The 142,874-nt window shown below is 46.6% G+C and overlaps 2 protein-coding genes and 1 pseudogene across 10 annotated transcripts; 1 reads left to right on the forward strand and 2 right to left on the reverse strand.

Moving 5' to 3' along the window:
* Positions 1 to 3,299: 3,299 nt before the first annotated feature.
* DGKE (diacylglycerol kinase epsilon) lies at positions 3,300 to 31,762 on the reverse strand. 3 transcript variants are annotated; one of them, XM_080677964.1, is made up of 13 exons: positions 31,631 to 31,762; positions 30,619 to 31,091; positions 24,248 to 24,407; positions 21,585 to 21,704; positions 19,463 to 19,606; positions 19,019 to 19,176; positions 18,371 to 18,422; positions 16,119 to 16,232; positions 9,511 to 9,582; positions 8,210 to 8,337; positions 7,875 to 7,986; positions 7,303 to 7,529; positions 3,300 to 7,148 (listed from the first exon to the last, which is right to left on the reverse strand). In XM_080677964.1, the coding sequence occupies exons 2-12, from the start codon at positions 31,071 to 31,073 to the stop codon at positions 7,347 to 7,349; spliced, it is 1,698 nt and encodes a 565-aa protein (XP_080534090.1). In that variant the 5' UTR covers positions 31,074 to 31,091; positions 31,631 to 31,762; the 3' UTR covers positions 3,300 to 7,148; positions 7,303 to 7,346. The 3 variants fall into 3 exon arrangements, 2 of the variants coding, with proteins under 2 accessions (XP_080534090.1, XP_080534089.1); XR_013961087.1 differs by lacking the exon at positions 31,631 to 31,762 and having other exon boundaries at positions 3,300 to 6,719; positions 7,094 to 7,529; positions 30,619 to 31,245; XM_080677963.1 differs by lacking the exon at positions 31,631 to 31,762 and having other exon boundaries at positions 30,619 to 31,250.
* Positions 16,995 to 17,651, reverse strand: LOC308254213 (RNA transcription, translation and transport factor protein-like; annotated as a pseudogene). The gene has a single exon. The product of its transcript is annotated as an RNA transcription, translation and transport factor protein-like (transcript).
* On the forward strand, positions 31,320 to 62,697 carry LOC308252976 (uncharacterized protein C17orf67 homolog). Of its 6 annotated transcripts, none has more exons than XM_080677967.1 (7): positions 31,326 to 31,780; positions 34,574 to 34,674; positions 38,839 to 39,041; positions 39,473 to 39,529; positions 46,320 to 46,420; positions 60,171 to 60,307; positions 62,271 to 62,697. In XM_080677967.1, exons 4-6 carry the CDS (start codon positions 39,505 to 39,507, stop codon positions 60,285 to 60,287), a joined length of 243 nt encoding a protein of 80 aa, XP_080534093.1. In that variant the 5' UTR covers positions 31,326 to 31,780; positions 34,574 to 34,674; positions 38,839 to 39,041; positions 39,473 to 39,504; the 3' UTR covers positions 60,288 to 60,307; positions 62,271 to 62,697. The 6 variants fall into 6 exon arrangements, with proteins under 6 accessions (XP_080534092.1, XP_080534093.1, XP_080534095.1 ...); XM_080677969.1 differs by having other exon boundaries at positions 31,333 to 31,438; XM_080677966.1 differs by lacking the exon at positions 38,839 to 39,041 and having other exon boundaries at positions 31,320 to 31,438.
* Positions 62,698 to 142,874: the final 80,177 nt, after the last annotated feature.

Below are 142,874 nucleotides of genomic sequence, written 5' to 3' on the forward strand. Positions count from 1 at the left end.
ATTCATGTTTAAAATTACTAAGAAAAGGTGCATTACGCCTGGCATCATTTAAAAAATAAAGCAGGAAAGTGAGCAATGGATTTTCAAGTTATTTCAAAAAATTTGTAAAAATGGACTTCTGGGTAAAGATGACAGACTGAAGCTGGACCACAGAATCCCCTTTCTCTAATGCCTAATGAATGAATTAAAAAACATTATATGCAGTGAAATGTTATGTGAAATCCAGACCGAAGCTGATAAAAACCATAATAATTTATAAAAATTCAAATGGAAGGAAATGCATATTTTTGCTAGGTATAGTAAGATGTCTCTATCCCCCCAACCCCCACACTATACTCATCACATGTCCCTGTAATCAGTTGTTGCCAACCACTATTTAAAAATTAGATGACAAAAGGCCGTGTCTCTCTCTTCTAGGAAGATGAGTTTTGTCCTCATGCCGCTGCTTTCCTGCCAGCAGCTGCTCTCTGGCTTACTGCGGTCCCCCACACTCCTGCCCTGGTCAGCTGCCTTGTTCTCTAAGCATTTGAGTTTGCAGCCCCGAGGTGGGCATGAGCTATAAGTCTATATAGAAAATTGAAGCTCAGGCAGAACAAGGAACTTGTCCAATGTTAAATAGTGGCAGAGGCTGGGTTTTTAACCTGGATATTTCAATAAATTCTATACTCTTTCCACTGTACCAACTGAAAATGAGATGAATGCATCTCATTTATTTTATGTTTCTCCTGTGTGTCATTCATGTGTGTCTATACTGTGCTCCTAGGCCAGTGGTTGGCAAACTTATTAGTCAACAGAGCCAAATATCAACAGTACAACGATTGAAATTTCTTTTGAGAGCCAAATTTTTAAAACTTAAACTTCTTCTAATGCCACTTCTTCAAAATAGACTCGCCCAGGCCATGGTATTTGGTGGAAGAGCCACACTCAAGGGGCCAAAGAGCCGCATGTGGCTGGCGAACCGCAGTTTGTCAACCACTGCCCTAGGCTCCAAGAGCCATACAAAATAAACTATTTTTTCATCCAAAAGTGAACCAGGGGAGAAACCAAGATGGCGGCATAGGTAAACACCTAAACTGCTGCCTCGCACAACAATTTCAAAACTACAACTAAAAGACAAAACGTCTATCACCCAGAACCACGGGAAAGCTGGCTGAGTGGAAGTTCTACAACTAGAAGGAAAGAGAAAAGAGCAGTGAGACGTGCACAAGCGCTGAAAAGCTGAGGTACGGAGGAGCGCGAATTGGGCTGGCGGGAGGCGACTGGGTGCGCTGCTTTTTCCAACCCGAAGGGAGACAAGCTCCCGATTACTTCGAACTCCAGTTTCTGGGGAGACGCTGGGGACCCAAACTCCTACAGGGGAGAAGCTGGACTGTCTGCCATTGGGTCGGAAAGTGAGGGTGACTTTCTTGCAGAGGTGCGCCCAGCAATCATTGTTTACTGCGCCGGGGCGCAGGACGTGGGGACTTGGAAACGCAGAAACGCAGACACGGCTGACTGGCAGCCATCGCCGTTTGCCACGCCCTAGCCTAGTGACTCCCTGAGACCCCGCCCTGCACAGTCTACAAACCCACCCAAGCTCCACGCAGCGGCTTTTGCATATAAATGGTCTGCCCTATCGTAGCTTAACCTAACAAACTGCAGCTCTGGTCAGACAGCTCCAAAACCTCCTAATGCCAAGCAAAGAGGAGAAAATTGTAGTCCTCGCTGTAGCTCCTGCTGGGTGGCCTCAGACAGTAGCTGACCAGCACCCCATTGGAGATCCAGAAGCCAGTGTACCCAGTGGTCAGTGTGAGACGACACCAGATTTCAACTACTCACATCCATAAGTGACACATTCAAGAGGCAGAATCAGTGAGCACCAAAGCCCCACTGAAACAAGTCCTGCCCCATAAACGTGTCTCCAGCACAGCAGTTCTTCCATTATAGACACAGCGGGTCCTCACAGCCAACTGGCCTGGAGGTCAATTCCTCCCAGTGATACCAACAACAATCAAGACTTAACTACAACAAGGCTGTACACACAGTCCACAAAGGGGTGCATCAAAAGTGTCCACCTCAGGTAACTGGGAGGCCGACCCACTGGGCCATATAGGACACCTAGCACACAAAGCCACCCTACCAACTCAGGGAAGCTGTGAAAATGTGGAGACAAAAAAACAGATCACAAACGAAAGAAATGGAGGAAAACAAACGACTGGATATAGAGTTCAAAACCACGGTTATAAGGTTTTTCAAGCATTTCCTAGAAAAGGCCAAAAAATTTAACGAGACCCTCGAGGATATGAAAAAGGACCAACTAGAAATTAAACATACACTGACTGAAATAAAAAATATTATAGAGAGACCCAACAGCAGACTAGAGGAATGCAAGAATCAAGTCAAAGATTTGAAATACAAAGAAGCAAAAAACACCCAACCGGGAAAGCAAAAAGCAAAAAGAATCCCAAAATTTGAAGATAGTGTAAGAAGCCTCTGGGACAACTTCAAGCGTACCAACATCAGAATTATGGGGGTGCCAGAATAATCGAGAGAGCAAGATACTGAAAACCTGTTTGAAGAAATAATGACTGAAAACTTCCCCCAACTGGTGAAAGAAATAGACTTACAAGTCCAGGAAGCGCACAGAACCCCAAACAAAAGGAATCCAAAGAGGACCACACCAAGACACATCATAATTAAAATGCCAAGGGCAAAAGACAAAGAGAGAATATTAAAAGCAGCAAGAGAAAAACAGTTAATTACCTACAAGCACCCATACGATTGTCAGCTGATTTCTCAACAGAAACTATGCAGGCTAGACGGGAGTGGCAAGAAATATTCAAAGTGATGAATAGCAAGAACCTACAACCAAGATTACTCTACCTAGCAAAGTTATCATTCAGAATTGAAGGTCAGATAAAGAGCTTCACAGATAAGAAAAAGTTAAAGGAGTTCATCACCACCAAACCAGTATTATATGAAATGCTGAAAGGTATTCTTTAAGAAGAGGAAGAAGAAGAAAAAAGTAAAGATAAAAATTATGAACAACAAATATGTATCTATCAACAAGTGAATCTAAAAATCAAGTGAATTGAAAATCTGAGGAACAGAATAAACTGGTGAATATAATAGAATCAGGGGCATAGAATGGGAGTGGATTGATAATTCTCAGGGGGAAAGGGATGTGGGGGGTACGGGAAGAGACTGGACAAAAATCGTACACCAATGGATGAGGACACTGGGGGGGGGGTAAGGGCAGAGGGTGGGGTGGGAACTGGGTGGAGGGGAGCTGTGGGGGGAAAAAGGAGAAACAATTGTAATAATCTGAACAATAAAGATTTATTAAATTTAAAAACAAATAAACAAACAAAAAAACAAACAAAAGTGAACCAGAATTTTCCACAAATCATGTTTGTCCAAGGACCCTCTTCTGTGAAATTAATTCAAAGCAACTTATTTTCTCATTGTTGTGTCAAAAAACAGGATCATATTTTTTAAAAAAGTTTTTATTTATTTTAGAGAGAGGAGGGGAGAGGGAGAGAAACATTTATGGGTTGCCTTCTGCATGCCCCCTACTGGCAACGTGGGCATCGAACTGGCAATTTCTTGGTGCATGGGACAGCGCTCACCCAGCTGAACCACACAGGCCAGGGCAGGATCATACTTTTTAAGTGTTGCACTTTTAATTTTATTAAAAAACAAACATCTTCAACATTTCAAATGCTTGAATTCACATTTCTGTCTGTAGGCAATGACCACAATACAGACCCAAACACAACAAAAGCAATTAGCACAGGGTAATTAAGTGGTAGGTACACAGCATGTGGCCAGAGGGGAGAAAGTGCAAGAGGCCAGTTGGCTGCTGACTTGGAGCCTCACAAGCGTCCTCAGTACTGATGTTCAGAGATCTGATTTAGTCAGTTCTCCTGCAAGAGTGATCAGGCCCGGGGCCCAGGCTGCTCTAACTGTGCATGAAACAGAATTACAGATGAGTGCCCGTTTGCCTGCCGGAGATCAAAGTAAAGAGAAAGAGCCCAGAGCTGGAGAAATGAGAGCAAATGTCCTATGAGTCATTGTCACCCACGGCACAAAGGCCTTTTCTTACTCCAGGAATTTTCTCTCAATCTCCTCATCTGACCTGGATGCCAGCTTGCCTGGACAATGCTAGAGGAACAAGAAAAGCAATCGAACTACTATGCTTTCTTTTCAAATTTCTAAATTTTTAAAAGAAATCTACCTACATCTCACTGTCTACAATTAGGCAGAATTAAAAAAAACCCTGAATATAAAGTGCTGGTTCTTGCTTCAATATTATAATTTCAAGGGAAAACCACCCAAAACTCTCACCCATTCTATTGAGCTTTTCAGCTGAACAATGCAGATTATGTATTCGGGTCCACAGGAATCTGTAAATTAATATAACCTTCAAAGTTTAGTTGGTGCCAATTTAAAATTCCATAATGTACGTTAAATACAATTTTACTTTATATTACAAATGCAAACTATCTTTGCTTCGACATGCTGGTAGTATTAATTTTTACAGTGCAAAAAGGGCTTTACAATTTTTGAGTCACAGTATATTTTACAACTCTAAGTAGGCAAGCACATTTCAAAAGCAAATACTATACATGTTTCTGACACACCTTAAAAAATAAAAATAAATACTTTTGACTATAAACTTTTTATAAACATTAGTGACATTAAGGTTCACAGCTAATAGTTGCAGAAAACCTAAAACGCACTTAAGGTCATGTACTCTTCCCATTCGACAACCTGTATTTTAAAACACAAGTCAGTCTGGTTTCTATTAAACATAACCAAATATGGAAATGATCACCAATTACTTATATAAGGGATCCATGAGAGCTGCCAGGTATTCAGTATTTAAGCCACTAAGTTTACCAGGAGTTAGGAATGTGTGAGGATAATAAAAGATGAGAGAAGTCAAGACAGACATGGAGATATGCTTTACTTCATAAATTTCTTCCTGAGACTATAGAAGCTATTTAAAAAAAAAAAAAATCAAGCCCAGCCAGTGTTGCTCAGTGGTTGAGCATCAACCTATGAACCAGGAGGTCACAGTTCGATTCCCGGTTGGGGTACATGCCTGGGTTGTGGGCTTGATCCCAGTGTGGGGTGTGCAGGAGGCAGCCAGTCAGTGATTCTCTCTCATCATTGATGTTTCTATCTTTCTCGCCCTCTCCCTTCCTCGCTGGAAAAAAAAAAAAAAAAATCAAGACAATTTCAAATGGAACACGAAAATCTTGGGGCAGCTTATCTTTTGCAATGTGTAGAATCCCGGTAATGTAAACAATCGCTACCCTAATATATAACTTGCAAACATGAGTCTTGTAAATTGTAGATTATTTAAAACAAGACACATGCCTATATGTGTATTTGAAAGTGAATTTAATAGCATACAGGGGTGGACAAAAGTATGTTTACATTAGTTTATATGGAAAATAATACAATAATTAATAAATAATAATATAAGAATAAAGTTTTACCAACTCACAACTATAAGCTTACTTTACTTTTGCTCACCCATATTTGTAAAAGGTGATATATATGTGTAACAATTCTGACCATGAATTAAAGAATAAAACTCATTATATTCAAACATGATGTATGAATAAGGTGAGACCAGATCTGCTCACAGAAATCTCTCAGTCCTAGACTTTAACATTTCCTGATGAGATTTGGGAGTTAATGTAAGCAGAATGAAGTATTTTATAAAATGTACTAACTATTGTTTCAGCACTAGGTTGTTCCTGGGCCTCACCTTAGGTGACTGAAATTTAAGTTTACAGTAATTCATGGGTGACGGATTCATAATAGATCCTTAAGGAGAGCTAATGCTGTTTTGGGGGACACATTTTAATCTTTCAGAGATTAATGTTCTGAAAGACCAGTAAGATAGGCCATTTGTTAGAGAATACCAGGCTGGAGGCCCAGTGGGTCTGCTGAACCCCGGAGGAGGGAGCAGGTTGGTTAGCAACAGAAGAGCACCCCCTAATGGGTAACCATGGGACTAGCCCTTCAGTAAGGTTTTGGCAATTGAGGGTCAAATAAAACAGTGAAACAAAACGTTCAGTTATCGAAGAGTAGTTTGTCAGCGCTTTCACCACCCCCTTTTAAATTGTAGAGTATTTCTGAAGAATGAGAATATCTGTCAGGAGAATTAAATTATGGGTTTTAGTTACTTAGTCAATAGGCTACATTTCTGATTGTGACTAGAATTTATGTGATCAATAAACTTATTAAATAAAGCTATATACTATAAACACTAAACACAGGTTACCACAATAAAGAAAATAAATAAGTAAAAAAAAATACATCTCTCTCTAAAAATAAATACGATAGAAACATTTTTAGCAGAGGATTCTGTCATTGCCCCAAGGGGAAATTCTGTTAAGTACTTTGGCTACAAAAGACTACTGTAAGAAGACCACTTATTACTCATTATTAAAATGTTCTTGAGAAATTAACATGACTAGTAAATTTTCTACATTTTTCTTGGATTACATTGTCTTTTAATCAAAAGAGAAGTGAGTGGGTGAACTGTCCAGCTTGGAACCCATAACGTTCAATCCGAAGTACGTAGTCTGATGTTAATTTTCACCCATTTGCCTGTGTGGTTCTCTCTTGGCTGCCTTGGGTTCTAACAAGATGTTGAATTTCAGCAGCTCAACGTGGTCATTACGGGGGTTAACCAAACATTTGGGGGTCTGAAAGTGCTCCTAAAATACAAATTATAACAAAGATTTCAAGTATAGTCTTTCCTTTACATTTCTCTTTTTAGGGTTTCCTGGAAATAAACACTATGGACCCACTAGATGCGGGGCTGTAGGAAGTTGTAGGAGGCACATGCTGCCAGAGAGCCCAGCTTAACCACACTGGCTGGAAACCAACCATTCCCTTTCCAAAAAGCAAGTTCATTTTGAAAATCTTACGGTGCCACCACATTAAAAATTAAGATGGAAGTGATTTTCCCACCCACATCTTGTTGGATGTATACTATGTCCATCAAACGTGTGGTTCAAGAATAAAGAAGGAGGGATACCCTTCAGTGAGCCTCACTCTCAAGCATAAAGCCACGAAAAAGACACGTCACCTTCATGTACAGTTCTGTGACTTTTTAAATGAGGACCATACGATCAAAGTGTTTGCTAAAAACAAAAACAAAAAACAGGCATTAGTAAACAAGTGGAAGTTTGGCTGTTTTTGGAATGATATTTACAGAAATGTATACTCATACTACTGGTGAAATGAAGACTAAATAGTTGATAGAGAATTTCTACTTTTGGATGAATATGTATTTACTTGTTTGTGAGCATTCTATGGTAAGTTTTCATTTCCTCATCCAGCTACTCAGTATCCTTGATATCCTCTTGATCTGAGTTACTAGAGATGTCATCATCCGTTTGTTCTCCGGAGAAATACAGCATCAGTGCATGTGTCTTGTGAGTGATGGTAACAGTGCAGGGCCCTTGGGCCCATGGCTCCCCATCCACCTGCATTGGCATCATCGAGTGGCACTTCAAAATCAGCTGGTATTAGGGAACAAAGAATCATAAAAGTTAGTCCCCCAAAAGCTCAGAAAGGTCTTCCTTAAAACATCATACATAGTCCTTAAACCTCTTTAGCATTTCATTCTGAGAAAATGAATCTGGATATATTTTTATTCCTTGCTTGTTTAAAGGATTCTTTTCCAATGAACACTTTATTTCTTCAGTTGGACTGAAGGCCCTATTTCCTGTTTCTTCCCCATCCCACTCAAGCCCCTCATGGAGGCTGATCAACAGCATAGGACTAAAGCACTGCTTAAGGAAAGCTACAGATCAAGGGCTTAGAAATGGATGGACCGATTAGCCCGTTAGAGCACTTTCACCTACCCGCACTGTGTGTGCCTGTCCTATTCGAAAAGGGTTTGCCAATTTCACTTGAATCTGAGCACAGTGGAAAGACCCATATACTCCAACGACTTCCAGTAAACCATCGTCATGCCTAAAATTAGGAAAAGGAAATATGGATTATACGATGCAATAAAATAAAATCAGCCATGTTAGGACAGTTTTTTTTTTAACATAGGTGGACCATCAACTTATTAACTATTTGTATTAATGAGGTATACAAGAAATAAAACCTGAGGAAAAGAAAGTCTATGAAGAACAGACTGCTTAAAAGCAGAAAACAGTGACATAAAACAGCAAATCGCAAATGTACATACCTGGCGAGGGGGTAAGTCTCATCTCCCATCCCTTCCCATAGTCTGCAGCCACCGCCCCAGTATCCAATGTTCAGAACAATAATACCTTCCAAATTAGGCAGTTCTACTCGCTCACCATCCAGTTCTAGCTTTAAAGAAATCCAAGCAGTTAGTTACTACAGGGCACATGATTTGCAGACATATCCACTTAGAATTCACGTCCACTTTCATATACATGAAATGTGAGAGATGCATGTGTAAGAGAAGACTACTTCCTCACTCATGGTAATCTGGCCTCTCACATCTGTTCAATGTTGACTATAATAAACAAATGGTAACAAATGGATTTTCCCCCACAAGGTCATCAATCACATCCTTTTTGTTAAACCCCATTCTTTTACTGTATTGCAATGTGGTTTGAATATCTTTCTTCTCTCTAGACCAGCGGTCGCCAACCTTTCGGACCTCACGGACCACCAGTGGTCCACGGACCACGGGTTGGCGACCGCTGCTCGAGACTATAAGTTAGTGACAACAAGGGGTTTATCACTGTATCCCCAGTACCTAGGACAGTGCATTTTGTAGGTGGCCTCACTAATATTTTTGTATAAATAAAGGATCAGACAAAAAAAATAAAGTGCTACCTCCTGTGCTTCACTCTACCAATGCTATCACAGCCTAAGACAAAGGAAATATGATAAAGCAGAAGGAAGCTTTTTTAATGGGCAATCTTGCCATTCCTCTGTGCTGTGGCTGCAAAGGCTGTGAGCTCTTCCCTTTTTACTTATTTTACTAGTTGTAGGTTTCTTTGTATTAATGTCTTTGTCAGTGCTATTAACGTTTACAAATTCTTTTTGGAAGCAAGCAAGGAATATATACAAGTCTTTGCCATATTATGATGTTAGGGATATTATAGCAGTAAGCAATCGTTAATATCCTATTTTTACTGCTCATATATTTTTATTTTGTAAGAGAGATGCATTACCACCATAATATGAATTAAAATTTGGGTTAAACCTCCCCTGAGAGTCCATGATGAGTCAGGCACTGTGTTAAATAACTTCACACTTGTCATCATGTATGAATGGAAACTGTTTAGCATAGAGTTAAACAGACTCTGGAGTTATATAAACCAAGGGTCAAATCCTGATTTTTACATGTGTTTTTGTAATTATTTAATTTAGTGGAATAATGTGTATAAAGCAGTAGTGTCTGGCACACAATAAATACTCCATATATGTTAACAAAATATGTAAAAAATTCAGCATTTCTGTTAAAACAATGTTCATTATCCAGAGAGCACCTAAACTTTAAAAGCTTACCTCAACTTTTTTATTCAGATCTTTACATTCTTGCACTAAACAATCTTTGGTTCCATAGAATAAGTAAACAGCCTATGAGAAATAAACAGAAAATATGATAGTAAAGCGATCTAACAAGTCCTGTAAGCAAGAAAAAGACACAGAACCAAAGCTCCCTGCCCTGAGTGCTGAGTCATGTTTCCTCAGAGTGGATTAGATGCTGTGGGGAGAGGGGCACCATGACATCTCTGCCCTGAGTGCTGAGTCATGTTTCCTCAGAGTGGATTAGACACTGTGGGGAGAGGGGCACAATTACTTTTGAGTTCAGCCTGTTTTTCAGGGGGAATATGAGATAGAGGTGGTTTGTGCCTAAACAGTGTTTTCTCCTGGCTTATTAAAAAAAAAAAAAACACCTAAATTTTCACCCTGGCTGGTGTTGCTTAGTGGTTAGAATGTTGGCCCGTGCACCCAAGTGTCTTGGGGCTTTTTTTTTTTTAAATAAATCTTTATTGTTCAGATTATTACAGATGTTCCTCTTTTTTTCCCCCATAGCTCCCTTCCACCTGATTCCCCACCCCACCCCATGCCTTTACCCCCTGCCACTGTCTTCATCCATAGGTGTAAGATTTTTGTCCAGTCTCTTCCTGTATCCCCCACACCCCCTTCCCCTCAAGAATTGTCAGTCCACTCCCTTTCTATGCCCCTGATTCTATTATACTCATCAGTTTATTCTGTTCATCAGATTTTTTATTCACTTGATTTTTAGATTCACTTGTTGATAGGCATGTATTCGTTGTCATTTTGTTGTTCATAATTTTTTTTTAAAATACATTTTATTGATATTTTACAGAGAGGAAGGGAGAGGGATAGAGAGCTAGAAACATCGATGAGAGAGAAACATCGATCAGCTGCCTCCTGCACACCTCCCACCGGGGATGTGCCCGCAACCAAGGCACACGCCCCTGACCGGAATCGAACCCGGGACCCCCCAGTCCGCAAGCCGATGCTCCATCCACTGAGCCAAACCAGTTTCGGCTGTTGTTCATAATTTTTATCTTTACCTTTTTCTTCTTCTTCCTCTTCTTAAAGAATACCCTTCAGCATTTCATATAATCCTGGTTTGGTGGTGATGAACTCCTTTAGCTTTTTCTTATCTGTGAAGCTCTTTATCTGACCTTCAATTCTGAATGATAGCTTTGCTGGGTAGAGTAATCTTGGTTGTAGGTCCTTGCTGTTCATCACTTTGAATATTTCTTGCCACTCCCTTCTGGCCTGCATAGTTTCTGCCGAGAAATCAGTTGACAGTCGTATGGGTGCTCCCTTGTAGGTAACTAACCGTTTTTCTCTTGCTGCTTTCAAGATCCTCTCTTTGTCTTTTGCCCTTGGCATTTTAATTATGATGTGTCTTGGTGTGGTCCTCTTCGGATTCCTCTTGTTTGGGGTTCTGTGCGCTTCCTAGACTTGTAAGTCTATTTCTTTCACTAGGTAGGGAAAGTTTTCTGTCATTATTTCTTCTAATAGGTTTTCAATATTTTGCTCTCTTCTGGCACCCCAATAATTCTGATGTTGGTACGCTTAAAGTTGTCCCAGAGGCTCCTTACACTGTCTTCATATTTTTGGATTCTTTTTTTCTTTTTGTTTTTCTGGTTGGGTGTTTTTTGTTTCCTCATATTTCAAATCTTTGGTTTGATTCTTGGGGTCCTTTGGCCTACTGTTGAATTTCTGTATATTCTTTATTTCAGACAGTGTATGCTTAATTTCTGACTGGTCCTTTTCCACTTTTTTGGCATTCTCATTAAGATCCTTAAAGGTCTCACTAAGTTCCTCAGGGGTTTTTAGAAGATTCTTGATTAACCTTATAAATGTGGTTTTGAACTCTATGTCCAGTAGTTTGCTTTCCTCCATTTCTTTCATTCGTGACATGTTTCTTTGTCTCCGCATTTTCGCTGCTTCCCTGTGTTGATCGGGTGGTTTTCTGTGGTAGGTGACCTCTAGGGCCCAGTGGTTCAGCCTCCCCTATCACCTGAGGTGTCCACTCTTGGTGCACCCCTTTGTGGGCTGAGTGCAAAGTCTTGTTGTAGATAAGCCTTGATTACTGTTGGTACACTGGGAGGAATTGACCTCCAGGCCAGTTGGCTGTGAGGACCCGCTGTATCTATAATGGAAGAACTGCTGTGCTGGAGACACCCTTATGGAGCAGGACTTGTTTCAGTGGGGCTTTGGTGCTCACTGAGTCTGCCTCTTCAATGTGTCACTTATGGATGTGAGTAGTTGAAATCTGGTGTCTCACACTGACCACTAGGTACACTGGCTTCTGGATCTCCAATGGGGTGCAGGTCAGCTACTGTCTGAGGCCACCCAGCAGGAGCTATAGCGAGATCTGCAGACTTCTCCTCTGTGCTTGGGGTTTGGAGGTTTTGGAACTGTCTCACGAGAGCTGCAGTTTGTTAGGTTAAGCTGCGATAGGGCAGACCATTTATATGCAAAAGCTGCTGCACAGAGCTTGGGCGGGTTTGTAAATTGTGTGGGGTGGGGTCTCAGGGAATCACTAGGCTAGGGCATGGCAAACAGCGATGGCTGCCAGTCAGCCGTCTCTGTGTCTCCGAGTTTCTACGTCCCACGCCCTAGCGCAGTAAACAATGATTCCTGCGCACACCTCTGCAAGAAAGCTACCCTCACTTTCTGACCCAATGGCAGATATTCCAGCTTCTCCCTGTAGGGGTCTGGGTCCCCAGACTCTCACCGGAAACTGGAATTCAGAGTAACTGGGAGCTTGTGTCTCCCTTTGGGTTGAAAAAACAGTGCACCCAGTTGCCAGCCGCCAGCCTGATTCGCACACCTCTGTAGCTCAGCTTTTCAGCGCTTGTGCACGTCTCAATGCTCTTTTCTTTTTTTTTTTTTTTTTTTTTTTGATATGCTGAAGTTTTATTTTTTTTTTATTTTTTTTTTTAATAAATCTTTATTCAGATTATTACAATTATTTCTCCTTTTTCCCCCCATAGCTCCCCTCCACCCCTTTCCCACCCCACCTTCTGCCCTTACCTCCCCCCCACTGTCCTCATCCATAGGTGTATGATTTTTGTCCATTCTCTTCATGAACCCCCCCATACCCCTTTCCCCCTGAGAATTATCAGCCCACTCCCTTTCTATGCCCCTGATTCTATTATATTCACCAGATTATTCTGCTCCTCAGGTTTTTAATTCACTTGATTTTTAGGTTGGCTTGTTGATAGATATGTATTTGTTGTTCATAATTTTTTCTCTTTACTTTTTTCTTCTTCCTCTTCTTTAAGAATACCTTTCAGCATTTTATATAGTACTGGTTTGGTGGTGATGAACTCCTTCAGCTTTTTCTTATCTGTGAAGCTCTTTATCTGCCCTTCAATTCTGAATGATAGCTTTGCTGGGTAGAGTAATCTTGGTTGTAGGTTCTTGCTATTCATCACATCGAAAATTTCTTGCCACTCCCGTCTGGCCTGCATAGTTTCTGTTGAGAAGTCAGCTGACAGTCGTATGGGTGCTCCCTTGTAGGTAATTAACTGTTTTTCTCTTGCTGCTTTTAATATTCTCTCTTTGTCTTTTGCTCTTGGAATTTTAATTATGATGTGTCTTGGTGTGGTCCTCTTTGGATTCCTTTTGTTTGGGGTTCTGTGGGCTTCCTGGACTTGTAAGTCTATTTCTTTCACCAGGTGGGGGAAGTTTTCGGTCATTATTTCTTCAAATAGGTTTTCAGTATCTTGCTCTCTCTCTTCTTCTGGCACCCCCATAATTCTGATGTTGGTACGCTTGAAGTTGTCCCAGAGTCTTCTTACATTATCTTCAACTTTTTGGATTTTTTTTTTTTGCTTTTTGCTTTTTCGGTTGAGTGTTTTTTGCTTCTTTGTATTTCAATTCTTTGACTTGATTCTTGTGTTCCTCTATTCTGTTTCTGGGTCTCTGTATAATATTTTTTATTTCAGTCAGTGTATGTTTAATTTCTAGTTGGTCCTTTTTCATATCTTTGAGGGTCTCGTTATATTTATCGGCCTTTTCTAGGATATTCTTAAAAAGTCTTATAACGGTGGTTTTGAATTCTATATCCAGTCGTTTGTTTTCCTCCATTTCTTTCGTTTGTGATCTGATTCTTTGACCCCGCATTTTCACTGAATCCCTGAGTTGGTAAGGTAGATATTTGTGCTAGGTTTCCAATATGGCCCAGTGGGTCTGCTTCCCCAGTTAACCTGAGGTGGACACTCTTGGTGCACCCCTTTGTGGACTGTGTGTACAGCCTTGTTGTAATTAAGTCTTTATTGTTGTTGGTATCACTGGGAAGAATTGACCTCCGGGCCAGTTGGCTGTAAGGATCAGCTGTGTCTATGCTGGGAGAAGCCCGGTGCTGGAGACAGCCTTATAGGATTAGACTTGCCAAATTGCAATAGCCTCTGTGCTCAGCTTGGATGGGGTGGAGTCTCAGTCTTGGCTTCCTGTCAGCCCCGCCCCTGCGCGCATGTGCGCTTTCAGTCCTCCGCCTTCCCCAGCTCGAGTCTCCGCCTGAGAGTCCAGACTCCCCCCACAAGAGCGTGGGTCCCCAGGGGCTCGCCTGGAACTGGGGTTCACTGCAGTCAGAACTGGGGCTCGGTGCAGTCAGAATCCTCTGACTCCCCTCCACTAGGGAAAGCCTGTGGCAACCCCCGCAGCCTTTGTGCGCACCGGCGTGGCGCGTGTGCGCACTTTCAGTCCTCCGCCTTCCCCGGCTCCCGAGTCTCTGCCCGAGAGTCCAGACTCCCCCTACAAGAGCGTGGGTCCCCAGGGGCTCGCCTGGAACCGGGGTTCACTGCAGTCAGAACTGGGGCTCAGTCAGGATCCTCTGACTCCCTTTCACTAGGGAAAGCCTATGGCTACCTCCGCAGCCTTTGTGCGCACTGGCCCGTGTGCGCCTTCAGACTTCTGCCTTTCCCAGCTCGCGGTCCGAGGCTTCCTTCCCCCTTCCGCCAGAGGAAGTCAGCCAAGCTCTCAGCCGCCCTTCCTCTCTGCGCGCACAAAGCCCCTTTGCCGTACCTCCAATTCTCTGTGAGCTTTTCTCCTTCCTTCTAGTTGTAGAATTTTCACTCAGCCTGCTTTCCTGTGGTTCTGGATGGTGTCCGTTCTGTCTTTTAGTTGTAGTTTTGAAATTGTTGTGCGAGGCAGCAGTTTAGGTGTTTACCTGTGCCGCCATCTTGGTTTCTCCAATGCTCTTTTCTCTTTCCTTCTAGTTGTAGAACTTCTACTCACCCGTGGTTCTGGGTGATAGACATTTTGTCTTTTAGTTGTAGTTTTTGTGTGGCTGTGAGAGGCAGCACGTACAGGTGTATACCTTATGCTGCCATCTTGGTTTTCTTGGGGCTTTTTTTAAAAACATTTTTTGGGGGGATAATCCTCACTTGAGGATATTTTTCCATTGGTTTTTAGAGAGAGTGGAAGGGGTGGGGGAGATACATCGATGTGAGAGACACATCAACTCGTTGCCTCTTGCATGCTCCCTGACTGGCCTGGAATCAAGCCGGCAACCAAGTAATTTGCTGTTGATCAGAATCAAATCTGTGGCCCTTCAATCCACAGGCCAAACCAGCTAGGGCAGTGTCTTGGGTTTGATTCCTGGTCAAGGGCACATACCTGGATTGCAGGTTTGATCCCCGGCCCTGGTTGGGGCATGTGGAAGGCAACCAATTAATGTGTCTCTCTCACATCGATATTTCTTTGTCACTCTACACCCTTCCCTCATTCCCTTTCATTTTCTCTAAAAAAATCAATGGAAAAAATATACTTGGGTGAGTAAGAATTACCAACAACAACAAAGCTACATTTTATGAAGAAATACTACATTAAAATTAAAAAATTCCCCCTTTTCCTAGAATTTCAGATTACTTAAGGAAAGTAATACAGATAAATCTAGGACCATTTTATAATCGCTTTTGAATATAAAAAGGGTGCAAAGTTGATTGGAAGCACTGAAAATGTTGTTTATTACCAATGATATAAACAGCAGTACTTACTTAGTACCTACATTAATAAAAGGAAACTATTTGTAAACCTGAAATATTTGTAAAACAGAACCAGGAACAAAATTGTTTTGCATTTATTTTTCATATCCTATTATTCAGTCACCAATAATCATTAAAAAACTCCAAGACCAAACTTCTACCGAAGGAATCACCTGTACTAGAAACCAGAGCGATGCTCGTGGTTAAAAACATGGTACACAAACTGCTCCTTCTCTTACCTTACCTGCCTTTCCCAGTTTTTTCCAAGCCAGTGGAATCTGTTTTTCCATTAACAACTTCACCTAAAATGTACCCTGCCTAAAATTTCTTTTCAATATCAGTTGCCATTTAAGTAGGATAAGCTATTGTATACTCCACTTAGTTGCCTCTAAGCAAAATATGCTGTAAAACATTCCAACTTTCAATAAAAAAATTTTGCCATAGTTATGAAATACTTTAATCAAATACACTTAAGGATATAATTTGACAGTCTTACACAAAACAGAGCTGGCCAGTGTTTCCCTAAGTTAGTTCTGTCTGAATCTACTTGAAAGGGTGCTAGATATAAGGAACTATTGATTTTTACTGTACCTTCGGTGTAAGCAGGAAATGTTATTTTATCCAACACACCTTATTAAGAATTCTGCTAGAAAACAGAGATGGTGCCTTCTCGCGATGAGCGTGAAAATTGAGAGCCATGAGAGCGTCAGGTCCAATAGAAAAGTAGTTGTTCATTGTGAATTCCTGTGGAAAAGGGTAAGACTTAGCAAGAGATTTGCTTCAGTCTAAGCCTGTGTCATGTATTCAATATGTAAATCTGTTTCTATGCTCTTTATGACAATTTAATACTTTCTGCATTTCCTGTCCACATAGAGCTATTTTATGCCATCCAGTACATTTAGAAAGCTTCAGTTCAAAGGCTGATAATTATATATGTGAGTTTCCCTTCCCATTTCTGTTTAATATGCTACATCTCAGATCTCATCATCTAGAGTGACTCTACTTTGCACCTGGGCTTTCCACTCCTGTGTTTCTGTTACATTTGCTTCTGTCAGTCTCAACCCAGGCTCCTAGCAAGCACCCCCCTTAGTTTATCTGACCTCCTGGCCCAGCCTGGATTCCTCAGCCTACATCTCCAGCTGTCTTGCTCCTGAGAATAAGCCCGAATGTCCAACTTCGTGTTCAGTGCACCACAACCTCAAGGTTGAGAAGCTCAAAATCTAACTCATTTTCTTCCTACGCAAACCTGATATTTTTCCTATCTCAATGTCATTTCCATGCACCCAGTCATGAAAACTAGAAATCTGGTAGTAAATACGTACTTTTTCTCTTCCCCTAGTACTAGTCGGATGCCAAAGTCTTGATCAATTCTACCTCAAAATAGTCGATTTTCTGGGATTCTTCCCTTGAAAATGTGGCATTTGATTTTGAAAGACATACCAGGCCATACATAGTTGCCAACTATATACCAAGTAGGTGAGGCTGAAATCTTAAAACATTCATCTTTCACTCCTCCAGTCTGTGGTCTGTCTTTGGATCGGCAATAACTGCCTGAACAGCTACTATGGCTTCATTAATTTGTGTCTGTGGCTCTTTGAGCTCTTCTCTGTAGCAATCGAATTAAAAACTGCATCTCTTGTGTCAAAACCAAGAATATGCTTGTCTAAAGCAACAGGCAACCCTCCCTTTGTGTGATGCTTAGCAGCAGCATCCTGTGTCAGGCTCCTGGGCCAGAATGAGAGTTACATTAAACATTGCCAGGTAATCATCAAGATACTGAATCTGAAGGTCAGCCAAAGTCGTTCCACCAGCCGTAAAATCGGGATTGTTTACACCCCAACGGACCAATGGCTCTGCATTTTTAGCCGCATTGCTGTATTTTTTGTATTATCAGGAACCGAGTCCCTGTGTTTTGCAGCATTATCTCCACATTCAAGTCTAACAGCTAAACCAAAAAGCCAGCCAACTGCTTCTTGTCAGTCTTGAATCTTGAAAGGACATCTTGTGAGATGCTTTTCAAAGAACTTGGGTCAGTCACTGTTTACTTCTGTCTTCAGTCCTGTAATGTCTGATTTTCTGGTCTTCAAGCCTAACAATAAAGTTTCTAAATTCTGTTTCATCTTTGCAATTGAAGCCAGCAGGGTTGTGGTAGTTGCGAGCCATTAGCTTGTGTGGGAACACGGTCCCGGCTTCTCGCTCTGTTCCCCCGGACTTCAGCCAGGAGAGGAGAGGCGAGGAATGGCCCATGCACCAGTGATGTGGTGAGAGCCAGAGCATCTTTTTAAAAATACAGATCTGCTTTCTGTATGATTTGCTATTTGCTAACCATCATTTGTACCCTCTGGTCTCTATTCTTCTGCCTGGAAAGTACTGATCCTTTCTCTGTTGATCTAAATTGTATTTACCTTTTAAGGATCGACTCACATGTGGCTTCCCGTCTGAGCTTCCAGGGCAGAATTAAACACTTTGCACTGCTTCCACCCACAGCACTCTGTACAGTCCAGCCTGGGAGCTGTGCCCGACTCCCAAGCACATGGGCCTCTTCTGCTCCATAAGCAGCTCCCTACAGAGAAGCCTTCAGTCCCTGGGCCCCACCAGTGCCACATCTGATACTGTGAAGGCTCTCTGTCATGTTCGCTGAAAGTACTCCCAACTGAAGCCCTAAAAATATACCTTGGGTTGCCCAGCCGGTGTGGCTCAGTGGTTGAGCATCGACCTATGAACCAGGAGGTCATGGTTCGATTCCCAGTCAGAGCACATGCCCAGTTGGGGGAGGGGTTCGGGAGCAGCTGATGGATGATTCTCTCTTATCATTGATGTTTCTCTCTCTCGCTTCCTTTCTGAAATCAATAAAAAATAACAACAAAAAAAACCCCACATACCTTGGGTTTTCTCAGGTTGTAGTATCCTTTATTTGTTACTTGAACTTTCCATCTGAAAAACAGAGAAGTTAAAAAAATTCATGATTATTTCCAAATTAACTGCCAACTAACTACAATTATAGCAATCAACTCTGGATGCCTGGGAGATGAGGTCCTTCTATTAAAATAGCATTTGAGGCCTAGCTGGTTTGGCTCAGTGAATAGAGTGTTGGACTGCGGACTGGAAGGTCCCAGGTTTGATTCTGGTCAAGGGCACATGCTTGGGTTGTGGGCTCGATCCCTAGTAGGGGGTATGCAGGAGGCAGCTGGTCAATGATTCTCTCTAATCATTGATGCTTCTATCTCTCTCTCTCTCTTCCTTCCTCTCTGAAATCAATAACAATATTAAAAAAATAAATAAAATAGCATTTGAAAAAATAAGCACATCTGTGAGTATGCAAATTTTGAGATAAGTATTCAGCCTAACTTGTGACTTCAGTCCTTATATAACAAGAAAATAAAACACCATCATCTATGTATAAGTACAACTAACATAGTCTTTCACTTTTAAATTACATTTAACTTTATAACTTACACAAGACTTCATTTATAAACCAAACAAAATTCTCAGAGATCAAAGTTCTATTTTTTGGGGGAAGTGTAACTTACCTGTCCAGTTTAATTCCATCTGCTTCCATCACATTTCTTAAGACCTGGGCAACTGGGATTTCACCTGTGTAACTTGTGCCCCAGCCCAAAGTATTGGATAGATCGTTGCCTGTTCCCAGAGGCAAGACTGCAACTTGCGGAATATATTTTTCTTGCCCCTAGAATATGGAAGATAGAGTTTAGATTTTTCTCTTCTATTTGTACAGTAATAACATTTGGTAAAAATTAATGACAAAAGCAATAAAGATATAACAACTGAACGTTGTTTTGCTAAAGTTGATGCTAACTGCTTAATCATAATATACCAAATTGGTAGTCTTCTCATATTCATTTGCAAATAAAAAAATATAACCAAAAATCTTGTATCATTATCTTAGTGCTCATGTGAAAGGTAAGTACTCAGCCTAACGTATGACTTCTCACTCAGATCTTAGAGATTGGTACCTTAATCTTCATTTCATCAACTGCATCCAGGACCCAGCCCACAGTCCCATCCCCTCCACAAACAAGTACTCGAGCTGAGTGATAAGGAAGAAGAGTACAAAGTTGCAGGGCCTTGATAGGGGGAGTTTTAGTTACATCAAAAACCTAAAAATGAAAGAAAAGAAAACAATTATTTTTATCCCACACTGTCCTCCAGTTGTCAGCATAACTTCCCTCTAGATGGTACATGGTTAAATAAAAGACTGGCTGCAATGCATTGATCTGTAACAATATGCCAGGCTCCATGTTAGACTTTTCTTTTCCTTTACATCCTTTTTGCTTAATGTATAATGTTGAAAGGGAAAAATACACTTTGGAAGGAAAAACATCAGTGCATCTCTGATTGTTGCACAATGGGTTGTTTAGTTTTTCAAAGCAGAAGCTGCTAGCATGAAACCTCAACTTCAATGGCGCAATCCTTTTATCCTTATTTTTTAATTGAGGTATAGTTATATCTAATGAAATTCACCCATTTCAAGTGAACAATTCAGTGACTGTTAGGAAGCTTACTGAGCTGTGCATCAACACTTTAGAACTTTGGTCGCTCTGATAAGATCCCTCAGTGTCCACGTGCAGTCACTTCTAATTTCCTATCTCGGGTGACCACGAATGTACTATTTCTACAGATTTGCCTTTTCCGGGTAGATCGTAAATCAAATCATACAATATGGGCCCCTTGCATCTGGCTTCTTGGACAGTTGGGCTGTTTCTACTTTTTGGCTATAATGCTGCTATGAATATTTGCATAAAGTCTTTGTGAAACATGTTTTCATTTCCCTTGGGTAGACTGAACCCAGGCATGTGCTCTGACTGGGAATCAAACCATGACCTCCTGGTTCATAGGTCAATGCTCAACCACCAAGCCACACCGGCCAGGCTATATGTTTAATTTTTTAAGAAACCTTCAAACTGTTATCTAATATGGCTGCACCATTTTATACCTTCACCATGAGTTCCTTTTTCAATGTATTACAATAGTTTGATACTTTTATAATTATTACTAGTGGCCCGGTGCATGAAATTCGTGCATATTAAAAGGGGATTAGAGGAAATAATTTAATATTGCTATTTGCCCTTTCTCTATAATAGAAGTGTCAGAGATGAAAGAAAATTAGTAAAATGTATATGAAAACCTTCCTCTTGTCAGAGTCTGGGGCGCACCACAGGACCCAGAGTCAAGTCCCCGCCCATCCACATGCGCCTCAAAATCACGTGAGACCCAGACCCGGCTGGCCCCCCCACATTGGGCTAGATCCAGACCCGGCCAGTCCCACCCTTGTCAAGCCCTGCCAGGCAGGGGGCATAGCCTCAGGTCCTCTGGCCTGAGGTCACCTGTCAAGCCCCACTGGGCAGGGGGTGCGGTCTGAGGTCCCCTGGCCTGGTGCCGGTGTGTGTGTGTGGGGGCGGCTTGAAGTCCCCTGTCAAGCCCCACCTGGTGGGGGGTGTGGCCTGAGGTCCTCCGGCCTGGCGCTGGGGCGGGGGAAGCAGCCTGAGGTCCCCTAGCCCAGCACCAGGATGGGAAGTGCACCTTGAGGTCCCCTGTCAAGCCCTGTTAGGTGGGGGGGCACGGCCTGAGGCCCCCTGTCAAGCCCTGCTATGTGGGGGACACGGCCTGAAGTCCCGTCAAGCCCTACCTGGTGGGGGGCGTGGCCTGAGGTCCCCCAGCCTGGCGCTGGGGCGGGGGGGAGCAGCCTGAAGTCCCCTAGCCCAGCACCAGGACGAGAAGCGCACCTTGAGGTCCCTTGTCAAGCCCCGCTGGGTGGGGGGCGCGGTCTGAAGTCCCCTGTCAAGCCCTGCCTAGTGGGGGGTGCAGCCTGAGGTCCCCTGTCAAGCCCCATGGTGGCAGGGCAGGGCGTAGCCTCAGGTCCCTGCTGATTCCTTGTTAAGGCTCCTTATGGGAACTTGGCCTCAGCTGTGGGTGCAGCCATCTTTGTGATGGAGTGATGGTCAATTAGCATATTCCATTTTTTATTAGATAGGATTCTTTCCTACAATCAGGTGAATACTGGTTGAAAGAATAACCATTACAATTTAGGGAAAATGAAAAGATTAACACAGAAAGGAAGGTTTTCTCTTTAGATACCTGGACTGGGTTTAGAAGAATCCTGAATTCTCCCAACAGTCCATCTCCCATGTTAGTTCCACTACGAGAGTTGGCCAGGATTATTAATGGAGTCCATTGCTTCCCAAGCTTAGAGGCTAGCTAAAAAAAATTAAGGTGAACGAAAGGGTTAAATATCTCATCTGCACATTGTATTGTGTTCAAGTCAAGTCTCCTTCCATCACCATTTATCCTTTCTATACCTTCCCCCACCTACCCTACTCCCCAATTTTTCATTTCTTGATAACAACAGTGCTGTAATTTGCTGAGAGAAAAACAACTATCCCAGAACAATAAATAAAATGTAAAAATCAAAGAACAGGACAGGACCTTAAAGATGAACTAATTTAACTTCCACTTAACGTACAATTCTCTTCTACATTATTCTAGCTAAGTCCTCCAGTGTATGCTTAGATACGCATATAAGAACTCACTAACAAGGCAGCCCATTCTACTGCTAAATTATTAGACAGTCTTGACTTAAATGGAGTTAAAAATCTGTCTTTTCATAATTTTTATTTATTGTTCTAATTTCATTCTGAAGCAACTAGAAATAATTTCATTTGTTTTTCCCTATAATGCTGTGCTCAAACATCTGAAGCATATTATCTTTCATTAGTCTTGTCTCCTAGACCAGTGGTTGGCAAACTCATTAGTCAACAGAGCCAAATATCAACAGTACAACGATTGAAATTTCTTTTGAGAGCCAAATTTTTTAAACTTAAACTTCTTCTAACGCCACTTCTTCAAAATAGACTCGCCCAGGCCGTGGTATTTGGTGGAAGAGCCACACTCAAGGGGCCAAAGAGCCGCATGTGGCTCACGAGCCGCAGTTTGCCGACCACAGTCCTAGACAATGCATTTCAAGTTCTTTTAACCGTTCATAGAATGGACAATGCCTTTCTCTGCTCTTTTACCTTGACTGTCCTTTTCTGGATATAGTCTAATATATTTTGTTTTTTTCAAATAGATGAAAGAATCCAGATTTGTACAATGACCAGAGTCAAATGAAAATAATGTTTTTCTAACCTAACAATTTATTTCCTCTCCCCTTCTCCTTGTGGATGGAAAAACAAATGGAGTTGTTTTGTGGTTTTTCTTAGCGATTCTCACTCCTTGTGATCTCAGAGTGAATTCAAATACATAGGGGTTGTACATTTATTTACTTATTTTTATTATCATTTTTTTAATCCTCACCTGAGGATATCTATTTTTTTTATTGATCCCAGAGAGAGAGGGAGAGGAGAGAGAGAGATAGAAAAAAAAATCAATATGAGAGAAAAACATTGATTAGTTGCCTCCTGTACATGCCCAGACTGGGATTGAAGCTGTAACCTAGGTATGTTCCTTGACTGGGAATCAAACCAGAGACCCTTCAATGTATGGGAGACACTCCAACCAACTGAGCCACGCAGGCCAGGGCTGGGGATTGTACATTTAAAAATATGTATCACAGCCTGGCCAGTATGGCTCAGTGGTTGAGCATCAACCCATGAACTAGGAGGTTGAAGTACAATTCCTGGTCAGGCTCGATCTCCAGTGGGGGGCATGCAGAAGGCAGCAGATCAATGCTTCTCTCTCTGTTCCCCTCCTTATCTATCTAAAAAAGAAATCAGTAAAAACATATTTTAAAAAATGTACCACAACATTAAACATAATGTTTTTATATTTTCAAATTCCCTTTTCTTTTGCAGTAATATTGATAAAGATGACATTTAAGATATAAAATTCTAACTTGGAAAAGATACAATTTAATTTTAAAATAAAATGGTTTAACCATTTTGGCATATTCATGTAGAAAATCAATGCCAATATTTATAGTTATTCCTTCAGGCTACATAATGACTGATACATTTACATCAGTTTTCATACACATACTATAAAGTGCTGTTAGCAGCTTCAATGTTCAACATTATTTGTGGGACCATATAATGAGCAAGGTAAATGCATCTCTAGACACCCTGTGTAAAGTTCCCAATGGAAAAATTCTTCTAGAACAATGTGTGAGGAAATCTACATTTTCTTTTCACTGACAATAATCATGAATCCCAATCCTAGCTGTTCAATGAATCAGAATCATCTGAGAACCTTAAAAATACATGGATGGCTGAAACCGGTTTGGCTCAATGGATAGAGCATCAGCCTGTGGATTGACAGGTCCCAGGTTCAATTCCGGTCAAGGGCATGTACCTTGGTTGCGGGCACGTCCCCAGTAGGGGGTGTGCAGGAGGCAGCTGATCGATGTTTCTCTCTCATCGATGTTTCTAACTCTCTATCCCTCTCCCTTCCTCTCTGTAAAAAATCAATAAAAAAATGTATTTAAAAAAAAAATACATGGATGGATTCCTGGGACCTACTTACTAAATCAGACATAGTCAGGGAAGTGGGTTTAGGAACCTGTATATTTAAAAAGCTCCTCAATGATCCAGAAGCAGGCAGTGATTTAGAAACCACTAATATAACATTTCCTTTTAGACATGAAAGATCTCAAGAGCCCAAATTTGTGGCACACCTCTAGGATCTGGATAGGGATTTATGGCTTACCATAATGATTCTTCTCACGTACACATAGTTGTAATGGTCACACAATGACTTAAACCACTTCTTGGAAATCAATTACATAAGGACAAATGAACTCTGATTACCATTGCATAATCTGTTTTTTTGTCTTTACGCATCAGATTAATAGAGGTTAAGTAACTGGGTGGAATGATGAGGTTTCTGAATTCTCCAAAATCACACTTTTCGTTCTTTATGCTACTTCTCATGCATTCGTCATGGACAGTTTTCTGACACCAAATGCACCTGAGGGACAGAAGAAACAAAGAGAATAACGAATAACTTAAAACCATAGCTTACTGATCTGCAGACCAATCATTTTTGTCAAAAAATCTAAAACAGTAATTTCATCACTATTGAGCATAAAATCTGGCAAATGAAAGATTTATAATTGTACCTACATAGTGAAAATAGAGCAATCAAGTTTGAACATACTTGGCAGTTTAACAGTGTTTTTTAAAAGATGGTTTAGGGCCCCTAAGATCTCTTCAGGGTGTCTGTGAGGTTAAAATCATTTAAATAATAATAATATGTTATTTTTACCCTCATTCTCTCAAAAGTGTGCAGTGGAGTTTTCCAGAAGCTGTATGGCAGGTGCTACGTCAATAAACTGATGCAGAAATAGATAGGAGACTCTGAGCTGACTTCTAAGCCAAAGAGATGTGCCACAACTAACATCACTCTTCTCTTTAGATTTTCATTTATTTTGATAAAAATGCAGTATTTAGCCTGGCCAATGGCTCACTGGTTGAGTGTTGACCTATGAACCAGGAGGTCACAGTTCTATTTCCATCAGGGCACTTGCCCGGGTTGTGGGCTTGATCCCCAGTGTGGGGCATGCACGGGGCACCTGATCGATGATTTTCTCTCATCACTGATGTTTCTATCTCTCTCTCCCTCTCCCTTCCTCTCTAAAATTAAAAAAAAACAGTATTTGTTATCATGATCAATCTTTTAAAAATGAATATTGAAACAAGTTCTCAGTTTTAATTTATAACATGTTAAATATCAGATCTGATCCACATAAACAAAAGCTGATCTAGAACAACTGTTCTGTGTATTATTCATTTGTGCTTTGATTGAAGCAGGTTCGTGAGGCCTCCAGTCCTTAGTGCTTGAATGCCCCATTGGCCTGGGTCCTTGAAGCATTCCTCAGGGTCCAGTGTGAAAATATCTTCACTTATATAACCATCTGTGAATATTACAACTACAGTAAAATAGTCCATTTCTTGGTGGCTGTTAATACAAAATGAATCTCTATGTTTGCATTTGAAATACAGACAGAAGACATGCACATTCAGATTGGCCTTTGTTTGGACCAGTGCAGAAACCAGCAGGGAGGGAACAGTGCTCGTCAAGGTCCCGGGCTTCTGTCATTAATCCGATCAGCAGTTAATCCTCTCCCAGATAAGGCAGCTCTGGCTATCCAGATGACTGCAGGCTGGCTGAAAATAAACGTCATAGTTAAATGAATAATTTAAAAAAAGGACAATTACTCTTTCACCCCAGGTCAACAATTTAGTCTTCCATTTTAAGGTGTGTGTTTTTCCAGTTGGATGTTCAGATTTGCCAAGTAATTACTGCTATTTACTGCTGAAAGAAGAGTTATCTGCATGACCTGTTAGAGAAAACTGTAAAATAACCTGCCTGATAACCTTTGTTGATGCTTGCTTTCAAACTATAAAAGATGGTTTATGCAGCTGAGGTACTGTACCTCCACCCACTTTGTTAACTTTAAAATAGTATGTTATCATTGAAAATAATCTAAAAGGATACTCACTGATTTATTTCACAGTGGTTTCCTCTGGGAAGGAAAGTGGGACTGAAGGATGACAACATTCACTTTTTACTCTATATTCTTTTGTAAATTGCCTGAGTTTCTAAAAACCAGAATATCTTCATGTATTGGTATACATTTTAAAATTAGATAATATCAGCTTATTCTTGAAAAAGACATAAAACTCATCCAGAGATAGTCACTCTTAACTTTTAGATGTGCTTACTCTCGATTTTTACAGTGCATAAATGTTTGGTTCCCAGGTTAGGGATATGATGTATATATATCTGAATAGTACTTTTTTTCTTCCCACATTGTATGATGAATATGGCCTATGCCATGAAATATTTTTAAAAGACATGGTTTGCAAAGAATGAGTAATATCATATGGACATAACATAATTTACTTAACCCCTTTTTTGTTTTCCCTCCCAAACATATAATTTATTTTTCTAAGTATAAATAACATGATGAATAAAATGAGGCTTAAATATAAATGAGGCTATTTTTCTGGACTCTTAGAAGTCAAGTTACTGAGTCACAGGCCATGCATTTTCCTAAGGTTCTTGATATGTCTGCCCAATATGCTTATCAATGCACGAAGGTGTCCATCATATCTAACACTTGCTAATACTGCTCATTAGGACTTTACATTTTTTTTTTTTATAATTTTATAGACAAGGAAAGTACTTTGTTGTTTTCATTTGGATGTCTTTGATCACCAGGTGAAGTTGAATTTTTTTTTTTTTTGGCCTTTTGTTGATTGATTCATGCCCTATATTTTAATAAATAAATGCATGCATTTTTTATGTGTGTAGGATATCAACATTTTCCTGTCATATTTATTGCAAACTACTTTGTTTTCTTTTAAAGTTACTTTTTAATGTACGTAAGTTTATTTTTTGATAGATCTGTATTTCTTTTTGTGGTTTATTCAAATGTTTTTATGCTGTGAAGACATATACCCCTGCCACCTGATTTTGTGAAAACAGCTACATTTGTTCATTTATGTATTGTCCATGGCTGACTTTGTTCTACATTAGATAGTAGAGTTAAGTAATTTTGACAGACCAAATGATCTGCAAAACCTAAAATAACGTAGTTTTGGCTCTTAACAGAAAAAGTTTGCCTACTTCTGTTCTAGAAGATGATTTGCTATTTTTCATTGTTTCAGATAATTAATAAAATGCATTAACACATACCAATAGAACACAGAGATATAAAGGGATGTAATGAAGAAAGACCTTGTAAATGAAAAGGCACCTTACGTTTTCTTAATGACACAGAACACAAAAGGAACAAAGGTTCACTTAATAACTGTAATGAATACTTAAAAATATAAACTAATTTTCTATTTAGTTTAGAAGAGAGGTGAAAAGATTAAAAGGAAGTAGAAGCAGGAAAACGAGAAAAAGGAAAAAGTCTACAGGAAAGTAAGAATCCAGCAGTGTGTGGCAAGAAACAGATGCTTACTATGTGAAAACTAAATAATGACTGAGCATAAATTAAAGGGCCTTTGTCATTTGTCTGCGGAGTTTATCTGGGCTGCAGGCATCACTTGTCATTACTGCCCTTTGAAATGCTAACTTGTTGTACAGCCTTCACAGTTCATTTAAAATCACAGATATCCCAAGAATAGGAGCCCCCAACAGTGCTTGATAAAATCCAGAGACAGGGACAGTCTGGCCTGTGTTTAAAAGTTCTAAATAGCCCTGGCTGGTTTCGTCAGTGGATAGAGTGTCGGCCTGGGAAGTTGGGGGTCCCAGGTTTGATTCCAGTTGGGGGCACATGCCCAGGTTGTGGGCTCGATCGGTGGGGGGCTTGCAGGAGGCAGCCGATCAATGATTTTCTCTCATCATTGATGTTTCTATCTTTCTCCCTCTCCCTTTCTGAAATAAAACAAACAAAAAAGTTCTAAATAGATATTTATCTTGTTTCTCTTTCTCACATATTTCATTCCCACAGAAGGTCATAGCTGACTGTAATCCTGAATAAAATTACTGGCTGAAATAAATCAGAACATTGCAGAACATGTGCCACTTCAGGACATTGTGCTCTTTTCTCCTGGGAATAATAAACCCTTCCTAAATTATACAGAGACCATTTCTACCACGGGTGAAGGGTTCTAGCATGCTTGGACAGACTGCTCAGTACTAGTAAGAACAAGGTAGTGAGGAAAAGGAGATTTATCAGCACAAACATTCACTGTGCTCAAGGGGGTGGGGAGGGGACACAAGATTAAGGATAGAGGCTCATGTTTAAAAAAGCTACATAAATATACAAGTGGTTCTCCAACTTTAGGGTTACCTGCAGAGCCCGTTAAAGCCAAGAATGCTGGTCCCCAGCCCAAGTTTCTGATTCAGTGGGTTGCCAGGAAAAACAGAGGTTGCTCAGTTAAGTCTGAATTTCAGATAAGTAATTTTTAGGTATAAGTATGTCCCAAATACAGCAAAAAATTTTATTTTGTTCGCTAAATCTGGCAACTCTAGAATTTGCCTTTCCAACAAGTTTCTATGTAATGCTGCTGCTGGTGGTTGTGGGGACTTTACTTTGAGAACCAGAGAGAAACAGGATATTATGTTATCATCAAGAGGGAAAAATTTGAGGGCAAGGATTCCTAGAGGAAAGGGCTCAAGGTGAGTCTTTAAGGATGTATAGAAGCTATCCAGGAGAAGGATACTTAAAACTGAGAGGAAAGAAAGCCTTGAGAGAGAAAAAAAAAGGGCAGGAAAAAAAAGGACAGCCTGCCTGATGTTGCTTATACATAAAAGTTTAATGCAGGTGGTGGTAGGTAAGGTTAAAAGGGCAGGCAGGGTCCGGAGAATATGTAGGACTGTGTTAACTTCGAGTTCACTCTGAAAGACCATCAGTGCATGTGATGGGAGCAATTGAAGGGTTTTAAATAGAGCAGGTACTCCGTCTGCTCCTTCACAAATCAACATAGTGCTCTGATCCTCCACCCTAATGATCTTTCTAGTAACACAGTTAAGATACTTATGGCAGCCACTTTTATCTAATTCTGCACCAACACAAAGAAGGGAAGGAAATAAAACAATACTAAGTTTATGTCTTCTTTCCAATTAATCCCAGCTCTTGAAGACTGAAGCTTACCTACAGGGAGAACCATAAAATGTAAAGACATCGGTAACCTAGCTCTCATCGATGCCAAAAGGACAAAGAGACCAAATAAAAATGAGTGGTAACAAAACTCTAGCTGTTTAAAACATATTTTTTGGGAAAGTTAATTCTTAAATCTAAATCTGATGGGTAAAACTAAAAAAAATAAGACTTAAAAAATAGGTGTTGAATACTGCCAGTGTGGCTCAGAGGTTGAGCTTTGACCTATGAACCAGGAGGTCATGATTCAATTTCTGGTTAGAGCACAAGCTGGGGTTGCAGGCTCAATCCCCAGTTGGGGGGTGTGCAGGAGGCATCTCTTTCTTTTTTTAAATATATTTTATTGATTTTTTACAGAGAGGAAGGGCGAGGGAGAGAGTTAGAAACATCGATGAGAGAGAAACATCGATCAGCTGCCTTCTGCTCACTCTCCACTGGGGATATGCCGCAACCAAGGTACATGCCCTTGACCAGAATCGAACCTGGGACCCTTCAGTCTGCAGGCCGATGCTCTATCCACTGAGCCAAGCCGGCTAGGGCAGGAGGCATCTCTTTCATCTCTCCCTCCCGCTTTCTCTCTGAAATCAATAAAAATATATTTTAAAAAAATAGGTGTTGACCTAATAATGCTCACACTAGTTAAGAAAAAAAAAAGGATTAAAAAATAACAACAGACATCAAAAGTCACTTGCTATCTAGTGCCACCTTTCTATATCAGTTCTTAAACATGGTTAGGGGCCTTTCTGCTTGTCAGAAATGAAACCCATCACAGTGAAGACATCCATATTTAAGGCTGAGACAAGGTTTCATAGTAACAGCATTCCTAACCCTGTCCAGGGGGTTAGAATTCTGTTTTACTTCTGACTACAATTCTCTCAACTGTAAAATAAGTACATGATCTGCAAAGTACCATTCCCTTTTATTACCAATCTCTAACATGACCTTTACCTAGTTTCAGGCAATATTTAAGAACACAAGTATGTTGTTCAGTGTGTATTTAAAGCCATTAAGATATTTTTTGCTTAGTCAAACTCACTCTTCTAAGATGCTACATGTCCTGAAAAACCACTGACAAAAGGAGTATACCTTTAAGTGTTATGTGTCACTATAGTATCGATACCTAAATTCGAAAAAGGTACTTGAAGTGCTGCTTTGGAATGACACTTGTCTTCCTTGTACATTGGTAATACAACGCTGAGGATGAATCCGTTTTACGACTCTAGGAAAAAGTTAACTTATCCGTACTTCATTTTTTTCTTACATAAAGTGGAGATAATAGCAACAAAAGCTAAACTATAACATACAGTGGCCATGAAGGACACAGCACTTAGAGACCTCTGGATGGAAGTTGAGAGCTTACAAAACGGCAGACAAAAGGTCAGGCTGGCTGAGGAGTGAGGCGCTATAGCATCATCTCAGCATATGACTATTGCAAAGCTGCCCTGAATGTTTATTAGCGTGCTTCCTCCGAGTGGTCACTTCAGGTCATTTGCAGAGATCAAAGCGGGCCTCTGCACCCACGCCCTAAATCCTGACTCCCATCTGTACCCACAAAGGCCATACCTGTAATCGCAGAGCTTAGGCTGACTGCCGCACTGCTGCGTGCAAACCACACAGCAGCTGCACAGGGGGACGTTGCCCCGTATCCAGTGGTGGGGCATGGCGTCCAGGGCCCTGCCGTCCTGCTTGAGCACGATCTCCTTGCACTGGAAGCGCTTGTCGGCCTTCTTGAGGCAGCCCTCGTCCACGCGCAGCCCGCAGCAGTCGCAGAAGGCGCCCTGCAGGATGTGCTGCGCGCACACGCAGCAGTAGGTGGGGTGGCTGAACAGGTCCGTGTCGTGCCACCCGTGCTTGCTCTTGCGGAAGATGTCCCTGCGGTGCAGCTGCCGGCGCGACCGCTGAAGGCTGCACCAGAAGGTGATGAACACGGGCAGCAGCACCGAGCACAGCGTCCACAGGACCAGGTGCCCGTCCGCAAACAGGCCCGAGTAGGGCTCCGGCCGCTTCTCTCCTTCCATCTTCTCCAGGGACGATTCCTAAGTAGAGAAACGCTGGCGGTCCACCTCGGGTTCCAATGCCCGCCCCGCCTTCCTTCCTGCTTCCAGGTGGTATCCGAGGAGGGGGACGCGCACCTTCTTCTCCGCGGCCCAGCCCCAGGACAGGAGCCCTAGTTCTCCAGGCCCGCGGACCAGCCCGCCGAGGGGGCGGTGCCCCGCGCGGTCACGCTCCGCCCCGACCTCGCCCTGCGGCCCGCGGTCTCCCCTCCCCTCGCCTGGTACAGGCGGAGCGCGGAAGATTGTACCGGCCGCCCGCCGCGGAAAGCCCTGCGCTCCCGGCGCGTTGGCGCACGTGGGCCGCGCGGCGCCGGCCGGCGTCCGTAACCGTTAAGTTATCCCGCGCCCCGCATGCCCTGCCACCCACCCGGCCGCCGGGCCGGCTACCCACGCATCCAGCTGCTCCAGGCCCGGCTTGGCTCCCCGCAGGCCCCGCCCGCCCGCCGCGGGGCCCCGCGCCCCCACCCCTTCGGCAGGCCTCCTTGACCCTGGCCTCCGCCCCTCACGCCCTCGGACTCTACCTCGTGCGGGGCGGAGGCGCGGTCCCGGGGGCCAGGCCTTGGGCGCTCTCCCGCCCTCGCGCGGCCGCGCGCAGGAGTCCTTTTCCGGGTCTGCCAGGGGCGCCGACGTCAGCGAAGAGGCCGAGACGGTCCCCACGCACTCGGAGGAAGGTGGCAGGGACCGCGGCGGGGTCTCCGGGCGGGGCGGGGCGGAGGTGTGAGGGATGATGCGCAGGCCGAATGGCCGGAGGGGGCGGGGCCTTAGGAAGAGGGCGGGGTTGACAGAAGGGGCGGTCTCCAGGGGCGTGGCTTAGGGAGAACTTCGGGCGGAGTAACAAGAAGTGGGGGCATTAGAGAGGATGGATGGTTGAGCCCTGTAAGTCTGCAACCATAGAAAGTTCTAGTATGAATGATTTACAGGATGAGTCAAGCTTATCTCAGACCTTCAACCTCCCCTCCTCCTCACTGTCTGGTGGAGGGGGGAGGTTGGCACAGTTTTGAATGTTGGAAGGGAGAAAACTGGCAGTTTTGAAAGTGTCATCCTCCTATCCTATGTAATAATCCTATATAATAAAAGGGTAACATGCAAATTAACCCTAACAGTGGACCGACCAGAATGACCGCTTGACCAGTCACTATGAGGCACACTGACCACCTCTCGGTCCCTTTCCCCAGCTGGCAGGCTCTGATCACCCAATGGCGAACAGGGAACTGGGGGTGGGTGGCTTCGGGGGGCAGGGCCGGCTGCAGACAGCCAGGGAAGATGGCCCTGATCACAGGCCAGGCCTAGGGACTGTACCTGTGCATGAATTTCGTGCACCGGGCCTCTAGTATAATAAAAGGCTAATATGCAAATCGACCGAATGGCAGAAAGACGAGTCGCTATGATGCGCACTGACCACCAGGGGGCAGATGCTCAACGCAGGAGATGTCCCCTGGTGGTCAGTGTGCTCCCACAGGGAAGTGCCACTCAGCCAGAAGCCGGGCTCACGGCTGGTGAGCGCAGCAGCAGCACTAAGGACCCCTCAAGGGATGCCTGGCTGCTGGCTTAGGCCCGCTCCCCGCGGCCTAAGCTGGCAGGCAGACATCCCCCGAGGGGATCCGCATTGTGAGAGGTGCAGGCCAGGCTGAGAGGACCCTCCTCCCAGTATACTAATGTTGTGCACGGGGCCTCTAGTATACTAATAAAATGGGACGATCCAAGTCAAACATTGAGAGAGGTCACCTGAGCACTTATTTGTTAAACTCATACTGGCAGAAGGCTTCCTGTGTGCCAAGCAAGCACTGACCGAGGGGCTCCAGCTCTCACAGAGTGCCCGGCCTGTTGAAACATGCCTAACAAGAAGCATTTATCAGCCCTGTTTATAAAGCCCAGCTTCCATCTTGGCACTTGCTAGCACCTGGCTGAGTTTATCATCCCCACTTTACAGATGAGGAAAACCAAGGCACAGAGTGGTTGAGAAACGTGCCTGATGTCACAAAGTCAGTGGGTGTTGGAACTGAGATCACTTTGTTTGAACTTGGCCACCCAAGTTACCTTGCATCTAAATTAAGCCATCCAAGAGAGACTTCCTTTATTTTGTTATTTCTCTCAGACACTTGAACCCCAGGGTTCTTGTTAACATGCAGATTTTGAAAAAACAAAACAAAACAAAACAAAACAAAACAAAAAAACATGCAGATTTTGATTCCCTTTTTTGGGGGGAAGAGGCCTGAGGGTCTGCATTTCGAACAAGTGCTGCTGGTTTTGCTGGTAGAGTATGTAAAATCTGGATTGTGGAGATTGAGGGGAAAGTGCGAAGAAATGGGAAAAGTGTTAGGTCGCACGGTAAGGCCCTCACATGTCTCTGTCCTCTTGTGCTTGTCGGTTCACCTCTCTGGGCCTCCTCAGGTTTTTTACTGGTGACGTGGGAGGCTGAATGAGTTCTCTGAAGCCTCCCTTCTGTTCTGACAGCCTGCACTGTATATGGAAATGTCATTGTCTTTTATGAATCCTAGTTGAGGCAGAGCCTTTAAATTAGTTTGGACTTGAAAAGATAACAAAAGAATACACTTTTTAAGAGTGAAATTAAAAAAATCCTGTTATAGAACATTTGGAGAATATAGAAAAGTAAAAAGGAAGAAAAAACAATTATCCATCTCTCACCCAAAGACAACCTATGTTTGAACATTTCGGCCTATTTTCTTCCATTGTTTTCTATGGAAACATTGGTTTGCTTTGTTGTATGTGCAATATTGATCACATAGTAGATATATTCTCTGTCTGGCTATTTTTTAATTTAACGTTACAAAATGACTTTTACACATTTCTATAAATTTGTATTTAATGGTTGCATAATATTCCATTCTATGATAGTACATAGTATATGTTAACCTTACCTCTATTATTGGCTATTTAAGTTGTTTCTAATATTTTGCTATTATATATAACTCCTCTGTTTGGGGGTTTTCTTTAGAGTCTCACATTTCACTAAAGGTATGAAAAGTTTAAAGCTTATGGAAAAGTTTTTAACAAAATAGTCTCTCTTTGCCAAGAGAAAATCATCAGGGAAATTTATGTGTATAAGGACAGATTAATAGATATTACTGCATCTGGGGAAAACACTCTTATTCCACAAGAATTATTATTATGAAAGGCAATAGTAATAATAATTCTTATTATAGCCATGCAGATCCTAGACCCTGTGCAAAGTTTATTTATTTATTTATTTATTTATTTTTTAAATATATTTTATTGATTTTTTACAGAGAGGAAGGAAGAGGGATAGAGAGTTAGAAACATCGATGAGAGAGAAACATCGATCAGCTGCCTCCTGCACACCTCCTACTGGGGATGTGCCCGCAACCAAGTTACATGCCCTTGACCGGAATCGAACCCAGGACCTTTCAGTCCGCAGGCTGACGCTCTATCCACTGAGCCAAACCGGTTTTGGCTGTGCAAAGTTTATCATCTTCATTTTACAGATGAAGAAGACTTGCTTGATGTCACACAGCCAGGAGTCATCTGAGTTGGAGCTTTGAACCCAGTCAGTGAGATGCCAAAACCCGTGATGCTCATAACCCAGGTAGGTATCAGAAGGTGGTCTTCGATCCCCTGCATCAGCATCATCTAACCAGGTCTTGACCAGGTCTCCTGAATTAGAATTGTGATGGAGCCAGGAATCTATCTGCCTTCTTGACAGTTTCCCCAGGTAATTCTCTTCTGTATTTATTAAAACTTTTTTTTTTTTTTGGTTTAAATTGTGAACTATACCACTTATACAACAGATTTTATAAAACATATGCATAGTTAAAAAATAATAAAATGAACACCTGTGGACCCATCATGAAGGTTAACCTATTGGACATTGGGAGAGGAGGAAGAGGAGGGGACAGGAAGGGGGGCGTCCTGGGGAGAAGTGGGCAGGGAGGAGACCAGAGACCGGGGGTGCCCTGGGTGCTGCCTGCTGCAGGGGGCGCTGAGGAGCCCTGGCTCTGGGAAGAGAGGGCACACAGCATGAAGGGGCCTCCAGAACAAGGCGTGACAGCCGGGCACACTAGTGAGGAGGGGGCCATTCTCGCAGCTGCTGCCACTCTGTCTGTGAAGACACTGGCTCCAGTTCAAAGGGAAACTTGCTCAGAAAAACACAACAGACACTCACATACCCTAGCCCCACGGAGTCCTGACTGTCAACATGCTCAATTCCTGCACTTGCCCGAAGGGTGATGTCATCGGAGTCTGTGTCCCTGGCTCCCTCAGTTGGCTCAGCCTTATTTCTGCTTTGCAAGGCCTCTGGGACTGAAAGAGGAGCAATCTGCTTCACTCAAGACAGTAGAGGACCATGATGCCTGACTTCTCCTGGCAGCCTCGGGCCCCCTGAGGATTGCCCTGGGAACATCCTGAAGCTTATTCGTGAGCCATCAAGGCACCATCAAGTTACCCTAACTTCTCAGTTACCTGGAAAGTAGTGTCCCATTTTAAAGGTGCAATTCGATAAGTTTTGGCAAATATGTACACCTGTCTGATCAGACAGACTTAAAGTCTCCCAAATACATAATTCCTGTGGGTTTTGATCCTGGGAGTTGAAAACATAATATTGCCATGCGTTCCAATCGGGGAGGGAGCCACCAAGGAGATGGCCAGACGGTCACTGAAACCTTTGCACAGTTGGACGGAGCTGGAAAGGGAGCCCGTGACTTAGTGAGGCCCGTTCTCCATTTGGGTCCACATATCTTTCCGAAGTGACTTTTTAGGGATCAAAGCCATGCAACCAAGTATTAAGAGAAAACGCAGAACCAGGCTTCTGAATTGCTGCATCACAAAGTGTTAATCGAGGTTTTCAAAAAGAATGAAGCATGTTTAATCACATTGCCACTCACTAAGAATATCATACTTAATATGTGGGTAACAGCAAATTGATGGTTGTTATGAATAAATAAGTTATTACTATTTTTTTTTTTTTAAAAAAAGAACATTGGGAGCCTCTCCCGTGCCCACCTGATGGCTACCCTTCCTCCCCCGGCAGGAAACAGCTGTTATTTGTGTGTTCTTCATTCCCTTCCTTTTCTTAATATTTTCCCACCCCTGAAAGTATCCCTAAACCAGCCGTGGGCAAACTACGGCCCGCGGGCCGGATCCGGCTGTTCTATCCGGTTCTCTTGCTCTCCCCTCCGCTCCTTTACTTTGAATTTATATTAGTTCACACAAACACTCCATCCATGCTTTTGTTCCGGCCCTCCGGTCCAGTTTAAGAACCCATTGTGGCCCTCGAGTCAAAAAGTTTGCCCACCCCTGCCCTAAACAATATGGCTTTGTTTAGAAAAATAAACCCAGACCTGCCCCAGCAGGAAGTAGCTGTGCAGCCTTGCATATAGGAAGGCTCTTGGAGGAGGTAAGCTGAGTGGGGTCTGGGTCAGAGTCTGAATCCAGCTTCCCTGACAAGATCCCACCTGGAAAAACAAAAATCAGTGGGTAGGCTGGGACAAGTGGGCAGGTCTGTAGCTGGAACGCCAGGTGAAAACATGGCTGGGAGAGAGGTTGCTTTCTATTTTGCCTTCTTAGCTCACTAGGACTTCCCTCAACTTCTTACAAAAAGGTTAACATGGCATGCTCCTTGGGGAGAAATGAGGATCTTCCGCTGATCCAGGGGTTAGGGAAGTGGAACCTCACCAGCTCATGGTTGTCAAGATAAACAAAATATGTATAATCTGTCCCAGGCTCACCCAGGCAGTCTGTGCTCAGCATGTCTGCACCTCACGGTGCCCCAGCCCATGGCGCCTTGTGCCTGTCTGGACCACCCACCCTTCATGTCGGAGCACAGTGGTCATCCTGGGGTTTCCCTTCACCACTCTCCTGTTTGCATCCTCTGTTTCCTGGGCCTCGTGGCTTCCCCTTTCTTGGTGAATTCTCTTGTTTTTTTGTGGGGCACATCTGTCAGTAACTTTTAGAGTGAGGGCACCCGGGAGGCATCATTTGAGGCCCTGCCTGTCTATACATTTCTTTATTCCGCCCTCCACACCTGATTGTTTATCTGGTATAGAATTCTGGGTTGGGAATGATTATACTTCACGACATTGAACACATTGTTCCATTTCTGCTGCTCTTCGTGTCGCTGAAGAGATGTCTGAGGTTATTCTTATCCCTGGTCCCTTGAGTGGGACTGGTTTTCGCTTTCTGGAAACTTGTAGAATCCTCTCTAGTGTTCTGACAGTCCACAAAGGTGGGCCTGCCTTCCTCCGCGTTGGCAGGTTGCTGGGTCCTTCCAGTCCAGCAGATCACGTCCTTCCGTTCTGCAATTACTTTGTTGACTTCCTCCTCGCTATGTCTGTGTTCTCTTCTTTGATACTTCTGTTGTTGGAACATTAAACCTAGACAGTCCTCTCTACTCCTCCCTTTTTAAAAACATAAACTTCATTTTTAGAGCAGTTTTAGGTTCACAGCAAAATGGAGTAGAAAGTACAGAGTTCCCATATATTCCCTGTCCCCACACATGCACAGCCTCTCCACTATCATCTTGGGGCACCAGAGGCACATTTGCCACAACTGCGGAACCTTCCTTGACCCACCATTATCACCCAAAGTCTATCGTTTATCATGAGGGCCCACTCTTGGCGTTGTGCGTTCTGTGGATTTGGACAAATGTACCCCCCATTCCAGTGTTACACAGAAGAGTTTCACTGCCCTAAACATCCTCTGTGCTCCAGCTCTTCATCCCCACCTCCCTTCTAACCCTTGGCAACCCCTGATCTTTTTACTGTCTCACTGGTTTTGTCTTTTCCAGACTATCGTATAGTTGAAATCACACATGACGTAGCCTTCTCAGATGGGCTTCTTTCACTGAGTACTATGTATGCAGGGTTCCGCCATGTCTTTTCAGGGTTTGATAGCTCATTTCTTTTTAAGTGCTGAATACTATTCCATTGTCTGGATTTGCCTGTTTATCTATCCACCTACTGAGGGACACCTTGGTTGTTGCTGAGTTTTGGCAATTATGAATAAACTACTGTAGACATCTGTGTGCAGATTTTTTGTGTGGACATAAGTTTTCAACTCATTTGGATAAAGGTCCTCTTTAAAAATTTTTTTCTTCTTCTTTTTTTGTTTTTTTAAACAGCTGTCTCTTGCTCTCCTTTTTGCTCTGTTTTTCTAAAAAATTTCCATAGCTCAAATCATGAATCTTTTAATTTAGTTTTTAATTTATATTATGGCTTCTAATTTTGAAAAACTTCTGTGTTGATTTATTTTCTGAATATTCTTTTTTACAGCATCCTGTTTACATTTCGTGGGAGCAAAAAAAAAAAAAAAATCTCTCAGAGGATATTGTTGTTGGTGGTTGTTTGCCTTGTCGGCCTGCATCATCTCTGCCCCAGTTTGCTTTTTCTTTGGTCCCTTTTGTCTTCATTCTCCACTTCTAAGGCTTTCTCAGATGTCTCGTGAGCCTCCAGGTGGCTCTCATGCGCCTGAAGGTTTGAGAGCCATTGCTAGACTTTCTCTTATCTCACTGAAGCTTATCGCCACTGAGCTCCCACAGAGAAAAACAACACACATTTCAGTACTTTTCCCCTGAAGAACCAGAGCTGTTCTCTCCCACTTAAAGGCCCAGCACTTTTCCTGAATGAAATGTAATATGACAGTCGCCTTAGCGGTGGTTTCACCAACGATTCCGTCCAGGCCCCCCTCCCCTAGTGTGTGTATTTGTGCCACCTCGCATTTCTACACCTTTGCCAGCGCTCCTGTCATTCCTGTTTAGGTTGGAGAGACGCCTGGCACCGGCCGTCAGGAACCTGCCGCTGACCTTGGCTTTCCTTACCTGCTGGGCAGACTTAAGCTGAGGCCAATGTCCTGGCCCCGAGCAGAAATGATAGCCCCCTTGGGGACGCACGCCGCAGGCCGGAAAGGCCCCTGTGCAAGGCCAAATCATCTTGCCATTGTGTCGCTGCTCCAAACAGGAAAGTGGGTGTTTGTGTAGAATGCTGAGGGCATGGAAAGGGAAAGAGAACCGAAGGGCATGGGGTGTGGACACCAAGGGGGGAAATCCACGCATATTCAGAAGGGCCCACATTTTCTTTGTAAATACAGATGTATTTTTATTTCAGCAACATGTAAAATTATACATCTTAATATGTATGTGATTGATCATTTGGTTATTACAAAGATATTTACAGACTTTCTGTCATGTGTCTGAGAATGGGGTGGGTATGCACGTATAAATAAGGGTGATTTCACAAAGAGAAGAAGGAATGATAATAATAGCAACAACAAGAGTGGTTTCCAAGTGTTAGACCCTTACCAAATCTGTCAAATCCTTCATGCATGCTTTCTCTTTTAATTCTCAAAATCCCATGGGCTAAGTTTTATGAGGATTACTATTCTTTTCTTTATAGGTGAGAAAACAGTGATTTGGACAGTTTGCCCAATGTCATGGCTTCAGTGTAACACAGGTAATAAATTTCAGAGCCGGGATGCAAGCAAGCCCAGGTCTGTTGGTGACTCTGTAGCCCATAACCTTGACCATTACACCACACGACCTCTATGGTGGATGTGTATTCACTTTTGAAGGAAGCTTCCATCAGGACCCTATGATTAACTTAGATCCCATAGCTCCAGATTTGGACACACTAACCATCCCAGCAGAATCCCCTGTGTCAGTTAGCTGTTGTCAGGGTATTGCTGAGTAACAAACCACTCCTAGACCCAGTGGCTTAGAATAACAGTCATTTAATCTCAAGGATCTGCAGGCTGGTGGTAGCTCTGCTTCAGTCTGTGGTAGCTGGGGGTCCACTGAGCTAGGCTGGGCTGGCTCGAGAGGGTCTCCTGTAAGCTGCACATTGTGTAGACTTGATTCCTTGCTCAGGTATTTTCCATGTGAGTCAATTCTGAGGCTCAGCTCGAAGGGGCAGTAGCTACCTGGGGGAGCTCTTTGGGCAGCAATGTCAGCGATATAGGAGGGCAAATACACTTCATACCCTTGTTTGTGTCAGTCTGCTTCCATCCCATTGTCCAAAGCAAGTCACTTGGTGGAGCCCAAGGTCAAGGGGCAGGACTGCCAAGTCATGTGGCAGACAGCATGGCTATGCAGTGGTGGTGGTGAAGCATGGATGCTAATGATTCAATCTACCGCAGCTGCCCGCACAGTGTGCTTGTAAATTAATGGGTGTATGTGTGCACATGCAATTTATGGAGTTACTATTATTTAAAACTATAAAGGAGCCCTAGCTGGTTTGGCTCAATGGATAGAGCGTCTGCCTGTGGACTGAAGGGTCCAGGTTCGATTCTGGCCAAGGGCACATGCCTGGGTTGCGGGCTTGATCCCTAGTAGGGGGCGTGCAGGAGGCAGCTGATCAATGATTCTCTCTCATCATTGATGTTTCTCTCTCCCTCTTCCTTCCTCTCTAAAATCAATAAAATATTTAAAAAAAATAAAAACTATAAAGGAATTATATGTACCTTGTAAAAATATAGAGTTTCTATGCTGGTGGGAGAGTCAGACAATAAAAAAATAAATAGCCGAAACCGGTTTGGCTCAGTGGATAGAGCGTCGGCCTGCGGACTGAAAGGTCCCAGGTTCGATTCCGGTCAAGGGCATGTACCTTGGTTGTGGGCACGTCCCCAGTAGGGGGTGTGCAGGAGGCAGCTGATCGATGTTTCTCTCTCATCGATGTTTCTAACTCTCTATCCCTCTCCCTTCCTCTCTGTAAAAAATCAATAAAATATATTTAAAAAAAAATAAATAAAAACAACTACGTAAAGGGATGTTAGAATTTATTTCATTGACTCTGGACACATTGTAAGTCTCTTGGGACAGATTCAACATCTTTCTATAATTAAAAAAAGATGTTCCCTTGTCCTTGAAGTTTCTTTAGCTCACAGAATTTGAAATCACGTCTTACTCTTCTAAAACAGTATTCAGTGCAGCAACGTCGGGAGCTTGATGTCAGCTCTATCACTGTTTAGGATAGTTAAAAAAGATGGGAAACCACGCAAGGGAAGAGATTAGTTATGTTAGGGTGCTGTGAATATAGATGGTAGCATTCTTCCTTTACCTTTTCTCAGGTGTCATATGGGCAATGCAGCTCTCCTAGGCCTGAGCATCTGATGAAGATCTTCAAGTTAATTAAAATCATAGGAAAATAGTCTTAGGCACTGTAGCACTCTCTCTTTCCACATCCAGTAGATTCTCTGGGATTGCTGGCAACTTTTAGAATAGTTAACCTTAGTGGCCTTGAGTTTCCTGATCTTGGTTGTCCCTGGTTCTGCTCTTTTACTCTGCCACCTTGTGGATTTTTGGGAAATTGCATCGTCTGCTGTGAGCCCTACTGACTCACCTAATTGATCTGGCTGCTGCTTTTCCTGGGAAGGAGGGGAGGGAGTAGAAGAGAATTCTCCCAACCAGAGGGACATCACAACAAGGTGACTTTACTTTTTCACTTTTTCCATAGTACTCCCGTCCCCCTTTGGAACAATGTCCTCAGGGGCCCGGCTGATGGGCATTTGAATGGTCCTGCCACTATCACACCTGAAGGGCCCTCTCTACTGCAGACCTTGAACCAGCATCCCAGGGTGGGACACAGGCCCCTGACTTTCTCCAGTACTACCTCTCCAGTTCACGAGAGATCCCTCCTTTTTTCAAATTAGGAAAGTAATTGAATCTTACTAAGAGCTTACAGTCCAGTCAAGGAGACAGATTTTAAAAAATATACAAATAAAGACAATATTTACACATTGTGGTGAGTGCTATGAGGTAGTAATGGTGGTGGGGGGTAGGGAACTTCATTAAGTAGGCTGGTAAAGGCAGGCTTGCCTGAGCAAGATACATTTCAAATTGAAACCTGAAGGATGAGAAGGATCCAGAGGGAGGAAGAGAGTCTCTGTGCAAAGATCCTGAGGTGGAAAAGAACTTGTTAGGTTGAAAGTAACTAAGTGTGACTAGATTGGCGTGAGCTGGAGGGGAGTTACCCGAATGGGGTTGGGAAAGGCAGCAGGCGCAGGTGATACAGCTTCTTTTTTTAAAAAATTTAATTTAGCCCTAACCGGTTTGGCTCAGTGGATAGAGTGTCGGCCCGTGGACTAAAGGGTCCCAGGTTCGATTCCGGTCAAGGGCATGTACCTTGGTTGGGGCACATCCCCAGTAGGGGGTGTGCCGGAGGCAACTGATAGATGTTTCTCTCTCATCGATGTTTCTAGCTCTCTGTCCCTCTCCCTTCCTCTCTGTAAAAAATCAATAAAATATATTTAAAAAAATTTAATTTATTGGGGTGACATTGGTTTGCAAAACCATACAGGTTTCAGGTGTACAACTCATCAAAACATCATCTGCACACAGCATCTTGCACTCATTGCCCAAAGCAAGGTTTCTTTCAATACAGGGTCTTGTGGGGCACAATAAGGATTCAGATTTTGTGAGAAAATAAAGAAGGATTCTTTTCTATCTCTTCAAAATAGTTTCTATTCAATAACTGTAAATAAATGTAATATACAAAGGAGATTGACTAGTAAACCTCGTTCTGATAAATAAGGCATTTCAAACTTTAGCAAAAAACAACAACAAACATCTTTTGTACATTTGACTACACTTGGTTACTGTTGCCTTCATTAGGTTTACTCACAAAATTAGTACAATACTGCCTCCTTATTGGCAGTTTTGCTTTCTGAAGTTTGTTACCTATGGCCAATAGCGGTCCTGATATATTAACTGGAAAATTCCAAAATTAACCAATTTATAACTTTTATTTTCTTTTCTTATTTTTTAAACATGTAAGATTTATTTTTCTCATTAAAATTTTTATTTTATTTTATTTTTCAATTATAGTTTGCATTTAACATTCTTTTGTGTTAGTTTCAGGAGTACAGCACAGCAGACATTCATATAGGTTACAAAGTGAAGAATTCTTAAGCAGAGAAGTGATGAGGTCCAATTTGTATTTTATATTTCTATTTTAAGAAGATCCTCATTGTTGTTGCACGGAGAATGGACTGGAGTGAAGAGGAAGGGAAGCTGGGAGAGCATTTGGGAGCTTGGTGCAGGAAGCTGGGTCAGAGGTCACAGTAGCCTAGACTTGGGTGTTGGCAATAGAGATGGAAGGGTCTAGCCCGGCCGGCGTGGCTCAGTGGTTGAGTGTCCACCCGTGAACCAGGAGATCAAGGTTCGATTCCCGGTCAGGGTGTGCTTGATCCCCAATAGGGGGTGTGCAGGAGGCAGCCGACCAATGATTTTCTCTCATCATTGATGTTTCTGTCTCTCTCTCCCTCTCCCTTCCTCTCTGAAATCAATAGACAAACGCTGGTCAGTGTGGTAGCAACGAGCCACATGTGGCCACTGAGCATGTGAAATATGTAAGTGTAGAATAAATACCAGATTATGAAGACATGGTACAAAAAAAAGAGTAAAATATCTTATTTATAATTTGTTGATCTTAATTACATGTTGAAATAAGAATATTTTGGATATTTCATGTGAAATAAAACATAATAGAAAAAGTTTCATGTGTTATTTTACTTAAAAAATGTGGCTACTAGAAAAATGTGAACTACACATGTGGCTTACATCTGTGGATCACATTATGTTTTTATTGGACAGCATTGATATAAACAAAAGTTACTGAATGAAAAAAATACTTTATAGTAAAATTACATTGGACACTAGAAATTTCTAGTTACGTCTAAGTTGTTTTTTCTGGTTTACAAAAGATGATGTTTATTTGATAAGACAATACAGTTAATGTTTGATCCAATCACAAGGAGCAAAAAAAATAAACAAGTTGACAATGTACATTAAAAAACCAAGATGTTTAATGTGACAAATATGTTTCTAAAATAATGCCCCTAAAATTCCTCAGTTTTTGAAAACTGTATAAACACAGAAAAACGTTAATAGCCACAGAATACATAAAACCAAACATCTAATTTTAGGCAAATTAACATTCGAGGCAACTTTGCTAACAATGTATGATTTTTTTTTCTTGCTTACAAGCTCTTCAGACGATCTTTATATAAACAGAGTGGGCAGAACATTTAGGTTTCATATCACTTACACAGCATTAGCATAAACTCAGACAATACCGAGAGAGTATTGTTTTCCTTTGAGCTGGCAAAGTAACCACTGAAACATCAGACCATTGCTGTGAATTGAGAATTTTATCCCAAATAAATGTCACATACTGTCTAGGCATAGTTTTGTAATACATTTAATAATCCTTTTATGTGATATTGGTAGGCAATTTATTTATTTTTTAAAAAATGTTTTATTGATTTTTAGAGAGAGAGGAAGGAAGAAGGATAGAGAGAAACATCGATGAAAGAGAAACATCATCGATTGGCTGCCTTCTGCAAACCCCCGCCCCGCACTGAGGATTGAGCCCATAACCCGGGCATGTGCCCTAACCAGGAATCAAACCAGTGACCTCTTGGTTCATGGGTTGACGCGTAACAACTGAGCCACACCGGCTGGGTAGTAGGCAATTTAAATTTAAAAGGACTTTAGCTAATTGAGATTTTATTGTCTTTGAAAAAATAAATGGCATGGAATATGGCTACTTACAGTCTTATGACAGAATATTGCACGAGGCTCTATTTCAGCATCCATAATGTGCGCACTTGGATATGGTTTCACCTGTCTGAACTTCACTTCCTTATTTGTGAAAGGGAGATGGAGAATGGTGAGTAGTACTAGCTGCCATGCGGTTCATCTCCCTCCTTCTAATCGCACCCCACAAGATAGGTACTGTTACTCCTTTTTACTGGAGGGGAAACAAGTTCAGGAAAGGTGATTTACCGAAGGGTACATTGTGAGAAAGAGGTGAGGCCAGGACACAAATCTTGGTCTTTCTGGCTCCAAAGTCAGCAAAAAAAATTTATTTTCATCCTCATGGCGCCCCTTGCTAATTTCCCTGCTTGCCTCTGAAATGACTGGGAAAGTCAAATTAGATTGGCGGACGGGCTTTGGAAAAAATGCCGTAAGATATGCAGATGTCAGAGATGCTTCATTCTCAGTGAAACAGGCGCATACCCTGAAGCTGCAGGTGAAAACTCAAAACTCCTGGATGAGGAACATAGATAGATCTGTGGAAGTGACACCGATGTCGCATGTTGCTTTCTCAAATTCAAGCTCTGCAAGTCATATTACGGAGGGATAACTTCCTGCCTCAGGATGAGCATTTATAGGCATTCAGAGGAAGATATTTTCGTGGTCGTATTAAAAACTCAAGGTCAGATGCACTTAGCATCACACGGTCAGCGCTGCCAGTCAAAGCACAAACAAGCCTGGGGCCGGACACGGCTTCCTTCAAATAGGCTGGCTCACGGGGTGCGACTCATTCTGCAGCAGGCAGAGCGAGGAACAAGGCAGGATGAAGAAATTATTTGTGTTTGTGCTCTTTCTCACCTTCCTAACCTCCTCAGGTGAGCATTCACTGCAAAAACACAGCCTATTTCTAGGCGGATGTGATAAACTGAAATAAGTCTAGTTTATGTTTTTCAGGCATTTTTTTTCTTCATTTCAAATAAGATGTGTATTGTTTGTATAAGTACATATTAATGTATAGTAATTCAATGTTTTGTTTTTCTAAGAGCAGGCTCCCAGAATTGGTATCCTTAGGGATACATTTTGTTTTAAATATTTATATGTATTTGAATACTAATTCTCAAAAATGCTGATAAATCTTCGAGGATGCCTTCTTTTAGAGTTCATATGAGATCACAATATTCGGTAGACTTTTATTTGATGATGCCTTTTAGAGTTTGTGTGTGTTTATGAAAACATAATATCATAATTTTATTATCATAATATCTTCTTTGAGGGACCATGCGTGATGACCAAGTTGAACATAATCTTGTTGTCACTGGGTTTTTCCCAATAACAGCTTTAACTTGGTTTAGTGTATTGAGGATTTTTAAAAAAATCCCACAAGGCAAACCTACGGGGACGAGAAACACATTGACTGGAGAACTGGAGAAAATATGTCTTAAAAAACATGTAATTAACACCCACTTATGACGGAACGGGCCATTGCAATCGGTAAAGATGTCTAAGCTTGCAGGGCTGGCTCTGAGGCAACCGTATTAGAAACCATTTAGAATTCCTCTCTGAGCCGCCTGGAATGCCACGTCCCCTGGGACAGGCTCCTGTGAAAGAACTTTTGTGTTTTCACTGAAATTGAACTTGCTAATCATTTGCCTTGCACTGTGAACTCGTGTGCCCCGAGAGTCCCTAAGGCCCTGTCCTGACTTTTCCAGGGGCCTCCCCGATTCTGACGGAAAAGGAGGCCAAACAGCTCCTGAGGTCCAGGCGCCAGGACAGGCCGAGCAAGCCCGGGTTCCCCGACGAGCCCATGCGGGTGAGTGCTGGGCTCAGGCTACGCGAAGGGAGAGCGCCATCGATAGGTTCCTTCAATAGGAAATCAAAATGGGTGCTGGTCCCAGCCCAGCGGGGTCTGCAGGATCGAGGTTCTGTTAGAGAGTCAGGTGTCAGGTGACCTCACCTTTCACTGTCGCCTGCCTCCCCTCCTCCGGAGGGGCCAGCTTCCGTGCCTCCTGCTCACACAGTATTTAAAATGCAAACAGTGGGCCCATGGCGGAGTCCCAGGATTCTGAGTGGCCTGCTGGGTGCCACCTCTGAACCGGGTGCTAAAGAGCTGTGACCCCTAGCAGGTGCAAACCCCATCTTCCCCCTCTTCCCTTGGGCTCTGGGTGGGCTGGACCACGACACCCTTGGACAGCCTTTCTGGGCAGGCAGGATCTCTGCTCCAGCCGCCTGAGGGGTTCTGCCTTTATCTTGTGCCTCGGAGTTTGGTCTTTGGCCTCAGCTCTGCCCTGTGGGTTTGTGGTGTCTGCCAGCCTGGTCTTTCGAAACCAGGGCCCCTCCCTGCCTCCATCTCATGATGGTGATTGTGGTGGGTGTTTCTAGAACCTGCCACACTGGCCACAGGCCAGTTCGGGCCTGGCTCGTCCTCCCCTCTGGTGGTGGAAATAATGACATTCCTGTTGTTTGTGTCCCACCAGGGGAGGGTAGAAGAAGTCGCAGTGACAAAGTTAGCGTGTCTGGGAAGCCGTGTCTGTGTCCAGGCTGGTCTCTCACCCTGTGCCCACTTCAACTGGGCACTGGGCTCCAGGCTCACCCTCTTTTCATGGGTCTCCATGTGGAGGTCTAGAAGGATCTATAGCAGTGTTTACCTCCACTGGCTGCAGAATCATGTGAATAATCCTGTTAGTTCATTTAAGAGGCTCTTATTAAGATGCTGTATCACAGTGATGAGGAATGCTGACGGTCTGGGTTCGAATTTTTCCTTCTGTAACTGTGTAACCTTGGGAATGTTTCCTCACATTTCTGCACCTCAGGCCCCTCATCTATAAAATGGGAACAATAGATATTATCACTTACATTATTATAATGATAACTAATCATGTGAAACAACTACTTTAGCCCCAGCTCGTTTGGCTCAGTGGATAGAACGTCGGCCTGCGGACTGAAGGGTCCTGGGTTCAATTTCAGTCAAGGGCACATGCCCGGGTTGAGGGTTTGATTCTCAGTAGGGGGGATGAAGGAGGCAGCCCATCAATAATTCTCTCTCATCATTGATGTTTCTATCTCTTTCTCTCTCTCCCTTCCTCTCTGAAATCAATTACAAATATATTTAAAAAAATAAAACAATAAAACACTATTTAATGAGCTTACTATAAAGTAGTTCATAGTAAGGCACTTGAAGCATTACTCAGCAAACAGTAATGACTCCATGAGTATTAAGTACCAGGGCCTGGGGGGGTGCAGAGGCTGCACACAGTGGCCTGGGCTTCTGCTCAGAGTTGGTGGCAGACACAGAGGACTCAGCAAGCGGCTATTGTACAGAGTGGTTTAGAAACAAAGCAAGGACTTGGTGCTTTTAGGGGTGGACGTGGCTGTTTCCTTTGGTTGGAGAAATCCGAGGTGGCTCGGAATATCCAAGTGCAGGGAGGAAGGGCACTGGGAGGGGGGCAGGGGCAAGGCCAAGAAGGATCTGAGTGCGTTGGACTTTGCCTTGTGTGCAGTGGAGGATGTTGGAGGATTTTTCAGGTGGGGGAGTGCAGACTGGGGCTTTAGACAGATGGTTTGGGAAGCCATTAGAAGAGAAGAGGCTCTGTGTTGAAGTCTGAGAACACAATGCTCAGAGGTGGACAGGGTGAGAGGAACCTGAAGGGGCTGTGAAGGAACTCGGAGAGCTTTAGGAGGAACCAAGAGAAGGTGGGGTCAAGCATGGGGAAGAGGGTTTGGAGGGGGGCGGGCCTGGGGGTGAGCAGGATGCCTGGCTTGAGGGTTCCTGGGGCTCCACCTGGCAAAGGCAGGAAGGTGTGGTTCCCCGTGAATCAAGGGGCCTTAGGCTCCTAACTCCTTGGTCCCTGTGTTGTAGGACACGAGCCCTTGGGGCAGTTCTACCTGCCAGCCCCACCTCCCCTGTCTTCCACTTTTGACCTTGACTCTGGTATCTGGGCTACCTGGAAGGACAGGTGGTGGCCACAGAGGTCCTCTAAGTGCCAGATTGGAAGGCCTGACTGGCATAGTGGAGCTGACCTTCCTTCTGTACTCGGGGACCTGTCAAAGGACTCTGAGCAGAGGATGATGTGATTAGAGCTGGTTTTCAGGAGCCTTTTAGAGTCTCAGGACACAGCTTCTGAAACACTGGCCTTCGCGTGCCCATTCAGGGAAATGGGACATGACATTTTTGGACAAGCTATTGCACCTCCTTGCCATGGTACCCAGGAGACAGACAGGTGGGCTGGGACAAATACACAGAGGTAGTGATCTCTGGGGACGGTGTGTGCCCTTGGGAGCTGAGCCCGGAGACTCGTGTGCTCACCACTGACTTGAAATTACCGAGAGATGACTAGTTGAGTTATTTTATTTTGCTTCTTCCCTCTGAGGGACTGTGCAAAACAAAACCCTTTTTGAGAAGAAGAGGCTGCTGATGAGGGTGGACGAACGGTGCTTTGGGGAGGTATCAGGAATTAATTCAAAAGGAAGACAAGTGTGAAGATTCGCAGTAGTCTCTCCCCAAGAGTATCTGCTAAGCCGTGCTTATCATGTTGACACTTGGCTTAAATGTGGGCAGGTGTTGGCTTCTGAGGGATGGTAGGGTTTCCGGAAGCAGGTTCAGGGCTGGGACTGGTTGGACCAGATGTATTTCATTGATGCACTGCAGCAGGCACCCTTTTCTGACCGTGTGGTGGGAAGGACGGAATGCTATGGGAAAGGTCATGGGGTGCCCTGCATTTGGGAAGGGCTGGCTGGCACCCAGAGGAGTATGAGCATCTGGTTGGCACCCTTGATGGAGGAAGGGAAGGCCGCAGTGGGGATGGGGAGAGAAACCAATGGGGAGACATGATCTGGGGAAGAAAGCAGCTGGGAGGAAGAACCTGGGAGGTCCAGTGGTGGGGGACGAGAGGAGGGGTCAGAGAAAGAGGCAGGTGGGAGGGTAGGGGCTCAGAGGCACACCGCTGAGAAATTCCCGGTGGTAGGAAGCAGCTGATTCATTGACTTTATGGCAACTTCTGACATTGAGTTTGAGGTTGTTTTCTGCAACCCGCAAATCTGAGGAAAAGTCTGCTAGACGCAGCAACCTGTGTCAGTGGTTCTTTGGAGGAATGAGAGGTGGTCGGTGTGTGTGGGTGAAGGTGGCTGACGAAAGACGGAGGAAAGCACTCGAGTCTGGAAGCTGTAGTGGTGGAGAAACGGCCTATGAGATGAATTTAGGAGAAACATGGCCCCCAAATCTTCAGAGATTTTGGAGACTAGGGGTCTCGACATCACAGGAATGGGATGGGCCCTCCTGGAAGACTGGGATATTCCATTGGGACATCCCATCTGGGGACATGTAGGATTCAACTCAGTCAGCTTCAGGTTCTGATTTAGGACTCACTACATTGCTTTCATGAAGACATCATGGGTAATGAAGTCTCAAGATCCTAATGGAGGGAAAAACATTGCCTGGGGAAAAATTGATGGAGACAGAGCTGTGTGGAAAGAAGGGCTGGGTGTGTGTTTAGAGGAAGGAAGGTGGAAAAATATTCTGAGTGTTCCCTGAACATTTTCTCAGTCATGACTGTGCTTATGTATAATTTTCAGAATTTTAGTCTAAATTCTTGCTATTTCAAATGTGGTCCCAGCCCAGAACTCTGGGCAATTTATGCTCCAACCACCCAGAACGTCTCACTGGTTTTCAACTAGGCCTTCCTCTCTCTGCTCAGCATCTTCTCTGATCTCAGCATCTTTTCACAAATGATTCCCTTTTGTAAAAAAATATTTTTTGATTGATTTCAGAGAGGAAAAGAGAGGGAGAGAGATAGAAACATCAATGATGAGAAAGAATCATTGATTGGCTGCCTCTTGCACACCCCACACTGGGGATTGAGCCCAAAACCCAGGCATGTGCCCCAGCTGGGAATTGAACTGTGACCTCCTGGTTCATAGGTTGACGCTCAACCACTGCGCCACGCTAGCTGGCTGGGCCACAAATGATTCTCTTTGCTTGCAATACCTTTTCCCATTAGTTCTTCCTCTTCATTCTCAATGTCACCTTCTCTCTCTCCCCTGGCCTCTTAATACTCACACATAAAACAATACTATGTATTTTATAGGTACATCTGTATAGTTGTACATGTCTAGAAAAAGGTCTAGAAATATGATTAGTTGAATGTTAAGTGCATCATCACATTGAGAAGACCAGGATCACTGGTGGCGATCTAGGGAACTATATTTGATGTTTGAATTTTAAACAACAACAATATGTTCATGTACTAGTTGTACAATTACAAATAATAAAAATTCAATCCATTTGTATTTATTATAGAAAAATTGCAAATGAAGAAGGAGTCAGAAGAAGGAAAGAAAGTCAGGTGTAATCTTGTTCCCTCTCTTCAAAGACAGCCTTGCCATTTTTGATGTATTCCTGTTTAGTTTTTTGGCATATATTTTAAAAAAGTGTGACCATATTCTACCATTTTGTATCTTGGTTTTTCTCTATAACATACACTCTTCCTCATATTATTGTAAGCTCTTTATACCATAATGATACTGAATTACCCTCTTTTGTTAGATAGTGAGATAATTTCTACTACTTTTCTGTTTTAAACAACATTAGAGGCCTGGTACACAACTTCGTGCATGGGTGGGGTCCTGCTGGCCGGCCCGATGGGGGCCCATCAGGCCTGGGCCGGCACGGGGGAGGGGCTGTGGGCGGTTGGCCAGCTGGCCCCGCCCCCAATCTGGGTTGGGGGGGCGGTTGGGGGCGGGGCTGGCTGAGGGAGGGGCTGCAGGCAGTTGGCTGGCCAGCCCATCCCCCAATCAGGCCCGGATCAGGCTGGTCGGCTGCCACAGTACGTGTCATAGCCACTGGTTGTTCTGGGTGTTCTGCCAGTCCAGTTGCTGGGCTTTTATATATATAGATTCTGAACACTTTTTTCTAAAGTGCTTTTGATATTTTTAATTATTTGCTAAGGATATAGTCCTGGAAAACAAATTACTGGATCCAAGGATATGAATAGTTTAAAAGCTTTTAGTATTCATCATCCAATTACTTCCCAAAAGGTTAAAGAACGCATACACACACGATTTATTCTCTTGTCCTCCAAGAGAGTGTTCCTGTAGAGGTGTTAAGGTAAAACCTTATGATGGGGGCATGATTATGGTGCCTTGAATTAGAGACCAGTTGGCCATTTCTGGGATGGGATGAGCGGGCTCAGTGAGGGAGGAATAGGGATCAAGAATGGACTTGTGGGTGTCTGTATGGACACCTTGGGGCTATTCATGGGCATTAGAAGCCTATGAGAAGAAGCAAGTTATCTGGAATGATGGTGCGTTTGGAGTGCTTCTCTCGCAAACCTGCCTTTGTGCCTGTTTCTTCCGCTCTTGTTTACTTGGTTCACTCTTATTCATTTGTAGAGATTCACCTTCAATAATGCCTTTTTCTAGAGGCCTTCCTTATGCTCCTGCCCTCCTACCGTGAATCAGAGCATCCCTGTGGCATCAACTCAGCACAAGATTGCTGTTTTTCACTTTAAAAAATCTGTCTCTCCTCCTAGTCTGCTCTAAACTACTTGAGCAGATGGACTGTTTCTTTCACTTCTGGGTCCCCAGCACCAAGCACAATATTTGACATTTACTAAATGCTCATTATACTTATTTCCATTCCTTTCTTTGCTTCTCTCCTGGGGAGACATTTGACAGGACATAACTCTACTGCAGAACCTGGAGACTGTTTCCTAGAAATCTTTTCTCTCGCCTCCCTCAAATTCATTAAATTTCTCATAATCATCTCAAATTTTTAGGGAAGAAATTATTTGCCAACTGCTGGGGTGAAGCATGGAAATTCTTCAAAAGGATGACATCTCAGCTAAAATTATGTCTTTCGTAAGCACTTGTGTGTCCTGGGAATATGCTTTCCATTTTGGCCTGTCTTCCTTTAAGGAATGTTCTTGTTGGGCAAGTATAAATCATATTAGCTTTATTGTACATAGTCTTTGTGAAATACACTTTCATGTTTAGCCCCTTGACACATGTATGCAGTCACTCCATTACCCTTTTGTTCCCCATGATCTCAAAGACCAGTTCGGAGTGACTGAGATCAGTAAGTTGTGTGCATCACTGATCTGCCTCCTTTCAGGGCTGAGCAGGCCTTCAAGTGTCGCAGTGAGGTTAACTTCAGAGCCACCCTTCTGCCCCGGTGATCACCGGCTTTCACTAATGAGCAGAATAATTCATCCACATGCTGCTGGGCCTTCAGTTCCATGCAAATGCCTGAGGAAGGATTTTGTCTTCTTGGGAACAGTTTGCTCTTTAATAGATTAACTGTCCAATTTATGATTCTCAGCTTAGATCAGGTTCTGGTGGGTATTTTATTTTAAAATATATTTTTATTGATTTCAGAGAGGAACGGAGTGGGAGAGAGAGATAGAAACATCAGTGATGAGAAAGAATCTTTGATTGGCTGCCTCCTGCATGTCCCCTGCTGGGGATTGAGCCCACAACCCGGGCATTTGCCCTGACCAGGAATCAAACCGTGACCTCTTGGTTCATAGCTTGACGCTCAACCACTGAGCAACACCAGCCAGGCAAGTATATAATTTCATTATTGCACCACTCCAGTGCCATAAGAAGGGACCACTTTCAATCTCTGCTTTAATTACGGTTAAATTATTTACTTCCATTATTACTCTTGGCATTGAACATGAAACACAGATATTGGTTTTTGCTTTATTTTCAAAATTTTTTTCCTCTTGAAGAAAGGAATCTAAAAAAATTAAAATTTATTTTCCATCTAGCTCTTCTTTCTTGATCCAGGAACATTTGAGATGATCATTAATGTCGGGTCATTTCTAACTCAGCCAAAACAATTGTTGAATTTGTGGTTTTCAGCAGATTTGCAGTTGGGCTTTTCATCTTTGACTAATGATTGCTTGTAGGCCTTTGTGGCATATTTATTTTCCTAACATTTTAAATAAATAGTGAACTGTCATGGAAACCAGTGCTCGTTTCTCTCTCGCTTTCTCTCTCTCTCTGTGTGTTTTGGTTGTTTTTCTGCAACTATGATTTCAGCTGCTACTCAGGAGTGTGAAATACATAAGTACATTTGGACTGGGCTATTATAATGAGCAGATTGACACAGATGTTGGGGGGGTCCTTCCAAAGAGGATTTGCTAAGATTATGGAGAAAGAACAGTCAGTTAATTAATTCACTCACTCACTTGTATATTTCTCCAGTAAGTTTTATTGAGGTCCTATTATGTGCCACACACTAGGTACTTTGGTCATTGCTATCAAAAAGGCAGGTGGATGTTGGCCGAGTGGGACCAGGATTAAATGAGTAAGAAGGCAAACGAGTATATACTTACAAAAAGTGTATGGCCCAATTGGCGTGGCTCAGTGGTTGAGCATTGACCTATGAACCAGGAGGGGACAGTTCGATTCCTGGTCAGGGAACATGCCCAGGTTGTGGCTCAATCCCTAGTAGGGAGTGTGCTGGAGGCAGCCGACCGATGATTTTCTCTCATCATTGATGTTTCTTTCTCCCTCTCCCTCTCCCGTCCTCTCTGAAATCAATAAAAGTAGATTAAAAAATAAAATAAAAGGTGTGTCAATGCTTAACATTTTGTGACAAGTCCTGTCTATAGTTTTCCTTGAAGGAACAAGCTCACTTTCTTCATTTTTGAGAAGATGTCTGTCAAACAAGCTAAAAAAAACAAACTGCTAGTTCAATCCTTGACACCAGTAATCATCCAAGTGCTTTTCCCCACGAAGACCATTGTACTTGGCCATACAGCCTGCATGCTTCCTGCTGTGTCATGACTTGGTTCAGGGAAACTGACATTTGAAGAACATTTTACATTTATTTATCTACTAGAGGCTCGGTGCACGAATTTGTGCACGGGTGGGGTCCCTCAGCCTGGCCGGCGATCGAGGCGTATCGGAGGGCCAGCTGGCTTGGGGGGAGGGACCACGGGAGGTTGGTGGCTGGGGAGAGGGACCACAGGAGGTTGGTTAGCTGCCCCCCCCCAATTGGGGCTGATGGGGGGCCAGCTGCTGGGGGGAGAGGCCGTGGGAGGTTGGCCGGTGGACCCCCGATCAGGGCTGGGAGGTTGGCTGTGGGAGTGCACTGACCACCACGGGGCAGTTCCTGCATTGTCTGCCCCCTGGTGGTCAGTGCGCATCATAGCAACTGGTCAACTGGTCACGTAGGCTTTTATATATATAGATTTTAAACTGTGAGTGTGTGATGGTGAAGGATACAACTTTATTTTCATTTATGTTTTATTGATTTTTTTATTTTTTTTTTATTTTTTTATTTTTTTATTTTATTTGTTTTTATTTTATTTATTTTATTTTTTTTTTAAATAAATCTTTATTCAGATTATTACAATTATTTCTCCTTTTTTCCCCCATAGTTCCCCTCCAGCCATTTCCCACCCCACCTTCTGCCCTTACCTACCCCCCACTGTCCTCATCCATAGGTGTATGATTTTTGTCCAGTCTCTTTATGTACCCCCCCATACCCCTTTCCCCCTGAGAATTATCAGTCCACTCCCTTTCTATGCCCCTGATTCTATTGTATTCACCAGATTATTCTGTTCCTCAGGTTTTTAATTCACTTGATTTTTAGGTTCACTTGTTGATAGATATGTATTTGTTGTTCATAATTTTTATCTTTCCTTTTTTCTTCTTCCTCTTCTTTAAGAATACCTTTCAGCATTTCATATAATACTGGTTTGGTGGTGATGAACTCCTTTAGCTTTTTCTTGTCTGTGAAACTCTTTATCTGCCCTTCAATTCTGAATGATAGCTTTGCTGGGTAGAGTAATCTTGGTTGTAGGTTCTTGCTATTCATCACATTGAAAATTTCTTGCCACTCCCGTCTGGCCTGCATAGTTTCCGTTGAAAAGTCAGCTGACAGTCGTATGGGTGCTCCCCTGTAGGTAACTAACTGTTTTTCTCTTGCTGCTTTTAATATTCTCTCTTTGTCTTTTGCTCTTGGCATTTTAATTATGATGTGTCTTGGTGTAGTCCTCTTTGGATTCCTTTTGTTTGGGGTTCTGTGGGCTTCCTGGACTTGTAAGTCTATTTCTTTCACCAGGTGGGGGAAGTTTTCGGTCATTATTTCTTCAAATAGGTTTTCAGTATTTTGCTCTCTCTCTTCTTCTGGCACCCCCATAATTCTGATGTTGGTATGCTTGAAGTTGTCCCAGAGTCTTCTTACATTATCTTCAACTTTTTGGATTTTTTTTTTTGCTTTTTGCTTTTTCGGTTGAGTGTTTTTTGCTTCTTTGTATTTCAATTCTTTGACTTGATTTTTGTGTTCCTCTTGTCTGTTTTTGGGTCTCTGTATAATATTTTTTATTTCAGTCAGTGTATGTTTAATTTCTAGTTGGTCCTTTTTCATCTCTTCGAGGGTCTCATTATATTTATCGGCCTTTTCTAGGATATTCTTAAAAAGCCTTATAACCGTGGTTTTGAATTCTATATCCAGTCGTTTGTTTTCCTCCATTTCTTTCGTTTGTGATCTGATTCTTAGACGCCGCATTTTCACTGCTTCCCCGAGTTGGTAGATTTGTGTGCTAGGTTTCCAATTTGGCCCAGTGGGTCTGCCTCCCCAGTTAACCTGAGGTGGACACTCTTGGTGCACCCCTTTGTGGACTGTGTGTACAGCCTTGTTGTAATTAAGTCTTTATTGTTGTTGGTATCACTGGGAAGAATTGACCTCCAGGCCAGTTGGCTGTAAGGATCAGCTGTGTCTATGCTGGGAGAAGTCCGGTGCTGGAGACAGCCTTATAGGATTAGACTTGCCAAATTGCAATAGCCTCTGTGCTCTGCTTGGATGGGGTGGAGTCTCAGTCTTGGCTTCCCATCAGCCTTGCCCTTGCTAGCACGTGTGTGCCTTCAGTCCTCTGCCTTCCCGGCTCCCGATTCTCCGCCTGAGAATCCAGACTCCCCCCACAAGAGCGTGGGTCTCCGGGGGCTCGCCTGGAACTGGGGTTCACTGCAGTCAGAACTGGGGCTCACTTCAGTCAGAACTGGTGTTCAGTGCCGTCAGGAGCCTCTGACTCCCTTCTGCTAGGGAAAGCCTGTGGCAGCCTCCGCAGCCTTTGTGCACACTGGCGCGAGCGGACTTTCAGTCTTCCGCCTTCCCCGGCTCCCGAGTCTCCGCCCGAGAGTCCAGACTCCCCCCACAAGAGCGTGGGTCCCCGGGGGCTCGCCTGGAACCGGGGTTCACTGCAGTCAGAACTGGGGCTCACTTCAGTCAGAACTGGGGTTTTGTGCCGTCAGGAGCCTCTCACTCCCTTCCGCTAGGGAAAGCCTGTGGCAGCCTCCCGCAGCCTTTGTGCACACTGGCGCGAGCGGACTTTCAGTCTTCCGCCTTCCCCGGCTCCCGAGTCTCCGCCCGAGAGTCCAGACTCCCCCCACAAGAGCGTGGGTCCCCGGGGGTTCGCCTGGAACCGGGGTTCACTGCAGTCAGAACTGGGGCTCACTTCAGTCAGAACTGGGGTTTTGTGCCGTCAGGAGCCTCTCACTCCCTTCCGCTAGGGAAAGCCTGTGGCAGCCTCCCGCAGCCTTTGTGCGCACTGGCGCGAGCGGACTTTCAGTCTTCCGCCTTCCCCGGCTCCCGAGTCTCCGCCCGAGAGTCCAGACTCCCCCCACAAGAGCGTGGGTCCCCAGGGGCTCGCCCGGAATAGGTGTTCAGTGCAGTCAGAACTGGGGTTCAATGCGGTCGGGGGCTCCCTTCCCCCTTCCGCCAGAGAAAGCCAGCCAGGCACTCCGCCGCCCTTCCTCTCTGCGCGCACAAAGACCCTTTGCCGTACCTCCAATTCTCTGTGAGCTTTTCTCCTTCCTTCTAGTTGTAGAATTTTCACTCAGCCTGCTTTCCTGTGGTTCTGGATGGTGTCCGTTCTGTCTTTTAGTTGTAGTTTTGAAATTGTTGTGCGAGGCAGCAGTTTAGGTGTTTACCTATGCCGCCATCTTGGTTTCTCTTTATTGATTTTTTTAAAGAGAGAGACATATTGATTTGTTGTTCCACTTATTTATGCATTCATTGGTTGATTCTTGTATGTGCCCTGAGGGGGGATTGAACCCATAACCTTGGCTTATCAGGACGTTGCTCTAACCAGCTGAGCTACCCAGACAGGGCACAATAACTTCTAGGATAGTGGGAGCCACCACCTTGACTTCTGCTAGAGCACCAGTTTTATCCATCGATGCACACGATCAGAACGCAACTAAGTCATGTCTTAGTATTGTTCTAAAAATAGTTTTGACCTCACAGACCCCTGAGGGGACCACATGTTGAGGCCCTCTGCTTCAGTATTGCATACAGCAGGCATTTATTGCAAGTTTCCTGTGGACCAGTTCATGGGAGAGATGCTTAATGCACAACCTCGAGACATGCTCAGGTCTTTCTCATCTATTAGTAACCAGAATCAACCGAGAGCTTAACAAAGAGACTTGTTGCAAAGCTGTCCCAGGATTAAGGTAAACCAACAAGAGATGATCAAGGATCCAGGGCTAATAGCCCCTAGTCCTGAAGGGGGAGGGGAAAGTTATGGTTCCCAGGCTTAGAGAGTGTAGCCTTCGAGGAGATAAGTCTTCAGGAGAGGGAGGCAGCCAACCCACTGTGACTCCTCGGGGAGGGACCAGGAGCAAACACCCCAGTCTCTCTCCTCTTACCCTTACGTTATACCCAACTGGAAGCCCCTGGACAAGGGCGTCTGTGCTTGCAGTTCATCCAGGTCAGCCTCTCCCTGCACGGGGCTATGTGAAGGAGGGGTGATATGGGTTTAGAGGGGCAAATGAGGACTACGTATTTGGCACAGAACTTTATAATTTAATTGAATCCTGGCAACTCAATGAAATAAGTGCTAGTGTCTCCCCCATTTTGCAGATGGACAAATTGAGTCTGGAGTAAAGCAACATTGGCAGAGTCTGGCTTTGAACCAGACTCTGACCCAGACCTCTTAGCCTCTCCACAACATTGCCCAGCCACCAGGTAACATGGGTTCCTTCAGCCCACTGCTTACAAGGAATAGCTGAATAAGTAAAGCTATGTGCTGGGAAGTCTTTGTTCCTTATTTACAAGACTCCACAGTGCCTTCCTGTTCCTCCCACTTACTGTTCTTTTGGCCAAACACTCCCCAGAGAGGGCAGGACATAGCAGAATTCAGTCCAAAACTCACAACCTCATCCAGCAAGCTCCCGGGGTATCATTGCTGGGTTCCATGAGGAGCCTTTTTACCATCCACTCCCACCTTGGCTGCCCCAGAGATGTCCTGCCCAGGACATGGGGTGCATTTCAATGAGTTAAATAAAAACAACCATGATAACCAAAACAATTCAAACTGCATGGGTCCTGGGGGAAGGAAAAAAAATTCAGGAAAATTGAACACCTCATCATTCATTTATTTGCACAGTCATTAAACATTTCTTATTTATTTTTCTTTTCTAAAAATATTTTTTAAAAATATCTTTTAAATGATTTTTAGAGAGAGGAAGAGAGAGGGAGAGAGAAACATCAATGTGCAGAGCGAAATATTAATCAGCTGCCTCCTGCATGCCCTCTACAGGGGATTGAACCCGAAACCCAGGCAAGTGCCCTGACTGGGAATTGAACCGGCGACCTTTTGGTGCACAGGACGACACCCAACCAACTGAGCCACACCAGTGAGGGCAAAGCCCATTTTATTTGGTAATAGTATAGCAAATTCAGCTTCCTTATAGTTATCCCTTGCCTTTTTTTTTTTTTTAAAAAGATGATTTTATCACAAATGCATGCAGCCATAACTAATATATTATTAGTTGTATATATCTTGAGGTTTATAAAAATGGTGCCACATTATAAATGCCTTACTGGATTTGCTTTTTTTTTTTTTTTAACTCAACGTGCTATTTTGAGGACTCATCTATGTTGTTGTATGTAGCTAAATGGATTTATAGGTATATACAACACTGCTGTACAATATTCCATGGCGAGACCCTACTTTAATTTATCTATCCATTCTCCTGTCAGTGGTATTTGGCATGTTTCCAGTGTTTTGCTACTACAGACTTATTGCTGCTGTGTACAACCTGTACACAGCTCTTGATTTAAGAGTTTCTCTGTCCTCGAAGTGATCAGCGGCATCAGCACAGGCTTGGAACTTGTTAGAAATGCCAATTCTGTAGCCCCAGACCCACTGAAATAGGAACTCTGGGGGCGAAGCCCAGCAATCCGTGTTTTCACAAGCCCTCCAGGTGATTCTGATGACAGATAACGTTTGAGGAGCACGGGGTAGGGTGTAAACGGGGAGTGAGATTTCTGGGAAAGCAACCATTTGTTTTCCACAGTGGTTGGTCCATGTTACCCCCCATCAGTGTATACGAGTTCCCATGGATACACACCCTCTCAGCACTTAGGGTTGTCAGATTTCCTTCTTTTGCCCACTGAGTGGGTCTGTGGTCTCGATAGAGGCCTGGGCGTGGCGGTTTCTTCTCCCTCGGTCTGGCGGCTTCCTGTCTCAGAACCACAGCCACTCTGCGCATCCGCAGCTCGCGGTCACCATGGATAAAGGCCTCTCTTCCCGGTGGGTTTGTTTTGACAGGAGTACATGCACTACCTGCTCCGCCTGGAGCACCGCGCGGAGGAGCAGTTCCTGGAGCACTGGCTGAACCCGCACTGCAAGCCTCACTGCGACAGGAACCTGGTCCACCCCGTGTAAGGGGCTCGGGATCTGCTCGGGTACGTGCTTCTGTTTCAGGGCGACTGCAGTGCCTGGGCTCGGAGGCCTCCCAGAACTTCACCAGGGAAACAGCTGCTCGCTGGTTATGTTGAAAGAGCGAGGCAGGGGAGGTAGGTGGCAGCCAGGTTGTGAGGGGCCCTGCGGGACACGCAAGGGACCCTGACCCCTATCAACTCACCAAGAGATCCCAAATAGGGGAGGGACGTGACCCTATTTGCTGTCCAGAAAAGGTCATTCTGGAATACAAATCGGACAAGCGTGGCTTGTTGAGGCTTGGGTCTGTCCAAGTGGGGGCAGCATCCTTGGGCTCAGCCAGTGACACCCATCACCATCCTCAACCACTGTCAACAGGATCAGCAACTCCTTTCCTGCCTTCCCATAGCCCTCCAGGCTGGGAATGTGCCTGACTCGTCTTGCTTCTTCCTCTGGGTTTAGTCTTCGGTCCCCCCTGCTTGGCCCTCCCAGCACCCCTGATTACCCTTTACCCTGCTCCCACCTCTGCACCTCCCCACCCCCATCCTGTGCCGTGTTCCTACATGAGCCTGTTGTTTCTTCCCTCACTGTCTACATCCATCTCCTTGCCCCCTTTCCAAATCCTATTAGATAAAGTAGCAAATCCCTTCCGAGGTTAAGCCTAGTGAATGTCATTCCTCCTCTGTAACTTGTGCGGACGAAGCAGGGCAGGGTGCAATTGGGCAGACCGCCATCTCTGGTTAGGAGAGATCTTGTGTCTTTGTGGTAATTTTGTGCTCCTGTGAATGGGCTCGGGGACACGCCCTTCTGAGCATCGCTCTTTGTAATTGTCAGGGTGCTCTCACCCAAGTTCTCTCATTTGATCCTCTTAAGACCCCTGTGTCATTTCAAGGTGTGCATTTTAATCCAGTTTTATAGAGGGGATCACCGAGCCTGATTAAGCTACTGCCTGGTGCTGGGTGGTGGTTGGTATGTCAGCCTTCTGACCGCTCCAGTTCTGTACACTTTATGTGGACAGTAGTGAGGGGTCCTGTGTGTGTGTGTGTGTGTGTGTGTGTGTGTGTGTGTGTGTGTGTGTTGTGGGGGCATGGAGTCCCTCTGAGGGGCTTTAACAGACAGAGGAGCATCTGCTGGGAATGGCACAGAAGTTCTGCTTTTGAGGGGCTGAGGGGAGGCCTCCCTGTTCTGGTTCCTGCAGCCTCTGGAGCCTGCTCCTCCCCTTGCACCAGGGACCCTGGTCCTCCAGCACTGGAAGTCCCAGCTTGGCTTCTTCCAGAAAATACAACTGGGGAGCAGTTAGGAACTCAGACTCTGGAACTGGGCAGACTTGGGTTCAGCTTTCTGTGTTTCTGCTCTGTGGCCTTGGGCAAGTGGCCTAACCTCTCTGAGTCTCCATTTCTGCACCTGTAAGCTGGGGCAATAACGATATCTATGGAGCCTGGCACACAGTCATTATCATTATCGCTGCGCAGGCCAGACAAGAGGAGGGGTTTTGGGGTTGAGTGAGCCCCAGGGCAGCACCCTCGGAGGGGCAACTGAGACCTCTGCTTCCGGGTAGGACAGGCCTTGCTGGTGAGCTGGAGTGGGGGTGGGGTGGCTCCTGAAAACTGGATTCCACAGAGGCCTCCCTCCTAACAGCTCCATTTACATGAGGACGAGGATGCTGGAGGCACTGACCAACTAGGAATCAGGAGTCCCAGAGCATTCAGATCACGGCTCCACTTGGGGAAAATTGCCCCGAGTCTCTCTCAGGCTCCTCATCTGTGAAATGAGGACAGTGAGAGCTCCTCCCTCATGTGGTGGTTCTGGTTATGAGCATGAGAAAGTCAGTGCATGGGAAGCAGGCTTCCTGGCATGTCACAGGATGGGCTCAGGAAGTGACAGCCATCCCCTCCTCGTTCTAAATCCCTCTCTCTCCTCCTCCCCGCCCCTCCTCGCCCTCCATCTGCATCAGCATCATGTTCACTGTGTCTTCTCGTTCTTTCCCAGGGAGCCCTTTGATAACATGGACCTGGATAATGGCGAAACAGGAGGAGGCTCCTTCTTGCATTTATTTTTTTCAGCTGCGGAAACGGATGTCCGATCAGACCTTATGACCTGTGGCCATGGCAAAGATTGCCGTGCGGATCGATGGCAAACGCATGTGTTGCTTCATTTTACTAACCTGCATCACTCACTGAGACCAACTGCTTAAAGGAGTGACCTCCCCTCCCCCCACCCCAGGGGCTTCCTCCCAGTTGGAAGGGTGGGCAGCACGAGAGTCTCACTGGGGCCGATGGAGCTGGGCCTCCAGAGCCTGGGGCCTTCGGGAGGTCTCGTTTGGCAGAGTGAAGCACCACCTGGGGCTGTGGAGGTGTGTGGTCATCTCATTTTCTCCTTCTCTTCTGCTCTAATAAACATCCGTGTTCAACCTGCTTTCTGAGGTGTCTCCTTTCCTTCGCCACCCCTCCCACCCTGCCCATCCATTGTTTATCCTTGTGAATCCAGAATCAGAAAACTCACTGTTCTTGGAATACATGAGTGGGTGAAAAATACAAACACCCAGCGATTTTTCACAAGAGCCATCTTTCATTGGTATGTTAATCCTCACCTAGGATATTTTTTTCCATTGCTTTTTAGAGAGAGTGGAAGGGAGGGGGAGAAAGAGAGAAACATCGATGTGAGAGAGAAACATGGATTGGTTGCCTGCTGTACATGCCCCAACCAGGATCAAACCCATAACCTAGGTATGTGCCCTGACCAGGAACAGAACCCGGAACCTTTTTGGTGTACGACAGGACGATGCTCCAACCAACTGAGCCACCCGGCTGGGCAGCTTTTTGTTCCCCCTGCAAAAAGCTTTATTGTTTCCATTTGGCTCAATGCATGGGAGAGGGCTCCGGGACGGTTAAAAGGCTGCGTAGTGGTTTCAGGGAGAGGCTCAGGCAAAAGCCAGACACCAGGGGAATGCAGAGGGGCCCCTCAAAGGCCTCGGCTCCTAAGGTTCCTGGTCGTGCTGGAGGGTGAACCTTTCGAAGGGATACTCGCCCAGCCCAGCCTGGGGGCCGGCAGCCTGTGGAGGAGGCGAGTCAGGTGTCGCCCATCTTCTTGAAGAGTTTCACCTCCTCACCCCGGAAGTGGTTCTGCAGGAAGTCACGGAGCTGAGGGTCTGTGCGGGTAGAACCCAGAGCAGGCAGCTCCCAAAGGGCCTGGTTCAGGTTCCGCTCATGGCGCCCTGAGTTTTGCCCACTCACCCTGGGAGGCTTCAGCACGTCCTGGAAGAGAATGCGGCCACCGCGCTGGGTTTGCATCTTTAAGAGACGCTTGGCGCCCTTTCGCGGCCCACGCCCTCGAGAGCCACATCCTCACGGTGGCAATGGAAGCCCAGAGAGAGGTAGGTGAGGGAGGCCCCAGATGCCGGCTGGCCAGGCGGTTGACGGCAGCCTCCACCTCGGTGGAATAATTCTGACGAATTTGGGAGCTCATGGTTGTTTGGCAATAAGGAGTTAAGGTCAAAAAACGGTGTCTGGTCTCGGAGGTTGAGGATGGCTGACGTTCTGAAGGTGGTGACTGGAAAAGAGGTGGGAGGGAGGTCAGAGGCTGGAAGAAGGGGCGCCCTGGCTCTGCTCCGTCCAAACATGGCTGAAGCGAGAGACAGATGGGGCGGGGGCATGGCCAGCATGTTTTTCAGTGTTGTCCATTTTGTAGTATGTGTCAGTACCTGGGTCCATTTGAGGCTGACTAATATCCCATTGTATGAAAACACCACATTGGGTTCATCCATTCATACGATGATGGACATTTGGATTCTTCCCACCTGTTGGCTGTTGTGAATAGTGCTGCTATGAACATTCGGGTACACATTTGTGTTTTGAGTCTCTGTTTTCAAGTCACTTGGATATATATCTAGGAGTAGAATTGCAGGTCACAAGGCAATTCTATGTTTAACTTTTCGAGGAACCACCAAACTGTTTAATTCAATGGCTGCACCATTTTACATTCCCACCAGCATTGTCCGAGGGTTCCAAGTTCTCCCCGTCCTTGCCAACACTTGTTATCTTTTTAAATTATAGCCATCTGGCCCTAGCTGGTTTGGACGAGTGGATAGAGCATCTGCCTGCGGACTGAAGGGTCCCAGGTTCAATTCTGGTCAAGGGCACATGCCCAGGTTGCGGTCTCGATCCCCAGTAGGGGGCGTGCAGGAGGAAGCCAATCAATGATTCTCTCATCATTGATGTTTCTATCTCTCTCTCCCTCTCCCTTCCTCTCTGAAATCAATAAAAATATATTAAAAAAATAAATTATAGACATCCGAGGGGGTGTGAAGGGGTATCTCATTGTGGTTTTGATCGCACTTTCCTAATGACTAGTGATATCGGCCATCTTTTCACAAGTTTGTTGGCCATTATGTATCTTTGGAGAAATGTCTATTTAAATCCTTTACCCATTTAAAATTTCAATTGTTGCCTTTTTGTTGTTGAAGGGCTGGTGTTTTTGTAGTGGCCAAGAGCAGAGCTTACTTGAAGATGGAATCTTGGACAAGTAACTGGAACTGTCCGGTCTCAGTTCCCCCTCCTGTAAAATGAGGACAATAATAGAGCTTACGATAAGGGATGGTTGTGAAGATTAAATGACTGACTGTGTGTAAAGCACTTGGAACTTTGCTTGGCGCAGAGTCAGTTCGTGCTATGCAATTGATAGCCCTTATTACACATGAGATGAGACTAACAATAGTAACTAAACAAGAAATCACCAGATTCATAACTGCTGGGAAGAAAACACGACAGTGATGCAAGAGAGTGACTGGAAGGCTATTTTAGGTTGGGTGGACAAGGAAGGCTTTTCGGAGGAGGTGACACTTGAGCTGACACCGGAATGACAGGAAGGAGCCAACTGCGTGAAGATCCACGTACAGGAAGAGCATTCCCGGAGGAGGGAACTGCTAGGGCACGGGTCTTAAGACAGGAACAGACCTGGCCAGTTCAAGCAACTGCTTGAGGGAAGGACAGGGCCTCTGGGGTGGTGGTGGGGGCTGGGCTTTCCTGCCTGGGGATCCTGGGTGGCAGTGACAGCATGAGAGCCGTGAGCTTTGGAGTCAGGAAGCCTGGGTGCCATGTCTCTACATATTAGCTGGGAAACTTGGGACAAGTTACTTAGCCCATTTGGAAAAGCCCTGTTTTCTCATGGTAAAAGTTGCCTGGCCGGTGTGGCTCAGTGGTTGAACATCGACCTCTGAACCGGGAGGTCACAGTTTGATTCCTGGTCAGGGCACATGCCCAGGTTGCGGGCTCGATCCCCAGTGTGGGGCTGCAGGAGGCAGCCCATCCATGATTCTCTCTCATGGATGTTTCTTTCTCTCTCCTCTCCCTCTCCCTTCCTCTCTGAAATCAATAAAAATATATATTAAAAAAAAGTGGGGCTGGTTATACTTACCTCATGGGGCTGCTCTGTAGCTCAAATGAGATAGAATACAAAGAGGGGGGCACACATTTTTGGTGTAGTAATCACAGGAGTGTGGCATAGGGAATGTTCAATTACAGTTTAGCTAGTCACCTTGTGTTGGCCAAAAAAATAAAATAAAATAAAAAAAAGAGTGCGGGTGTGTTTGAAAATACCTGTTCATGGGGTGTTAGAAGAGCATGAGCTAGCATTGTGGTTTATGCAGCCCTCTTAGCCTCCCTCCCTCCCTCCTTCCCCCTTTCCTTGAACCTTCCTTCCTGATCCAGTCCAGTGGGCTTGTATTAAGCACACCCTAGGGGCCAGGCGTGAGGCTCTGAAGGTGAATGGCACTGTCTGTGACGTCAGTACCACCTCCTTCACAGGCTTCTTCCTTCCTTGGCAGTTAGAATGGCTGCTCGCTCTCCTGCTGCAGCCCTTTGTCCTTGGGGGAGAAAGGAGGTATGGAGAAGAGGGTCTGGAACCCTGGAGAGATACACGAAGAACACGGTGAAGCCGGACTGCCTCGGCTCTATGCTGGATTCACCACTCAGTAGCCACTTAACCTCTCTGTGCCTTGGCTTCCTCGTCTGTGAAATGGACGTACTTACCTCCTAGGGTTGTAATGGGGGATTCAATATAGGTCATTTTAATATAGGTGAAGAATGCCTGGCAGATAAGTGCTGGGTAAATAGTGCTTATTAAAATCAGTACAATCGATAAAAACATTAGCTTCGAGACTTGGACAAGCCATTGGACAGTCAGAGCCTCAGTTTCCCATTCTCCTACATTGGGGCTATTTTAAGGCTGCAGCGGGATAACGTGCTGCCCTGGTGCCTGGCCCAAAGGAGTCTCTCCACAAACGCCAGCTCCCTTCCTCCCTCTCAGCTGTGTGTCCTCCTGGGACCCTGCCTGCCTTTTTTCACAACTTCTTAAGACCAAAGGAAAAGGCCTTATCTGTAGGCCAGGGCTAGCACCCTGAGGGTTCAGAAAATCTACGCTCTGTGGAATTGGAAAAGGAGAGAAGCAATTGGACATGGGGTGTGTGTGCGCGTGCCGCGCGCACACGTCTTTGCGTGTTTGTATGTGCACGTGTGTGCGCGTTTGTGTGCGCACGTGTGTGCGTGCGTTGGGGCAGGCGGTGGAGACCCAGCACCCGCCACGCCCCCGGCCCACACAGAGTTGCTGCTCCAAGGAGAGAGCCACTTTCTCCCACCCGGTGAGGGCGGGGCGCGGGCGCTGCGAGGGCCCGGCCAGCCACTAGGGGTCAGTGTGTCTCCGCCGCAGGCGCCGCCGGCCACTTACCTGATTGGGGCAGGCGCCACTGACAGTTCCTGACAGTTTGCAACCTCTCCTGCCCAACATTAAAAAAATTAATTAATGTATCTTTGTCCGTAGCAGAGAAGGGAGCCCAGACAACCGAAATAACAAGCCGACTCTCTTTGCAGGAAAATGCAGAAGGTGGTTAAACTGTCCCGCCCTTCGCATTCCTGGGCTGAAGGAATAAGAATCTAATTGTGGTTTCGGCTCTGGTTATCTTGGTGCCACCGAGGGTGCCATGGGGGAAATCTGCTGAATTCTTCCTTTTCTATTTTCTGCCTCGGCGGCGAGGAGGAGGGCGTTAATGCCGGCTGGCAGTTACATGAAACTGAGATGGATGGTAATGGGGTGTGTTAACAAACAAGGGCAGGAAATAAAGTGTCATATTTTCTGGAGGGCGAACCGCTCCCCGGAGACAGAGCGGCAGGATTCTACCGAGGAGACAGAAGAGAGAAAAAAACACCCAACAACCTCTGCATAATTTTCTCTGTCTGTCTCTGTGTCTCTCTCCTTCCCTTTCTGGTGCCTCTTTGGTGAGACATAAATTCAGTCTCATCTCCGGGTTGGCTAACGGGCAAATAACTGGGCCCCAGAAAGGAAGAAAAATAACCCACTTAGATTCCTGCTTAAATGCTTAGTTATTCCTCTGTCTCAGGCTGAGTCTGGAGATAAGATTTTGGGATTTGGAGGTAGACTTCCTAAGATCAGAGTTGCCTGCCTGGACCCAGTCCCTGTCCATCCTCAAGCCCACCACCTGGCAGACTGGATGCCCTGAAGTGGGCCCTCACTTCTGCTTTTGCCCATGCAAGAAACACCCTCATTATTTCCCACACCCTCCACGTCACCACATCACCTTCTCTGATTCCTTCTGCAAGGACCCAAGACTCCCACCAGCCTCACACACCTCCTCCCCTGCTGTCCCTGTGTAGACCTATATCACGGCCTCTCCCAACAATGCTTGCTCTCTCTTTTTTTGGACAATAATAATATCTAACATTTATATAAAACTTACTATATGTCAAACACTACCATATACCATATACCCCTCTTAATTACCCCATAAGAGAGGTAATTTCATATAATGCTTGCTCTCTTGGAAGGTCTGGCTGCTGTCTCATTCTTTGTATGCCTAGCACCTGGTGCAGAGTGCATGGAGGTGCTTGGTATGTGTTTGTGAATGAATAAATCATGATGCCCGGAACTTTCTGCTAGAAATAATAATGGCTAATGTGTACTGAACACATTCCCTGTCCTAAATGCTTTGTATGCTTCCTCTCATTTAATCCTGACAGCATCCCTGTGAGATTTGAACTAGCATGTTGTCATCATCCTCATTCCCATTTCACAGATTTGGAAGTTGAGTTTCAGATGAGGAAACTGATTTGCCCACAGACACATAACCTGGCAACCACAAGGCAGGGATGTACCCAATGACCGGTGCTTCGGGACCTCTGCCTGTCTGGATGGCCCACTCCCTGGCCCTTGGATCCCTGGAATGCACTTCACACTTGCTAACTTGTGCTCTTATTAACCAAGTGTGCTCCTTGAGGCTGGGGCAGTGCTGGCAGCTGCTCTGTAGCCTTCAAGAGAGAAAAGTCCAAGTCAGGGGAGGGGCCCGAGTCTTCTGGAAGTGGGTCCATTGGTTTGGCTTTGGTTTGGACTGAATGAGTCCCCATGGAGCCTGACTACTTCTGGACTCTGGAGCCAGGCTGCCTGGCTTCAAATTCCATCTCTGCTGCCTACTAACTGGGCCCATCAGCCAACCTCTCTGGTCCTCAGTTTCTTCATCTGCAAAATGGGGATCATAGTAGCACCCGCCTCTTAGAGCTGTTGTGAGGATTACATGAGTTAACGACTTACGTCGAGTGGTGCTTGGTACCAGCATCTACTCCTCGTTTGAGACACTTGGTTACAGAATCTGCATTCTTTGCCGCCACTTCTGAACGATACGTTTGTCCCACGCAGCTCATCAGATGTCTGTGGGCCTCAGAACTCCCTCTTTTCGTCTACAAAGTAGTCCCTTATTACAAACAAACACGACATCACACCAACAACCTTGCGCCTTTGAGATGACAGGGGAAGGCAAGCATTTGGCATTCTGCCTTAGCCATCCACTTCATGTCACTTATTAACAACATATGAATCAACAAGGGATGCCCATATAAGGCCTGGTATTCAATACATTCGGTGTATGGCTGCGTTGGGTGGACATACGCTCACAATTAATGCAGCCAGCCGCTTCTCCGGATGGCTATAAATACTCTAGGAAGAGAAACCCAAGACCGAAGGCCTGGGACAGCCCGCGACGTCGGCACCAGCTCATGCCCTTCCTGTGCGGGATGCAGCATGACTTGATACTGACTCCTTCCTGAGAGCTGGTGACCCCACTACGGCCACATTTTTGTCAATGTGCCCAGTGGTGTCACTAGACACCGCATTTGCTCAGACCAGAATGTCTGCCATTGAGTTTTCTTCAGAAGGTGCACCAAGAGGAGTGTGGGTGGGGTCCTCAGCCTGCTTGGGGGTGACTCTCATTGTTATCACGCGGTCTCCTAATACTTATGCAGCACTTGCTGTATGCTGGGACACCCTGCCAGGTGTGGGGATATTGGTGGGTCCCTGTGTCCATGGAGGGTGCAGCCTAATGGGGACAACTAGTAGCAAGAAGGGCTGCGATGCTGAGCATTGTCAAGCAGAAGGCCAGGGTGCTAAGGAGTTTCCATGAGGGTCGGGGGCGGGGGGCGGGGGGCGCTACTTTGGTCTGGAGATCAGGGAAGGTTTCCCAGAGGACGTGCTGTTTAAGCTGAGTGGCGAGGCATGAGCAGGAGGTAGCTAGGCAGACAGAGGCGATAGCCTGTTCCCAGCTCGTGCAAGACCCCGAAGGTGAGGAGCACACAGCAGGAAGCCTCGTAGGGCTGGAGTGAAGAGAGCAGCAGGGCAGGGATGGTGAATTGAGTGGACAGTCAGGGTCCACTGTGGGAGGCTAGGTCATACAGAGCTCTGGTAGCCATGGCAAGGGGTTGAGGATTTATTACAAGAGCAATAGGGAACAGTCCAAGGAGTTACTCTCCTTTGAGGTGGCTCTCTGAGATTTGAGCATTTAAATGCATGACCTGGGCCTTGCCCTCCCACCTTTACATTCTTCGCTTCTGTCTTTCTCAGTGTGGGCAGTGTTCTTTGCTGGTTGCAACTGACTGCTTTATTTTCATTGATTCTCATTTTTCTTCCTCTTTATGGCACACGATGCTGGGTTGCTTGTATAGTTACAGTGACGTTTCCTGCATATTTCCAGCTCTCAGTTTTGTGGGGTTATTTGTCACCTCAGCCAACTTGGCTTTTCCTGACTATTACAGCCATAATGTAAAATATTTGTTCAGAAATAAACATATTTGAGTCATTTTACACTTGAAACACGGTAATGGCAAACATATAAAGGCGATAACATGAGTGTTGAAGTTAGGAAAATGATGAACAAGATCATAGAAATTTTTTTAGAGGCTGACCTAATTAGGGTAATCAGCTGTCCTTGTTTTCCTGGGATGCGAAACTTTCAGTTTTAGAACCAAGGAAGTCCCAGACAAACTGGGACGAGTTGGTTAGCCTCGCCAGAGTGAAACTGGTTAATTAGCTGGTCTTATCAAAGTTAGGGGGTGGCGTACTCATCAGAGGCTCCAGGGCTGCTGGGTCAGGTGAGGGAGTCAGTGGGTCTTTGTCCTGCCTCAGCTACCCCATGTGGTTTCTTCATCTTTTTAAATAAATATATTTTTATTGATTTCAGAGGGAGAGGAAGAGAGGAGAGAGAAACATCAATGAGAGAGAATCATCGTTCGGCTGCCTCCTGCACGCCCCCTACTGGGGACTGAGCTCATAACCCAGGCTTGTGCCCTGACCAGGAATCGAACCATAACCTCCCGGTTCATAGGTTGATGCTTAACCGCTGAGCCATGCCGGCCGGGCCCCCATGTAGTTTCATTTCCTCCTCACACGGATGAGGAAACTGAAGAGGAGTGAGCGACTGCTTTGGTCCAGGTTGCATAGACAGGAAGTGGCAGAGCGCAGAGTAGAACCACATCTCCTGGCTGTTGGTCCCAGTTAATTTTCCTCCTCCTGGATCTTCAGCTAGAGCTCTCTGCTCCACTCTGTCCTTCCTTCCCTAGCCTCTGTTTGCCTTCAGATGCCTCTATGATAATGTCAAAACAATGAAATGCTCCTTATAAAGGTGAGACACTGTCCTAAGAGCTTTCTGTATATTAACCATTGATCTTCAGCAATCCCATAAGGGAGGAGCTATTACTATCCCTCTTTACCCAGGAGGAAATTGAGGCATGAAGAGGTTAAGCCATTTGCCCAAGGTCATTAGCTAGGAAGTGGGGAGGCAAGCCTTAGAAGCCAGACTGTTTGGCTCAAGCATCTCAGTGCTTAACCACCAAGCTGCCCTGCGTCCCTGGGCCGGCGTGCTTTCCCAGCGCCGCCTAGTTCAGATGGTGAGCTCCTGGAGGTGGGTCCACGTTTACGTGGGAAGGGTTCAGGCGTAGCATCACGAGATCTGACTTTGAATCCTGGCTCCAGCAGTCACTCATCAGTAAAATGCCTGGGACTCACGTAAAATTAGAAAATAATAGTAATAGGTAATATATCCGTTTTTCTTTCTCTGACAGGTTGTTATAGAGATCTCACACAAGTAAGTCTGTAACAGGACTTTGGGAACAGCAAGGACAAAACAGAACAGCTAGTTGGTTTCTGTGAGACAGACAGTGGCATAATGAGACTCCTGTGAAAGGCACGGCAGCGATGGGAAAGCCCACTGTGAAAAGCCTACGGATGGGCTCGTTAAAAAGGTCCGGGTGAAGAGTCTGGATGGCAGGGACATGAATAGGAAGTGCTGAGTAACATTTGCTGAACGGACAAATTAATGATGAAAGTTGGAATTGAGAGCCGTGACCGAAATAAAGCACAGAGGCCCGGCCCAAGCAGGCTAACAACAACAAAAGTTTCATACTGCTATTAGCTCCCCCGCCCAGGTAAGGGGTCACGGTGAAGAGGGCCCAGGAGACATGCGTGGGGCCACACCAGCACGCCTGGCAGCCCTGCCTTGCCCAGCTGTACACTCCCGGCTGGTCTGTGACCTCTCATTTCCCTCCTCTCGCCTTCAGGATGAGATGAAATAACACCACCAAGTGCTCAGCACAGAACCGGGCACCTGGGAATCCCTCAGTCAATATTAGCTATTATTATTAGTGGTGGAAGTACCTATTTTAAAGCAAACCAACAGTTGCTGCACGGAAGATGGTGATTTGTGTTTCTCCGTCTCCACTGAGACGCTGGGAAGAGTCGGTAAAGGAGGTCTTGAAAACTCCCTCTGATCCCAGAGCCCCTGGGGTCCTTTCTGGAGGTGGAGGGATGCCTGTTGAGACCCTTGGCAGCCTTGTCTTTGATTCCAAACCATCCTCTGGGTTTGAGTCTCTGTTTCAGCCAATCCTTTAGCATCTTCATGTTTTAGTGAAGGGCTAGCAGGGACAGGAATGAGCGTTCCCCCAGATGCCTGCCCTTTCCCTTCAAAAGCTAAATGCTTGTTGCTAACAGAGTGTCTTTCAGACACAGAGGCACAGAAAACCCAGGGCCGGCCAGCCCAGCTTCACGTTCCTGGGGCGATGGCTGTCTCCTCCCCACCCCCAACCCCCAGCATGTTATCTATGGCGATTGGAAAACATTATCAAAACCGGCCCCATCTGTTCCTGAAGTCGTGGAAGAATACCTGTGTGATAAATTTACAGGGTCACTGGAAGACCCTCTAATTTTCTGGGAAATGACAAGGCGTCTGTGGCCACGCTGTGTAAAATTTCCTCTTTTATACCCCAGGTTACATGCCGTGGACTATTTACTCGGAGTCTGAGGGTATATTTACCACTCAGGCAACATCACAAGCCGTCAAAGAAATCTACTCAGAGTAGGATGTGTTGGGTGTCTCGCCTTTCTAAAAATGACACTCACCTCCTCTTTTTCCCCCCCCCCTTTTTTTTTTTTAAATAAATCTTTTTAGGCGCTATGTTCACAGTGCAAATAGCTCAGGAAAGACACTGGTAGGGAGTCAAAGTTTAAGTCAGGGCAGACGTCTTGCATGGAAACAAGACTCAGCCCCGCAGCTTTGCCAAGAAAGGAAGCTGGCTGTGTATTGGATTCCCTCTGCGGGGCCCTTCCAAAGCGGGTCCCTGATATATCGATCTGCTGAGTCAGCACCGCACGTGTTTGAGGCCTCGGCGTGTCATTCCCAGCAAACCTGGGACAGCCACACGATACAGAGCAGTGGCCTCCAAAGTCAATAGCCGAAGGAATGCTTTGGGGAGAGATTGGAGAACGTGTTTTTCCAAATTTAGAACGCACTCCCATTTCGTGGGTTCTGCCATGGGTATTGAACTTGAACATGAAGTTCTGGCAACAGACAATTTCCTGATTCAGAACGAGACACTCTCTCAGGGAGCCTGTGAAGGTGTCTTGGAAGTCCTCGGTCTCTTACAAAACAGCCTGTTTGAGGATTCAAGTGTGAACAACCAGGACCAGACTGATTCCATTTCCCTTGAAATCCATGTGGCTTTGAAAATCAAGCAGCAGTGTGTGTGTGTGTGTGTGTGTGTGTGTGTGTGTGTGTGTGTGTGTGTGTGGCGGGGGTTGGGGGGAGGTCGTGGGGGTGAGAGTAGAAAAGAACTCTGGAAAAAGTGCATTTGAGGTTTCTTTGACCTGAAGACATTTAAAAATTAGTTGGAATCTGCCAGCTCCCAATAGTCCATGAATCTTGCAGACTTTGTTTTGGGTTGGATAACAAATCCCCAAGAGGAGTTCTTGGAGAACAGAGTAGGTATGAGGCCACTTCCCCAGGGACACAAGGACAGCCACCCAGGGCTCTGCTTGCCTGTGTTCATCAAGGCCTTGTCCCCAGGACTGACTCTGTCTGGTCTCAGACTTACTCCCGGGGAGGGGAGCTACTGCTGGCTTGCAGTGATTTGGAGCATGAGGCAGAGTAGCATAGCAGTTGAATGACCCCTATCCCAGCCCCTGTAATCTTTCTAAACCCTCTAATCATGTCACTTTTAGGCTTAAGATCTCTCAGCAGCAGCTCTGCCGTGATAGCTTCAAGGCCGTCGTGCTCAGCATGGCCCGTCCAATCCTATATGGCCTTGCCCCGCCTCCCTTCCAGTGGTTCCCCATACTGGCTTCTTTAGCCCTGCTCAACCAATTTTGCCACTTGGAAAGCACCATGCCCTCTCTGACTTCTTTGTCCTTGTCATTTGTTCTGCTTGAAATATCTTCTTCTGACCTCCCTCTCCACCCAGGATCCTTTCCAGAGCCCACTTCCAGGCACCTGGCATGGGCACCTTGAACTTGCCCCGTGGTAGTGTTCACCATTCTATGCATTGCAGTGATCCATGTATGCCAGTGGGAGCACGTTGTATTCACCAGATTCTGGGGACAGACAGTGGTCCTGAGGGCCATGTCAGGGTGGGGAGTGAGGACTAGATGACACGCCCAAGGAGCTGTGCACTGGGGAGGGTTCCATGTACCATATTTTTCCATGTATAAGACGCCACTCCCCTTTTCCAACCCCAAATTTAAAACTCAATAATCTTAAACATGTTACTGGTTTTCTTCTTAAGGCCTTCTTCCTTTTTGGCATCTTAAGGAGTTGTTCTTCCTGCAGTGGGAGGAGGTCCAAATGGTCTCTCTGCAGCTCTATTTCCATGCTCTTTTGCATAGCTGATTATATTCAGTTTGAATTTTGCAGAGTAAGACAATCGCTTACCGGTATTTATCTTTTTATTTTTTGACATCGTTATGGGCTCAGAATGCTCCAGTCCCTGTTGCCTCTGAGCACTCTTCACCTCCACTTCCAATTATGGCATCAGCTGACGTCAGTAACAGTAAGGCTTGTGATTGGAGGAAGCCTGTTTGACTAGGTATGGGCAGCTAGGCACCCACCAGGCTCCCTCCTCGGCTGACATCTGTGTATAAGCTGCCCCTCGATTTTCAGTCTAACGATTTTAGAAAAAGATAGTGTCTTATACATAGAAAAATACAGTAAATCGCTTGGGCTTTGGGGAAGTAGAGGATTATTATTGGGAAATGAGCAAGATGTTGGAAGGCTATAGAGGGTAGGTAGGACATAATCCTTCACATGAACTCCTTGTCATCAAATTCACAAAATCACCACTGAGTTTGTATGTCTTGTGGAAAAATGGTCAAGGGACCTAAGGCTTTGTCCCAGTTGGCTCAAGGTCATACTGGATGATGCCATGGACAGGAATGAAGACAGGATTCAAATTGTGGGGAGGAAGTCTGGATTCACGTAGATTATGAAATTGGGGGTTTGAGCTATGGCAATACTTGTTTGTCTTTCCACTGGACTGTGAGCTCCTTATGGGAGGGAAGTATGGCTCATTCTTCTATGATCCCCAGTGTCTAACTTAATACCTGGCATGTAGCACGCAGAGCTCAGTAAATAGTTGTTGGATGGATGGATGGATTGATGGGTGGATGAAATGGTAGAAGGATGAATGGAAGTATGAATGAATGAATAGATGGAAGGGTAGATGAATAGAAGGATGGATAAATGGACAGATGGATAGATGGATGGAAGGCATAAAGGATGGGCAAGTGGATGGATGACAATTCCTAGGATGCAGCTAAACTAGTCATAATTTTCCTTCTGCCTCAGATGCCTTTCCTCATCCTCCTCTCCTCCCTTCCCAATCTGGCTAACTTGATTATGGAATATTTCTCATTATATACAAATGTTCAACCATTATGTTGTACACCGAAAACTAGTATAACATATGTCAATTATACCTCAATTAAAAAATAAACATGAGGACACAAGTGAGAAGAAAGAGTAATTTAGGCAGAAATTAGTATTTGCTGTCTTCACCTGCATTTTGAACCAAACATCCATCCAGAAAAGTGAGAAAGAACTCAGTTCTTAGGCTGGAAAGTGCCACCTGGGGTCGGAAGAAGGGGTTTGAGAATTAATCTGTACCTGCCCCTGGGCTGGCCCTCAATCCACGGCTCCGAAGAAACAAGAATCTAAAAACTTGGAGAGAAGGCGATTTCACAGTCTCCCTAGGAGACCCCTTTCATGGCCCAATAAGCCCTTACAGTCAGGAAGTCGTTTCTTGGTCTGATCTACGGCTCTTATGCTGCATTAAACCGTGTTGATCTTAAAGACTCCGGGTTTCCTGGATGGCACCTCGTTCGGGCTTTCCTGGGGCCCACGAAGGTAAATGAGCTGCCTTTAAAGGCCTGTTTCAGAGCAAATCTGTCTTCCACTGTCTGATGTCTGGAGTGTTCCTGCTGCTGGAGTCTTTGATGATTTCCTTGCTGGCCGGGGCTGCCTGCCCCACAGCAGGGAGGCCGCCCGAGTCCGCGGGGGCCTGGGGATGGTCTCTGCGGTGAGGCTCAGATGAGCCTCGCTGGGATGTGCTCCAATCCTTCACCCTCCTCGGAGGCCAGTGCTGGGAGTGTCCATCATTTTGTTCTTTAATTGCTTTACTAGCCCACCGGCTCCAACTCATTCTTCATGCCCCACTTTAGGATACCCCAGCTGGAGGGGGGGCTCAATAGAGACCTTGCCTCCAGGTCAGAGACTGAAGGCACTTTCCCTTATCTAACCACTCTGACCGCCATCGGCCCTCCTTTCCAGTTTTGAATGAAGCGCCTAGACCCGAGAGCCCTTGTGATATTTGTGAATGGAGGTATGAATGAATGAATGAATGAGATAGGGCATTACGGTGTACCAGACCAGACAATGGCATTTTGGCTTTTCAATTGCTTCCCTATTTAATAGCAGTGGGTTTTCTGCCTCCCACTAACTGGGATCACAAAGCACAGTTAGTAAATAGAGAATATGCCAGTCACCCAGGACAGGGGAGCCCCGGCTGGATCTAGGAAAGAGTTTGGCCAAATTTTGGCTTCAGCACTTAGTCATGAATCAGGCAGGACACAGATCTGAGGGGACAGACCCGCCTCTTGTATTGGTGGCATCGGCTCCAAGGTGCCGTCACGACTCACCTTTGGGGTCCAGTGAACTCTTCTGTCTACTTTTCTCTGAGCCCCCGCCTCTGCCTCAAGCCTAACAGAGCCCAAACTGAGGAAGGGAGTGTTGAGTTCAAGGCCCTCTGGACGAAGAGGTCAGCTCACTTTCCTGGAATTCCTAACAAGGGATAAGCTATAAACATTATTTCTGCATCTCCCTGTCTTCCCCTGAAAAAGCAGTCCCTGGAGCTTGGAAGCCTGGCTTCTAACACAAAGTGTAATCATGTGAACGATTGGACTGGAGGGACTGACACTTTTTTAAAAAATATATTTTATTGATATTTCACAGAGAGGAAGGGAGAGGGATAGAGAGCTAGAAACATTGATGAGAGAGAAACATCGATCAGCTGCCTCCTGCACACCTCCCACTGGGTATGTGCCCGCAACCAAGGTACATGCCCTTGACCAGAATCGAACCCAGGACCTTTCAGTCCGCAGGCCGACGCTCTATCCACTGAGCCAAACCGGTTTCAGTAGGGACTGACACTTTTACCAAAGCCATGAATAAGCACTGAGCTTGGTAACTGATCGTCCCAGGAACCAAATCCTCCTCCACATCATAAAAGGGAAAAGGCCCTTGTCGCTTTAATATTTTCTATTATTAACATAAGACCTCCCCTTCTCCAGTACACACCCTGCCCTCTAGACCAGAGCGGTCACTACAGCTCTTGCTCATGAAGACCATGGGCTGAAGTGGGTGGTCCTCATCCACCCTCAGAAAATAAATCTCCACATCAGCCCATGGAGATTTCCCCGAATATCACCCCCAAAGTCACCAGGGCACACGTAGTGAGCCAGCAAATTAACAAGTCAAGGATACATCTTCCTACTTGCTCTCTAGTGAATGGAGTGAATTAATTTATGACTAATTTGTGATTCTCCTCTGCTTTTTTGCAGCTTAACAAACAAAATGAAATACACTTAGGCAAATCTTGAGTTTCCTCTTTTTTGGAAGGTGCTTTCAACTCCTTGGTTTTTCCCACCCTGATCTCCTCTTTCTCTCAGGAAAAAGGATGCTGCCTTTAGGATATGATGCCCTTTCTTGAAATTCACATGAGCTCCTACAGGCCTTCCTTTGTAAACTCAAGGTCATGATTGAGTTTTCAGGCCTATGGACAGTTGCCTTCACTGTAGGAAGTTTCCTCCATCTGAGTTGTTTTTTTTTCTTTTTTAAACATATTTTTATTGATTTCAGAGAGGAAGGGAGAGGGAGAGAGAGATAGAAACATCAATGATGAGAGAGAATCATTGATCGGCTGCCTCCTGCACGCCCCCTACTGGGGGTCGAGCCTGCAACCCAGGCATGTGCCCTTGACCGGAATCCAACCCGGGACCCTTCAATCCGCAGGCCGATGCTCTATCCACTGAGCCAAACCGGCGAGGGCTCCATCTGAGTTTTATCCTGCTTCCTGTACTTGATGGTGCCTAGGGGAAAAAAAAAAAAAAAAAAAAAAAAGGCGACCTTCCCTAACAAAACATGCATCTTTCAATGGCACTCATCATCGTCTTTTCCTTTGTGCCTTGGTCGCCAAGCAACTCAGTGAAATCTCTGGCCCAGTTGTGCTAGTTTTCCTTAGTTTAAGCTTTTTGATTCTGGATCTTCTGCCCGAGTTTTAATCGTTCTTCTCTATTTGTTGAAGTTCTGACTTGAGGCCACTGAAATCCAGGGAATGCTCAGGCAACTTGGGGGTGGGGATCTGGGATGGTTCGTGGTGAGAGCTGTTCACTGAGGAAGTGTGAGGAAGTCACACAGTGGCCGAGCTGAGAAAGTTCTCTTGGTTGCTTTGAGATTTCACCCTGAGTAGTGAGCTCTGGGAAAGGTGGGAGGCTGTACAGAAGCCCTAGCCGATTTGGCTCAGTGCATAGAGCGTAGGCCCGAGGACTGAAGGGTCGCAGGTTCGATTCTGGTCAAGGACACGTACTTCAGCTGCAGCTCAATCCCTGGTCCCAGTCGGGGCACATGCAGGAGGCAACCAATCTATGTGTCTCTCTCACATCGATGTTTCTCTTTCTCTCCCTTCCACTCTCTCTAAAAATCAATCGATGGGAAAAATATCCTCGGGTGAGGATTAAAAAAAAAAGAGAGAGAAGCAAGTGTTCCTCAAAGTCTCCCATGCTGGTCAAAGGAAAGGAATAAAGAGCCGGTTGAGGTTGTGGGTGAGGTGAGCGGGTTTATAGACTGAGGTTGCCCAGGAATTCTTAGTGTATATATACAGTGTACATATTTCATGTTTGATATATTTGTTATACAGTCATTTTCTGATAATTAAACTTCTTAATATAACCTTGTGGTAAGAGTGCTTTTCCCACATTCCAGAGATTACCAGGAGTCTGACTCCCCCTGCCCCCCCCAAATCTTGTTGTATTGTATATATTTTTAGAAGGAGGTAGAGTAAAAATAAATAGATTAACCAGGAGTTTGGAAAAGGGGGTTGGGTGGGAAAGAAAAAAATACCATTCAGAAATAGACCATGAAACTACCTGGATAAACCAATGTGAGACAAATTTATTATTTAAGACAGGGGTCATAAACTGCTACACCTTAGGGGCCAGGCAGGTGACATAAACAGGCGAAGCAGGCTGGTTGGGGACTGTGGTGACACGGAGAGTGCATGCCCTATCCAAGGAGGGCAGCTGTGACTTGGCTCCCTCTGATCGTTGGCATGTGGGATCGTTGGTGTGACTTAGTGTTGCCAAGTCTGCTGAGCTTTTCTGAGAAGCAGGGCTGCCACGTATGCTTGCGTAGGTTGTACCCTGCACAAGAGAGCTCAGCTGATGGGGCAACTGGAGATTGAAATACAGTCCAGGCTCCACTCGCCAAGCACTGGGCCAGGACACATGCCTTGGGGAGCGGAGCGGGGCTGGGTTTCAGCCCCCCTCACCTCCTTCAGCCTACCTTGGTGCAGTGCACGATCAACCGGGGTGACCTGGGATGGAGAATCCCACTCCCATTGTGGAACTCCTGCTTATCCCTGCCCTTGGCGGCACGGACATAGGTGCGCTTCCTAGGCTCGGCCAATTAGGTGCTCCTTCCCAGGACCTGAGTGACAACAGCACAGAGATGGAGAGATGACAGGGGTGGCAACAGCTGTGTTTAGGTGTGTTTGAATGGTGATTGATTTAGCACGTTTGAAGACACTGGGCCGCCAACCCAAACTCATTGGCATGATGATGTGGGTCTCCAGCTAGCCACACTGGATTGCTTCCTCCATGTACAGGAGGGGGATTATGAGTATACTCACCTGTTCTAGTAACCTTCGCAGGAGCGTAGGTTTCTACTGCATGAAGGTCCCTAAACCGTGTTTCACCACAGTGGGCACCATAGCACAGGGCAGTGAAAGCTCTCTTTCCCAGGAGGTTTGCACTTGGTCCCGGTTCTACTGGAGCCTGGTCCTGGAGTGTGCCGGCCCTGTGATCTTGGCCAAGTTTTTACCATGCTGACCCTCTGCTTCCTCATCTAAACAACGGGAATTTGGGTGCTGGTACTCCTTGCCTCTCAGTGATGCTGTAAGGACCAATCCAATGAGATGATGGATGAGAAAGCACTTGGCAAGCTCTGGCACACCATATAAACATAAGGTATTACTGACACAGCGGCTGAGACATGGGAGGTCATGTAGCTGATATTTCAACCAGAGATGGAAGAATCTGGCATGGAGCAGGCCCTTGATTCTTATAGAAATGCTGATAAAAGGATTTTGTAAGCCACTGCCTCCCCAGGCTACCCATTCTGTCCACTGCGGCAAACCTGTGCCTTTTCTACGATAACAAAATATTTGTATTGCACCTTAACATTATTATATTTGACCCTCACAGCAGTCCTATGGGGGATGAATTATTGTTTCCATCTGCTGACGAGAAAACCGAGGCTCAGAAACTGCTGTGTCATGCCATTTGGATATCTTCAGTTTGACTGAATATTGTTGGTAAATTGCCCTTTGAGATGGTTGTGTCAATTCATCCTCCCACCAGTGGTGTATCAGTATCTCCCCACATCCTCATCAACACTCAGTGTAGACAGATGTATTAATTTTTGCAATCTGTTGGGTGACTCATTGTTTTAATTGGCATTTCCCCCAATCGTTAGTGTTGTTGACCGTATTTCATATGCTAATTGCTCACTTGGGGTTTTCATTTTGGAGTTCATGATTCCTATTCTTTGCCTCTCCCCTTATTATTTTAGTCTTTTTTTTCTTCTTGTTTAATTTCTTAGTGATTTGTAGGTGATACATATTCTGGATACCAGTCCATTTTTAGTCATGTGAATTGAGCATCTATTATGTGACTTGCTATTTAACTTTGTTTAATTTGTTGTACAGAACTTTATAATTTTGCTTTGGTCAAATGTTTTAATCTTTTTCTTTTTGGATTATTTTTCCCCATCTTGCTTTAAGGATATTTCCACATGCCAATATATTAAAGATACTTTCCTCTATTTTTTTTTTTTAATAGAAAGGTTTTCTAAATATCTAGTCTTTAATACAACTGGAATTTATTTCTATTTGTGGAGTGTGTCAGAAATCTCCTTTTCATTTTTCCATAGGGTGTCTAGTTGGTCCAGGCCCAGTTATTGAACAATCCATCTTCTACCCGTTGATCTGTAAGGTCACCATTGCATGTAGTGAGTGAGTCTCCATTTATTTGTGGGTCTGTTCCTGGGCTCTCCATTCTGTACTGTTGGTCTGCTTGTTAGTCTCTGCACCAATACCACACTGATTATGACACTGGCCCAGAAGGGGGGCCCAGGAAGTGTTAATTTCCTACCCCTCCTCCTGAGGGTCCCTTGTTGTTACCACCAGGAATGTACACTTGTTGGCTTAGTTTCATTCAGCCCCTGACCTTGTGCCCTAAACAAGACAACAGAATTGTGGTACTGGGTTCTGGGATCCACTTTGTCACAAGGAGTCTCTGTCCACATGTGACCCCAGCTCCGGACATACAATAGCAGTCAGTAAATATTTGCTGAAACTGGATGAAAATGCCTAGACTGACCAAATGCCCCAAGCAGGGCCTGTCTGTGAACTTCTTGCAGAAATAGCACCATGTTTATCCATTCAACATGTGTTTGTGCAGCTCCTACTATGTTCCTGGTAAGCCAGCGCGACATGGCCTCAGCCTTCGTGGAGACAGACATTCAATAAGTTGGTTTGTAACTACACACTGCAAAAGTGCTATAAAAAAGAAAACTGGACTCTTAATAGAGAATGATGTTATTGGAGGGTCAAGAGAGCCCTTTCTGAGGGAGCAATGTGTGAGTTTAGAATAAGTAGGGCCACGTCAGTCCAAGATAAAAGAGAATTGTTCTAGACAGAGGGACGAGCACGTGCAAAGGTCCTGAGGTGGAAAAACGAGATGTGCAATAGTGATGGTTCTCATGCTTTCATTGGCACCTGGGGGTATTGTTAAAAGGCAGATTCCGGTCAGTAGGTCTGGGATGGGGCTGGACTCCTGATTTTCCAACCAGCTTCCAGGTGCCGCTGGTGCTGCTGGTCCGAGGTTGCAGCTCACACTCAGGGTAGCGCTGTGTTGGAGGAACTGAGATTTCTGAAGGTGCAACAGAGCATGGTGAGCAAGGATGAAGGTCAAGAGATGGGACTGGGACCAGATCATGCAAGACCATGGGGACCGCCATCTAAATGTAAGCAGGAGAGTCACACAGTTTGATCCAGCCATTGATAAGATGCTTCTGAAAACTCGTTTAATGCTCTGTAACATTGCTGAGAATGGTAGTGGGTGAATCTGACACACCCTTGGGAGGTGACAATCCTGGGCTTGTTCCTTGACCCAGAGACCCCTAAGAACTAAGGGGTTGCTAGATAGAGGTGTTTAAAGTAGTGACCACATAGCTGGAGTCCACCCTCCTGCCCATCTCGTAACCTGTCCACCCTCAGATCTGCTGCTGTGTTTCCAAAGGAGGCAGTGAGGTATGCTGGAAGGGGAGCCCGAAGACCCATGGGGAAAGCTCGGCCCCACTACTTGCCACTTGGGTATCTGTCCAACCTTGGGCACGCCCTCAATAGCCTGAGCCTCAGTTTCCACACCTGTAAAATGGAGATGCATAAACCACCCCGGCAGGCAGGGCTCTTGGGAAGACTGGAGATAATATGTGATAAGCGTGACCATTCAGCAAACACGATATGTTTTTCCTGATAGCTATTCCCCAAATCCTGAATGTAGGAAAAGCTCCCAACACGCCTCCTTCTGCACCAAGTTCAAGGACTTGAGGCAGCCAGGACCTTCTTTATCTTGCAATGTGACTCGCAGAGGGTTCTCTTGTCTTAAGTAAGCCAGTAGGATCCTGGGTTAGACTGGCAGAATATGGGAAAAAAAAAAAAGTAAATATTTGATTTTGAAAGAGAAAATTCTCCATAGGAAAAAAAAATCAGCTGGTTCCCTGCTCAGGTCTGTGCTGACCTTTTCCTCCTTGTCTTCTGTCTGTGTGTCTGTCTATCCCTGTGTCTCTACTCAACAACAGGATGTCCTCCTTCTCCCCCTCCTCTCCCTGCAAACAACCCGGAGCCACTCTGTCTGCCACGCTGTGCTCTGTTTAAAGGGACAGGCACCCATTTCTCACAGAAGAACCGTTAGGTAAACAATAATATATTTTTTTAAGCCCAGAAAGTGGCTTAACATACTCAGTGCAGAGTGAACGTCTCCCACATTCCCCAGCTCATTTCAGGACAAAGGTCTCTGGAGGAAGGATGCTTCCTTTCTTTTCTTTGAAAGAGTAAAAGAGGACAACAGGAAACCTTGGCGGGGAGGGGCTGGGAGGCCTGCGGCTGGCAGACAGGAGCCTCATCTTGGCCTAAAGGACCTTGGGCGGCACCCCTGGCCAGAGTGGGCAGGACAGGACAGCTCTCACTTCCATATACCCTGTCCCCAAATGCCCCTCCCATTTGCTGAGCATTCCAGCACTGTGGAAACATCCCTGGGACGTGACCTCATAGCACCCTCTAATGACACCTGGAGGTATGCATGATTACCCCCACTTCCCAGATGAGAAAACTGAGGCCCAGAGCATGAATTTGCCCAAGGTCAAGGTACATGCCAGGACTCATAGTCAAGACCCCAAAGTTCATTGCCGAATCACCCTCTACATTGACTTCCTGGCTCCAATCGTTTGAAGGACTTGACTTCATCCCATAGCCTTGTGAGAGAGAAAAGGACCCCTTTTCTAGGTTTTGGGGGCAGGATCTGGAGGAACGAGCTGCTCTAGGTTATTGGTGGGGTCAGGAATAGGGCTGAGGTTTCTAGGACCCTGACTCAAATACCCAACGTTGCTACTTCCAATCAAGGAAAATTCCAAGAACAAATGCAGGTGGCACCACCATTTTCTCGTGTGGATGCTCCACTCCGAGTGAACTCTTCCTCCTGCTGCCCCTGCCTTTCAGCACCGTCTCCATCCATGGAGGTCCTTGGCTGCGCCCCCATGCTTCCATCTGTCTATAACAACAAAGGAATAATTACCAGAAAAAAGAAAGCCACAGAATGTGTTCTCAAATCAAGTAGAAGGGAAATGATTTGGCCTCTTGAAAATATAGGGACTGTCCCCTGAAGGGGATAAGTCAGCTGGGAGAGGTGGTGTGGGGAGGGGAGTGGAACGCCTCTGGCTGTGGGCGAAGGCAGCCCTGGATTTAGACCAACTTGCTGGTGTGGGTCCATGAGCAACCCATTCCTGGTTACGATCATGGTTTCTTCATCTGTCACCCTGGCACTCCAGGGCTGATGCGAGGAAGAAGAGCTTATAGAAGGCTTGTTGTGCTCTGTCTTCTCCACAGAAGGGCAGCATTATTATTTTTACAATGAAGAAAGTGAGGCTCGGAGAAGTCCACCAGCTTGCCCGGGGTCGGCCTGGCCCCCAAGTGAATGTGCTTCACCAAACCGCGCAACTACACGGGGCAGGTGACTAGAACGTACTGGGCACACTGTGTGGGCTCAGTCAATTTGTTTTTTTTAAATTAATTAATTAATTAATTTAATTTAATTTTAATAAATCTTTATTCAGATTATTACAATTGTTTCTCCTTTTCCCCCCCATAGCTCCCCTCCACCCAGTTCCCACCCCACCTTCTGCCCTTACCTCCCCCCCACTGTCCTCATCCATAGGTATATGATTTTTGTCCAGTCTCTTCATGAACCCCCCATACCCCTTTCCCCCTGGGAATTATCAGTCCACTCCCTTTCTATGCCCCTGATTCTATTATATTCACCAGATTATTCTGTTCCTCAGGTTTTTAATTCACTTGATTTTTAGGTTCACTTGTTGATAGGTATGTATTTGTTGTTCATAATTTTTATCTTTACTTTTTTCTTCTTCCTCTTCTTTAAGAATACCTTTCAGCATTTCATATAATACTGGTTTGGTGGTGATGAACTCCTTTAACTTTTTCTTATCTGTGAAGCTCTTTATCTGCCCTTCAATTCTGAATGATAGCTTTGCTGGGTAGAGTAATCTTGGTTGTAGGTTCTTGCTATTCACTTGGAATATTTCTTGCCACTCCCGTCTGGCCTGCATAGTTTCTGTTGAGAAATCAGCTGACAGTCGTATGGGTGCTCTCTTGTAGGTAACTAACTGTTTTTCTCTTGCTGCTTTTAATATTCTCTCTTTGTCTTTTGCTCTTGGCATTTTAATTATGATGTGTCTTGGTGTGGTCCTCTTTGGATTCCTTTTGTTTGGGGTTCTGTGGGCTTCCTGGACTTGTAAGTCTATTTCTTTCACCAGGTGGGAAAAGTTTTCGGTCATTATTTCTTCAAATAGGTTTTCAGTATCTTGCTCTCTCTCTTCTTCTGGCACCCCCATAATTCTGATGTTGGTACACTTGAAGTTGTCCCAGAGTCTTCTTACACTATCTTCAACTTTTTGGATTTTTTTTTTTTGCTTTTTGCTTTTTCGGTTGAGTGTTTTTTGCTTCTTTGTATTTCAATTCTTTGACTTGATTTTTGTGTTCCTCTAGTCTGTTTTTGGGTCTCTGTATAATATTTTTTATTTCAGTCAGTGTATGTTTAATTTCTAGTTGGTCCTTTTTCATATCTTCAAGGGTCTCATTATATTTATCGGCCTTTTCTAGGATATTCTTGAAAAGCCTTATAACCGTGGTTTTGAATTCTATATCCAGTCGTTTGTTTTCCTCCATTTCTTTCGTTTGTGATCTGATTCTTTGACGCCGCATTTTCACTGCTTCCCTGAGTTGGTAAGGTAGATTTGTGTGCTAGGTTTCCAATATGGCCCAGTGGGTCTGCCTCCCCAGTTAACCTGAGGTGGACACTCTTGGTGCACCCCTTTGTGGACTGTGTGTACAGCCTTGTTGTAATTAAGTCTTGATTGTTGTTGGTATCACTGGGAAGAATTGACCTCCAGGCCAGTTGGCTGTAAGGATCAGCTGTGTCTATGTTGGGAGAAGTTCGGTGCTGGAGACAGCCTTATAAGATTAGACTTGCCAAATTGCAATAGCCTCTGTGCTCAGCTTGGATGGGGTGGAGTCTCAGTCTTGGCTTCCCGTCAGCCTTGCCCTTGCGCGCATGTGCGCGCCTTCAGATCTCTGCCTTCCCCGGCTCCCGAGTCTCTGCCTGAGAGTCCAGACTCCTCCCACAAGAGCGTGGATCCCCAGGGGCTCACCTGGAACTGGGGTTCACTGCAGTCAGAACTGGGGCTCAGTGCAGTCAGGAGCCTCTGACTCCCTTCCACTAGGGAAAGCCTGTGGCAACCTCCGCAGCCTTTGTGCGCACTGGCCCGCGTGTGCCTTCAATCCTCCGCCTTCCCCGGCTCCCGAGTCTCCGCCCGAGAGTCCAGATTCCCCCCACAAGAGCGTGGGTCCCCAGGGGCTCGCCTGGAACTGGGGTTCAGTGCAGTCAGAACTGGGGCTCAGTGCAGTCAGGAGCCTCCGACTCCCTTCCACTAGGGAAAGCCTGTGGCAACCTCCGCAGCCTTTGTGCGCACTGGCCCGCGTGCGCCTTCAGACTTCTGCCTTCCCTAGCTCCCGAGTCTCCGCCCGAGAATCCAGACTCCCCCCGTAAAAGCATGGGTCCCCCGGGGCTCGCCCGGAACTGGGGTTCAGTGCAGTCAGAATTGGGGTTCAGTGCGGTCGGGGGCTTCCTTCTTCCTTCCACCAGAGAAAGTCAGCCAGGCTCTCAGCCGCCCTTCCTCTCTGCGTGCACAAAGACCCTTTGCCGTACCTCCAATTCTTTGTGAGCTTTTCTCTTTCCTTCTAGTTGTAGAATTTTCACTCAGCCAGCTTTCCTGTGGTTCTGGATGGTGTCCGTTCTGTCTTTTAGTTGTAGTTTTGAAATTGTTGTGCGAGGCAGCAGTTTAGGTTTCTCCTCGGGCTCAGTCAATTTGACTCATTGCCTTGATTCCTAGTCTCTAGGGGACAAAGAGCACATGAACACATTCGAGATGGAAGCCCTGGCCGTCACCCTTCGGTAGGGGTCTAAAGCTCGGGGAAGGCAAGGGAGGTTTTGGGACTTCGCCGCCCCTGTAAATTGAGGCCTCGTGTGAAATCTGGTCTCAGAATGGAGCTACATATTATCATCGTATCAACTATTGACTCCCTAAGAAGCCCAGGGATAATCAAGTTCTTCGCCTGGCCTGGAGGAAGAAGGGACAGAAGCGAGCAGAGGGCCTGATCACGCCAGAAGACCAATGCATTGATAGTGATGCTAACAGGGACTGGAGTGCATCTGTGCTTGCTGCTGGCAGGGGCGGGGCCAAGCCTTTCACAGCCATTTGCTTCTTCCACCGTAAAGTGATGCTGCAGGAGTGTGATGACTGCTTCCCCTCCAGACCCATTCTTTGCCCATCTCTCTATGCCTGGAGGCTGGACCCCTACTGATAGCATTACCTGTGCTTGTTAGAGATGCTAACAGGACATCAGAGGTGGAGAGAGCATTGGGGTATTTCCTCCCCACGCCCCCCCCCCCCTCCACCCCTGTGCCGCAGCTCAGAGTCCCTTGGCAGCAATGGCCCCTATGATGGGCTCCTCCCGTGTCTCTAGCTTTACCTGGGCCTTGGAGCTGGGGGAGGTAACAGCTTCCTTCCCTCACTAAGTTCCCTTCAAATCTCCCTGCCCAGTATGCCCTCTGCTCCCCGTACCCCCTGCATGGACGCTGCCAAGTGCTTCTGTCTCCATTTCGCAGAGGAGGAGGCGGGGCCCAGATTCACAGATCTTGCCAAGGCCATAGGGCTTGTGAGGGGCAGAGGGAGGAGCCAAACTCAAGTCTTCCCAAATTCACCACCCAAAGAGGCTGGCAAGTGGGATGGATCCATCTGGACCTGCCTGGGCATCTCATATGTTGCTTCTGAAGCCGACTCCTGGGGTGGGGGTCGGGGAGCACGTGGGGTGGGAGGTCAGCCCAAATGGCCGTGCATCCTTACCATGTGTGACCTGTGCGGAGACTAGATCAGGTCACTCTGCCTGACGCATGGATTCCTGCATGAATGGACCCACCAGCTATTTACTTCCTTCCTGCACGAAGCAGCAGGGTTACTGGGAGCGGGGAGAGCGATCAGATGCCAGGTCCTGCTGCCCAAAGCCATTGCTGCTATTGCTCACGTTCTTAAATGTGTTTTTTTTTTAATTTTTTTTCTTTATTGTTGAAAGTATTGCATATGCCCCCCCCTTTCCCCCCAGTGACCCCCTCCAGCCTGTCCCCGCCCCCTCCCCCACCCCAGGCCTTCAGCACCTTCTTGTCTGTGTCCATGGATTATGCATATATGCAGCGTTTCACATATACAAAGAGTTTTCCTCTTGCTCCTCTGTCCCCCACCCTCTTCTTCTCTTCCTTGTGGCTAAGCTGGGAGACAGATGAGCCCTATTTCCACACCCCACTTTCCAGATGGGGATACTGAGGCCCTGAGAGATGCTGAGCTGGCTTGGAGGGCAGCAGGTGATTGGGGGGTGTGGCTGCTCTGAGGGCTTAGCACCAATGGGGCCAGTGATGTCTGCTCCAAGAGCCACTAGCCTGGATGAGCAATGATTCTGGCACGGAAGACCTAAAGCTTTGACAGGGACAAGAAGATGGGAAAGAGGAAGGAGGGGGAGAATCAGCTTTTTTTTGGGGGGGGGGGGAGCAAATATAATATACCACCAGATATTAATATACTCATTGTCCAGATGAGAACACAGAGGCTTGGGTGGGTTAAGTGCCTTGGGACCGGCATATAGTATTTATGGGATATATGTACTTGCTGAATAAATACGTGTTGACTGAATAGATTAAGTAACTTTACCCAGCTAATCAGTAGTGAAGCTGGAATTGGAATCTAAGTTTGCCTGCCCCCAAAGCCTTGTGTATACATCAGGAACACTGTGCCAGAAGGAAATAAAAAAAGAGAAAGGATGGAGGACTAAGAAAAGCCAGAGAGAGACACGAGGTGCTAGGCTGGAGGCTCGAGGGGAGGTGCTTGAGCATTGCAGTTGAGGTAGTGGGTTCCAATCCCCACCACTACTTTTTAGCTGTGTGATGTTGGGCAAGTTGCTTAACTTTTCTGTGCCTTATTTCTTCATATATAGCTGGAGGTAATAGTAGTTCCTATGCTGGTCTGGGCATATTTGCCGTGACAGCCACCTTCTGCCTTTCCCCTGCTCTGCATCAGGGTGGGGCTGACCCTTGCAGACTGTTTGCCTGGCTCCTGTGACGTCAGGTTTCCCTGCAGGGCTTAGCCAATGGGAGGCACTGGCACGAGATTGGGTAGGGCTAGAGAGAAACCAGAGGGTTTCTGCCCCCTCTCTGTCTTTGGGCCTGGCCTCCTCAGCCATGGCTTTCGCTCCTGCTGGACAGGGCCACTGTGACCCCAGAGGCCATACCACCCACCTCTTTATCTGCTCATCTCTCTCTGGACTGTCTCACTAGCCTTGTTTGGCTTCTCTCCTTGTATGTCCACCACCAAGAAAGCCAATCCTCTGCACTAAGCTCCCCCCCTATTTGAAGGACACAGAGTGATTTCCCTTTTTTAAATTGGTGCCTCCTGTGGTTTATGTGAGAATTAAACAAGTTAATCAACACCTGAGCGCTTACCTGAGCGCAAACTAATGAGTTTGCCGACCACTGTCATATACTACCCTTTACCTCTTTGCACACAATATGCCACAATTGCCTAATCCTCACAGCTTCCAACTACATGGTAACATTTAGTCTAGTCCAGTGGTCGGCAAACTCATTAGTCAACAGAGCGGCAAAACGCGGCTCGAGAACCACGGTTTTCTGACCACTGGCTTAACCCATGCTGGCTTCTATTCTTGTCATCACTGACGCCTCAGGTTGTCCAGCCCAACTCCCAGGTTCCCCAGTTGTCCGCTCCTGTGTGGCTTTTTCTTTTTCTTTTCTTCTTCTTCTTTTTTTAAATAAATCTTTATTATTCAGATTATTACAGATGTTCCTCTTTTTTCTCCCCTCATAGCTCCCCTCCACCTGATTCTCCCCTCCATGCTCTTACCCCTCGCCACTGTCTTCATCCATAGGTGTAAGATTTTTGTCCAATCTCTTCCCGCACCCCTCACACCCCCTTCCCCCTGAGAATTGTCAGTCCACTCCCTTTCTATGTCCCTGATTCTATTATATTCACCAGATTATTCTGTTCATCAGATTTTTTATTTACTTGATTTTTAGATTCACTTGTTGGTAGGTATGTATTTGATGTTATTTTGTTGTTCATAATTTTTATCTTTACCTTTTTCTTCTTCTTCCTCTTCTTAAAGAATACCCTTCAGCATTTCATATAATACTGGTTTGGTGGTGATGAACTCCTTTAGCTTTTTCTTGTCTGTGAAGCTCTTTATCTGACCTTCAATTCTGAATGATAGCTTTGCTGGGTAGAGTACTCTTGGTTGTAGGTTCTTGCTGTTCATCACTTTGAATATTTCTTGCCACTCCCTTCTGGCCTGCATAGTTTCTGTTGAGAAATCAGCTGACAGTCGTATGGGTACTCCCTTGTAGGTAACTAACCGTTTTTCTCTTGCTGCTTTCAAGATTCTCTCTTTGTCTTTTGCCCTTGGCATTTTAATTATGATATGTCTTGGTGTGGTCCTCTTTTGATTCCTCTTGTATGGGGTTCTGTGCACTTCCTGAACTTGTAAGTCTATTTCTTTCACCAGGTAGGGAAAATTTTCTGTCATTATTTCTTCTAATAGGTTTTCAATATTTTGCTCTCTCTCTTCTTCTGGCACCCCAAAAATTCGAATGTTGGTACGCTTAAAGAGGCTCCTTACACTATCTTCATATTTTTGGATTCTTTTTTCTTTTTGTTTTTCTGGTTGGGTGTTTTTTGTTTCCTCATATTTCAGATCTTTGGTTTGATTCTTGGGGTACGTTGATCTACAGTTGAGTTTCTGTATATTTTTTATTTTAGACAGTGTATGCTTAATTTCTAACTGGTCCTTTTCCATTTTTTTGGCATTTTCATTAAGATCCTTAAATGTCTCACTAAGTTCCTCAGAGATTTTTAGAAGACTCTTTTTTTTTTTTTTTAAATATATATTTTATTGATATTTTACAGAGAGGAAGGGAGAGGGATAGAGAGCTAGAAACATCGATGAGAGAGAAACATCGATCAGCTGCCTCCTGCACACCTCCTACTGGGGATGTGCCCGCAACCAAGGTACATGCCCTTGACCGGAATCGAACCCGGGACCCTTCAGCCCGCAGGCCGACGCTCTATCCACTGAGCCAAACCGGTTTCGGCAGAAGATTCTTGAGTAAACTTATAAATGTGGTTCTGAACTCTATGTCATCCAGTACTTTGCTTTCCTCCATTTCTTTCATTCATATCCATAAGTGACACATTCAAGAGGCAGACTCAGTGAGCACCAAAGCCCCACTGAAACAAGTCCTGCACCATAAGCATGTCTTCAGCGCAGCAGTTCTTCCATTATAGACACAGTGGGTCCTCACAGCCAATTGGCCTGGAGGTCAATTCCTCCCAGTGTACCAACAGCAATCAAGGCTTAACTACACCAAGACTTTGCACTCAGCCCACAAAGGGGTGTACCAAGAGCGTCCACCTCAGGTGATTGGGGAGGCTGAGCTAATGGCCCCTATAGGTCACCTACCACACAAAGCCGACCACTTTGTCTCCGCATTTTGGCTGCTTCCCTGTGTTGATGGAGTGGCTTTGTGTGGTAGGTGACCTATAGGGGCCATTAGCTCAGCCTCCCCAATCACCTGAGGTGGACGCTCTTGGTACACCCCTTTGTGGGCTGAGTGCAAAGTCTTGGTGTAGTTAAGCCTTGATTGCTGTTGGTACACTGGGAGGAATTGACCTCCAGGCCAATTGGCTGTGAGGACCCACTGTGTCTATAATGGAAGAACTGCTGCGCTGGAGACACGCTTATGGTGCAGGACTTGTTTCAGTGGGGCTTTGGTGCTCACTGAGTCTGCCTCTTGAATGTGTCACTTATGGATATGAGGAGTTGAAATCTGGTGTCTCACACTGACCACTAGGTACACTGGCTTCTGGATCTCCAATGGGGTGCAGGTCAGCTACTGTCTGAGGCCACCCAGCAGGAGCTACAGTGAGAACTACAGTTTTCTCCTCTTTGCTTGGGGTTTGGAGGTTTTGGAGCTGTCTGTCCTGGGCTGCAAGTTTGCTAGGTTAAGCTGTGATAGGGCAGGCCATTCATATGCTAAAGCCGCTGCTTGGAGCTTGGGTGGGTTTGTAGGTTGTGTGGGGCAGGGTCTCAGGGCGTCATTAGGCTAGGGCGTGGCAAACAGCGATGGCTGCCAGTTAGCCGGCTCTGCGTCTCCGACCGCGTCCCCGCGCCCCGCGCCCCAGCGCAGTAAACAATTATTCCTGTGCGCAGCTCTGCAAGCAAGTCACCCTCACTTTCCGACCCGATGGCAGACAGTCCAGCTTCTCCCCATAGGAGTTTGGGTCCCCCGCGTCTCCCCAGAAACTGGATTTCAGAGTAATGGGGGGGCTTGTCTCTCTTTGGGTTGAAAAAAGCAACGCCTGCCGCTGGCCCGGATCGTGCGCCTCCGTACCTCAGCTTTTCAGCGCTTGTGCACATCTCAATACTCTTTTCTCTTTCCTTCTAGTTTTAGAACTTCCACTCAGCCAGCTTTCCCATGGTTCTGGGTGATAGACGTTTTGTCTTTTAGTTGTAGTTTTGAAATTGTTGTGCGAGGCAGCAGTTTAGGTGTTTACCTACGCCATCATCTTGGATCCTCTCTCCTGTGTGGCTTTTTCCACGTGGGGCGGAGCCTCCACATCAAAAGCAGTGACAGGACTGTGGCAGCTGCAGTCGCCTGTCCTCACCTGAGCACCCATGCCAGAGGGTCCCGGCGCTGGGTCTGGCCCTTAAATGACCCCGCAAGGCAGCAGTTGTCATTCCCCAGGTGGGGACAGGGGCTCAGCCACCATGCTGCTTGCTCCAGGTCAGGGAGTAAAAAGGAGCCGGTGTCCCCACCACCATGCTGGGCGGGGGAGGAGCGAATGCAGTCACATTTTCTGTACGTTAGAAGGGAGCTTGGGCGGTGTCCCTGAGACCTCCTTCATTCAGAGTTTCTAGATGCTGCTGGTACTAGCAGCCAGCTATGTATGTGTATGTGCCTGTGAGTGTACGTTTGGCATGTGTGTGTGTGTACGTGTGTGTGTCTGTGTGTTGGGGGGCTGCTCTCCTCCCCTCCCCCCCGCCCCACAGCTACCTTCCCTGGGTCCTGCTGGCACTGGTGTGACCTTTGCCACCCTGTATAGTGAGGGAGGGAAATACTGGATCTTTTTTTTTTTTAATTTTTTAAAATAAATCTTTATTCAGATTATTACAATTATTTCTCCTTTTTCCCCCCATAGCTCCCCTCCACCCAGTTCCCACCCCACCTTCTGCCCTTACCTCCCCGCCACTGTCCTCATCCATAGGTGTATGATTTTTGTCCAGTCTCTTCCTGAACCCCCCAAACCCCTCTCCCCCTGAGAATTATCAGTCCACTCCCTTTCTATGCCCCTGATTCTATTATATTCACCAGATTATTCTGTTCCTCAGGTTTTTAATTCATTTGATTTTTAGGTTCACTTGTTGATAGATACGTATTTGTTGTTCATAATTTTTATCTTTACTTTTTTCTTCTTCCTCTTCTTTCAGAATACCTTTCAGCATTTCATATAATACTGGTTTGGTGGTGATGAACTCCTTTAGCTTTTTCTTATCTGTGAAGCTCTTTATCTTCCCTTCAATTCTGAATGATAGCTTTGCTGGGTAGAGTAATCTTGGTTGTAGGTTCTTGCTATTCATCACATTGAAAATTTCTTGCCACTCCCGTCTGGCCTGCATAGTTTCTGTTGAGAAATCAGCTGACAGTCGTATGGGTGCTCCCTTGTAGGTAACTAACTGTTTTTCTCTTGCTGCTTTTAATATTCTCTCTTTGTCTTTTGCTCTTGGCATTTTAATTATGATGTGTCTTGGTGTGGTCCTCTTTGGATTCCTTTTGTTTGGAGTTCTGTGCGCTTCCTGGACTTGTAAGTCTATTTCTTTCACCAGGTGGGGGAAGTTTTCGGTCATTATTTCTTCAAATAGGTTTTCAGTATCTTGCTGTCTCTCTTCTTCTGGCACCCCCATAATTCTGATGTTGGTACGCTTGAAGTTGTCCCAGAGTCTTCTTACACTATCTTCAACTTTTTGGATTTTTTTTTTTGCTTTTTGCTTTTTCGGTTGAGTGTTTTTTGCTTCTTTGTATTTCAATTCTTTGACTTGATTCTTGTGTTCCTCTAGTCTGTTGTTGGGTCTCTGTATAATATTTTTTATTTCAGTCAGTGTATGTTTAATTTCTAGTTGGTCCTTTTTCATATCTTTGAGGGTCTCGTTATATTTATCGGCCTTTTCTAGGATGTTCTTGAAAAGCCTTATAACCGTGGTTTTGAATTCTATATCCAGTCGTTTGTTTTCCTCCATTTCTTTCGTTTGTGTTCTGTTTCTTTCATGCCGCATTTTCACTACTTCCCTGAGTTGGTAGGGTAGATTTGTGTGCTAGGTTTCCTATATGGCCCAGTGGGTCTGCCTCCCGAGTTAACCTGAGGTGGACACTCTTGGTGCACCCCTTTGTGGACTGTGTGTACAGCCTTGTTGTAATTAAGTCTTGATTGTTGTTGGTATCACTGGGAGGAATTGACCTCCAGGCCAGTTGGCTGTAAGGATCAGCTGTGTCTATGCTGGGAGAAGTTCAGTGCTGGAGACAGCCTTATAGGATTAGACTTGCCAAATTGCAATAGCCTCTGTGCTCAGCTTGGATGGGGTGGAGTCTCAGGGCGGAGCAGACAGTCTTGGCTTCCCGTCAGCCTTGCCCTTGCGCTAACGCGCCTTCAGACCTCTGCCTTCCCCGGCTCCAGAGTCTCCGCCCGAGAGTCCAGACTCCCCCCACAAGCGTGGGTACCCAGGGGCTCGCCTGGAACTGGGGTTCAGTGCAGTCAGAACTGGGGCTCAGTGCAGTCAGGAGCCTCTGACTCCCTTCCACTAGGGAAAGCCTGTGGCAACCTCCACAGCCTTTGTGCGCACTGGCACGCGCGCGCCTTCAGTCCTCCGCCTTCCCCGGCTCCCGAGTCTCCGCCCGAGAGTCCAGACTCCCCCCACAAGAGCGTGGGTCCCCAGGGGCTCGCCTAGAACTGGGGTCCAGTGCAGTCAGAACTGGGGCTCAGTGCAGTCAGGAGCCTCTGACTCCCTTCCAGTAGGGAAAGCCTGTGGCAACCTCCGCAACCTTTGTGCGCACTGACACGCGCGTGCCTTCAGACTTCTGCCTTCCCCAGCTCCCGAGTCTCCGCCCGAGAGTCCAGACTCCCCCCACAAGAGCGTGGGTCCCCAGGGGCTCGCCCGGAACTGGGGTTCAGTGCAGTCAGAATTGGGGTTCAGTGCGGTCGGGGGCTTCCTTCCCCTTTCTGCCAGAGAAAGTCAGCCAGGCTCTCAGCCGCCCCTCCTCTCTGCGCGCACAAAGACCCTTTGCCGTACCTCCAATTCTTTGTGAGCTTTTCTCTTTCCTTCTAGTTGTAGAATTTTCACTCAGCCAGCTTTCCTGTGGTTCTGGATGGTGTCCGTTCTGTCTTTTAGTTGTAGTTTTGAAATTGTTGTGTGAGGCAGCAGTTTATGTGCTTACCTATGCCGCCATCTTGGTTTCTCCTCGAAATACTGGATCTTAACCTACGTCTTTATGGGTTAGTGGAGGGTGCCCCTCCCTGAGGTGGGGGTATAGGAGGTGCTGTTCTAGGAAGGAGAAACTAGAAAGGAGTTTCTCTTTTACTGGTTCGGGAAAGAATTGGGCGGGGGGGAGATAAATAGCAAATGAAATGCCCCATCGTAAAGTCTCTCGAGCACATTATGGTAAGTCCATTCCGCAGGGCGCTAACAGCCATCAATGGTCGACATACCTATTTGCTGATGTGGAGAGACACCCACAGCCTGCTGGGTAGCAAGGACAGCAGGTTGGAGGTCTGTACATCGACTATGACCCTCTCTGTGCTGAGCTGGACACGTGTCCATGTCTGCGAATAGACAGACAGATGCCCAGGAGCAGTGTAGCAGGAGTTCTCTCTGGCAGGAGAGATTTTGACTTTGGTTTTTCAATGTTCCTGCATGGTTTGGCTCTTGCAAATACACAGTGAGCATGAACCCTCTTTTTTAAAAAAATATATTTTATTGATATTTTACAGAGAGGAAGGGAGAGGGATAGAAAGTTAGAAACATCGATGAGAGAGACACATCGATCAGCTGCCCCCTGCACACCCCCTACTGGGGATGTGCTCGCAACCAAGGTACATGCCCTTGACTGGAATCAAACCTGGGACCCTTCAGTTCGCAGGCTGATGCTCTATCCCCTGAGCCAAACCAGCTAGAGCAACCCTCTTATTAACTGAAAGAAATACACTCAGCGATTTTCACTTTTAAAATCCATGTGTGGAAAGCAAGGAAAAAGCCACAGACTCGTGCCAGGAAGGTGGGGGTCGGGGGAGGTAAGTTGTCACTAAAGGCAAGGACAAAGTCCTGGGCTTTCTTTTTCTGCAGAAGGGAGAGACATGATCAGGCAGGTGCCCCCGGTGGGAAGAAGACAGAGAGTGCAGGGTGGGGGTTGTGTTCCTTGGTGGGACAAGGCCTTGGCTGGGAGGTGGGGGTGGGGTGGGATTAGCCCAGGACAGGTGGAGGAGCGCCACTTTCATGCAACAGGAAGGGCAGTCAAATGTGCAAAGCTTGTAGGTGGGGTGGCAGGAAGGTGAGGGCGTCCTTTCCTGGTCGCCTCTATTTTCTCTGCTAAGTAGGAGGCGAGGTCATCCCATGAGGGTGAGAGGTCAGCTTCCCAGGCCGGGGCCTTGAGGGACCTGGGGGGATTTGGGAGGTGCCGTGGGGGCAGGTGGGGACCAGTGGAGGGATGGTCAATCTCTTGAGGCCAGCTGCTGTTCCAGGCCTTTCCTTTGGCACCTGTCCATGCAGCTGAGTGTCTTTCTCTAGTGGAATTCTGGTGTCCAGAGCTGGGGATGGAGACGGCACATTGTTGGGTTGACTGCAAAGCTGAAAGGCTTTATGGATGAAGTGTGACCAAGGGGGGCTGGCAGTGACAGCAGTGGAGTGGGTTACATGAGGAATCATGACCTGCAGGGCGACTAGGGAAGGAGGGGACTCAGCACGCAGGGAGAGGGAGGTCTTAAAGAGAACACAGGTGGGCATTGCAGGAGTAAATGAAGAGGAGTGTGGCTCCCATGGCTGGGGATGAGATGTTGATGGGGAGACATCAGGGGCGGATGTTGCAAGGTTCCTGTCGTGATCATGGGGGAAGGGGGTCGAAACAGAGAGGAGTCAAGGTCACTGGGTTGAGGCCAGGGTGGTGGATGGGGAGGTGGAATGAGGGATGGAGGGGAAAAGGGGGAGCTAGGGGCCCTCAGTGAATAAGTGTGGGGGAAGGACTGGGTGGTAGTGAGATCAAAGCAGCGAGGAGAGATGGGGAGGCGCAGGATGGCAAGGAGGAGACATTTTTGTTCAAGGTGGGAAGGTCAAGAACAAATGAAAAGGGAACTTATAGAAAAAAGAGCAGGTCCTAGGTTCTGGAATGCCAGAGGGGAGCCTGGAGACCATTAAGCACATTTCATAGTGGGGGCAATTGAGGCTGGGAGAGGTGATGAGAGAGACTCATGGCTAATTAGCAGAAATCCATCACCCTGACACCAGGTTGGTGCTTCTTCACGGTCCTGAGATCTGGAACCACGAGCCTTTAGGGGCTAAATTGCTGCTTGTAGATGACTTCCACTCAGCGCTGAGATGTGGATTAGATGTTTTATTTAATTTTATTGATTTTAGAGCAGCCGTGGGCAAACTATGGCCTGCGGGCCGGATCCGGCTGTTCTATCCGGTTCTCTTGCTCTCCCCTCCGCTCCTTTACTTTGAATTTATATTAGTTCACACAAACACTCCATCCATGCTCTTGTTCCGGCCCTCCGGTTCAGTTTAAGAACCCATTGTGGCCCTCGAGTCAAAAAGTTTGCCCACCCCTATTTTAGAGAGGGAGGAAGGGAGAGGAGGGAAACACCAATGATGAGAATCCATTGCTCAGCAGCCTCCTGCATGCCCCCTACTGGAGACCGAGCCCATAACCCCGGCATGTGCTCTGACCGGGAATCTAGCTGTGACCTCCTGGTTCACAAGTTGATGCTCAAACACTGAACTACACTAGCCAGGGGTGGATTAGATGTTTTAGCAGCCTCACGCTCAAGAAAAAGGAGGAGAAAGAAGAGGAGGAGGATAAGAGGAGGAAAAATATCGTTTGTAACCAGAAATACTCTCTCTACCTTGACCGCATGAGTGTGGGGAGCTCAAGTTGAGATGAGAGTTTTTCCTCTTCAGGAATAAAGACACTTAAGCAGCCATAATGCTTCCCTCTGTCTGAGGTTCTGTCAGTACTACACTCAGCATCAAAGCCATTCTTTAATCCTTCTAGGCTTGTGCTGTCCAATAACATAGCCACGAGCCAGAGTGAAGTGAGAATGTGCTCAAAGTGCAAAATACATTCCCGATTTCAAATAGTATGAAAACAAAGACCAAATGTCATGTTAATAATTTTTGCATCTAACGCATGTTGAAATGATAATATTTTGGATGTATTGGGTTATGTAACACATATTATTTTTAAAACCCTCACCCGAGGATATATTTCCCATTGATTTTTTTTCTTTTCTTTTTTTTTTAGAGAGAGAGAGGAGAGGAGGGAGGGGAGAGAGAGAGAGAGAGAAAGAAAGAAAGAGAGAGAGGAACATCCATGTGAGGGAGACACATCGACTGGTTGAGAGAGAGAGAGAGAGAGGAACATCCATGTGAGGGAGACACATCGACTGGTTGCCTCCCGCACACCCCCCTACTGGGGCCAGGCATGGAGCCTGCAACCGAGATATGTGCCCTTGACCTGGAACTGAAGCCTGGACCCTTCGGTCTGAGGGCCGACATTCTAACCACTGAGCAAAACCAGTCAGGGCTATACTATACATTATTAAAGTCAATTTCACCTGTTTCTTTTTAGTTTAAAAAAATGTGGCAGTTAGAAAATGTCAAAGAAAATATGTGGCTCTTGTCTTTCTGCTGGGCAGTGCCATTTGGAGTCCAAAGCAGCATGGCCTAAGGCCTGTGTGCTGGGCTTGAATCCTGGCTTTGTTACCGGCAAACTGTGTGTTCTCATTGGAGACACTTTGTCTCTCTGGCCTTCGTTCTCCTCTTCTATGAAGTGGGCGTCCTGTGACCATGACTCCTGCCCCCCACCATGAACGCCCGAGGAGCAAATGTATGTGGAGAGGCTTCGTGACTGGTCAGTGCAGCACAAATGCGTTTGATCAGCATCAGTTGCAGCAGCAACAGCAACATCTGCATCACCACCACCACCACCACCACCATCACCATCATCTCCATCAGCGTTGCCTCCTCTCTCAGCCAAGAGAATGAGGCCACCAGGGCAGGAGCATCATACCAGACCCAGGGTTGAACACAGCCCACAAGAATTTCAACTTTCAGCTCTTTCCAAACCCTGTGGCTGGATTAGAAGTGACTTACCCTCTGCCAGCTGCCAACAGTGCTTTTGTCTGCTTGGAGGGAGCAGGGTGGGGCAGGTCTCCGAGAAAAATGTGCCGTCCACCTAGTACTTTTCAATCAATACCGCGTTTATGCACGCTTTCAGAATAGAATAAGACATCCAGCTTTTTATTCCCCACCTCCCCGAGAAAAGCATTTCTGTTGCATCAGACCACCAAAGCATTTCCCCTCTCTTTTTTTGGCCACCAAATATTTTTATGATTTTCCACATAAACAGCTAGGGAAAATGCTAGCAGCCACTCAGGCGGCAGTGGCAGGCACACTGTGTCTCCCAGGGGAGTCAGGGATTAAAAAACAACAACACAAGACTAATGCCCAGGGAGTGGGGGTGGCAAGGGAGGGGTAATTAGCCTGAGATACAAGGATTTCTATGAATTCTTCTTGGGAATGCTGGGATAATTATCTAGAATTCGCCCTGTGGCTTCAGGCAGCCGGTGCTCACTTTGGAAAGATTCAAACATTTGCAGATGAAATTAGCCATTGGTGAGGTTAGGAGGTGGGTGTGGAGCACCCCACCCATCTGAGGGCTAACCCTGGGGCCAGCTGAGCTGCCTCCCTCGTTCTGGCCCCTTCTCTTCCCAGCCAGCCTGACTTTCTGCCCCCTCCCCCATGAGTGAGAATCACCATACAATTGGGGACCTGCCTCCTGAAGGATACTGTGTGGCCAAGAGCTCGTGGTAACTCTTGATTATTTGCTCTCTCTTTCATTCTTTCTGATTTCCATCCCTGGTCAGCTTTCCCAGAGACTTAGCGGGGCCTCTTGTAGCCAGCCAGCTGCTCTGTGCTGAGAGATTTAAAATCCTTCAATTGATTCTGACTGTGTCCAGAACAATAGGCGTCTGAATCTGATTTATTAATCTTCTGGGGAGTGAGGGAGGCAGGCTTCCTGTCCAGGCTGTTTACTGCGATGACAACGGGCTGGCTTGGACTTGGGTTCGTTATGGGCAGAGGCCTGGGAGTGGCGGATGGAGGACACTTCTAACCTGCGTGAGGCAGTGAGGACTCTACTGCAGAACTGGGGGAGACGTGTTGAAACAGGAGTAGGAGGGATGAGGGTTGATTTAGGGAAGAACCCCAGATGGGCGATGGCAAGAGACATAACAGAGATGGCGGGTGAGGCTCCTGGTGGATGCTCAGCACGATTTATTCCATTATCCTTGCTTTGTGGGCGAGGTTTCTGAAGGATGGCAGCCATATATGCAGGGCTAAGCATTCCTTCGCAGAGGGCTGGATGAGACAAAATGTCGAGTAGGTTGTGGGTAAAGGCCTAGACTCAGCTCTAGAAAGTCCAGGTCAGGAGGACAGAGCTTCATTGCAGCGTGGGGAACTAGATTGAGTGACAGGATGCGTGGCAGGTGCGTGGCCGCAAAGCCAAAGATCCTGCTCCGTGGGGAAGTGGAGAATCTGTTAGTATTTGAAGGTTGCAAATGGAAGACAGAAGAGAAACCCATGCAGCCCGGTGCTTCTGAGAACTGGCTTTCGAATCAGATTGTCTGAGCCCAAATCCGAATTCTGCCACCTGTTGGCTGTAAAATGTGGGGCGAGTTACCTAATCCCTTGAAGTCTTGATTTCTTCGTCTCTGAAGTGGGGGTAGCTAAAGGACCGATTCTGTGGGGTTGCCATGAGGATTAAGTGGGAAAAAACGCATGCAAAGTTCTTAGTGCAAAATAAGAGCTGAATAACATTTGACATCGTCCTCCGTGTCACCCTCATCCTTGTTGTTTTTATTTATTGTTGGTGGATTCTGCACAGCCCCAGAGGGCGGAGCAGGAGCAAATGGTGGAAACTGTAGGGAGGCTGATAGTGGTTCAGCTCAGGAAAGAACAGTCTAACTGTTAGAATTGTAGAGAAAGAGAATAGGAAGGAGGGAGGGAGGGAAGGAAAGGGAAGGAAGGAGGTAAGGGTGGAGGAAGGGAGTTTACACTTGTGGACAAATATGCTGTGAACAGTGATGTGCCCAATGCAGGCAGAAAAGTCTGGGGTCAGCCCAGCCCTGTCAGGGGTATCAGAGAGCAAGGCTTCCAGGCCACCAGTTGTTGAGAACAAGACTACCTTATCGCCTCCTTCCCCTCCCCTCTCCCGGGGTGGTTGGCTCTTACCCCAGGGCTGGCCTGGAAAGCCGGTAAAGAAATACGAGCTTGGCTTCAACAATAAAGATAAATTAAAAAAAGAAAAGAAAAAGAAACTGTCTCCTGCCCGAGGATCAAATACATGAGGGGAAAAATGGTACAACATATTGAATAAAATATATTTACGTTGCCCTTTTAAATAGCTTTTGATTCAGATTCAATGAAAACAATATATTCAGCATAAAAAAAGGCATTCTTTTAAAAAATAATATGTTTAAGTTGATTGTAATAGAGAGAGGAAGGGAGAGGGAGAGAGAGAAACATTGATATGAGAGCAAAACATCTATCAGCTGCCCCTGACTGGGGAATGAGCCTGCAACCCAGGCATGTGCCCTGACAGGGAATCCAACCAGCAACCCCTTGGTGCTGAGGACAATGCCCAACCAAATGAGCCACGTTGCTCAGGGCAGGAAGGCATTCTTGAAGGGTGGTCCCTTGAAACTGCTCTCAGTCCACATCCCTTGGGAAACGGAGCCTGGCACTTCCAGCAAGGGAAGGCCCTGCCCAGCCAGGAGCAGCCTGGGAGGGCAGGGGTACCTTCCTCCCACAGCCTCCTGGATGGCCTTTGCCCCACCCTTGCTTGGAAAAAAAACTGCCTGCCCCTTTATGCATCGCTCTTTCCCTCTAGTTTGGAGGCACGCTTCTCTTCATCTTCCTTCTCCCTCCTCTCTCCAAGGCTACCTGGTTGATTCTGAATCTATCCCAACCATTCCCTTCTTCTACGTGGGCCATCACTGCCCCATGCTGGCCTTCCCCCTCCCCCTCCCCGCCCCCCGCAGTGGCCCTCCCAGCCTGATGTGCCTGGCCTGGGACTCGCTGTGAACACGGAGCCCCAGACACCTGGGCCAGCCTTGACCTCTTCAGCCTCTGGTCTCTTCATTGAGTGTCCCGCCCCCTTACAGCCTTAGGTTTCTTATTTGCAGAATCAGGTGTCTATGTAGATTCAGCCAGATCATGGGTAGGAAGCGTCTAGCCCAGGGCCTAGCACAGTAAGTGGAAGGGCTGATTATAGGGTTATTATTATTGTCAGATAGTGGGGGCGGGGCGGGGGGGGCGCGGAATGGAGCCAAGCCCTCCGTGCAGGCTTGAGGATAAGCCTTTCAAGAGACACCACAAACTGTGAGTGTAAGGCAGGGCAGGGGAGGAGAGAGATTGGAGGGGGTAAGGGGGGGCGGGCAATGTTAACGAAGTTCATGCTAAAGATACTTGGCGGCAGCGAAGCCACAGGCCTGTGGCCGGGCGCCAGGCCCAACCACGGGCCTCATTTCCATATGCGGGTCAGCCTGTGGCATGTTTATAGCCCTCCTCTCCGCAGAGCTGTATCAGGAAGGTCCGGCCCCCCAGGTCCGCGGGAGGGAGGCAGGCGCTGGCTGTGGGAGGTGGGCTGCGTGCCTTTGGCTGGGTGAGCACGGTTCCCATCAGAGTCAATTACCGCGGCCGGCCCCTGACGTGAGGTCAGGAAGCAGGCCCGGGCACCTGGGGGATGTGTGAAATGATGTAGGTGAGATCTATATGGGGGGCTGTCCACACATAGCTGTGTGGTTATAAATACACACGGCTCCGCTCGTGGAGCGCTGCGGGCGCCCCCATCGCTCTGCACGCAGCTATATATGAGATGTAAACACTCCGCTGGGCCTGTGGTGCAGGGACTGTGGCTGAATGGAAGCCTGGGGCCTCCTCGGGTGATCTTAGCAAGTGCTTTCCCCCCTCCCCCCCCCCCCCCCCCCCCGCCGCCCGCCCCTCCGCTGCGCAGGGCGGCCTCACATCCTTACCCTGGTTATTAACCGGGGCTATTGGTGAGGAGGCACACTGAGGAGGTGCAGAGCTAAGTATTGGGATTGGAGGGCTTCTTTATTTTTTTAATTTTTATTTAAAAACACATACATATTTTTATTGATTTCAGAGAGGAAGTGAGATGGAGAGATAGACACATCATTGATGAGAGAGAATCACTGATGGGCTGCCTCCTGCACCCCCCCCCCCCCCCCCCACTGGGGATGAGCTTGCAACCTAACCTGAGCATGTGCCCTGACTGGGAATTGAACCATGACTTCCTGGTTCATAGGTCGAGGCTCAACCACTGAGCCGAGTTGGTGGGCAGGGCTTCTTTATAAATAGCTCTTTCTCCTGCTAGGAGGCATCCTTCTCTTCCTTGCCTTTCTCCCTCATCTCTCCAAAGCTACCTGCTTGAGTAGATTCTAATGCAGTCATCACCTCCTCTTCACTTAGGCCAGTGGTCGGCAAACTCATTAGTCAGCAGAGCCAAATATCAACAGTACAACGATTGAAATTTCTTTTGAGAGCCAAATTTTTTAAACTTAAACTTCTTCTAACGCCACTTCTTCAAAATAGACTCACACAGGCGTGGTATTTTGTGGAAGAGCCACGCTCAAGGGGCCAAAGAGGCGCATGTGGCTCTCGAGCCACAGTTTGCTGACAACTTAGGCTATCAGCACAACTCCTGGGCTCCCTGTCAGGGTACATGGTGAGGTGCAGGTTAAGAGAGGTCAGACAGGTTTCAGGGTAAGGTGAGAGGCATCCAGTTTGGGACCACTGAGTGTCAAAGTGTGGTACACATTAACTTGTGAAATGAATGAAAGAAGCAATCGAGGTCAGATTCTGAGTGTGGCTCCTGGCCTGACCCAATCTCCAGTGACTTGGATTAAGCTGGACACTTTATAGCCACAGCTGCAAGGATGCTCCCCTCTGCCCAGCAGGGCAGGTGCTGTGAAAAACCCAGAGTTTGTAGGGGAGGGCATTTGCTTGGGGTGACTTTTAAAAATAAACTTTTAATTGAAGTATATCGTAAATGCAGAAAACTGCAAATGCTAAACATGCAGCCAGAGGCCCTCTCTGCATGCAAGGTTATCCCACCTTTGCAATAGCACTCGGATCAAGAGCAGACATTGCCAGCACCCTGGAACCTGGTTATATGATGGATGGTGGAAGTCGTCCTGGTCGCTTCCTCTTCTGCTCTGGCTGAGGGCTGAGAGCCCCTGACCTTCCTTCTCTGTGAATGATCTTGCCCTCAAAAAGCCTGGTGTAGGTCAAAGACCAGACTCCCGGCCCAAGGATCTGGGCTGGGCCAGCTGTCATGAATGGGAGTAGGCACCCCTCCCCTGAACCATGTCTGCCCTCCTCTGTCCCCAGCCTTTCCCCAAATCTCGAGAACCCTTCTCTTCGCAGTGGCAGGGGAATCTGGCCTCAACCATGGGACTGAGTGAGAATTCATTGAGTGTCCTGTGGCTGGCAGGCCAGGCATCTGCAACACCAGACCCTGCCTGAGTGGGAAAATCAGAGGCCAGAGAAAGTCGCTTTTAATCTCCGTGATGTTTGAAGCACAGTCATTATCAACTTCATTTTGATAAAAATAGGAATAATTGCAATGACTTATTGAGTACTCACTCTCAGCCAGGTTAAGTACTGGGGATCCATCAATGCCTTTAATCCGCCTGTCCACCCTCTGAGGTTGCTGCTTGCGTGTTTCCAATGGGGGTGTGTAAGTTTCCTCACACTCTAATCTACAGGCAGTGAAATTATCCATCAAAGACAATTCTTGATAATGGATTTAGTCTTCCTTGTGAGATTTCTCTTCTCCAGGAAGGTGGAAAGGAAAAATATCCCTTAAATTTTGGTTCAATCAGGTAACCTTGGTCCAAGCCAGTAGCTAATAGTCTTTTATGCAACTATCCTTCAGCTTAGATTATTCAGATACCTGGTGCATCTTCCACGATGCTTCTCCCTCTCTTTGCTTCTCTTCAAGATGTCACTGGGTGAGGGCCCTGTTGGGAAGGTAGAGGGCCTGGTGTTGATGTCTTTGCAAGGAGAGTGGGCATGCTTATCACAGAGATGGGCTCCAGGCCAAATTTGATGGAAGTGATTCCAGAGCAGCAGCTCCACCTCCAAGTCTGCCCTGTAAAACGCTTCTTTTCCTGGAACCAGTATCCAGAGAGGGCAAACGGGAGAAGGTTGGATCTGGGCCTCTAGGCAAGAGAGACCAGTGACTGAAGGGTAAAGTGAGCTGCAGGTGACAGGCATCATCAGCCTGTGGACATGCTTCGCAGACACTCTGTAGGGAGAACCCATGGGACACAAGCTACCCTACCCCCACCCAGGGGTGCCTGTTGTCAGTGTCCATCTGCACAGACCTGATCTTCAGGCAGGTGGAGAGCTGGTGCTTTTCCTTCGGATCTATAGTTGCTAATCTATAACTAGATCCTGCTGAAATGTGGGCCATTCTCTCCTGAAACTGGGGCTTGAGATATAAAGAAAGACAAAGGCCAGTTGATGCCTCCACAGCCTAAATAGGACCTCATCATTCATCCCGATTTTGGGAGAGAAGTCACGTCCATCTTTCCACCTTCCCCACCAGGTATAAAACAAGGAGGATGACATGCATTATCCCTTGAGAACCTGGTCCTGAGTTTCTCTTGATACCACTGCATCTGTAAGAGAGAGAGAGAGACAAAATCTCCAAGGTATCAGGTAATTTTTCCCTGATGAAGGACAGAGCAGGAGCTGTCATGGTATTTGCGGTATATGAGTGCTGGACAGGCAGCCCTGAACTCAGGGAAACCAGCTGCACCTGGATGGGATTACAGCCAGAGGGCTGCTTTGCCCACTCTGGAAAATGCAGTGGGCTGAGGCTCCTGTACTCTGCTGGAGGCTGGGCTCTCTCTTCACCTCTAGCCACTACCAAGGGAGGGCGACAGAGCCTTAGGCTGGGCTTTCTCCTGACTCCTGAGTAGGCAGAGCACAGATCACTTAAGGCTGTGCATGAAACAACCTCAGTGCATGACTGGAGTCTGGCCATGGAATGTCAAGATACACAGGCCCCACTGTTCCAGGCCAGGTCTCTAGGGACTGGGGCTCCAGGGAATGAATGCTGCACATTACCTCCTCCCCAACAACCTGGAAGCACTGTGCACAGGCTGGGGTTGTGGAGGGTACAACTGGGAACTGGGATGGAGTTAGCCCATGGGCTACAGAGTGTGACTCCAAAAGACACTGTTCCAAGGTGAAGCCAGAGTCAAGAACTACCAGATAGTGGAACAATGCATTACTGTGAAGGGTTTGAACAGAGAGGCAACAAGGAGATATCTGGCAAGATGAGCTGTAGGTTTTGGAAGAGTGGGGAGGAGTCAAAGACTTCAGTGTTCCCTGATGTGTTGAAATGAGACATGTACTGAGGTGTGGTGGAACTTTTTATAAGGAACTGACCTGTTTAGATCATCCATCCATCCATCCATCCATCCATCCATCCATCCACCCACCCACCCATCCACCAATCCATCCATCCATCTATTCATTCATCCATCCATCCATCCATCCATCCATCCATCCATCCATCCATCCATATATCCATCCATCCAACCATCCATATATCCATCCATCCATCCATCCATCCATCCATCCACCCACCCATCCACCCACCCACCCATCCATCCATATATCCATCCATCCAACCATCCATATATCCATCCATCCATCCATCCATCCACCCACCCACCCACCCACCCACCCACTTATCCATATATCCATCCATCCATCCACCCACCCATCCACCAATCCATCCATCCATCCATCCATCCATCCATCCATCCATCCATCCATCCATATATCCATCCATCCAACCATCCATATATCCATCCATCCAACCATCCATCCATCCATCCATCCATCCATCCATCCACCCACCCACCCACCCACCCATCCATCCACTCATCCATCCACCCACCCACCCACCCACTTATCCATATATCCACCCACCCACCCATCCATCCATCCATCCATCCATCCACCCACCCACCCACCCATCCACCCACCCACCCACCCATCCATCCACCCATCCATCCACTAAAGTACTCATTCATTCAACAGCACTTACAATGTGCATGGCAATGTGCTGAGAGCACTGTGGGTATAAGTAAAATAAGGCCAGTCCCTCCATGGTCTCTATCCCTAAAATACATCCAGTCTAGGGCTCAAGGAATAGCTCAGAATGGCATCACATCTTGCATTAATACCCTACCACATGCTGCCTCTTGTATCCAGCTGGGTAAGAATAAGTCACTGTACTTTTCAATACCTACCACAGATGCTGCATTAACTGTTTTGCATACATTATTCCATTTAATGTTCATGACAGCTCTATGAGTGAAGCTATATCTGGGAAGTTTAAGGGCTTTGCTGAAGTTACTTCCCATGTTAGTGAGGGATGGAGCTGGGATATAAACTGAGACCTGACTCTGTAGGACATGCTCAGTCTACCCTGCCCTGCTGCCTCGATACTCAAAGGACCCGGGCAGCGGCTTTTAAACTCCTAGGAGGCATGGATCAGTGTCTGCAAAGCAGAGTCTTTTTATTCCAACCCTGAGAGTATACAGTCAGATCTGTGGGGTAAAGCAAATCCACCTTCTCATCAATAAAAGAAACTATACTTTTTATCTGGTTCACATACTGGATTTTCAAGTAAATGACTTCATATTTTATAAATTTGCTTATCTAGAGTAAGTACCTAACTTAGAAGGTTGCTGTGAGGATTAAGTGAATTAACACATGTGACACCCTTAGGCCTGTGCCTCGTATGCAGTAAGTGCTCAGTAAGTGTGAGCCATGAGCACTGCCCACAATTTTGTTTCCACAAAGGCTTCCATGGCTAGCATACTTGCAAAACGGATGGTGCAGCTCCTTCTTATTAGAGATGAGGAAACCACTTAGAGAAGCAGACCCCACCACTGGTTGCTCAGTGAGCTCTGTGACCACGGGCCTCAGCAGTCTGCAGTGTCAGGCGTGCTTCTGGCTGGGGAAGCCAGGCTTGCTGGGCAGATGATGGCCTCTGGTGTGGAGTTCCTGCCAGGAGCTGCCCCCTTCCTTCCAGCTCTCCTTGGAACGACACCTGGAACAACGGCCCGCTCCCCTTATCCAGGAACAGGTGTCCACTTTGTACCTGAGCTGTGGTCCCCATTCCCTTCCACCCTCCACTGGGCCCTGGCTGAGCTCCTTCAGAGCAAGGATACTGTCTCAGTGTCTCTGAGTCCACAGGGCCTGGCCCCTAGTAGATCTACAGTAGGTCTTCTTGGGGGATAAGAGGGAGTTGCTCTGGCACTAAAGAAGCAACTATGTGGCCTGTGATGCCGGTATAAGACCAAATCAAAGGGAATGAATCGGCGTGCATCTAATACTCAGGATTCTCCTTCAACAGAGTGAATGGCCAGAGTGAGTTGTCAGAAGGAATCAATGTGCTCAATGACTAGCAACAGAAGGCAGGGTGGGACAAGGGTGTGGAGACCCCACAAGAACCCTAAGATCATTTGATTTGAATGGCTTCTGTCACCCTCTCTTTTTCCCAGAATTTGAGATTCTTGAGGTCAGAGAGCATCACACACTTGTCTCTGTGTCTTAGCAGTGTAGCATGGGGCCAGGCACGCGATGGGCAAGTCCATACATAGCTGTAGTCTGGAAGGCTGCCGATGGGATCAGCAGTCCCCAAGCCAGTGCTGCTGCTTTGGATCCCACCAAACAGGCCTGTTTTCCAAGCTCATCCCTGGCCACTTCATTATCTTCCATGTCCTGTCCCCACTCACCAACCCCAACCCCTAATAGAAACGCAGGGAGTCAGGGCTCTGGAGAAGGGGTGGCCTGCCCAGATTTGATCAAGACACAAGTGAGAGGCAATGATTTGTGAAGAAATCCTGGTCTCGTCTAATGGAATTTTCCCAAAATAAATTCATGTAAACAACTTCCCACAAAGAGGCAGTCAGGGGAGCTGGGTGTGTAAACAGCGTGAACAGTCCCAAGTACTATGGGCTCCAGGGGTGCCGTGTCGTCTGGAGGGGGGGCTGTGGGGAGACTCCCTTTAGCAAAACACCTTTGGCTCCAGGCCTTCTGACATCATAATGTCAGCCAATTCATTAACTTAAAAAAAAAGTCCTTATTTTACTATCATGCCCAAAACATAGCAGCGCCACTTTGTAGCGAAAAAAGACTGCAGAATGGATTTTGCTTCAACTTTCTCATCCCACTTCAAAACCAATCAAACTGGGCAGGCAATGATCTTCGTGCCTGGAGGAGGTGGGGGCAGGAGTGGGGCGGGTGGAGGGGATGGCAGGGGAGAGGGCGGCTGGAGGGAAAGTCCCCGGAGAAATAGAAAATGACGTCTCTCTGGTGCTCAGTGGTGGAGATGAATAAACTCACACAGTTCCTAGAATTAAGATGAAAATTTGCTCTGAAGACACTCAGAAGGACAATGAAGTCTTGTGGCCTGGACATCTCTGGCCACGTCCAAATGGAGGATGGCTTTGAGCTGGGCCGTGTGCATGGCTGCGCAGACCATGCTTCCGGAGGGAAGTGTGTGCAGGGAATGTGTGCGGGACACACCTTTCCCCAGACATTTTCCCCATTGAGCCTGACTGTTCCAAACCCTGGCTGTTTTTGGGATCTTGGTTTGGAGACTTTCCCTCCTTCCCATTCCTGAGGCCTGGAGAGAGAAGACCTGTATTCAAGTTCAGGCTTGGGCACCGCTGTTAGGCTGCCATGAGACTTTTAGCAAATCACATTGCTTTTTTGAGCCCTCAATTTCCCCATCTACACAGTGGGAACCTGGGTAGTGCTCCCAGCCCTGGGAATTTCAGGCAGTTGTGAAGTTCAAGGCAGGAAATGGTTGTGATTAATCCTATCTAATAAAAGGGTAATATGCAAATTAACTGTCACTCCGTCACAAAGATGGCGGCGCCCAGTCCTCTCAGCCCCACTGGAGTCCCCTAGTCCCAGGGGGTGGGGGGGCGGCTGCTGAGAGTGGGCAGCATGAGCGGCCTGGCAGAATGCTTGCTTCATCGCTGCAGTGACGAGGCAAGTGTTCTGTGCCCAGCCGCGGATGGGCCTCTGGCCAGGCCGGGGCGCGGAACGCTTGCATGAGAAGGAACTGGCGAGCTGAGCAGAGTCGAGTGGCCCCCGACTCCTGGGCAAGGTCAACTCCGGGCAGCCAGAGGGTGGAGGGGGTGGAGGATAGTGTGACAGGAGGGGCTGGTGGCGGAGGCACAGGGGTGAAAGCCTGCTGAGAAAGAGGAAGGAAGCCCTTTATCGGGAGTTCCTGAGAACAAGGAGGAAAGTTGTTTGCATTTCCCAGCCACAGATGGGCCTCTGGGCTGTGGAGAGCCTCTGGGCAGTGGGTGCGGAGCAGCCAGGCCCCGCAGAGAGCTACTGGCGCACGGATTCGTGCGCAGGGCCACTAGTTTGTTATAATGAATTTGATTCTGATTTTTGCTTTAGCCCCATCTTGGTGCAACTGGATGTTCATGAGAACCTGACTGTCTTTGCAGTAATTGAGAGGTAGTGGGAGGAGCCAGGATGCCACTGGGAGGCAGGAAGGGGCAGAGGGAAGGGGATACCAGCAGCCATCTGCTGGGCTGATGTGCCCCATGCAGAGTTCCAGAGGGTCTCAGGACTCTGCCAACCTGCTCTTGTAACCAAGCTAGAAACCTGCTGGTCATGGTGAAGGTGCTAACTGTGGCCGACTGGTTCTGGGTCTTAATTTTTCACCCCCTGGAAAGGATTGTACTTCCCTACTCTTTATAGTGCTCTCCCACTGTGGATAGGGGTCACTTTCTCACCCCTTTGATGTTCACTTGACCATCTGACTTGTTTAGGCCAATGAGATACTAAAAGGGTGTTCAGAGGCCTTAAATGTGCTTGTGTAACTTGGCCTCTTTTGCCTTGAGAAGAACATGTCTCAGTAGCTGCTGGTGCAAGAAGACTGTGTGGCTACATGGATAGATCTGCATGCAACCCAGAGTCTGGAGTTCAAGCACAGCTGACCCACAGCCCCAGCCAATGTACAGACCTGAGAGTGACACAAAGAAATGCTTGTTGAAGGTCACGGAGTTTTGGGGAGGTTTGTTATGCAGCATTATCTGACACACTCATACTGGCCCTGAGGACAGCACAGGCAGTACTCACTCTGTATAGTTCCAAGGCAGCTGAGATTTATAACTGAGGACCTGGTTCTGCTATCTGTGAGTTGCAGTTAACACAGGACCATGCAAAGTGAGGATGGCCTGTAATAATTTATAATAATACATTTTCCTTTCAAAAAGCATCTGAACCCCTACCGTATAGAACACCAGATGCCTGAACAACGTAAGCAGGACACAGGATGCTGTGGAACTCAACCAGTGAGAGCTTGGCCTCTGAAGTCAGGCAGTCTCATTTTTAACCTGACTTTGCCACATTTAAGCTTTGTGACCTAGGACGAGTTCCCCAGCCCCCTTGAGTCTTGGGAGCTTCATCTTTGAAATTAGGATAATATTTTTTTGGGAAGGGACATAAAACATCGTATTAATATTTTTAATACAGTGTCTGCCATCTGGTGAATGCTCAATAAATATACTGATCATTATTAGCTGTTATTCTGAAGGCGACATTATGTTTGTTGGCTTCCATAAAGCAGTGACTCCATCAGGGCCAAGCATAGTGAAGGATGTAGGTGACTGTGGGGAGATGTTGAGACCATTTGCTGGGAGCATTCTCTGAGGGGAAGGTCATCTTGTCCCTGCACCGGGATGAGGGGTGGATGTGGGCTCCAGGCCATGGGCTCAGCTCTGTCACCTGGGTGAGGTGATGATACCCCTCGGCTTTCATGAGTTCTAGTCCTCCATCAAAAGCCCCATCTCTCACCTATCACCTGCTGCAGGGCGAGCCCCGTTGCCCACTGAAGGGCCTCTAGGAAACGGGGCTCCTTTTGCTGAAAGGAGGAGATGAGGGCTGAGGGAGGAGCCATTTCTTTGGGATTAGGGCCTGTGGATTGGAGGCCCACACGGCTGAGATTATGCCTTAGCCATCGAGTGGACACTCCTCTTTTTCCCCTGGGCAGGGAGAATGCATGGCCTTCCGGCTACAAAAGCTCCTGGATCTGGATGCTTTGGGCCACAGCTAATGACGACAATGAGAATGACAATAACGACACGTCATATTTCAGAGCGATATAGTTTCCTGTGAAGTGCATCATTCGATTTTGGTTCTTCCAGCTCTGAGGAAGGCAGGACAGGATTTCAGTCCCATGATCACAGAGGCAGCAAGGAAAAAATCTCCGTCCACAGACTCAGGTGTGCAAATACTCCACTTATATTTTGACTTTAAGCTCCCATTGTGTTGGGGGGAGTACAGTTTAGTTCCTGGTCAATTCTCTTTCCCTGTGAACCCCTGCACGGCCCTGCAGAATTTCTCTTGGGTTTTGTCCAAGTTCCATGGGGCAGGTCTCCACTGAGTTGTCCCTTGTTCTCTCTGGCCCTTGGTCAATGAGGTCACCATTGTGTCTGCCATTCCTTATTCTCAATTGCAAGAGGTTTGGCTCTCTCTCAGCTACCTTCTGGGCCTCTCTCAGCTACACAGGGAACAGGCGTTTGCTCCCTTGCCACTCTGGTGATTCTGAGCTCAGCGTGGCTACATTGGTCCTTTTCGCAACACGCCACACAGCCACTCCACTGTGGGTTGGCCACCACCTCCTCCTGGGTTCCATCTAGGAAATGAGGCACAAGTCTTCTCTATTCTCAGATCCCACAAACCTAAAGAGAAAGAGCCTGTTATTTCTCCATCCCACCCCCACCGCAACCAAGGGCTCATTCATCATCAGTTTCTTCTCCAATTGTACTAACGAAGGCACTGTTAGATGCGGAGCCCAAAAATGTATGCTAGTTCAAAAGTTTATTTCTCAGTCACAAGAGATCAAAAATGAGTGTTCCTTATCTCTAGGCACCTACCATCTGCAACTCCCTCATCCTCAACATGTGGCTCCTAAACTTGCTGGGTGTGTTGGCATCAGGCTAGGGCAGTGGTCGGCAAACTCATTAGTCGAAAGAGCCAAATATCAACAGTACAATGATTGAAATTTCTTTTGAGAGCCAAATCTTTTAAACTTAAACTTCTTCTAATGCCACTTCTTCAAAATAGACTGGCCCAGGCCATGGTATTTTGTGGAAGAGCCACACTCAAAGGGCCAAAGAGCCGCATGTGGCTCGCGAGCTGCAATTTGCCGACCACTGGGCTAGGGGACCACACAAGCGCATAGAAGACTTGAGCTTGGAAGGTGTTCCTGGGCCAGGTCTGGAAGTGCCACGTATCCTTGCTTATCACATTCTGTTTGTGAGAGCTCAGTTGCATGGCTGCAGATGTGTCTGGCAAATGTAGTCTACCTGTGTGCCCAGGACCAAGGTGAATGGGTTTGGTAAACAGGTGACCTGACCTGTCTCTGCCATATGGTTACTTCTTTTTATGGTCTTGGGCAGGGGTGGGCAAACTTTTTGACTCGAGGGCCACAATGGGTTCTTAAACTGGACCGGAGGGCTGGAACAAAAGCATGGATGGAGTGTTTGTGTGAACTAATATAAATTCAAAGTAAAGGAGCGGAGGGGAGAGCAAGAGAACCGGAAAGAACAGCCGGATCCGGCCCGCGGGCTGTAGTTTGCCCAAGGCTGGTCTTGGGGGTCCTTCAGTCAATCTTGGGTCAAGCAACCCGATTCTGATTCATCATGTAATTTCTGTGTCTATCTATTTTTGAAGCTCAAAAGCTTTTTTCTTTGCTTCTGCTGTAGCTTTCCTTCCCTGAAGAAATAGATGCTGCAAAGTCCAGTTTTGTAATGGACTAAGGGACCTAGAAACAGGAACTGCCAGAGGAAAACACATCAATAAATATTTCGCAATCTTAGGGGAAAGTGACTTGTTGACGACTGCACAGCCAGTAAGTGATGGAGCTGGGTTTTGATCCAGAATCCAGAGCCTCAACCTCTTTGTTGGGGGATCCCCAAACCATAACATCTGGCAAGCCAAGAATCTAAGAGAACCCCAGTTCACCCATACTCTGATGTGTGCTGTCTGGACCAAAGACTTGATGTAGTAGGGATGAAACAGGTGAGCTCAGAGACCAGAGGACTTCCAGGAGCCTGATGTGGGCATCTGCCTCCCAGTGGATTGATGCTGATCTTACCTGCCCTTCATCCTCAGTTTCATCTGAGCTTACCTGGTCCTTTCTAAGTAACACCCCCCCGCCTTTATCAACCCCTCCTTGCTCCCCTGAGCTCCATCTCTGTAATGAACACTGTTTTGTGAGATTTTCATGGTGAAGGGAAAAAGGTACAGTCTTTGGTTTGGACAAACTAGAATTTGAATTCTGGTGTGGCTGCTCAAGAATAGGGTGGGTGATGGGCCAAATGATTTAACTTTCCTGGGGTTCATCCCCCTCATTTACAAAGTGGGGGAAATAAAACCAACTTCCCAGGATTTGTGTTGAGAATTAAATGTGGAAGGGCCTCTGGGTCCTTGCTGTCCTACAGCCAATGTCCAGACCCTTCTCCATGTGTCCCCACCTTCTCCTTTGTCTCCAAGTGTCTCATTTTTCCACAGAGGCTCTGGGCCCCAGCCCCCATGACTTTTCAGGCCACCTCTCTTTATTTCCTTTCTTGACTGGGTTGTCCTTTTGCCAGCCCTACTGGATTATTCCAATCAGCACTCTAACAACTGCTTAATTTCTTCAACTTTTTAAGGGAAGGAAAAACATCTCTTGACTCCTCCCCCTAATCCTGCTCCAGCTACTGAACTTGTCATACTCACCTGCTGCCCCTGCATTCCGCCCCCAGTTCAATATGACATTCACCCCACTACTCCATGAGGCTGCTCTTGCCAAAGTCACCAATGACTGCCATGATGCCATCCATAATGGCTCCTTCTCTGTCTTCATCTTAACACTCAAGTAGCTATGGACTCTGTGGATAAATCCTGCCTTTTAAAAACATTAGTTTCTCCTGGTTTTTCTCCCACCTTGTGCTGTTCCTTCTCAACCTCTTTTGTAAGCTCTTGTTGGGGACTCTGGTCCTGAGCTCTCTTCTCTTCTCTCTCTACAATCTCTCCCTAAGTGCTTTTGTTCATTCTCATGACTTGATACATCTATATGTTCTTCCAGATGAATAGCTCCTAAATTCTATTTCTTTGAAATTCCAGATTTCCACAGGAAACTGGTGCCTGTCATCTCAAAAGAGGACTCTGTTTTGTGAGTTTCTCCATCTCAGTTAAATGTTATCTTCATCCTTTTTCTCCCTTACCTTTCACATCCATTCCATCACCAAGTCTTGTTGATTATATTTGCCGGTGTATCTCCGATGTCCCCACACCAGCCCCAGCCACCTCTTACTTATAATCACTTGCAGCAAAGTGAGCTTTTGAACATGTAAATAAGTAATATCTGGACAATATACTGGCTCCCAAAGCAGTTCAGTGGCCTCTCCGTGACTTAGGAGCTGGCTTCTGCCTGCCTTTCCAACATTAGCTCAGGGCTCTTTCTCTCATCTCCCTGCACTGCAGCCACACGGGCCTTCTTCTTCTTCCACTTCCTGATGGCAGCGTTCTTGGCCACCTCAGGGCCTTGGCACGCTATTCTCAGCTCATCACCTCATTCCTGCACATCCCTTCACTCTCGGCTTAAATGTCACCACCCCCAATCTTAGTTCTTTTATTCTCTCCACACTCTCCATTTTCTCCATCGTATTCATCACAGTCGATGATTATGTAATTATTTTTATTTTGACTTAGTATTAACAGTTTGCCTCTCCAGCAGACTGTGAACTCTGTGGGTCAAGGACCGAGTCTCTTCAGTTCACAGCTGCAGCCCCAATCATGGCACACAGTAGATAATAGCTCATAGTTAATGAGCCCTTCCTCTGTGTCAGGCAGTCTTCTAAGCACTTTGCTGTATTGTTTTATTTAATCCTCACAATACCCTATGACATAGGTCCTATTCGCCACTTTATCGATAAAGAAATTGGTAATTTGTCCAAAGCCACCCAGCTAGGAATTATTGCACCTTGGGTGTGAGCTCCAGTCCCTACGTTCTTCATTGCTTTGCTCTACCACCACCGAAGAATGAATGAACACAGTAGGCACTTGGAAAATGGAGCTGCCTGGGCAGTGGTTTCCACTTGCTTCTCTTAGACTGAAGATGAGGGGAACTTGGGACCTGTGGCTCCTCACCCTACCCCAAAGCACCCCTGTCTTACCTACCACCCGGTCTCCTCCAGTTAGTAGGTCAGAGCATGCTGGGGCCTCAGGCAGGTTGGGGTTGGGAGAGGCCCTGGACTTCAAGACACTGGAGAAGATGGGCCAGGTTGTTGTTGAGAAGGTTGCCTTGGAGATGAGGATGTTCTCGATGCTAATGCAAAATGGCCGGGGGGTGTGAGGGTGGGTGGGGAGGTTGCCTGGCATGTTCCGGTTACCGTGGTGCAATACTCCCCTATCTGGGACCCTTGGAGAATGGACCATAGTGGGAGGATAAGCAGATTTTAAAAATGGCAATGAATGAAAAAGTGACATTTGCACATCCTGAATCCCAGTGCAGGGAAAGCAGCTGAGAAGTTGCTCAGCAGTTGCAGTAGGTGGGGGTGGAGAAGCCACTGGCTGATCTGCTCTGCCCCACCTTGAAGCCTTTCTTTGCTCAGGCTGTTTCCTTTGTTTCAAGTTCCCTGAGCCCACACCCCCTGCAGCCCCAAACCACATGCCATGTCCTCTCTGCACCCTTTCTTTACCCCAGCCCACCACAGCCTCTTTGGGGCAGGGGTTGGGATTTATTCATCCTGTATCTCCAGGTTCTCACATGCGCTTGGTGCTTAGTAGGTAACTTGAATCCATTCGACTCCTGCAGGTTGACTTGGCTACTTTCTCCTCTGTGTTACCTTCCTAAACAGAACACGCCTTTATTACAATACCTTGCCCATTGTACTTAAATATTTCTTTAAAAAAAGTTATTTATTGATTTTAGAGAGAGAGAGAGGAAGAAAAAGAGAGAGAGAGAAGGGAGGATGAGAAAGAGGGGAAGGAGAGAGAGAGAGAGAGAGAGAGAGAGAGAGAGAGAGAGAGAGAGAGAGAGAGAGAGATGGATTTGTTGTTTATACATTCATTGGGATTGAACTGGCCAGGGCCTTAACTATTTCTTTATTCTTCTGCCTCCGCAGTTAAAATGCAAGCTCCGTGGAGCCAGGAGCCATGCAAAGATCATTTTTGTATCTCCAGTGTTCAGCACTTTTGTTAAACGAATCAATAAATGAATGAACAAATCTTCCTTCTCCAGTTTCCATGAAACCCAGCTTCTGATGAGCCCTTCCCAGGCAGGTCTGATTTGAGGCAGTGCCCCCTAGAGGCGGGGAGGTGAAAAAGCAAGTGAAAAGCAGGACTGGCACAGGAGAGGTTTCTCCTTGGAAACCTCAGGCACACATCCCAGCTGGTGTCTGAAGACCGGGTACAGCTTTAGGGGATCAGACACATGCAGTTGCTGCCTAAATATAAAAAATTGCCTTGAGTGTCCAGTCACTGGACTATATTTCACTTTTAAAAAATAATTCTTTATTATTGAAAGTATTACATATGTCCCCTTTTTTCTTCCATTGACCTTCTCCAGCCCACCCCCAGCCTCTGCCCCGGTCCTCACCACCCCATTGTCTGTGTCCGTGGGCCATGCATATATGCATACAAGGTCCTTGGTTGATTACCTCGCACCCACCCACCCTATTTCATTTTGATGCGTACAAATAGGCATCATTGTTTTCATTGCACAGATGAAGATCCAGAGGCTCAAAAGAGAAATATCTTGCCTGTCTTGTCTTTTAAGGTGAACAGAACCAGTTTTTCTTCCATCAGGGAAGAATTATAAATAGATCAGGTTATGTTCTCTTCCTGACTGCCGGGCTTCTTATAACCAACTCCCTTGTTAAAGGCAGTATTCTTTTTTGTATTGCAAGCCTCCCTATGACTACGCTACGAAGTCCAAAGACAGAGGTGAGGTTTGCTAGATCCTATAGCTGACCACCAGGTGGTGCTGTTGGCCCAACATATAGTCTTACAATACTGGGTTTTTGGGGAGTGCTGAAGTTCCGCAAGGAAAAAGCTTGCACTGTTGTAATAAGTGCCACCAGTCCTTGAGCTCTGCCATTTACCCAAACTGTGTCACCTCAATTGAGACCCCAAAACTGCCTAAGGAAATTGTCATCCCATTCATTGGAGCTTTAGAGAGTTAAAAATAACAAACTCACCGTCCCTTTGAGTAATTGGAATTAAGTTCCCAGAGTTACACATCGAAGAGCCTGGATTTGAAACCAGGTCTGCATGATCCCAAATCTTCAGATTCTTGGGGTACAAAGGAAGCGTGTCCTGACCTCTGTCTTAGCTAGCACAGGCAGAGATGGATTGTCTGGGAAATGCCTGTGCAATGTCAGGCCCCTGGGCTAAATTTTAAGGAACCAGAGCCCACCAAGGGTTCTTGGGGGTTTCTGGGCATCTTTCCACTGCCATAGAGCATGGTGCCATTTCTGTTTTTTTCGGAAAAGATGCTATTCATGGCCTTTTCCCCACCTCAGGGGATTCTCTTGGTGGAAACAGCAAGCTTACCTTAGAGTCATGTGATCATCCATTGTCACCCTCTGGAGAGTACCCTTTGCATCCTCTGGTTTCTGAATTTACGAGTCAGCTTTCCTTTTTATCCCCCTCATTTTTCAAGAAAATACATATTGATCTATATGACAGTTGTACTTGCATAAACTGCTAAATTCAATAAGTGATGGGGCTTCACAGACAAAGGGAGATCTAGTAGATGCATATACCATTTATCAGAATAAGAATATTAGTACCTCATTCATAAAATGACTGCTCAGCTGTCAACATCCTGCAAGATTGGTGGGATTCTGGCCTGGGAACAGTCACATTGGCCATGATGCACACTTTTGTGAATGGTCTTGGATGTGCTAGGGACGGTGAGTTTGTTATTTTTAATTCTCAAAATAGCCTGTGAGGAAAGTATTATTATCTTTGTGTTACTGATGAGGAGGGAACACACAACTTCTTGGTTCAGAGCATGGGCTCTGGAGTTGAGTACCTAGATAGAAAATTACCTCTTCCGCCCAGCTGGTGTGGTTCAGCGGTTGAGCATGGACCTATGAACCAGGAGGACATGGTTCCATTCCTGGACAGGCCACATGCCGGGGTTGTGGGTTCAATCCCAAGTAGGGGGTGGGCAGGAGACAGCAATGATTCTCTCTCCCTCTCCCTTCCTCTCTGAAATCAATTAAAAAATATATTAAAAACGAGAGAGAGAGAGAGAGAGAAAACAAAGAAACTTACCTCTTCCACTGACCTACAGGCCCAGGTCAGCCTGACACATCTCTGTACTTTCTGGTGCTTCACCCAGCCTCCTCTTCCTGCAGCCACCAGCCTTGGACCCACAGGAGCCACCTGGGTACTTGGAAGGGGAGGACCTGGCAAAGATTAGCCTTGAGCCAACCGTTTCAGGGTGCCTTTGGGATCGGGACATTGAGGGCCTGTTTCTCACCCTTCACATTTCCTCTGTTCTCTGGAGCTCCCACAGCTAAGGTTGGGGCCAAGGGGAGTGGAAGCTTAAGGGACACAAGTTTTCACTCATGAGAAATAAGAACGTTCAAGTAAGTCAGAATGAATGGAGGTGTCCGGTGTCCCGGGGGAAGCAGCGAGTTCCCAGCGTCGGAGGTGAGCGGGGAGAGGCTGCACTCGGGCTCATTTCCCATGTGGCGTGATGGGCACAGGGTAGATAGCACTTTCAAGGGCCCATGGACATGTTTTAATTTCTTTTAAAATCAGAAAAAAGATAACCTTTTAGGTTGCATAAAATGTTCTATTATATGATCATATATTCGTCTCTATACCAAATGCAGTGGACAAATATGACTTCTTTATTTTTCAATTACAGTTGACCTCCAATATGATCTTGTATTGGTTTCAGGTATACAGCATAGTGGTTAGACAATCACATGCTTTATAAAGTGACTCTCCTGATATCGCCAGTACCCACCTGGCCCCACACATAGTTATTACAATATTATTGACTCTATCCTGTGCTGTACCTTACATCCCTATGACTGTTTTGTAACTACCAGTTTGGACTTCTCAATCCCTTTACCCTTTTCACTCAGTTCCCCAACCCCCCTTCTCTCTGGCAACTGTCAGTCTGTTCTCTGCATCTGTGAGTCTGTTTCTATTTTGTTTGTTTGTTTATTCTTTAGATTCCACATATAAGTGAAATCCTGTGGTGGGAATATGACTCTTAATACTTGTTTGATAAAGGAAGAGGTTCATAAAAGCAAAATGGCTCCAGCCCATGAAAGTCCTCACATGGCCCTGGCTGGACTCCGTAGGGGGACAGGGTTAGGGAGAAGGGATCCGACCGCCAGAAGGGGGCTGTCACCGCCCCCAGCACCTTCATTCACACACTGACACTGGCCTCAGTGTCTCCTCACCCTGGGATGAGTGTCCTTCAGAGGACAAAGTCCTCTTGCAAGGACCCCCAGGCAGCTTGCCACTGATGGCACCTGAACCCTGCCCACCATTTTTGGGCATTTGTTGAAGACTCAATCACCATAATAAGGCCTAAACCCCTTGAGAGAGAAGAAAAGGGGCCCAGCATTTCCTGAGAATCACTTTCTTCTGGGCACTTTGCAAAGGTCTTTTATTTCCACATTTTACTGATGAGGAAAGCGAGGCTCCGAGAGGGTAAGAACCTTCCCAGGTTTGCTGGCTAATCAGAAGCTGACACAGGCCTATGGAAGCCCGTGCGGTCTGATTCCCCAGCTGGGTATCTTTCCACTCATGGCACTGCCTCCAAGTTCCTGGATAGTATGCTGCCGAAGGGGGAAAAAATACACAGGATGGGAGTAGGTGTGGGGAGGGTGGGGCCAGAGTTGGGATGTAGCTTCTCATCCTGGGTTTCCAGATGCCAGGGCCCCAGTGTGGTTGGATTGAAAGGAAGCCGACTGGGAGGTCGGCATGCCCAAAGCCTTCATTCATGCTGACAGGGGAGAGGGCCGTGGCCTTGGGAGGCAGACACGGGGCTCTCCTGTTGCCTCTGCAGCCGGCCGCTCCGTGGCCGGGAGAGGTCACTTCCGCACTCTGGTTGTGGCATTCCGGGGGGTGACATGGAGGAGGTGGACGTGATCTCCGACATTCCCTGATAGAATTCGCCTGCTCCTTAGCCTTGCTGCCGCCTATCTCCCCAGCTAGCTTGGAATTCCCCTCAAAGGCAGGGAGTCTATTATTATTATTTTTTAAAAATATATTTTTTATTGATATCAGAGGGGAAGGGAGAGGGAGAGAGAGATAGAAACATCAATGATGAGAGAGAATCATTAATCGGCTGCCTCCTGCACGCCCCCTACTGGGGATTGAGCCTGCAACCCGGGCATGTGCCTTGACCAGAATCAAACCTGACACCACCCTTCAGTCCGCAGGCGGAGGCACTATCCACTGAGCCAAACTGGCCAGGGCTGGGAATCTATTGTTTTATGTCCTCAGTAGCCTCTTCATAATTTTTGCCTTACTGGGTACCACTTGTATTCCTGTTTCCTTAAGATGACCCTTTAAACGAACTTATGTTTTTTAAAAAAGTGACTCCTGTCCCAGACAAAAAATATTCTTGAAATCATGGGCTCAGTTCATTCATTCATTCATTCATTCATTCATTCAACACATCTTGAGGGGATGCCTATGGGGTGGCAGGCTTTTCTAGATGTCAGGGACACAGGAAGATAAAAGCAGGCAGAGTCTCTACCCTGTGGAGAGGACATTCTCCACAGATGGAGAATAAATGTAGTGTCCCTCGGTCTCTGCAGGGGATTGGTCCAGGACCCCAGCAGATACCAAAATTCGTGGATGCTCAAGCCCCTCATATAAAATGCGAAGTATTTGCATATAAATATACACATTCTCCCGTATCCTTTACATCATCTCTAGATTACCTATAACACCGAATACAGTGTAAATGCTGTGTAAATAGTTGTCCTAGTGTGCTATTTAGGGAAAACAGCAAGAAAAAGTCTGTACATGTTTAGTGCAGACACAACCATGGTAGGCATAACTATCTAGGACACGTCAGCAGTAACATAACATTTTCTTGGGGAATATTTTTGATCCGTGGTTGGCTGAATCTGCGGATGTGGAGCCCACGGATACAAATGGCCGATTGTACATACATATATAAGAAAGTTTCAGACAATGATAATGAACATTTGGCAGGGTGATATATTAGATAAAAAATTTTGATCCCATAGTCAGGAAATGATTCTACACTGCAACCCAATATACATACAACACACACACACACATACACACACACACACACACAGCAGAAGATATCTTGAGAAATATGTTGAGAAACGGTACTTACCTTTGCTGCACGTGATGTGCTCTATTTTTTCTTTTCTGTTTTGGTTTTAATTATGCTGATCATGAGCCACTACAGACTGATCTTTTGATCTGTGAATGGATCGCAGTCTGCAGTTTGAAAAACCCTGGGACATTGGGGGGCTGGTGGTGGGACACACGACACTATTTTAGAAAGGGCGGCCAGAGAAGGAGCCTCTGAGGAAGTGAAGCTTGAGCTAACGGAGCTGAGAAGGAGAGAGCTATGTGAAGATCTAGGGGGAGAGCATTCCTGGCAGAGGGGACAGCCAGTGCAAAGACCTCGAGGTAGGATTGAGTTTGGGATAGATGTTCTTGCACTGTGTGTGTGTGTGTGTGTGTGTGTGTGTGTGTGTGTGTTTTACATGGCCCATGTATGCTAGTACTGATGAAAACATCGGTCTAAGAGTCTACGTAGAAAATTTCCTCTGTGAACTGCGCCTATTCGTCTCCTATTGCTTCTGCAGCAGATCACCACAAGCTCAGTAGCTTAAAACAACACAGATTTATGCTCTGACAGCTCCACAGGTCAGAAGCCCAAAGGGGGTTGGCAGGGCTGGGCTCCCTCTGGAGCTGCGAGGGGGGAATCCATTTCCTTGCCTTTTCCAGCCTCTAGGAGCGGCCCTCACTCCTTGCCCCATGACCCCAGCTCACTCCAACCTCTGCTTCCGCCATCACAGCTCCTTCTCTGACTCCGGCCCTCCTCCTCCCTCTTATAAGGACCCCGGTGAGCACCTTGGGTTCAGCAGGATAACCCAGGATGACTGCTTATGAACTTGAATCACATCCACAGAGTCCCCTTTGCCGTGAAAGGCAACATAGACACAGGCTTTGGGGATTAGCACATGGGCACCTTTGAGGGCAGGGGGGACATTATTCAGCCCACCACACCATGTAAAACCATCTCGTGTGGGCAACTGGGAAACTCACCACTGTTAGGAGACTCCTGCTTTGTCCCACCTGCCATAAGCCCTGGAAGCCTGACACATGTTTGCCAGAGGGTTGAATAAGTGACAGTGTCCCCTTCCTCATGTCCTCCTGCCACCCTACTTCTCATGACCCCTCCTTCCCTGCTCTTCTGGAAACATATCTGCTCACAGGAGCCACTGGGGCAAGAGGCGGAGGGGCCAGTGCTCGTTGATTTGCACTGGTCTAGAAAACACCCATCCTGCCTGGCCTAGGTAGCTCAGTGGTTGAGCGTTGACCTATGAACCAGGAGGTCACAGTTTGATTCCCAGTCAGGGCACATGCCCGGGTTGCAGGCTCGATTCCCGATTGGGGAAGGCAGCCGATCAATGATTCTCTCTCACCACTGATGTTTCTATCTCTCTCTCCCTCTCCCTTCATCTCTGAAATCAATAAAGATATGTTAAAAGAAAAGAAAATGCCCATCCTGTTCTGCTCCCGTTCTCGCGAGACTTCTTGCGCATCAGCTGCATCTGGAGGGACTCTGGAAATCGCAGATCCAACCCTCTCCATCAGCAGAGGAGGAAAAGCATCCCAACCCCTTCACTTCTGTGGCTTCATTGAGTGTTTTTAGTCATAACTCAGCTTTTATAGGGTTCAGAGTACATGATTCCCTCTTCTTAGCTTATCCTCACTCCATTGGAAAAGGGCATCGGCCTTCCCATTTTACAGATGAGAAAATGGAGGCCCTGAAAGTCAGGAAGGAAAAGTGGGCCTGGAATACTAGCGTCCTGATTTTTCACCCCAAATCCCGTCATTAGGCGATCCAGCTTACTTTTTATTTTGATGGGTGCCAAGTATTTGTAACTCCAGAGGGCTTCTGGAAGGGCTGGCTCTAGGGAAGAAGGACCCATTGTGTTTTGTGTAGTGTCCAAGAGCAGTGGTGAACGTCACAGAGACAAAATTTAGTTCAACATGTCGGGGGACACTCTAAGAATCAGACTCTCCAAATCAGTAGTATTGGCTGCCTGAGGAGAAACAGGGACCCCATCCTGGAAGCTTCTTAGCAGGGACTAGACTTGGAAACTGTTAACCTTATTTAGGTAATCTTTGCGTTAAAGGTTTAGCCACAGGCCTTGGAGACCCTAAGAGAGTAGACCCCTACGCTGAACTCCCCAGGATTTTTCTCATCCATCTTGTGCTTTGGAAAAGGAGAAGGGGGGAGAGTGTGTGTCTGTACAAAAATGGGTCTTACAATGAGGGGACTGATGTAAAAGGAAACCTCCAACAGGGGCCCTCCCTCATAGGAGATAACAATCAAGTTACATACATTTTAAATGGCATTCTCAGCGTCTTAGTGATTTTCATAGAAAAACTCAGCTTGGAGTCCTTGGCATCTGTTTCTCCTTTTAGGACAGAAACCAAGAGACTATTTACATATTCGTAGGGCCCTATCGCCAATTAAATCATTTCAGAACCTCAGGCCTCTCTGACCCCACCCCAGCCCATTTCCCACCCCCTACCAACCCTCTCCACATTTGGGATTAAATTTCTTGGCAGACGGCGCTTGCTGCTCTCTTTGGTGATTTATTTATTCAGTTGGATTACTTTTCATCTCTAGCCTGGGCATTTCAGGCCTCGGCGTCCATCTTCCGATCATCCGGAATTGACCCTGCTTGGGGACCCTCCCCAAACTGGGCCGTGGGGCCGTGGGGCCATGCGGGGAAGGCATTCCTGCAGGCGCCTAGAGGCTGCCCATCCTGTGTCATCCCTCCACACCCCTGCTGGTCCCCCCCCCCCTCCCTAACTGTGACAGAGCTTCCCCTCAGAGATGAGGGAGCACAGCTGGGTGATGTCACTAAGAATGCACAGGGGCCTGGGCAGGGGCCAGAAGGCGCAGAAATAAGATGTCATTGCGAGCCATTGGATGGTCCATTTCATCATTTGCCTCAGGGACAGTCTGGTCCTACGGGGACTTAGGACTCTGGCTGAAATGTCTGAGAGAACTGCATCTGTTGGAATGCGACTCACAGGCCTCCCTCCTCACTGCCCACCTGGCTCACTCCTCTGCCCCAGGGGCTTCTGTTCCCAAGATGCAGCTACAGAGGGGCAGGGAGCCAGTCCTCTGAGCCTGCTTCAGCTTCTCACCAACCCTGCTAACCAGCTCTGTGACCTTGGGCATGGCACACAACCTCTCTGAGCCGCCTGTGAGACATCTAAACAATGGGGCGCACACTGGGACCTGCCTTGTGGGGGTTGGGGCATAAGTGAATTAGTACCTAAGGCGCCCCGGCACCTTTCCTGGCACATCACAGGGATGTAATGGCTGTCAGTCATTAGTAGTAATTTGTAATCTTTGAACTCAAAGGTGGAGTCAATTTAATTCAACAGATCACTGAGTCTTGCCTTTGTGTCCTGACCATGCACCAGGAAGGGGGAGCAAGGCTAGAGGCAGGGGTAACCTTGGACTTTAACCTCACAGGGCCTCCTGGATAAATCAGATGACTTATCTAGAAAGTGAGGATGATACACATCTCAATGTAGCTGTTGAGTGGAGAAGAGAACACAGGGGAAGCTCAGGCAATAGAGTAAAGACACCATACATTAGTTACTGTTATTATTTTGATTAATATAGTAGTCTACTAGTAATAATCATCATAATGATGATAATAAAACAACACTTATCGTAACGAGACCCAATTCCTGCACTCGAGGAGCTCAGCATCAAGTGGGAAAGATGGGCCTGTAAACAGAGAAACAGAAGAGAGCACAGTGGCGGTTTCTAGGGCAGTGGATGCTGGAGTCAGCCGAATTCAGCGCCTTCTTCTCACCCAGTAGCCATGTGATCTTGGGCAAGCTACTTCATGTCTCCCTGCCTCTGTTTTCTCTTGTGTAAAATGTGGATGATGAGAATACCTACCTTGAAGGGGGGGGGGAGGGTGATATACATTAGGGAATGTAAACCCATTGTAACATACTGTGCTTATGCCATGGTTAGCACAATTGAAATATTGGCTTCAACTATCATCAGGAAGCAATTAGTCCTGTGTATGGTGGGGGGGGGGGGGGGCGGGTGGGGCGGGAATGAGGAGAGTCTTCTGAGGAGAGGTAACATTGATGTTGGGTTTTGAAGGTTAAAAACAAGTTTCCAGGTATGAGTGGGAGGCACTCCAGGAAGGGCTAGGCATTCCAGGCAAAGGGAGGAGTGTGAGCCCAAACGTTGAAAGAGGTGGCTTGTTTAGAACACGAAGAGCCCAGCCAATGACTAGAATGTAAGGGAGAGTGAAAAAAGGTGGGGCAAGATGAGGAGGGTGGAGTCAGGTGATGAAGGAGCTGGTTCCCCAGGGGAAGGGGTTGGGATCCCTGTCCTTGGAGACAGCAGCAGATCCGTGTTTTACAGAGAGCAGTTGGGCTGCAGTGTGAAGGATGGCTTATAGCTGGTGCTCTCCATCCTGGCTGCTCATTTACCTGGGGTGCTTAAAAAAAAATACCAATGTCAAGGTTCTGTTCCTGACCAAGTAAATAAGATGGGATGGGACCTGAGCAAGATCCAGTTGTTCAGCCCAAGGTGGGGGAATCCCTGGATCAGAGGGGGAGCATCTATGTCTTAATACGTCTTAACACTTTTCAGAGGTGCTAGGACCTGAACCAGAAAAGCAGGGTGGAGCCAGAGACAGAGACAGAGATACAGGAGGTGGTGGTGGTGGCTGGGGACCCACCTGTCTCTCCTTAGAGCCATTGGCCTCATCTCTGGGGCTTGGGATCCTATTCTGATGCACAAGGCAAGACCCAGCAGTTGTGGGCACATGCATTTTGACAAGCAATCAGGAACATGAGCTAAGCCAGGGAAGATTCCCCAGTTCTCCCCAGTTGGTTGTAACTCCATCCTCCTCCTCTGTAGATAGTGCTAATTCACCAGACTCTCACCCTGGGGCAGGCTCTGATGTCCCGGGTTAGTTGTCCTGGTAGGGTGGGCTGGGTCTGGGTGGGTGCTGGCTCAGGGGTGGGCTTGCTAGCCTTTGAAATCAGAACTGATTGTTTTTAATAATGCCAAGTTTTAAAATTAATTTCTCATGTTGGTGCTTTGGAAAACATTTCTCAGGCAGGCCAGGGGGGTCTGCTTTTGGGCCCCCAGGGCTGGCCTGCCTAGCCCAGAACACTGGCCTAATCCCCTTTCACTTTCAAGGCGCACAGACACACGCCATTCATATGATGTCATGGCTAGAGGCTCCCTTTCTTTAATGACTCTTGTTATGGCTAAGCCAGGACTGGGCTCTGCCAGGCGGCCATCCATGGGTCTGCTTGTTGCTGTTCTCCCACTGTCTCTGAGTATTGTCCCTTTCCAGTTTGTCTCAAGTCCCTTCCTTTAAGCCTTCACAGGGATAGTTCTGGGAGCAGAGGTGTATGTGTGTGTGTGTGTGAGTGTGCGCATATATGTGTGCGTGTGTGTGAGCGTGCACATATGTGTGTGTGTGTGTGTGTGCGTGCGCGCACGTGCGTGTGTTTGATAGCTTGGAAAAAGGGAAACCCAAGTGGAGAAATCTACTGAAGACTGAAGGCAGATCAAGTGTGGCATAAGTGCTGGACTGGGAATCAGGAAAGGCAAAGTCTCCTTTAAAAAATAATTTTGTGATGAAAAGCTTCATTCTTTTTTAAAAATATATATATATATTTTTATTGACTCCAGAGAGGAAGGGAGAAGAAGAGAAAGAAATAGAAACATCAATGATGAGAGAAAATCATTGATTGGCTGTCTCCTGTATACCCCCGACTAGGGATCAAGCCTGCAATCCATGCATGTGCCCTGACTGGGAATCGAACTGTGACCTCCTGGTTCACAGGTCAATGCTCAACCACTGAGCCACACTGGCTGGGCAGGAAAGGCAAAGTCTTATTTCTGGATTGGTCACTCTTTCATTTGGACCTATCGCCTCTTGTCTTTGGGCCTCAGTTTCCCACATCTATAAACTATGAAGTCATCTGGTCTCCAAGATTCTAGTCTGCTCCACTATCTTATGGCTTCTTGAGGATGAGTTTTTAACCAATGATTGGATCTAGCTCCAGAGGGCTGAGTGCTTTATAGGATGCTCCTGGAGGTATGGTGGAGGTAGGAAACTGGCTTCTTAGAGTAACACTCCAGAAACACGCATAAAGAATGAGGGAGAGGAGGCGAACAAGCATTTGTTGATAGTTGGTATCTACTGCTTGAGATCTTTGCCTACCTGACACACTGACTCCTTGCACCATTCCTGTGAGTAAGGTGTTAGAAACCTCTCGGCATAGATGGAGAAATTGAGGCTTGGGGAGATAAGAAACTTTCTCAAGTGAAAGAAATGGGATATGAGCCAGTCCTACCCAACTCTGGAGAGGAGTAGCAACAGTGGCAATAAAGATGACTGAGTGCTGAGTGTTTACTACATTTCAGGCTCTGTCCTAATTATCTTATTTACTCTGCATTACAACCGAATGAAGCTGGTGCTATCAGGATCATGACTTATAGAAAAGGAATCCGAGGGTCCGAGAAGCTCCTTGCTCAACACAGAGCAGCCAGTCTAGTGGTATGACTGGGATTCATGTCCCAGGCTTTCTAACGCTATGGCCTATGGGCAAAGAATAATTCCCCTTTGAGATCACAGGAAGAAACTAACTGGAAAGTGTAAGAGTGTCCCCACACGCTAACTCTGAGGCCTGCTTTCAAGGAAAACTGTATCTCTCATTGCCCCTGCTCAAGGGACGGGTAAATAGGTGGCTGATGTATTTTGTATCCCAACTCCCATCCCAACACTTCAGCCCCACAGGATCAGACCAGAGGGTGGGACTCAATGACACCCAGTCTAGAATCTCCCAGGGCCCTGGGAGGTGGCTTAACCAGATTTCCTCCTTGGAAATGCTGAGCAAATGAGGCAGCTGGCAGAGGAAGCTGAAAGTTTGTGATCTACAGAGAAGGTGGTGAAGCTCACTGGGCCTTCTAGGAACAGAAGTTACGGGATGGAGAAGAGGCATACAGAATTGAAGGAGAGTGCTGGTTAGCTGAGAGCAAGAGAACAGCACATGGAGGAAAACCTGACTCCCTGGGGTGACCACGTGCCCACCAGAGGGAAATGGTCAGTGGCTAGCAAAAGAAAGACAAGCCCTCCTTTCCCAGAAGTGACCACTTCAGTTCTGAGGGGGCCCGATTCTTGCATTCCAAATAGGAGTTCTCCTTACAGCACCCATACCTCCCCCCCCCCACACACACACCCCTACCTAATATTTAGGAGATTTTTCTGATCCTGCAATCAAAGAAGCTTGACACAAGTCAGCCTAGCCGTGGAGTCTGGGCAAAACAGACTAGAGTCCTCATTTTAGTATTATACTTACTTGGGTTTTTGAATCTGCTCTGCTCCACAATATTGAGGTAGATTACAACTCTGTCCCACAAAACAAAACAAAACAGAACAAAACAAAACTCTCATATATATGGTATGTGCCTGACACATAATAGGTAGTCAATAAATATTATCTACATGCTCAATAAGTTATACATAATTCTATACATTCTCATTTTATTCCCACAACTGCCCTATAAGGCAAGATGGCCATTAACCCCATATTACAGATGAGGAAATTGAGGCTCATGGCGTCAAAGTGACTTGCCCAAGGTCCCATGGCCTGAAGAAAAGATGCAAAATTAGCTCTGAGCTTTGTTAGTGGCTAATGCAAAAAAAAAAATGAAGACATGATCTGAGGTGCTACTTTGGAAGTCTCTTGGACCCTAGCTTGGCGGTGGTGATAGAGGGCGCTCTTCTCCACGAATACAAGGAGAGGGGAGGTTGTGGTGTGAATGCTGGCCTCCTCCCTCCCTCCTTTCTTCCTGAGGGCAAATTACAGAAGAAAATAACAAAAATTATGGGCCACCTTTTATTGTCTGTGTAAAACAAAATAGCTCTATCAAGTTCCATGAGGGGATAAACAGTGAATTATTCTTGGGACTTAGACCACCTACTTAAGAGAAAAATGTTCACAAGTGAAAAAACATTAATTTTAACAAAGAAATGATTGTTGCCAGCATTTTTGGGAAGCAGCACTCCCTGATGATGTCCTTGTACCATTCATCCTGAAATTCAATTTCAAGCCAATGAAGTTCAAATAGGTGGGCCACGTGGGCCCACGGGTGGGTTGCTCATCACAGCCTTACATATTTTGGGTAGAATTCACTTAGTGACTTGGTGCTGAGTCCCTGGGAGCACCCACCCAACCCAGCTGTTGGGAAAGTGAGAAACAAGGCCATCTACAGCCCGTTGGAGGCCTCATTCTCTCTTCCCACCAAATGAGCAGATTTTGACTTTTAAGTGCACCTGCCCTCCCCGTGCCCACTGCATCGCTGTGAGCGCATTGGAGCCAACTGCCCAGGGCCCAGGCGCTAGCCCAGGGGCTTCCCTTGCTCCTCCAACCTGCACTCAGTGTCCGAGCCCTGGCTCTGGGCTCCGGGCTCTGTGTCTGCTCTGGCCCTTTGCCTCTGGCTGGCAACCTGTCCCTCCCTCCCCTTCTGGCTGGTTGGCTGGCACCTGGCCCTGAGCACTGCCTTGATCTTGCCGTCACTTGTGGCTTCTGATAAGAGACGTGCTCCCGCCCGATGCAGGCCCAGCCAGGGAGTCACCAGCACCGGATTCAGGACTTGAGCTTCAGAGTCAGGGCAAGCCAGGCTCTAGGGCTAACTTACCAATTTTTAGCTCTGTGACCTTAGGCCACCCGAACCACATCAGTTTCCTTGCCTGTAAAACGAGGGTGATGAGATCTACGTCTTGGAGGTGTGGAGAGGGTTAATGCTGGTTTTGTTGTTAATGCAATGTGACATTTTGAGTATGTGTGTCTATGGGGTGCTAGGAGTAATACACAAACACCATGTCTCTATGGCACCGAGCAGTCTCAGTGCTTTTTTCCCAAGGCACAGCCTCATCATAATCATTCTGCGCGTTATGATACTTTTCGGTTACAGATGAGGAAACTGAGGCATAGAGGGAGAAATGAGGACACCTAATGTCACAGCCAGCTACGGGGAAGGCTGGATTTGAACCCAGGCCTTCTGACTCCCCTTCAGGAAAGCAGCACCGGCGGCCGCTTTGATCTCCCCGAGCTGCTGTCCAACAATATGCCAACAGGAAGGGAAGACAGGCTGGCGAGGAGCTGCTCCCTGGGGCCCCCTCCCAGGCCGGCTGGCGGCCGCGGGAGGAATCCGAGCGGCTGGCTTGCGCTCATGCTTGAGGAATGTCTTGAGAAGTCGGCCTAAGCCCTCTGTATCTGACTCATCATCTCCCCGTCTCCAGGAGTGTCAGAGAAGAGCTCCCTTAATCCCTCCTGTCCTCGGTCCCAGGCTTTCATTTGTCAAACTAAAAATATTCCCTCCGGGAACCTCCTTTTGCCAGAGGCTGAGGAGATATAAGGGGGATGGCGGTTGGGTGTCACTTCCTGACAGCGCCTCCTTATTGTTCCTCCCCCAGGGAAACAGGGAAGCGGGGGAAACGGGCAGGGGCAGCAGGAGCAAGGGGCCTCTGTCATTCTTGGGCCAGGACCAGCCCATCCACCTTTCTCCTGCAAACTGGCTTCCTTTTGCCCTGTCTCAGGCTCCAGACAATAGCCCATCAGCCTGACACCCAGCCCTGGCCCAGTCCCTCGGGCTGTGGGCTGTGTCGTGATTCATGCCAGGTGAGGACTGCAACATGCCAAGTTCATTTCCTTTGCAGCCGGAGGGGAGGGTGGGCTGGCACATACTTGTCTGTAAGGTTAGTTTACCGATAAAGGGATGTAGAGCTTGACGCTAAAGGAAAATACACCGTCCTGGCTCTTCAGGTAAAGCAGACGGAACGGAACTCCGGCTCTTTTGGAATGCCATCGAGGTTTATCTCCTGTTTCTCTTCCTCCTTTCTTTTCTTCATTTTGTCACTCTTGGCAGCCTCTTGGTCCTCAGGGCTGATCCTGAGTGTCCATGACCTTGACTTGGCTCCAAACCTTGGCTCATAGCCATTGAGCTGCCTCCCCGAGCCCCTCCCCGCCCCAGGGTGCCCACCTGCTCAGTAGAGATAGAGCATGATGAAACCAGAGGAGCAGGGCCTCGGGATCCAGGCTGGGGTTCAAACTCTGGCAATACTCAGCAGCTAGCCCGAGGAAGGGACCTCATCTCCGAGCCTCAGTTTCCTCATCTGTATTAGTGAAGAGTCATACCTACTATATTGGGCTATTGAGAAGATCAATAAGATGGCACAGAGAAAGTGAATCATACAATGCCTGCCACACAGTAGGGACTCAAATCATTGTCACCCAGCAACAAATGCCACTACATCATTGGAATCAGACCTGGTCCTTTTTATTTTATTATTATTTCTTAAAATAAGATTTTATTGGTTTCAGAGAGAGGAAGGGAGAAAGGGAGAGAGAGAGATGGAAACACTGATGAGAGAAAAACATCGTTTGGCTATCTCCTGCATGCCCCTTACTGGGGATCGAGCCTGCAACCTGAGCATGTGCCTTGACCAGGAATCCAGCCAGCAACCTCCTGGTGCATGGGACAGTGCTCAACCAACTGAGCCACACTGGCCCGAAGCCCTGGTTCTAATCTCAGCTCTGGCATTAACTAGCTGTTTGGCCCCAGGCAGTCCCCTAACATTTTTGAGTCACATGTGCTCACTTGTGAAATGGTGAGTTTGGGCTTTATTTCCTCTGGGATTCTTCTCAGACCTCAAATTCTGGGGTCCTGAAGGTGCCTGAAAGTAGATGTTCATGGAAATTTTTGTTCTTTAAAGAACAGGAGAATAATGTAGCTGCTTGCTGTGGATTGTGCCTTCCCACCCAATTTATACACTGAAGCCCTAACTCCCAATCTGATTATCTGGAGATTCTGGAGGTAACTTAGGCTAACTAAGGTTGTAAGGGTGGGGCCCTAATCTGATAAAATTGTGGCCTTATAAGAAGAGGGAGAAAGAAATCTCTCCCTTTTCTTCTCCCCTCCCCTCCCCTCCCCTCCCCCCTTCCCCCCTTCCCCTCTTCTCTCTCTCTCTCTCTCTCTCTCTCTCTCTCTCTCTCTCTCTCTCCTCCTTTCTTTCATGTGAGGACACAAGAAGGCAGCCATCTGCAAACCAGGAAGAGAGCTTTCACCAGAAACCAAACCCTGCCGGCACCCTGATTTTGGGCTTTCCAGCCCCCAGAACTGTGAGAAAAAAAAAGTCTGTTGTTTAAGCCACACAGTGTATAGTATTTTGTTGTGGCGCCTGAGCTAAGGCATTGCAGAAGGAGGAGCATCTGGGAGAGGAGCATGAGGCAGAGAACAGAGTCCACAGCAAGCCCTTGATGAAGTTTATTGAGCCCCAGAGGAGTGGTGACCTGCTGCTGGCAGAGGGAGAAGCCACACCCAGCCAACCATCCGACTTCATAGCAACCGGAACACTATCATTAAAAAAAGCAGCTCCACTTTCTATCATAAACAGTGGTTAACCCAGGCTCTGGAGTCAGGCATGTCCAATTTGAACCTGAGCTCTGCTGCATGCCAGCTGTGTGACCATAGAAAAGTAAAAGTGCTCTCTCTGGTCTCATTTCCTTTCCTGTCAAATGAATCACTGCGGCCACCCCTCAGCTGTGTAGAGTAAATGTGGCCATGTATACATGGTGCATGGCCCAGTGCTTTGCACATAGTAGGCACTTGTTACATGTTGGCTGCTGCTAGTAATAAAGTCATATGATCAATAACTAATGAATAACAATAATTTTGCTCACATGACTCGCTTTACCTGCTTGAGCTAAAAATAAGGCCATGCTTCCCTTGTTATTAGAATTGAAACTGACCACAGGCCCTGTCTCCCCTACCAGAACACCCTTATCTCCTTCCTTGTGTCTAACCTCCCCCATAAGCTGCAATTCCCCACTGCTTTGTGTGAGACTCAGCCCTCTGGGGATTCTATTAGATGCAGGCGTGGCCCCTGGAGGCTGGTGGCATCCTGGCTGCCCTAAGCTCACCTCTTTCCCATAAGGTGCTGGAGCAACTTGTCCGCCTGTGATAGTCTCAGTTCTGGCTCTGGTTGGGGTAATAGCCCCCCTCTCCTCTCCCACCAGAGGTCTCCTTCTTGGAAGGCTTTTCATGTCCTTCCTGCTCAGGTGACCTCACTGCACTGTCTTAATTCTTCAGATGTTTGCGTAACTTTGAGTAACAAAAACACCAAAAAGACATCTCGCTCCATCGGGAGCTGCTGGTTACTTATGCAGAGTTGCCTATTCCCTCACCAGAAGCTTTTGAGTTCCATACACAGCATGGCCATTGACAAAGCCCTTTCCCAAAGACAGAGAGGTGCCTACTTGCTCTATATGTCTCTGTGCCTCCAGGCTACTCAAGTGGTTCTGTTCACAACAGGGAGATCTGCTCTAATGACAATAGTAATTTCACATTTCATTGCATCTAAGATGCTACAGATTGTAAAAAAAAAATCCTTAGTGAATACATCATGAAGAAAGAAAAAAAGAAGCTTCCAATTCTCTATAACATGCCATCCTCTGAAAGACCTGTTGTGATTTCAGAGACGTTAAAAATGTGAAATCAGGTGCATCTCGGAATCGGTGAAATTATTAACAATATTAGGTGATATTTCTTGAATATTTACCATGTGCTATGCACTTGTTTTAAGAGTTTTCAATGAATTAATTCATTTAGTCCTCAAAACAGGTCTATGAAGTAGAGTCTATTATAACCTCCATTTACAGATGAGAAATATGAGGCACATGTAGGTTATCTACCTAATAAAAGAGTAACATGCTAATTGACCATACCTTTGCAACGCCCACCAGCCAATCAGGAGTGAGTATGCAAATTAACCCAACAAAGATGGCGGGTTAATTTGCATACACAGGCGCCGAGAGGCTGGGTGTGGGGCGGGATGCTTGCATTGTCACCATGGCGATGACACAGGCGTTCTGCACCACCCTAGCCGCTCCGGGCCTCTGGGCAGTGTGGGAAGGTGGAAAGGCGGCTCCAGCCAGAGCCAAGGGACTTCTGGCAGCCAGGGGAAGGAAGGTCAATTCTTGCATGAATCTTCGTGCATCGGGCCTCTAGTGTAACATAATGCCACACAGCTAGGGAGTTGTGAGATTTAAGCTCGGGCAATTGAATGCCCTTCTTATTAGACTTGAAGCAATAGCAACTTTAAAATAGGATCTCCCTCTGCCCGGCCAGTTTGGCTCAGTGGTTGAGTGTCGGCCTAGGAACCAAGAGGTTGCTGGTTTGATTCCCGATCAGGGCACATACCTGGGTTGCAGGCTAGATCCCCAGTGTGTGGTGTGCAGGAGGCAGCCTATAGATATTCCTGTCTCATCGATGTTTCTATTTCTCTATCCCTCTCCCTCTCTCTCTAAAAATCAATAAAAAACATATTCTTAAAAAGAATCACACACACACACACACACACACACACACACACACACACGACTTAAAGTCCTATCTTACTGGTTCCTCCAAGGGCAATTGTAATACTAATTTACAAAGATGGCGAGTAAGAGCAAGAAATTGGGATTTGAATGATCTGCTAAGTGCTTTTTAGAGAGGATTTTGGTGCTGAAATCCATCTAGGGAGATGAGATGGTCCCCCAGCATACATACCCTCAGCACCTAGCAGAGTACAGGTTGTCAGGAGACCAAATTGTTGAAAAAAGAAGTGCAGTTGAACTCACTTCCTGGCTCTTCCCAGTGGCCTTTTCTGAGGCCAGGATCCATTCATCCTTCACGACGTGGCTCGTTACTGAAAGCCATCCTCTCGGACCCTGTTGGAAGGCCCTCAGTTGCTAGTAACAGAAAACCCAATTAAAAGCAGCTTCAACAAATAGGGCTCTTTTGTGTTCTCCCGTGATGAGTGCCTGGAGGAAGGCGGTCCAGCTCTGTGTGCAGTGGTGGCTCCGTGGTGCCAACTGCTACTCAAGTTCTTTCAGTGCTGTCATCTTAGCTTGTCGACATGCTGCCTTATGGTTTTAAAAGGGTGTCTACACCTCTAGGCACTTTGTCCATGTGCCAGGAAGAAGCAGTGGGGAGGGCAGAAGGGCTTTGTCTTTTTACTTGGGAAGGAAGCCCTCCCCAGGAGAGTTCTTGCCACTATTCGGCAGGAATTGGGTCACAGGTCCATATGCTTAGGTCAGTTACTGGCCAAAGGTAATGGGATGATCATGACTGGCTTCGACCTGCAATGATGTACCCCTTGCAAGTGGTGAGGGTGTTTCCCCTCTCCAAGATCAAGAGATCTGGGACTGCTATCTGAGCAACAGCAAAGTCAGCAAGTACGGATGGTGGATGGGCAGGCAGCCCCCAGTCTGCCACCTACTCCTTTTCCCTTACTCTCCTATAACAATCTCTCCCCCAACCCACCCCCACTCTTCTCTACTTACTTAGCCTCAGGAAAAGAGTGTGCTGGACTTGCATTTCTGTCTGCCGTGTAGCCCACCGGGATGTAAGAACTGTGAAGGGAGGGACCACCTCTGCTGTGCTCCCACGTTATCCCCAGAACTTATCACATGCCTGATGCATTGTAGGCGCTTGGTCAATACTGGAGTGAATGGATGAATGAATACTGGCTGGGAGCCTGTGTGCCCTGGGCATTCACTCTCTCAGGAACCAACACAGACAGATCAGGCCTCCCGTTTGTCCGTCCAGTGGTGTGGGAAGGCAGTGAGTGTGTGTGTGGGTGTGTGTGCACCAGCCAGTGTGTGAGTGTGTGCATGCATGCACACTCACGGCTCCTCCCTGCCTCAGATTGAATTACTTATAAACAGGCCTACGCCAACCTGGCAGAGGCTGCGTTTCAGCACAGCAGTTCTCATAATTTCCCCAATTCTTTTGATTTGGCAAAATCCAAAAATAAAACAAAGCCCCTACCACCCCCACCCCACCCCATCTTCCGCTCAGCATGTCTCTGGAGCCTGGTGCCCCGCCTGGAGCAATGGGATCCGGATGCTGGGATGTATCTCCAGAGCCTGTGAGTCTGCCTTTCCTCCCTCCACTCACTCCTGGCCTCGGCTTTCCTCCTGGCCTCTCCTGGGAGCTGGTGTGCAGGGCCAGCACTCAGAGCTCCCAGGGCTCCGGCCCTGTTCTGCAGGGGCTCTCTCCCATTCTGCATCCTGGGTTTCTCCTTCCAGGATGTCTATTGATGTCATTCTTTTGACAAAGGATGGAGAGCATTTCCCCCTCTGATTTTAAGAATCTCATTGACCCCAATGTCTCCAACCTCTAGACTCTTAGTAAGCAATGTGTGGCTGGCTAATTTCATTTAACTTGATTCTTAGACACCAGGATGTGGGAAGTTCCTTATACTGTTATCTCACACGTGTCTAGGATTTGACTCAAATGAATTTGTGTGCTCCTTATTTATCAAATTAGGGGTTAGATTAGATTCTCTTTGAGGTTTCTTCCAACACTGACTAGGTAGAATAGTGAGTGTTACTATTTTTAATATAACTGAGGAAACAGGCTCAGAGAGGTTAAGGGAGAGACTCAAGGTCACACAGCAAGTCAATAGCAGCACCAGGGCTAGAACTGAATCTCAGTTTGATGGGCTTTTCATCACACCACCCTGCCTTTCATGTTAGTTTCCAATGAATCCCCGCTGGATGTAGGCACAGAACCCAGTCTCTCTATCCAGGAAGTTCCCAACCCTCTCCCAGCCCCTAAAATGTTGGCCAGGCAGGGTATGTTCTCCAGCCAATGCCGTGGTGACAGATGTCGTGTGGATGGGTCCTATGACAAACAGCATCTGGAACTTGGAGCTGGCATAGGCAGTGGCCTGGAACTACTCCCTCACCACCCACCCCATCCATGCCTCCTCTGTGTTAATTAAAGTGATCCCATTCCCAGTGCATTTTTTTTTTTTTTGGCAAATGCCTGGGCAAACACCAAGTATAGTACTCTACTGCTAAGAAGGAAAGAACAAAAGGCTGGGAGTTGAGAGAACAGGGTTTGAGGCCTGGCATGGCTACTCATAAGAAGTGCTTTCTCACATCCTTTAACCTTCAAGATCTCAATGTTCTCTTCTATAACATGGGTGTGTGTGAGCGGAGGAGACTAGATGCGCTCCAGGATCCTTTCCCTAATATGCTACAGTATGCCTTTGTGATGCCATTTAACATAGAAATGGCACAGACATACATGGAATGAGGAGCAGACCATTATATATGCTGTTTGTTTCTATGTAGTCTGGAAACCTGGGAACCCAGAAGGAGTCTGTAGGTGCACCCTAATATCAGTTGTTTAAAACAATAAACGATGCACGTGATCAGCATTGGTAGAGAGTGTGGATGCTAAGGGAACTACCAGTTATGGAGTGCTTCCTATGTGCTGGGCACGACACACTTTTTTTTTTTTTAAAATATATTTTTATTGATATTTTACAGAGAGGAAGGGAGAGGGATAGAGAGCTAGAAACATCGATGAGAGAGAAACATCGACCAGCTGCCTCCTGCACACCTCCCACTGGGGATGCGCCCGCAACCAAGGTACATTCCCTTGACCGGAATCAAACCCGGGACCCCTCAGTCCGCAGGCCGACGCTCCATCCACTGAGCCAAACCGGTTTCGGCACGACACACTTTTTTAAAATCTGATTTAATCCTCACAATAACCTCACAGGGTAGAACAGGCTCTCTCTAATTCCTCATTGCATGTTCTTTTTGTAACACCACACTGCTGTTAATGGCATCTTCCATTTACCAAGCATTTATGGATGTGTCCAATACAATTTAAATGTATGATTTCATCGAATCCTTACAATAATCCTAAGGAAGTTAATAATAGTTCGCCATTCTCTGGATGCGGAAATAGAGGCACAGAAAAATAATGCCACTCGCTCAGGGTCCCACAGTTAATGAGTGGCAGAGCCTGAATTCTCACCCAGTTCTGCTTGGTGGCAACCCCCATGCTGGGTTCTTTTGCCTCCACTTTGCCTTACTGGTAGCTAATACCCCTCAGCAGGATGTCCACTATATATCCTTGCACAGAGATTTTCAAAGTGTGGTCTGAAGACCAATTACATCAGAACCTCCTGGTGCTCTTATTAAAATTGCAGATTCTTAAGTCTCTCTCCAGACCTCCTGAAGCTCTCTCTGGAGGTGGAACCTGGGACTGCATAATACCAAACTCTCGGTACGTCTTATTCCTATTAAAGTTTGAGAACCACTCAGTTGGGGAGTGAATAAGTCCTACTTTCATTAAACAAAGTTTTCCATGAGCATAGGAGATCCAGGGTGTTGTGAAAGTTTCCAGCATGGAGCTAAGCAGTATTATTACCTTACCGAGACACACATAATAGGGGCACTTTGCAGTGGTTTTCTGGAAATGGGCTTTCATTGTGCTTTAGCATGAGGTAAAGTCTAGTGTTTCAGTTAGCCAAGACTAGATTATGCTGCAGTTACAAGCTGCCTCCAAATATCAGTTGTTTAAAACAATAAAGATTTCTTTCTTTCTCATACTACATGTCCAGTGTGGGTCTGTAGGGTGGGAGATGAGGGGCTGTGCTCATCATTTATTGTTTCACAGTGTCTGTGGGTGAGGAACTGAGGAATGACTCAGCTGGGTAATTTTGACCCAGGTTCTCTCATGAGGTTGCAGTCAGGGTATGAGTGGGAGATGTAGTCATCTGAAGGCTTGACTGGGGCTGGAGTATACATTTCCAAAATGGCCCACTCACATGAGTGTTGGTAGGAAGCCTTAGTTCCTATCATGTGGGCATCTCCACAGGTTGCTTTTGAGTGTCCTCATGACATTGTACCTGGCTTCCCTCAGAGCAAAGGATCTGAAGAGGAATGAGCAAGCAGGAAGCTGTGGTATCTTTCATGACCTCGTATTCAAAGTTGTGCACCATGACTTCCACTTCATTCATTAAAATTGAGTCATTAAGTCCAGCCTTCACCCCAGGGGAGGGAAATTAGTTTCCAATTATTGAGGGAAGCAGAAACAATCTGTGGTCATTTAAAAACAAGCCCAGTCTACCCTCTGGCCACAAATGATTTATATTCTTCTCACATGCAAAATATACTCATTCCTGCCCAAGGCCTCCAAAGTATCATTTCATCAGAGCATCCGTTTGAATTCCAGAATTTTGTCATCTAAGTCAGGACCTGTAAGGATACTCAGATGTAATTTCTTAAATTCAGCTCCTTAAGAATAAGAAGACCTGTGAATACACACACGCAATATATAGTGATGGGACAGGTGTAGGATAACCCACTATAGACATTTCTGTCCAAAAAATGGGGAAAATAGAAGACACAAAGACTTACGACTCCAGGGTGAGTCTGAAATATAGCTGGACAAGTGTTGAATGTTCTTTGATTAAGACTTGGTCTTATTCCTGACTGGGAATCATTCTCCATGGCTCCGTGCCCTGCCCTCTGGGGTCTTGGTTCTTCCTCTGAGTCATCCTTCCTTTTCCATGAAAGGTTGTCTTGTTTGCAGCTGTGTAGTTTTCTCAGCCTGTTTCCTGCCAGAATTTGGGGATAGAGGTTCAAAGATCATTTTTAAAAAAAATCTTCACCTGAGGATATGCTTTTAAAATTGATTTTAGGGAGAGAGGAAGGAAGAGAGAAACATCGATGTGAGAGAGAAGCATGGATTGGTTTCCTCCTGCATGCACCCCAACCAGGGATCGAACCTGCAACCTAGGTATGTGCCCTGTCTGGGAATCAAATTTGCAACGTTTTGGTATATGGGACGACACTCCAGTCAATTGAGCCACATAATTTTTACTTTGTACTGTTTTTGTCCCTTTCAGTTTAAGTTGTCTGTGTTCCTACAAATGTAATTTTCTTAAAAATGTTCTGAGTCTCCTGAAAATATTGGGTTCACTCCATTAGACAAAGGCCACATCCAGAAATCTCTTTGGGATAAGCCTATGGGTGTCTGCTGAAATGGCTGAGGGACATTCTTAAGCGTCTTAGAAACTATTGCTCAACTGAGAGTATCTGCAAGGCACATATTTAAACTTAGAATGATTTTTGTCTGATTGAACAGCCCTCTGAGTTGCCACCTTAGAGCTTTTTTGCAGTCTTAACAAAGGGCTCTATTGCCACCTCCTTGGCTTCATCTTCTGTACGTTTGCCTTGCAGGGCTCTGGAACTGATTATTGTATGGAAGAGGCATTTCTTAATTTTATCATTGTTTGCCATCTCGAGAGGTTAAAAAATTTCAAGATTATCAAATCCTGTCTCTTTCATGCTTAACAGTCCTTCTTTTAGCTTATCTGTCTCCTCTCACATTTTGGTATATGCAGAAGAAGCCAGGTGGCACTTTTAACGCATGGCTTAGAAATCCCCTTAGCTAAACCCAGTTCATTAGATACATTTGCTTTTCACATAACTGCAGGTGACAGTGTTGCTAAACTTTCTATTCCTGTATAATAGGACCCCACCTCCCTGTTCCTCCACTTTCTAATAAGATTTTTCTCATTCTCCTTTGTCCCTCATCTGCAGTCTCCTCAAA

Source organism: Plecotus auritus (genome assembly GCF_963455305.1).
Source record: "Plecotus auritus genome assembly, chromosome: 7".
Taxonomy (NCBI): domain Eukaryota; kingdom Metazoa; phylum Chordata; class Mammalia; order Chiroptera; family Vespertilionidae; genus Plecotus; species Plecotus auritus.

Excerpts from the sequence above, each read along its gene's own strand:
- DGKE (XM_080677964.1), bottom strand. The coding sequence starts at position 31,073 with ATGGAAGGAGAGAAGCGGCCGGAGCCCTACTCGGGCCTGTTTGCGGAC. Across the intron at positions 21,705-24,247 it reads AAAAAACAGATTATGCAATG|CTAGCCTCTAAGCTTGGGAA; the intron begins GTAATCAGAGTT and ends AATTTTTTTTAG. Across the intron at positions 19,607-21,584 it reads TTCTTCTAAACCCAGTCCAG|GTTTTTGATGTAACTAAAAC; the intron begins GTATCTAAAGAG and ends TTTCATTTTTAG.
- LOC308252976 (XM_080677965.1), top strand. The coding sequence starts at position 45,434 with ATGAAGAAATTATTTGTGTTTGTGCTCTTTCTCACCTTCCTAACCTCC. Across the intron at positions 45,486-46,319 it reads CACCTTCCTAACCTCCTCAG|GGGCCTCCCCGATTCTGACG; the intron begins GTGAGCATTCAC and ends TGACTTTTCCAG. Across the intron at positions 46,421-60,170 it reads TCCCCGACGAGCCCATGCGG|GAGTACATGCACTACCTGCT; the intron begins GTGAGTGCTGGG and ends TTGTTTTGACAG.